Genomic DNA, 116,147 nt, shown 5'->3' on the forward strand with positions numbered 1-116,147 from the left:
ACCCCTGCAGTGGGCCTTGGCTTACAAAGTCCTGGGGGAGCGCGTCTGGCTGGCTGTACCACCAGCATCTTCAGAATCTGTCATGGATCAATCATACTGACGGTCCCAGCCCCAACACCCCCGGCCATAGAGGAGGAGAGCCTCGCTGCTGGCACGGAGCTTCTGGGGGCTGCCTGGGAGACACATCCCCTCACAGGGGCCCCAGAGCTCTGGGGCTGCAGCCCCTGGCTTCCTCCAGTTTCCAGACCCACAGCCAGGCAGCTCAGGGGCAGCCATGGAGCCCAGCAGTGGCCCCGAGAAGGGGCCCATTGCCTCGGGTGCAAGCGAGCACCTTCGTTGTCGTCTGCTGGGACGGACAGCTCCTCCGCTCCCACTGGGGAATATACAGCTCCTGTCCTCTCCCCACCTCTTGGGCTGGCCTGAAGCCAGGACCTGAAAACACCTCTCAGCCGGTGACTCCTTTTTCCATCAAAGAAGCAGGGCTGAGGACAGCCATGTAACAGTTTGGGAAGCGGATGATTCCTCTCCCAGACAGGGGGAACCCAGGCTCAGTCCTTACCAGGAGGTGACCCCTGATTCCGCAACCCCCATGAAATCGGGTGGGAAGAGCCAGGCTGCGTCTCATGGGCCAGTCTCCATGTGATGCTCAGGAAGCCCTTTCCAGGTTAGAGTCTGGGTCAAGAACTAGGCCTTCACTCTGGAGATTCCCTCTTTAGGGGACACATGGACCCGGGGGGCATCTCTCTGTCGAATTCAGAATTCTAGACACTCAGCCTCTGTCAGTCATCCATGGAGAGTGACAACCCCGCCCCCCCCCCCCCCAGGGTTGCCAGGGGATGGAATGGGTTGCTGAGACAGGAGCAGCACCTCCCCCCCTTACCCTTTCAAAATGTCAATGTCAGCTTCCTTACCTGTGCCAAGCAGTTGTGATGGAAACGATGGGCCCAGTGACATGGCTGCGGCAAGGACAGAGGGAGAGTGTGTGACAGAGCCCTTAGCGTGGGGCCAGGCCCACAGCAGCCCACGAGAGGGCTCGTGGCAATGCCTGCGCTCCTGCCCGGGACACCCCCAGCCTGGTTTCCCGCACACAGTAGGCAATTTGGACACTTGTTATGTTTTCCCCTTCCTTCCTCAACAACTTGAGGGGAGGTGACAGGGTAGAGTGCATGTGTGTGCACCCTCCTACACTCCACACATACTCACAGCGAGACGTGGTGATGCCAGGTACTAGTTTATTTATTTATGTGTGTATTTTAAGATTTATTTACTTATTTGAGAGAGAGGGAGAGAACATGCGTCCGCGTGCACGAGAGAGAAGGGGGCAGAAGGAGAGAGAATCTCAAGCAGACTCCCCAGTGAGTATGCAGCCTGATGCAGGGCTCGAACCCACGACCCCGAGATCATGACCTGAGCCCAAACCAAGAGTCAGATGCTCCAAGGACTGAGCCACCCAGGTGCCCCTCTGTGCCAGATACGCGTTTAGACTTTGCTTCTAACTCCTTCTATCTATTCCGTCTGAGGGCTTTTGCTGACCCTTATGAAACAGGGAGTTGGGCCCATCGCTTTCTAAATTCACTTTTTTCTTTTTATTTATTTATTTATTTGACAGACAGATCACAAGTAAGCAGAGAGGCAGGCAGAGAGAGAGGGGAGGAAGCAGGCTCCCTGCTGAGCAGGGAGCCGGACACGGGGCTCGATCCCAGGACCCCGAGATCACGACCCGAGCCGAAGGCAGAGGCTTTAACCCACTGAGCCACCCAAGTGCCCCTGGCCCATCGCTTTCTATGATCCACTTACAGACAGAATTCCAGATGTAAAATGGTATCTATGAAATGGCACGCACACACTCTCTTCATTTCGTCACAACACAGCAGAGTTGATTTCCCACAGGGAAAAGCGAGGAGGAACTGTGCGGCCGGCAGCTGTCCTTGGGCCTGACCCCAAGGCCCGGCCGCCTGTCTTTCCTGCTCAGATGCGGCACTGCCCTCCTCCCTGAAGGTCACGCATCTTCCCCACAAGGCCTCTCCCACTGCCTCCCCGCCGCCCAACCCCGGCCAGTGGCTACCCTCGCCTCCCTACAGATGTTTCCAGTTTCAGACTGCACAGAGTTCACGTGGGTCATTTGTTCCATTTGCTCAGAAACAACAGCCAGCATTATGGGCAGGAAAAGGAGAGGGTGCCAAGTGCAGGATAACACAAAAAGCCCTAGTCATGGGCACTGGGCGGGGTGGGGTCTTGAGGAGGGGAGGAGAGCAGGCTGGATTGTCTCGCAGTGACCCAGAGTTCTGCTGTCCCGGCCGAAGTCATGGTCACTGAAGCGAGGTCCAGCTTTCCTCTGGGAAGGGCCAGAGAGGGCCAGCTGACTCATTGCGGAGGGACAAGGACGGAATGAGATGCTATCTCGAAGGCTGGGAGTGGTTGCCGCCTGGCCCCAGAGGCTGAACCTCGACCGAGAACAAATTCTATTTTTTGTTCCTTCGAAATCAGGAAAGATCGCTGCATTAATGAAAGATTAAACGATGTTCAGCATTTAAGGTCGAGAGCAAATATGAATAAATGTAATGCAAATGAAATCGTGGGCCTCCCGTGGCCCTGGATGTTTGCCATGCAGCTGTTTCTGCAGGAGTCAGGTGTGTGTCCAGCCACCCTCTCACCGTGTGCAGGAGGGGCTGCCCTTCATAGCAGGTGGAGAGCGCCGTGTGATCTGCCGGGGCTTCCAGAATGAATGGCATGCGAGACACAGACACTATGGTTATTGCTCAGGATAATCCAGCTCTGGAAACCCTCGCTTTGAGAGCTTCCCCAGCAGGAGAGGAGGCTTTTAGGGGCTAGTGAGCCGGCAGGCTGCCCTTCCTCAGCCCCAGCGGAGTCACGGGTGGGTCTGTGGGTGAGCCCACTGAGCATGCCTGTGGATGCTTTCCTGGGCAAGCAGGTGCTGCCCCCAGTGTAGACAAACCACTCAGAATGGGGTCAACAAAGCACTTCCTGGCAAGCAGGAAGCAGAGAGGTGTTACTGCCTCCCGAAGTCTCCTTTGGACATGTCCCATTGCTGAAGCCAGGAGCACATTGTGAGAGATTGGACTGGAAAAGAGCCCCTTGGGTGAGAGACTGAGAGGCAGCACTGGAGAAAACAGGCCCTTGGGGGCACATCTTTAATGGATTCCCAGCAAGCCTGAGGCCCATCCTGAGTGAAGCCCTGGGCCAGGAGCTGGAGGGACCCTGGCGGTGCAGCCTGGCCCCCTCCCAACCCCAGGGCCCTCACACACACTGTGCAGGGGTGTGAGCCAGCACCGGGGCCCACTAGCCTCTGTGACACCGGTTGTGCCTGTAGTCACTTCACCTGGGCTCCACTCAGGTATCTTTGTCATCGATCAGAGGGGCAATGAAGACATGGAGGATAAACAATTTGTCCAACATCTTCATGTAGAAACAATTTAAAACAAGAGAGACGGGTTTGCCTTGAATCCCATGGCAGGACCTGATAGTGACTTCTCCCTTGGAACTTGTGGGTCAGAGGCAGGGGAACAGGCCTCCCGCTGCATGGAGGGGCCTCTGGCCGTGGCTGAGCTCACTGTTCACCCACGAGCGAGGCTGTTCAGAGAGATACAAACCAGGAGGCCAAAGAGCCAGCAAAATAGAACAGGGAGGGAGCCCCTCCAACAGGAGACTCGGAGAATCAGCCCTAAGGAAACACAGGAACCTGGAAGCACATTTTAATGAATTCCCAGCCAAATGGATCCCTAACCATTTCTGCAAGGGAAGAAACCTGGATGCTTCTCCAGGTCTGACCTTGAACTAGCCACTCTGGGCATCAGTTTCCTCCAGTGTGCCGTCCCCCGTCCCTCCCCAGCTCCTGGTCCTGGAACCGCTCCCCACCGCCCCATGGAGCACAGTGACCAAGTCACCATACTCTGTGAGTCCTGTGCCCTCGTGTGTCCGACCAAACCAGCCAAGGCCAGAGGCGGTTTGAGGTCCTGCAGAGAGACAGGTGACCAGTAAGGTGTGCATAAACCGGTTCTGATTGTGTAGTGGGAATGAGCGGAGTAAGGCAATGGACTGTATGTGCGTGAGTGAGTGTTGAGTGTGTGAGTGTGTATGTAAAGGGCACACTTTAGACATATTACAGAGATGAATGCCATGGGTCGTCCCAAACTACAAAATGTGATGGAGCTATCAGACAGTCTCTCCCAGGGTCCCTTTCCGGAGGCCCTAACCGGTCACATGCTGTTTTCCATCTGAACTGGTTCGAGGTTGACGTTAGATGCAAAAAAACCCACATTTTTTCTGAGCAAGTGGTCTCCTTGGTGCCTCCTCATTCCTTGCTGGATGTTGAGAGGTGTGGTCAGCACTCCTGGGGGTCGAGGAGCAGCCGGACTCCAAGGTCACCGCATCATGCGTTCAGCGAGGATTTACCGAGGGTGCCCTTTGTGCCGGGTATTATTTTAGGCTCTTGGTACTCCGGGGACAAGGGCAGTGGGAGGGAGATGTAAAGATGAATCAGGCATAATTTCTTATGGAGTTTGCTTTAGGACTTTACTAGCTCGTGGGAGAAGCAGTCACGTAAATAAATATGAACTGTGTCGTAGTCCTCAAAGGGAGGAACATGTCAGCAGATGTGGGTGTACAGAGGAGGAAGCTATTAACTCAGTCTGCTAGTGACTTCCATCCTTTGTGGAGTAGGCGGGGTGTACATAAATCAAAATAAAGTCTACCTGAGGGAAATCATAATATCACGCCCTACACAGCACCGGTCCTAGGGTGTTTACGACGCGCTAGAGTATGCGGGATAGCGGTGCTCCAAGCCGCTGACCGAAAGCTCTCCTCAAAGAGGTCAGTTAACCCCAGGGGGCATTTTCTGCCTCCTCATTTTTTTTTTTCTTTTGCCCGGAGTGATCATCTAAAAGATGATTGTGGGGGCACCGGGGTGGCTCAGTCAGTTAAGCGTCTGCCTTCAGCTCAGGTCATGATCCCTGGGTCCTGGGATCAAGCCTCACATCGGGCTCTCTGCTCAGCAGAGAGTCTGCTTCTTCCTCTGCCTCTCCCTAACCCCCATGCTCTCTCTCTTGCCCTCTCTCTCAAATAAATAAATCTTTAAAAAAGATAAGATTGTGGGGGCGCCTGGGTGGCTCAGTGGGTTAAGCCTCTGCCTTCAGCTCAGGTCATGATCTCAGGATCATGGATCTCAGGATCATCTCAGGATCGAGCCCCGCATCAGGCTCTCTGCTCAGGAGGGAGCCTGCTTCCTCCTCTCTCTCTCTCTGCCTGCCTCTCTGCCTACTTGTGGTCTCTGTCTGTCAAATAAATAAATAAAAGCTTTAAAAAAAAAAAAAAGATAAGATTGTGGACCACTTGTTGAGGAAGAGAACTTCACCCCGAAGTCAGGAAGGGACTGACAAGAATCTTTGTGCAACCACCAGGAAGAATCACCTTACAGACCTACCTTGGAAATAAACGCCAGGGCTCCTTCTAACGTTAATTGTACGTATTTATTATACCCTGCCTACTTCCAAAAAGGATGGGAGGTCACTCCCAGTCGGAGAATAGGGCATGACAGAGTCGCTTACACCCAGGGAGCCCAGGGATGGCAGGTAGCCTAAAGACGCAGGGCAAAGTCTCCCAAAAGCGTGGTCACGAAGACAGAACACCGGCTCCGAGCCTCTTTGCTGCCTTGGCAAAGCTGAATTACACAAAGCCTCGCATGAAGCGATGACACAAAACAGGCTGGTTTAGGAAGAAAAGCAACCTCTTTGCCAGCCCTAAACTCCTCAGTGAAATTTACGCCAGGAAACTTTCTATAAGGAACACGGCAATAGATCGCTCTCCTCAGTCGTGATGAAATGCTGGGACGTACTTCCTATGAAAGCATTCTGTATTTACCCTTAATAAAAAGCAGAGAGGATCAGGTTACCTGGGAAGGCATTTAGGGAGATGCTGCTGTCTAATCAAAGACTGGAGGAAGGAGCAGCACACGGAGAAGGCAGAGGGCCCAGACCCCAAACCACCGTCTTCTCAGCTGAGCTGGGGAGCAGACAATTGACAAGATAACGCACTGCCCCCGTTTCTCCCCAGCTTGCCCGACCCATGACACAAGACTTACCCAGTAGGGCACCGAAGAATGTCTGCCTCCAATGACAAACTGGGTTTTGGTATAATTGAGCTGGAACTGTTCTCCTGGGCTGCACCGGGAAGAGCCAGGTCTTTGGAACCAAGGGTAGACTTGGGTCTGGGCCCCAGCTCAGTCATTTACTGCCTGTGTTGCCAAGAGTAAGTCACTCATTTGTCACCATGCCTGTTTCCTCATCTGTGGAATGGATCTAACAATCCTTACCTACAAGGTGTTTGTGTTCTCTCAAACACACTGTCACGATCATAGATATGAAAGGCCTTGTGGAGTAGGAGGGGAAGACCGCCCATGGCAACAGGAGAGGGAGGTTACGTTATCTCTTGCCATGTTCACAGTTCATTACGGAGTGTCATCACATAGGTTAGGTACAAGGTTTAAAAAAAAATGGGTTGGGGGAGCAGGATATGACCCCGCTGTAAACATTTAAGATCAGCGGTTGTCCTGTCCTATCCTTCATTTGTTCCTGCACTTTCTGGGGTTTAGATAAAGGCAATGCGGGTCGACACCAGGATCTACAGTTGGCTCCCGAGACCTGCCCCGCTTTGGGATTTGAGGAGACACCTGCCCGGTACGGGTGATTAGAAGCCTACCATTAAGTTGAAGACATTCAAGGTGCTTTGAGAAGTCGCAGACTCTGAAAGGCAGGAGGTGGGACCTGCAAGACTGCCCACAGAAAGGAGAGGACTGGGCAGAGACTGGCAGGTGCCAAGGGAGGGACCAGGGACAGGGGGCAGCTAAGCAGCCCAGTGGGACCTCCTCACCTGGAAGGCCCTCTTCTGGTCTTCTCCGACCTGCCCTGAGGTGAGGAGGCCAGTGGTGGGCTCCCATCCCTGCGTCGCCCCTGGCTTTGAGCAGACCCCTCCGACCTCTGGGGCTCAGTGTCTTCTGCCGTGAGCCCAGATGAATAACGCCGCCCCACAGGGTGGTTTTGTTCACTGAGTGAAGTGGAGCCAGCGTGTGAGCAGCTTCACACACACTAAAGAAAAACGCAGATACTGGCTTTACTGGAATACTCACAAGTCTCAAAGTAGAAGCAGCTTCTCAACCTTCTTGAGGCAAGAGGACTGAATTTAGTGCTGCCCAGAAATTCACCACGGGATCGGCTTGAACTTGGGCAGGGGGCAATCTGTTGTTGTTTCCCTTGCCCTCGGTTCTCAATTCCTTCATGTTCTGAACCATCTGAGGTCTCTGGCTAAACGGCGCTGGAAGGGGGTGCCACCAAGTGCTCCCTGCTTCTGGTTTTTTCCTGAGCTGCTTCTCCGCTTGGCGCTCATCCTGAGAGGCTGTGGGAATGTGTTGCCACCTGGTGGTCATTGCTGAGCATAGCGCCCCAGCCGGGGCTCCCCAGTAAGCCCGTCAGACATTTGAAGCTGGTGCCGGGAAGCCTCTAGCCGCTAAGACTCTTGCTTGCCGGGTGCCTACAACCTGGACAAAATTTAGAGTTAGCTGAACCTTCTCTGGACTCTCTGTTAGGGCCTGGAGGCCTCTGTCACCTGCGGTGTCGGTGGGGGTCTGGTGGGTGGGGCGTTTAATCAGGGAGTTCCCCTTTGCTGAGCAGGATTTCCTGTTGCTCCCGGTACAGGAACCTTGAACTCTGCCTCCCCCTAGGACTGGCTCTGAGTGAGCCTCCTGAAATCGGGCTATAAGGCCTCAGGAATCCCTGGTTCCTTCTTGGTCAAACCCATGTGGATCACTTCCCTAGTATGGAGCCCCCTGGGGACAGCAGCTCCAGATCAGCCCCTGGAGGATGGCTTCTGGAGATCCCAGCCTCCTGCTGCTGGGCTGAGAGCAGGATAAGGAGGGGAACCAGGAGAGGCCACTTTCTTGGCCATCTCGCTCTTTCTAAGCCTCCACTGCTGCCTAGCAAGCATGAAGCTCTGTAAAAATATAAGCCTTTGGGGAAGTGGTAATGGGGCCAAGAGGAAGTGAACAAACTGCTTTTGGGCAACTCTGCCGACAGCCGTGGAGGCAGTGTGAGCCAGCCCCAAGCAGAAGCCACTGCCTCCCACCTGCCTGACATCCTGTCTCAGCAGCAGCCTGGGCCAGTTCTCAGTCTCTACAGGTCTCCCCCGTCTCCCCTGGGCTCCTGCTCACATAGCGTCTTGCTGTTGGTGCCGGGTGCTTGCTGGGCTCTCCAGGCTTGTCTGAGAAGCTGCAAAGGAGCAGCTCAACGGCTCTCTGGCCAGCCTGTCACGACATTAAGCAGAACCCCAAGGGCGAGGTTGCCTCCCTGTGGCTGAGCTGTGTCCAGGTGTGTCAGGCCACGGTTTGGGATGGGCGAAGCCTTTCCCCCAGGATTCCAGATGCTTTTCCTGTGGTTTAGCTTGACGGACCTTCCCTGGTCCTTGCCTCTTCCACGGAGTCCAGGTTCTTTTAGTGAAACTGACACACACGCAGATGCCCCCTTCTTTCAGGCGGGGAAATTCCCTGAGCCACGTCTCCCTTATAATTTATTTTATTACTAAAAAAAATATATTTTTGTCACTCTGGCCCAGTGAAAGATTTTCTTTCTGTCCCAGAGCTCCCCTTGGGGCCCCACCAAGTGGCCTGTTGTATCCTTCCCCTTTTTGGAACTCAGAGCAGGTGCCAGACCTATAAGGTCCCTGTGCTCTCTTCCCACAGTCTTGGTCCCCTCTTCCTTTTCCAGGCGTGAGTTTAGGACGTCCGATGGATAATATGGCATCATCAAGTCCGGGGCTGCCTTGCGCTTGTGAAAGCTTCCCACGGTTGTTCACTTGCCCATTCATTTACTGAAGCCCGGAGCCTGAGTTTGAATGCTGGCTCTGCCACTTCCTGGATGCGTCACCCGGGGCCAATTACATCACCTTTCTGAGCTTTAGTTGCCTCCGCAGTGATTATAGTGTCTATTTCATCGGAGTGTTGGACAAGACCATGAAAGCAAAATGTTCAGCACTCTAGATGGTATAAAGGAATGTACTCAACAGGTCCCAGCTGATTTACTGGTCTTCTGTAACCAGGGCCAAGCTGATGCCCTCTGGTTCACTGAGGTGTGTTCGTACTCATTCATTCAGCAAAAATATACTTGAGCACCTGCCATCTGCCAGGCACCGTGGTGGGGCTAGAAATGAAAAGTGGAGGTCACTAAGCTTCAGGAGCTTGCAAGATCACAGGGGAGGGGGGGCTTATAAACACAACATGGGGAGGGGATGTCTGGGAAGTTCTCTTTGGGGTCCCCTCTGAGAACAATCTTGAAGGAAAAGTGCTTGTGTTCTAGATGGACGTGAGGAGAAGGGCTTTCTGAGCTGGGTGCACAGGGGAAAGGAAGTGAAAGCTCAGTGGTGCTTGCGGTTTTGGGGGGAGGGGGCTCCAGGCACCAGGAGGCTGCAGAAGCTGGGAGACCCCCCACCACGAAGGTTGGGATATGAGACTATGCCATTCCAGGGAGGTTGGACTTGATCTGAGGGCTACACAGAGGCTGAGGGGACTTGCATCTGGGTGTGGCTCTGGGGGCTGAGGTGGTCTCCCCCTGAAAGATGAGGGAAGTTACCCAAGAACAGCTGTGGCATGTCTGTGTGTGGTTAGGGGTGGGGGTGGGGGTAAGCAAGATGGTCATCTGCCCTGGCCTCTCTGTCTTCTTTTCCAGGCTGCCTTCTGGTGCTCCATCTGGAAGGAAATGTTGGCTCAGGGCCCAATCTTAGGCCAAAATGCTAAGTAACTGTGGAAACCTGTCTCCTCATCCCTCTGGTCACCTACCTGAGCAGGGATGGGCTCAGGCCTGCCTTGCTCATGGAGAGGAAACTTCCAGAGAATTCCCAGGTGGGAAGAGGTGGCTAGGTCAGGTGCCCTAAGCATGTCCCCTGCCTCTCCTTTTCCCCCTGGATTATTCTCTCACAAGCTATCCTGCGCCCATCACACTGTTCTTGTCACTGGTGCTGGGTCACAAAGCCCTCTCCTTGGTGTCTCTAACCCAGCTGAGATGGGCTGTTTCTGAAAGAACTCACCTACATCCTAAAGAAGGACAAAAGGGGTAAGAATCTGCAAGCACACCAGTCAGGTTTCCAGCTCCAGCTGTCCAATCCTTCCCCAATGCCTTGGTCCCCTTCCTGTGGCTGGATCCGTGGCTCAGTCTCTTTCTTGGCCTCTCCCGACTTACCCCGCACCCAGTTTCTGGCCCATAACCCCACATCTCTCCCGCTAAGTGCAGGAACTGTCCACCCTCTGACCAGCTCTCAAACGTGGAGCACAGCTATGAGGCTGACCTGGGGCGGCCAAGCCCCCCAGGAATTCACTCCATCCCTGTCCTTTCACCCCAACCGGGCAACACGACTCCACTCGTCCCTACAGCAGACAGTCTCTCTCTCACATAGGGCTGTTTGGTACTACCCGGTGGCAAGGGGCTGAAGGGGAGGGTTTATTTTTTTTTAAGCGCGTTATCAAGATTAGCGATTGCTTTCGGGTGACTTCTTTTGGTAGCACGCAGCCTCCTAGAAATGGCTCTCTGTGACTTCCTTCTCCGAAGCAGAGATAAAGAAAGCAGTTGCAGTAGAAACTTCGATGAGAAGTCACGCTGAGGGCTGGCAAAACTTCCCAAGCTCCCAGGGCACAGGGATGCGGGCATAGTGAACACTGGAAAATGCCAGAGTGACAGAGATGCGTTTGCGGAGTGCTGCGCCTTCACGTCTGGGGTTGGGGGTGGGGGGAGATTTGCCCAGAGAGAAGCAGTGAGTCTAAAAGGCATGAACAAGGGATTCAGGCTTGGGCCAATGGGGATGAGGTGGGGAAGCAGAGGATGACATGGAAGCCGCAGCCCAAGGCGTCTCCCCAGGGCGCTGGAGAGGATGTGAACGTCACTGCTGATAGCGTTGAATTTTCATTTGGGTGCTAGCGTAGATTGGTATTTAAGGCAAATATTATAAATCCTTCAATCCACAGTGCTGGCTCAGGTCCACCCACCCCTTCCTCTAAATCACCCTTTTGGGCAGGACTGAGACACCCATGAACTTCGTGGACCTTAAGTCCCAATTGCTTGTAAGTGTCTGGTTTCCAGAAATTGCAGCCCAGGTGAGCAACTTCCAGGAGAGCAGTTTTGCTCCTCTTTTCCAGCAGGTGGCGTGGTGGGGTGGGGGGGAGGATTGGGGTGGGGGAGATGGGGGCTATGCCATGTGAGGATGTGCTCCTATGGCCCTTTCCCTCCTTTCTGCCTGGCCGGTCATCCTTGGTCCTGTAGTTCCTCAAAGAGGTTTGTCACCGGATGGTTGCTGGGGTGAGGGCATGTGAGATGTTGGTGGGTGTGCGGTCCCCCAAAGGGAAACGTAGAGTCAGCAGATATGCTTCCGGGAGGTGCTGAATTTTCTGCCCTTCTAAGCAGGGGATCTTAGCTTGTTCCTTTCTCAAAGGATCTTTGATGCAAAAGCTGGGTCCCAGCTGTGCCTGACCAAGAGTCAATTCATGCCGCCCAATTCCCGGGGCTTGCTGCTTTGCACTGTTTTTATTCTGTCCAGGCTACTGTAACAGAATACCAAAGACTGGGTGGCTTACAAACCATAGAAATTTTCAGTTCTGGAGGCTGGAAAGCCCACGATGAAGGTACTGGTAGATCTGGTGTCTGGCGAGAGCCAGCTCCTTGGTTCATGAGTGGCAGAAGGGGTGAAGGAGCTCTGTGGGGTGTCTCTTATGAGACACTAATCTCATGCATGACGGCTCCATCCTCATGACCCAGGCATCTTCCAAAGACCCCATCTCCTAATACCATCACTTTGAGGCTCAGATCTCAACCTGTAAATTTGGAGTGTGTGTGTGAGGGGGGAACACAATCATTCAATCTGTAGAATGCACGAAGAAACCATAAATTCTGGCTAAGACTGCCACCAAAATCTATTTCTTGCTGTGGCTTCTGGTTGCCTTCTTGTCACGGGATCTTTCTGCTACACTAGCAGAAAGCCAGAATATTCGAGCTTGTACTTCTACTGCCCTGCCCTGCAGAGCTACACTCCCATCGGGTCCCCGAGTGAATGAATTCTGAGCCTTCTCCACGCCGCTCACACCCCTTGGTCTGCTCTTTCCATCTTCTTGCTGAGCGTTCCTGGTCTGTGCTTCCTCTTGGCCATCTCACTTCCTGAAACAGCCCTGAAGAGTGTTGCTTATCTCGATGGAGCTCGAGTGGCCCTCTGGGGGCAGGAGGCAGAGGCCTTGAGCGTGTCTGTCTGGGGAACTAAGAGAAGCGGCACTTTCAGATTCAACCCACATCGAACTGTCCTCCACGCTTCCGATAGCCCAGGGATGTGTGGCCCACAAAGGGGCAGAAAGTGATTGCCCCTGGATGGGCCCTCTCTAAGAAAAGCAGGGGTCTCCCAGGGAGTGTCCCACCAGAGAAGAGAAGGAATGGGTGAGTCGTGATGTTCAGACTGTCGCAGCTGCCCCTGGACCTCTAGCAAGATGCCCGGCAAGAGCTAGGCGCACGGGGCCACACGGATCCCGCCCACAAGCCTGTTGCTTGGGAGTCGCCTTGGGGAGGCCAAGATGGCTGTCAACAGCACTGCCCTGTTGATGGCCAACGTCACCTACATAACCGTGGAGATTCTCATCGGGCTCTGTGCCATCGTGGGCAACGTGCTGGTCATCTGGGTGGTCAAGCTGAACCCCAGCCTGCAGACGACCACCTTCTATTTCATTGTCTCCCTGGCCCTGGCTGACATCGCCGTTGGGGTGCTGGTCATGCCTTTGGCTATTGTCATCAGCCTGGGCATCACCATCCACTTTTATAACTGCCTTTTCATGACCTGCCTGCTGCTGATCTTCACGCACGCTTCCATCATGTCCCTGCTAGCCATTGCTGTGGACCGATACCTGCGGGTCAAGCTCACAGTCAGGTAGGAGGGGGCAGCGTGGGGCAGTGAGGGGCTGGGACATGGGGCTGCTTCAGTGAAAGCAAATCCAGTCTGGCCTCTGAGCTTGAAAGAGGGCACTAAGCTTCTTTGCACCATTTGGTGTGTGAGCTGGGACTGGAGAACAGCTAAAGATGAGGAAAGCATGATGCATCTTTTTTTTTTTTTCTTAGTCTCTCTAGCTTGATGCATCTTTAATTAGTAAAAAAAAAAATGTTCTTGAGTTTTAGAAATGATAGAAACTTACTAGCTAAAATAAGGAGCAAACAGAAGAACAGGAGACTTAAAGATGGTTCTGCTCTTTGCAGATGTAGGTTATTTTAAAGTTATTTTAACTTTGCTTCCTCTTCCAAGTTGAGGAGGGGACCAAGAAAAGTTCTCCATTGCCGAAAGTAGTAGCAACCGTTCCTGGGATGATGTGAACAGAACAGACCGCCAAATGGAGACATCTCAGTCCCCAGGTGTCCTGAACAGCAGTTGGCTTGTAAGCCGCCTCTCTCGTCTTGGGGAAGAGATGTGGAGAGGAAGCTACAGACAAGCTTTTGATACTAAAAAGCCCGGGCTCAAAGCCCAGATCTTGAGGTCTGAGCTGGGGCAAGTGACTTTTGTGGATTTGGTTCCTCGTCTTTCCACAGCAGTTAAGATACTCTAAACTCGGACTTAACCTCATTTCCATTTACCTCTGCCGCTTTAAGCTTGTCCAGGTCACCTGCCTGTTTCTTTTTTTCACCTATAATAATAATTGCCCCTTGAGGACAATAATTGCCCCTTCCTCATAAAATCCCACAGTTCACACGTATACGGCTTTTAGAAAAATGGCTGCACCCAGTCTGTGCTCACTCCATGGTAGCTATCACTACTGTTATCCTCAGCCAGTCACCAGCAAGGACATGGGGATTGTCGTAAAACTAGCTTCAGTTTGTTGTGAGATGTGACTGAGATAAAGTCTGAGTACTCTGTCAGTACGTAACAAAACCAGTTTCCTCCTTGTAGTCTGTGAGGGATGTTGCCAGGAAGGTTGGCGGGAAGAGGAATGGTGCCTCTTTTTGGAGGAGTCATTTGAGGTCCTGGAAACACTTCAGCCTCAAGTCCGCACCTCCACAGACCCCCATATATCGAGCAATAAGTGGGGTGCCGGAGCAAATACAGAAGCAGGGGCAGGCACAGGTGGAGGGCAGCGTGGGAAAGGCAGAGTCGAACTCATGGCCTGCAGCCCAGCAGCCCAACAAAAACAAGACAGCACATGGCTGGAAACGTGCTCTGAGAGCATCTTGGGTAGGTGATCCCAAGAGACTTAGAAAACTCTTACCTTCCACGAACTGAAGAATTCTCAGGCTGGAAGGGTGCTGTGAGTGTGGCAACATATGTCTAATCCATTCAACAAATATTTCCTTTAAAAAGTCCCCCAGAGAAGTTGGCTGGAACGCCAGCTTTCTCCACCCTCATCACCCCGCTCCTTCCGTTAGCAATTCCTACTGGGAACTCACCCATTCTCTTCCATTCAAACAGATACAGGAGGGTCACCACTCAAAGAAGAATATGGTTGGCCCTGGGCCTTTGCTGGCTGGTGTCTTTCCTGGTGGGACTGACGCCCATGTTTGGCTGGAACATGAAACTGACCTCAGAGTATGACCGAAATGTCACCTTCCTTTCCTGCCAGTTCCGTTCTGTCATGAGGATGGACTACATGGTCTACTTCAGCTTCTTCACTTGGATTTTAATCCCCCTGATTGTCATGTGTGCCATCTACCTTGACATATTCTATGTCATCCGGAATAAACTCAATCAGAACTTTTCGAGCTCCAAAGAGACAGGTGCATTTTACGGACGGGAGTTCAAGACGGCCAAGTCTTTGTTTCTGGTTCTCTTCCTGTTTGCTTTGTCCTGGCTGCCTTTGTCCATTATCAACTGTATCACCTACTTTCATGGTGAGGTGCCGCAAATCTTTCTGTACTTGGGCATTCTGCTCTCCCATGCTAACTCCATGATGAACCCTATTGTCTATGCTTATAAAATAAAGAAGTTCAAGGAGACCTATCTTTTGATCCTCAAAACCTGTATGATCTGCCAGTCCTCGGATTCCTTGGACCCAAGCACTGATCAGACTTCTGAGTAGTTCTCCGGGAAAGATGACTCTTCTTTCCATTGACCTTCGGATTCGGCGTCAGTAAGCACTTGAGGACCTGTCCGCCTGAGCCACGGCCTTTCATGTCCTTAATTCCTTCTACTGAGGTGGGAAGCATTTGACGGACTGCCTCCAGTTGTACCTCCCCTAACATCCCTTCCTATAATCCAATTGTTTTCCTGTCTTTCTTCTCTAATTCAATGTTCTGGATGCCTGACTTGAGGAGAATGTTCCATGGTTACTACTACCTGTGGTTCCTTCTCCCCAAACAGGAGACGTTATGGAATCTGAAGGATGCCTTGTTGACTTAGTGATGAAAGTTCCTGGTCCCACTGGACATGGGTGTGGTGGTAACTCAGTTCCACTCTTTGTGGCACCAGGCAGAGAAACCACACCAGCAGAGGCTGAAGACATGGCAGGGTCAGAGTGTCACAAAGGGGCACTGAAACTGCTGAGTTTACCTGTAATTGTATTTGAGTAAATAAAAGATGACCGCTAACTGTCGTGTAACTCTTTGCTGAGGGTCAAGGTCATTTGGGGTTTGCAGACCCAGCTGGCTGCTCTTGGCACTCAAACTGCTTGCCACTGGGAACCACGCCATGTTCACCTGTTTGAACTCTGGGCCCCTCACCCCCTGCCCTAGAACACCCTGCTCCTTCTTCCTGGGCTGATAGGAGCATTTGCCAACTTCATGAGTCGTTAGTCTATTGTTAGAGAGGGATCAAAAGAGGCAGAAAAGAGACACGGGATAGCTACTATTTGTGGAGTGGCTTTCTATGTGCTAAGCACTTTCCGGACAGGAGCTCTTCTGATCCTGACCATCTCTGAGGTCGGTGCCACCATTATTGTCCTGTCCATTTTGCAGAAGGAAAATGGAGGCACAGAGAGGTTAAGTAACTTGTTTATAGCCACACAGTTAACAAGTAAAGTGTAAAGCCAAGATTTAAACTGAGCCCTACCTTTCGGGAGAGCCCAAACTCCTCACCACCTATTCTCAGGCACGAAGAAGGACTTGTCACTTCTCCAAAGACCAAACTCTCAAGTTCACCTAATGGACAATTACCAGATGCATGGATCCAACAATAATTTGTGTGCTCAAGGACTCCTGGATCTTGGGGGGGAGGTTGCTTTAGTTACTGTCACGGATGTCTCATTAATCCAGACACCAGGCGGGGACAGAGTCCCAGTCACACACTTTCAGCACTGCAGGTGGCTCCGAAGATTCAAGGGGACATCAGAAGCACTTCATAGTTTACATAATTTACATCCAAATTTGCAGCTGTGGACTCTCCCCAAACAATAAATGTTTGAGCCTAATGAGAGCAACAAGATGGGGATTTCAATTAAACCACTTCAAAGAGGATAAATGTACTTCAGATTTTTTTTAAATTAATTCTTAGCCACTTCTGAAAGTTTATCCTGACGGCACTCTTAGGCCAGAGCCCGATAATCATATTTATCTAGTTAACATTACATTTCATTTCAGTGAAGTTCTTCACTTCTCCCGACCCCCCGCCCCGTCACCCCAGGAAGAATGAACACTATCTGGGAAGTTTGAAGACTTATGTCTACTTTCCTACTAATGCCAAACTGAGTTACTTGCTGACCTGCCCACTTCCCTGCACGGCTCACAATTGTATCGTAAAGGTGAATGACCAGGACCGGTCTCCACTGTCCCTGGAAGTGTGGGAGGCCACCTTCATCTCATCAGTCTCCCCTTCAACATTTGGGGACCTTTGTTCTCTAAAAATCCAAGCGTGGACCCCAAAACACATTTTTTCCTTAATGGCATCCTGTTGTTTGATTTAAGGCTTTCCCCCACCCCGAATTCATTTTTATGCTTAGTTAAAATGCCCCTTTCACATGATACCCTGGGTTTACTGTGGGGCTTCTGGTGACCCTGGTGCGTGCTTCAGCCCAGAAGGCATCTTTGCCCAGTTGGATCCTTGAGGGAAGTGCTGTTACGTTTTTTCATCCCAAACAGAAGTACTTCATAGTTTACAAGCAATCTCTGCTGGTTGCTATAGCAACACTTAGCACCTGCTCTTTAGGGAAACCGTCATTAAAGGGACCACTTCCCTCAAAACCAAACAGCGGTCTGTCCTGTCATTCCGTGTGATAAGATCAGCCGTAGTCTCTGAGTCTCAGAAAAAAAACCCGTTCTCCCCTCTCTTCTCCTTTTGTCCTCACCCTCCCCCTTCTCTCTCTCTTTCTTTCTGAAGGCCACTGCTTAGCAAACCCACTGGGGGTTTGCAGGGAGTTTTTTTTTTTTTTTTTAATTTTGTTTTGGTCAAATGAGAACATCCTGAGCTAAGAGGTTCCACCAGCCCAGAAGAAAGCCTTGATGTGAGAACGCCTTTTGGAGTGGGCTCAGGAAGGATGAACAAAGACTCCCCGGTGAGGAGCTCCGGTAGAAGTGGCCGAGCTCCACTCCGGAGTTTCAGGCTCAGAGATTAGCATCCCTGCAGCCTCCCGGAGCCCATCTCCTGGCTAGCTCCCTTCCGCTGGGCAGCTGAGAGTGGCTGCCGGATTTTTGTGCTCCAGGAAGAAGGGAAAAAGATTATACCCAGACGAAACTGAAGTTTGCTTCCTCTTCCTCTGTATGAGTTCACTGGAACAAAAGCAGATGTTGAGCTTATAGACTTAATTTTTTTTTTTTTATCAAGTCTACTGTGGGTAAATGAAGACCAAGTGAGAAAGAGCAAAGGCTACGGCCAAGCTTGCGATGGAAAGAGAGCCTGTGGCGGCCACTCGCATTTTGGCAGGGACTCGAAGGCAGGCAGCGGAGTGGGGGCAGCTTTCTGGGGGTCACAGGGAGGCTCCGCTGGGCTCTGGCTGGAGGCTGGTGGCTGGGGAAGCTGTGGGCGGGCTCGTGGAAGTGGGGCAGCCTGTGGGATGGGTTAGGAGAGCATATCCGGTTTTCTCTGGTTGGTCCCAAGGTAGAAGCAGGACAAAAATTTGGCAAGCTGTCCATTATTACTAGCCACTTGGGGTTGATTGTCACAGGGATTACCATTTGGTGTTCTGGACTTTTGCTGGAGTTTATGGTCTGATTTCCTACAAATCTGACTTCTGGCAGGCTGGCGGCCCCGGCCAGTTACTGTAGATAAGATGTTGGTTTCCTGGGCCAGAAGTTCTGTGCAGAGCTCTATTTTTATAGATGGTCGGGCCATTGTCCATGGGTCCATTCAGTTTTTTACAACCAGATGTACATTTTCTAGAGACACTCTGCGCTTAGAGGCCGTGCTGGGTATGGTGCGAATGGGAAGACAGCTGCCCCTGGCCCCGACTGCTCAGATGACACAGTGTATGTCCCGTCCCCTCGTGAAGTCTGACGTCTCTGCTCTTTTGCCGGGTCATTACTATTGTGGAAGACTTAGCATCAGGTCAACCTGTTGTACTAGCTGTGTGAACCCAGGCGAGTTCCTAGGACTGAACCTTGTCATACCTGAGTGTTGTTTGGTTTGTTTTTTTTCCTATTTATGATGGAAAAGTTCAGGCACACAAAAGTGAAGAGGCCAGAATAATGACCCCTCAGATATCTATTATCCTGCTTCGGTAGTGATCAACTTACAGCCTGTGTTGTTCCATTTAGGTCCCTCCCCACCCGCCGCACCCTGATTATCTTGACATTTTCGATATCAAATTATTTCATCTGCAAACATTTCAGCTTTTATTTATGAAAAGTATTTTTTAAATGATCACTTGGCTTATTCTTATTACCCACTCATCATCTTAAGTTATACCTCTAAGGAGTGAAACTTAATTCTACCCTGATGAAGCAGCAATAGAACAAAGAGCACCAAGGAATACTCAGAATGTTAGTGAGCACATGACTCGTTCTCCAGAACTCTGGGCCTCTCATTTGCTTTACAATGTTACCTTTTCATGTCTTGGGTACTTTACTGATATCGGTGCCCAATCCATTTCTCCTTCGGTTGCTACCTTTTTCGGTTTCATGGTGCTATCTCCAAGCCTTTCCCAGCGTCCATTTGGATGTGGCTTTCTCAGAGATAAAAAGTGATTTTTAAAAATACAACCACAGGGATGCCTGGGTGGCTTAGTGGGTTAAAGCCTCTGCCTTCGGCTCAGGTCATGATCTCAGGGTCCTGGGATTGAGCCCTGCATTGGGCTCTCTGCTCAGCGGGACCCCTGCTTCCCCTTCTCTCTCTGCCTGCCTACTTGCAATCTCTCTATGTGTCAAATAAATAAATAAATAATCTTTAAAAAAATACAACCACAATACCTGTATGAATGAGCAGTTGCTATGTGTTTTTATTGATTTTTTTTAATTTTTAAAAAGATTTTATTTATTTATTTATTTGACAGAGAGAGAGATCACAAGTAGGCAGAGAGGCAGGCAGAGGGAAAGGGGGAAGCAGGCTCCCCGCTGAGCAGGGAGCCTGGGGCGGGGCTCGATCCCAGGACCCTGAGATCATGACCTGAGCTGAAGGCAGAGGCTTAACTCACTGAGCCACTCAGGCACCCTTGATTTTTCTTTTCTTTTCTTCTTTTTTTTTAAAGATTTTATTTGTTTACTTATTTATTTGAGAGAAAGAAAGCAAGAGAGGGGAGGGAGAGGAACGTGTAGACTTTGCACAGAACATGGAGCCCGACACAGGGCTCAATCCCAGCACCCTGAGACCATGACTCAAGCCAAAATTAAGAACCAGGTGCCCGACTGACTGAGCCACCCAGACACCCCAGTTTTTATTGATTTTCTTGGATCACACAGGCCAGCCCTGATTCAGATTAGGAGGGGAGTGAATAATAGCATGAGTGCCAGGAGCCATCTTCGAGGTTGGTTATTTTTTATTTATTTATTTTATTTATTTATTTTTTAAAGAAACTCATAGTTCCACCAGCCTTCTAAAAAAGATTTTATTTGTTTATTTGTTTGAGAGAGAGCGAGTAGGGGGTGGGGAGAGGGAGGGGGAAAGAATCTCAAGCAGACTCTGCACTGAGGGTGGAGCCCAATGCGGGGCTTGACCTCAAAACTCTGAGATCATGACCTGAGCTGGAACCAAGAGTCGGACACTCAGCTGACTGAGCTACCCAGGCACCCCTCAGAAACTGGCTTTTGATAATGTCATTATCACATCTGAAAAGAACTTAACAACAATCTCTTAATATCATCAACTAGCCACTGTCTAGACCTTTGGTGAGGATTCAAATATTTTCCATATACTGCAATTTGTTGTTCTTTTTCCTAAGCCCCTTGTAATCGGCAGATTCCTCCTTCCTCCCTTCTCCTCTGCCTGCCCCTTTTCCCCACCTTGCAGTTTATTTGTTGAACTCAGAGGTTTGATGAGGTGTCAACGAGATGCAGGTAAAACAGGCACGGGAGACAGGCCTGCCGCTGGACCACATGCATTGCTGAACTACCTGGACACGCATCCATGCTCGGCCTTTGACATGGAGGGCTATCTCTGGGGTGGGGGGTGATAAGTAGTGTTCAGCCTAAATTCACTGGAAGGGTGGTTCTGTAATTCAGACTTTCACAATCAGTGGTCAGGCCTTGAGCCCCAGCAGGAACCAAGAGAAGCTTCTCTCGTTGCAGAGACAGATCTCCTTGATTTGTCCGAGCTCTGCCCTGGGAGGCTCTCAAGAGGTCTGGACGCAGCAGCTGTGGCTGCCGACACCCAAACACCCACGTGTACATGGCTCCATGCTCCAGATGCCAGATGCATCTGTTCCTAACAGCTTCACACTTCACCCCCAACCGCATTCCATGAGGGAGGCTTCAGTATTCACCTGGGAGTCAGGGGACTTAGCACTCTCACCTGGTCCATTGGCAGGACAGGCATAGTTGCACACCTGGATGTGCGTAAATGCTGATGAGTGTGCTTGTGCTCTTCCAAGTGGATACAAGGCTTTGTTGTACCAGGGTGCATTTATCCAGAAGGGGAATCTCCACTGCTATTTTGGGGGTGTCAGGAAGCCCACAATTTTTTCCATTGCCTATATTATTATATAAGTAAGTTTATTTCCACAAATGGCTTCCCTCTGATGAGGTATGCTTGTGCAGTGCACAACTTGGATAGCTATACATTGCAGCACCGCTTGGATTGACTGGTTGTTTCCTTTGGCCTGGTCTCTTCAAACAGGATAAAACCACTTGAAGCTCAAAGATCTCGATTTCCCTTAATCAGATCCAGGATTTCTGAGACCCCTGGGCATGATTTGTCATTCCAGTTGAAGGCTGTTCACTTCCTTCCAGTCATGGGGTTCTTCATTCTGCTCTTCTTGACTGTCTTTTCGGGTAAGACAGGGGAAGGAACATCTCTAGCCTCCAAACTTCCCAAACACCTTGCATTTCCTTGCCTTTCCTTCTCCTCTCCTACTTGGAGTGCCGGCTCAGTAGCTCGAACGCCGGCAGGAATGGGATAGGAAAATAAAAGGAGGAGAAAAGAGATCCTGTTCAAATTCATCCTTGTTCTTAGCTCTGATAGGAGGGTAGTGAGGGGAGGGGAAAAAAAATTTTAAAAGGAGGGTTGCAAGAAATTTGAAAACCTCAGCTAAAATGTGGGCTCTGTATTCTCTCAGTGTTAAGTTCCCCTTCCCTGTCCCTTCCCCTTCGCCAAAAAGTGTTTGTGCAGATGGATAAGGCCAGGACTTTCTGCTGTCTGCCTGTGCCTGAGCCCAGAGGTGAGACCCTGGGGACTGACCTGGTGAATTTGACGGCTGCTGTGCCTCTCCTTGGCCCCCACCCAGGCCTGTAGAGTGAGCATCACCCCACCTACCTTGTGGGGTGGATAGGAGAATAAAATATCATATCAATTCATATGGGGGACGTGAACCTGCCATGCAGGCTGGTCCCAGGCAGTGCTTGTGGGGACCTAGCCCACCTCTGGAAGGCTGAGAGACAGGGGGGCCCTGCTGCCCGTCTCTGCTCCTTGTTCAGATACTTCCCCAGCCATGGTCAAGGGGGATGTGATGTGTATGACTTCCTCACTACACAACATCCTGAGATGACGGTGCTGGCCCTGCAAGCCTTGCACAGAGGAAATGGAAAGTTCTGAGCTCCTAAGAACAGAACCTGACTCCCTCTGCTCTCAGCACTGTGCTGCCAGCAGAAGCCTCCGAACCTTCTCAGGTTTTGAGGGGGCCTCAGTTGAGTAGGGGGCTAGGGGCACGGGATGTGCTCACAGTGAGCCTCAGGTTCTTCAAGCCCCATGCCAGACAGTGGTGAGAGGCTGCCTATATCCATGCAGAGGGGGACCTCTGGGGCCAGGCCACAAGACTTGCCTAGGGTTGTGGTAGTAGCCGTCAGGCCTGCCGGAGCCAGCACTACAGATTGGCTGGCTTGAACGACAGAGATTTATTTCTTCCCATTTCCGAAGGCTGGAAGTCTGAGATCAAGGTGCAGGCAGGTCTGGTTTCTTCTGAGGCCGCTCTCCTTGGTCTTCTTGTTGTGTCTCACATGACTGTCCCTCGGCCTGTTGTATGTATCCTAAGCTCCTTTCTCATAAGGACACCAGGCAGGTGGCCTTAGGCCCTTTCTAATGACCCCACTGTAACTCAATTACCTCTTAAAAGGCTCAATCCCCAAATACAGTCATATTCTAAGGTGCAGGAGGCTAACACCTCAACATACGAATTTTAGGGGGACCCTATTTGGCCCCTAATAGTCACTAACCCAAAACAGGCAGAAAAAAAATCAGCTTCCTGTGCTTTAACTGATTTTTCTGGGGGATGGCAGAGGCTGCAACATGTTTAAAGGAACAATGATGCGTGTGTGTGCGTGTGCACGCACAGGCGCATACTTGCCCGTGTGTGTTTTCACAGATGCTATGGTCATGGATGAAAAGGTCAAGGAGAGCTTTGCACTGGACACAACTTCTGCCACCTGCAGCTACAATGGCCACTATAAGGACCACCCCAAATATTGGTGCCGAGGCTACTTCCGGGACTACTGCACCATCATCGCCTTCACGCCCAACAGTACGGACCGCGTGGCCCTGAGGGACACGGGAAGCCAGCTCATCATCACTGTGTCCTGCCTGACCAAAGAGGACGCAGGCTGGTACTGGTGCGGCATCCAGCGGGCCTTTGCCAGGGATGACATGGATTCTACTGAGCTGGTGGTGACTGACAGCACGGGAGGCCTGGCCAGTGATCTCTGGTCTGGGAAAGGTAAGGAGCCTGTCAAGGGTCCAGTCAGGGATAACCCACAGTCGTGCATGTGGATTATATGTGGTAACTACTCGCTGAGGCCGGGGAGCACCCAGTCAGGCTCCCCCTAGGTTCTTTGGTCTCTCCTTCCCTCCGAAGTCGGGTGGTTGCTGATGGTTGGGGATTAGCTTGGAATTCGGGGAAGAGGAGGGCGTGTGGGCTCCGGGGGCCTCTTGGAACCTCCCTTCCCTCACAGCGATCTGGCTCATGGGATTTGGGAGAGGCTCATGGCAGCTAATAAGTGGAAGGGCTTTGTGCTGCTGGCCAGGAAATGCTCAGAGGTTGTTATTACACATCTGTGTCCCATAGCCAGCCTTGTAGGTCTAGAATCTTGAAGTTCCACTTCTTGAGAGGCGAGTAAGGCTATGAAAAATGACTCAGGTGCCCAGATGAGCCCCCTCAGAATCAGGGATGAAGATCATGGCCAAACGGGTCAGGAGTACAATTTACATGGAGGCCGCTGGGTGGGTGCAGGTTGGACTGGAGCCTGTAGGGGAAGGTCTGTCCAAGCCAGTCAAGTCCTTTGGGCCAGGGCTGAGTTCTCCAGATGCTCACCAAAATTCTTCTGTCTGTTGCTTAAAGTCTTTTTTTTTACATGAGAAAGCCTCTGTCTCCACAAAGAGCTTAAGGAAAGCACTAGCCTTTCTCTTTTCTCCCTCTGTGTCTTCTCAGTTCTTTCTGTTTCTAGGAGGGAGGTCTTTCTATCATAGCCCAGAGCACAATGCCGGTAGGCAAACAAACCAAGAACTTAAGGAAAGCAGTAGGAAGCCTTCTGGTGCTGGAGAGAGGGTCTTGCTCACACGTGAGCAACTACTCCTTTGTCTAGCAAGTATCTTATTCAATGGGTGACATCCTCACACCTAGTGTGTTTCTACTGTAGAGTTAGGCTCAGGATGAAAGAGGTCTCACCTAAATGTCTCATTAGTTTAAGCCCCCACAACCTCCCCGACTAGATTTGCCAGAGAAGGCAATGTGGGTGGCCATGGCAGAGCTTTTCCCATTGGGTTTTGGTGGCTGTCAGGGGCACAGTGTGGCAAAGATGTCACCTATTGGCTCCTTCCTTAAGGATTGGACTGGCCCTCTTGTGCCTCTGGTGTCCCCTCCCATAGGCTTCAGCCTGGGACTCTCGAACCATGGGCCACTTCTGGTCCACACAGGGCTTTTGTGCAAATCTGGAAAGAGGGTCCCACGTCCAGGTGCACGGAACCCAGTGACCGGTGGTATATGGCCTGGCGAGCAGAGTGTGGGCTAGATGTCAGCCCCTGCTTGTTCCCTCCACCCTCTGCCCCATGCAGGGCACACTTAGGGTTCCTCAGCTTGGGCCAGCATCTGTTCGGAACACTCAGTCTCTGAGGGTTGAGGGAATGACAGCCAGAGACGCAGAGATGCAGAAGGCAAGGCAGGTCTGGGGACTGGCTCACAAGACCCTCACAAGACCCTCTGATACAGGCCTATCAAGCAACAAGACCAGAAGCTGCAAGGCATCCAGAGTGGTCCGCAAGGCCGATCGCTCCAGGTGAGGACAAACGGGCTATGGGGGTGGCAGGAGGCAGGCAAGGGTGACACAGCATGGAGAAAGATCTGTCCTAAGGAGAGAGCAGTGTCTCACACATGAAGGGCGGGACATGGCGCCCTCAGAAATGGTCCGGAGCATCTTTGGGACTTTTTCTCAGTCTCTGATCTGCTGCTCTCACGTGTGCTTGCCACCTCTCTCTCTGCACTGCCTTTTTCTGTTTCATTTTGGCTGTTTCTAGTTCCTGAGCTTATGTCTCCCCTGCTCAAGAGACCAGCCAGTCTTGGCTCTGCCTGCTCCAAGTCTGTTAGTCTCTGAGGACGGGGCTCGGACCCACTTGGTCTGCCCGCCAGCCCGGGTCCAATCAGGCTCGGGCTGGGGGACAGGAGCACTCTGAAGGGACACGGTGGCAGAGCTCCTGGAACTGGGTGGGGGCGGGGGATGGAGCAGATCCCAGGAAAGGGGATCCTGGGCAGAGAACCGAATTCGAGTAACATGAATTCTGTCGGTCTGTGACTCCTTCCAGGATGTCCATTCTCATCAGCTGCATACTGATCACAGGCTTGGGGGCCATCTTTATAATCAGTCGTTTGTCCAAAAGAAGGAGAAGCCAAAGGAGTAGAAGGGGTAAGTAGTCACTGGGGGGTGGGGATTAAGCAAAATAAAAGGGGCTAAGGAGTAGCTTTCAAATGAGTGAGTGTGACCCTCTTCTTGTTGCCTGGACCCATGGAGGCCAATGCAGCCAGCCATGGGCTGGGGGAGATTCTGCTTCATGGTGACCAATGCCCCATGAGAGGTGACAGAGAGGGTATGGCGGCTGTGGTAAGTGGGACCACTTAGACTAGGGAGGAGGGCAGCCTTGAGACGACCACACCATAGGTCCCAGTGTGTGGAAGGTCACCTGCCTCCCCAGCACACAACCTTTGGGAGGTAGACTGACTCTTTGCTTGAAACTTTTGTTCACGTGGGGGGACTGTCAAAGGACCTCTGGGGCCCGCGGGTAAGTAGACGTAGAAAAGTCTCCTTGAGAAGGTCCAGGAGTGGAGACGACAGGCCCACGGACCTCAGCTCTGGTCTTCAGTCACCAGAGGAAGGGCCCTTAAGCTTTGTGCCGCCTTCTGCCCTTGGGTATTACAGGTAAAAGCCTCGTAGAAGCCAGAAAACCAGTCAAGCTTCTTTTGTGATCCTCACACCTCTGGTAAGTTCCCTCCATGGCTCATCCTGCACCCTGGGCCCTACAGTTACCTGAACTTTAGGGATCCCCCTTCCGAACCAGAAGATAGGAATTTTGTTCAGCAGACTATGTGAATCTGCCCACCTTCCCTTTCGCTCTCTCTCTCTCTCTCTCTCTCTTTATTTTTGTTCACCTTTCCTTTGGGGCAGCATCAGAGAAACCAAAATCCTCAAGACCACCATGTAGTGGTTCTTCTAACCTCTCAAGGAGACACAGGACAGGAAGAACACCACATACGAGTGCCACTGTTTGGCTTGTAGGGCTTTTTATTTTTTTCTTTTTATGCTCAGAAGTACGTTGGGCCACAAAGGGACTGTATACACAGTTACGAGCAGGCTCCCCTCTCTCCTGGGTTTGGAAGTGCAGAAAACAATGCTTCAGAGAATGAGAGTAAACATGTGCGTGCACACACACACACACACACACACACACACCTGGAAGCACCTGCGACTGAAATGCGGGGTAGAACTGGAAGAATCTGGAATTCAAAGCTGAGACTGAGAGGTGTCATACTCTCCCTGTGATAATTTGGCCCCATGGCAGAGCAGGAGCTGTAAGAAATCAAAGGCCTGGCTCCCTTTTGTCCTCTAAGTGCTTTGGGAACTGGTGGAGATGGGGAAGGTAGTTGCACCCAAGACCCCTCCCTTCAGGACACAATTATACTGTAGGTTTTTGCAAAAACCAGTGTCACTTCTTCAAGGCATGATCTTGGGTAACTTTTCACTTCTCTGGGCCCGTTTTCTGCTATGGATTGAGGACCCCATTCTCATATTCCCCAGGAGTTTTTAATCATCCATTCACTCTTCTTTCAATGCACAGGGACCATGCTAGGTGTTGGGGATACAAAGGCAAGAAAAAGAAATGGCATCTGGCTTCATAGAACTTATAATGCAGAGTGGGATGGAGACAAACCATCACTCAGATGAAAATTGTCAGCATGAATATTCGACAGGAAAGGCACACGGAGTGGTGGAAATTGAGGCAAGGGAACCCAACCCTACTCCGTTTGAGCAAGGAGTTGTGTGACCTGTGTTAGCCGTGGCCTGCTTCCTCACACTCAGGCAATTGGAACATGGCGGCTGGAATCAAAGACCCGTCTGGCTTTGATGTTCCTGGGCTCTGCAGGGGTCCAGTGGCATTAAATCACCATAGCTTGGTGAGAGGTGAATGTGAGCCCCATGTGCCAAGCTTCCCTATTGACTGACCGAAGGGCTTTCAAGTAATGACAGCTGATTTCTGCCCTGAGAACGAACTATGGTGTTTAGTCCCCATAAAGCCACCGCAAGAGAGTTTGCAACTTCTATGGCAGAAATACACAGCAGAGGAAGGCAACAGATCTCAACTCGATTTCCTTTTTCTCTTCCCCACAAAATAGACAAGTCACTGAAGCCCTCCTCCTGTGTCCTGACTCCACAGAAAATGGCTCATGATGAACAGATGTGACTGAAGATTTATTTAGTTTATGAATTAAGTGATGCTACAATAGAGTCGTCATGACAACCGACCCCCACCTTGTGGGGACCAATTGTGATCTCTCAGGCGTTCTGCAGGACCCTCTGACTTGCCAGTGATCGCTTGCTGCTAGCTGAGAACAGCAGTCGCAGGTGAAGAAAAGGGGCAAAACCTGGCTCAGGGGGCCAGGAGATCACTTGTGTTTTCTTGGTTCGCCAATAAATTCCTGATTGGTGTTGAATGGACTCTCTGGTATGACTAACTTCTCCTGGGATATCCCTGGAAGTGTGTTTCCAGAAAAGTTTCAAGTACAATATTGCGATATTTGTCTCTGCATTGATATTACCTGGTATCAGAAGAAGGGGTATCGGCCAAGCCAGCAGGTGTCAGGTTTTCTTGGGGGAAAGGTTGTCCTCTCTGGGACATTGTCTGCGGACTGAATGGAGGCCGCTCTGGATCAGTGAGAAACCAAGGTGTGGTGAGTGAAATATCCAGTCACATCAGGAAGCACAAATCAAGGGTGCTGGCCAGTCTCAGCACTCAGGATGCTTGGCAGCCCGGGGGGTCGCTGCAGGGGGGGCAGGGAGATTGGCTCTTGACCCAATTCCACACCTGTTCTGCAACGTTTAGGTCTAAGCTCTCACGCCATCTTTCATGAACACAGTCCCTTCAGCTTCCACTCTAACCCCTCCATTGGTAGGGAACTCAGAGCTACTCAATAGCCTGATGGGAAGGGGCAGGGGCGAGGAGACCATACCATTTCTGCCATCTCCCTGTTTCCTGTGGCCAGTCCCCCCACCTCCCAGAGTCTCCGATTCAAGAACATCAAAAGTGCTGCCTTTTTCCTCAGCCACAGAACAACTCCAGTCCTCCTCTGTGGCCACGTACTGAAGCACAAGTCCATCGGCTCTACAAACAGTAATCCGGTCTCGGCTCCGTGAGGCCATGCTCCTGCCCAAGGCAAGAGAGCGGGCATCAATCTTCCACAACACATGAAGACATCCATAGTTGTGATGCAGGATTTATACTCCTGTACCTAGAGAACCAGTTCCCCCTCAGAATCCTACAGGTTTGTTCAGTCCTACAGGTTTGTTCTAATTCCACGAATGAGGGTTCCAGAGACTTTTCTTCTTCCCTTCCCTGGCAAAGACCTTTTAAATCTATGGTCAATTATTTAACTACTCATTTCACCCTCCAGCAGGACTAGGGGCACACCAGTTTTCATGGTAGGGAGACAAAACCTAACTTTGTAAGAGTAGGGTTCTGCTGGGGCGCCTGGGTGGCTCAGTGGGTTAAAGCCTCTGCCTTCGGCTCAGGTCATGATTCCAGGGTCCTGGGATGGAGCCCCACATCGGGGTCCCTGCTCAGCAGGGAGCCTGCTTTCCTTCCTCTCTCTCTGCCTGACTCTCTGCCTACTTGTGATCTCTGTCTGTCAAATAAATAAATAAAATCTTTAAAAAAAAAAAAGAGTAGGGTTCTGCTGTTAAAAATAGGAAGCTTCGGGGCGCCTGGGTGGCTCAGTGCGTTACGCCTCTGCCTTTGGCTCGGGTCATGATCCCAGGGTCCTGGGATCGAGCCCCGCGTCGGGCTCTCTGCTTGGTGGGGAGCCTGCTTCCTCCTCTCTCTGCCTGCCTCTCTGCCTACTTGTGATCTCTGTCTGTCGAATAAATAAAAAAAAAATTTTAAAAATAGGAAGCTTCAAGAAAACAGAGGGAGGGTAATTAACATGATATTTCATGTCCAAGTAGGTGATCCTAGGATAATGCATCCTCCTCTGGGAACTGTGGGACAAGCCCTGGCTCTCAACTGGAAAGCTGACCGGACTTCTAGCTTCAAGGTCAGTAGTGTTGTTTGCTGTCAGGTGAAAGCTAGAGAGGCACTTCCCCCAGCCAGTGACAGAAGAGCCTCTGCTGCCCTCCTGGGGCGGCCACTCTGCTGTGCTGTGGCCTCTTCACAAGACCACATCCCCAAACTGTCTTTCTCCTTGGTCCATTCACTCCCACACTGGACCCACCCTTCCGCCATCTTCTCAAAAACCAGCTGTCAGGAGCTTTTCTGGATCCGGTAACCGGACTTGCCTTTGCTAGTTTCTCTGCCACTCTGCCTGCTCTGGGTGGGGCAGCTTGGCCTGGAGGCAAGACGCAGGGGACTGCAAGTCAGAGGACTGCATACAAGTGTGGCTCTGCCACCTCCTCAATGGGAGAGACTGGCTACTTATTTGATCTCTTTGAACTTGGATTTCCCAACCTCAGTCTTTAAACATACTGCCTGATGTGCTATCTCAGAGAGATTTGGGGAGGCTGCTTTTCTCCCACTGCTACTTCCTTGGCTATAGACTGAGCCCCAGTAAGGTAACACTCCTCAGGGATGCCCCATTGGAGGAGTGACCTGTCTGATGGGAGTCCGTGGGTCAGAATCTGGGTGAACCTGCTCTGCCCTTCCTCTTCCTTTTTTAACCTTTTGTGTACAGCTTTCAAAGTACACATGACCTCTTCTGTGACTCCCAGGTGCAGCTGAGCCACTGGTTCAGAGGTGGGGAGGGGAGGGGAGGGGATTGTCCCCTTCTCTGCAGCCATGTACATGCCATGTTCTCCAGAGCCAAATGTGTGATGAAGACGGTACTTCTCAGTTGGTTCAGAATCCAGGTGGGGATGGGAGCACCAGGTACCCGGTTCCCTGAAGATCCTCAACAACGGAAGTGGAGAACTTCAAAAGTTACAAAAGGGCTTTTAAGGGACAATACCTCCTCCCCCTCCCTGCCCCTCAGTCCCTCGGTTATCAAGCTCCCTTGGCCAGAGGCAGTCACAGAGATCCGTTAACGGTGTTTTCTTTCAGAGGCTAGATATAGACAAATACAGGTGTACATGCACGCGCACACACACATTCTCTCCTGGACGAACAGAGCAGGCAGAATTCTGTTTAACAGCTTATGTTTGATATAAGTCGGAGTGTAAGGACCTATTTAGCCAGAGCGACTCCATCTTGGGTAAATAGCCATTTTGTTGTTTATGCAATAAACTTAAATTGACTCTCTCCCCCAGAGAAATTTACTTAGAAACAAGTCTGGGAAACCAGTAAAATGTAGTCGGCTGGTTCCTGATAACAGAGCCCAGAATACAAGGACGAGTCAGGCCAGATAGAGACATCTAATCAGTACGAAGTACTGTTTTAACAGTGAGAAGGTCTTGCCCAAACCAAAATGACTCCTTCTTGGGAAGGACGACAATCTTTTTATTCACACTGAATATGTTAACTGACTAAACCTTCCCAAAAAGTACTGTTTGTAACGGTTCCTAGTATGGAGTAATCTTGAATAACACGTCACCAGACCGGATGGAACTAGCCAATCAGCAAGAGACATACAAACCCGGTGGGTTGAGATATCAAGATATGGGTTACAGTTTCACCCAATAAAAGGTAGCCTGTAAGATTGGGAGGGGTCGCTCTCTTCGGAGGTGGCCCTGACCGGTCAGTAACTTGATTCTTGAGCCTGTAAGCTGGGGTGGTCGCTCTCTTTGGAGACGGCCGTGGCTGGTCAGTCTAACTCCTAATGCTTAGCATAGAATAGAGCTTTGCATAACTTTAACTTTGTTTCAGTCTCGTTCCCCTGGCCAATCAGTCTGATTTCTAATACTTGGCATAAAATAAACCTTTAAATAACTTTCACTTTGTCTCAGTCTCGCTTCGTTTAATAACGGACCTAACAGGAGATCTTTTTTGTCCTAGAACATAGAGCGGCTTCCCTCTTTTGAATGGCTACATTGTACTCCATTGGCTAGTCCCCTCTCAACAGACACTGGGGGTTTCCTAGACCTTCCACTGTTGCAGAGTTGAGCATAGTGGGAAAACGGGCACACTCTGGAGCCAGCCCCTCTTGGTATGAGCCCCAGAGCTAGCAGTGAGAACTCAGCACGTGACTCGGGCCCTCTGGGTCTCCCTTTCTCTTCTAAAATGCGAATAATGGCCATTGTCGCCTCCTAATGTTTTTGTGAGGTTTCCATGGACACATGCTGGGCACTAGGAGTATACTTAGAGTATGAGGAGCCTCACCAAGTTTTAGGCAGTTTGGTGAATGCTACAATTTAAACTATGCACAATTTAAACTTTCCACAGGATGTATTTGCGGCTATAGGATTTAAAACCTGGTTAGCTTTTGCCAAATTGCCAACCATATCATTCGAATGTGTGTCTTTGTTCCCCACAGTCCTGCCTGAGTGGTTTGTTAGCAGACTTTGTGAATGTTGCTCATCTCATGGATGGAAAACACCTAACTGTAGTTTTAATTACTATTTCTTTTATTATGAGTAAACTTGAGTATCTCCTCATCTGTTGAAAAGCCACTTATATTTCCCTTTCTGTGACTAACCCAGACTCATCCTTTGTGCTTTTTTGTTTCATTTTGATTTTCCTACTAAGTTGCTGATTTTTTTTTCTGACTGACTTACAGAAGCTCTGAGTATATTAAGAAAATCAGCCCTGTGGCTATGAGATACTTTGCAAATATTTTCCAGGCTTGGCATTTTGAACAGTATTTTGTAAGTCCTGTTAATCAACTTTTTATGGTTTATTGGCTTGGGGTCACACATTCGAGGCAGGGACCACTTGATTTTTAAAGTTCTCCCATATACTCTCCTAGTACTTTTACACTTCTTTTTTTTTTACAGTTAAATTTTTGATGCATCTAGAATTTATTTTGATTTAAGGAGGGAGATGTGGATCTGATCTTGTTTTTATCCACATGGCTGCCTACCTCTCAAAACACCTTTTACAGATAAACCAATTTCCCCCAAATGATAGGATATGCCATCTTACTCTCAATTTTCTCATGTATATCTATTTCTAGTCTTCTTACTCTATCCCATTTGTTTATTCGCGAACCATGAACACATTTTAATGAGTCACGCTTGATTTAAAAAAAATATTTTTCGTTAGTGGTTAGGGCTAGCCTTCCTATATTCTTTTACTTGCTTCTTTTGATAAATTTTCCTGGATTTGCTTTCTGGTTTATTGTCTACATAGGGAGTTTAGAGTAACCTTACTGAATGAAGAATAATCTTATTGGGGGTGGGGGGGGCGCCTGGGTGGCTCAGTGGGTTAAGCCATTGGCTCAGGTCATGATCTTGGGGTCTTGGGACTGAGCCCCACGTCAGGCTCTCTGCTCAGCGGGGTAGGCTGCTTCTCCCAGTGTCCCTCCCCCCTGCTCGTGCTTTCTCTCTCTCTCTCTCAAATAAATAAAATCTTAAAAAAGAAAAAGAAAAAGAAAAAGAAAATCCTGTTGGTATTTTTACTGGGACTGTCTGTGGAATCATCCATTAAGATTTGGGGGGGTTCACATTTAAATTTTTAGTTCCCATATAACATCACTTTGCATATCTTTTATGCTATAGCAAAGAGGTGGACATCCATATGTGAACAGCGCTTTGTACAAGGGGAACTTATATTTGTGTAAAACTCTTGGGATGTACAAAGTACCATAGAAGATGACATCTTCCTTATTTTCAAACTAAGAGGTAAACGTTATTAGTTCTCTTTTCACAAGGAAGCAGCTACACTTACCAAAAGAATGCAGCTAGTTGGGGTCGAGGTTGAGACCCGAGCCCCGATTAGTCCTGAGCTTATTCTGGAGTACCGTCTCCTCTGTTGGGCTTCTGGCTATGGAGGAGTTCTGGATCTCTGGACATGACAGGACCAGACAAATAAATGATACGGGAGGAGCCAGCACTGCAGACTGGTTGGTTTTATTTGGAACTCCTGCTCACTTGCCCATCTGGCTGGCTTCTCCCAAGCTGGTCAGTGGCACCAAGTGAGCACCCTTTGTGCACTGAGCTCTGTACCACACACTCTGGAAGAGGACCACGGAGGCCATCTCAGCCCTCAAAGGGCTAAGAGGCTGTCCGTCCAAGCAGGAGGGCTGGCAGTGTCTTCTCAGGCCAAGAGAAGCGCTCCCCCTCGGTCTTCAAAACCGCCGGCTACCATTTCCAGATCCCACCCAACCGCTCCAACCAGACCATGCTGTGGTCCAGAATTTGTCCTAAGGGAAAGTGATGAATAAAGATAGAGCCGGAGAGTAAGAGGGACCGGCATCAAGCCTCATTGGAAAGGCAGGGGGAGTCTGTCCCTTTGACTGGAGCATAGACAACCGTGTCCAAGGGTGCAGAACGGTTCTTGGTCAGGTGTTCACTCTTTTCTTCCGAGATTTTGAAAGCTACGCTAGCATAGGTAAGTGCTTCCTCCGGGGATGAAAGCTGCAGAGGGAGAAGGAGGAGAAACGACTGAGTTCAGTTTGGAGGGCGGTGTCTCTTTAAAAGCCAGGGTCTCGGGCGCCTGGGTGGTTCAGTGGGTTAAAGCCTCTGCCTTCAGCTCAGGTTATGATCCCAGGGGCCTGGGATCAAGCCCCACATGGGCTCTCTGCTCTGTGGGGAGCCTGCTTTCCCCTCCCCTCTCTCTCTGCCTGCTTCTCTGCCTACTTGTGATCTCTGTCTGTCAAATAAATAAATAAAAGCTTTAAAAAAAAAAAAAAGGAAACAGTAAAAAAAAAAAAAAAAAGCCATGGTCTCTGTAGAAGCCACTTGGAGGCTGTGGTCGTAGAGGATCAAAGAGATCAGAAGATGCACGTGCCCAGGGTCCCCAAAACAGTGTGATCGTCTTACCTTGGCCGGAGGATCACGGCTGGAGTGATGGTCCAAGGGAGGATCCCGGACCCAGGGACTGGAGTGGCCTGCCACAGGGGGCCAGGAAAGAGAGGGACAAGTCTCACCAGTGGAGCGTGGAGGAATGGGAAGCCTCTCTTTGCAGGCTGGGGGGCGAGGTGGATGTTGGAGGTGGCAAAAGTGGAGGGGCAGGGAGGGCAGAGACAGAAGCCAAGGATATCAGTTCCCCAGTCTGTGGAGAGGGTGAGCTGCCAAGGTTTTACTCCCCCTCAGAGCTAACACCGAGACTAAATCTCAATGTCAGAGCCAGAAGAGCTGTCCCATCTCTCGGAGACCACTTACATTTCCTGTAGCTCTTCATGATGAGGAAGACAAGGACCAGCAGCAGCAGTGTTAGCAGGACCCCCACAAAAAATGCCAAGACCAAATGCTGTATGCTGTTTTGGCAAAGAAAGGGAGCAGATGACCCGCTGGGCTTTCTGAAGGCCTCTGCTAAAGGCCAGAGGGTCACTGTTCCTGCCTGCGGGTCGATCCCTAAAATAGCTTTCATGCTGGCTAGGTGATTTTTACCCACTGCTTTTCAACTTTCTGCTTTGGGGTTCCAGATCTCTCTGAGGCCTCAGTGCAAATCGTGAGTTCTTATCCCCCTCAAAAAATCTTCACAAGGGGTGCCTGGGTGGCTCAGTTGGTTAAGTGACTGCCTTCAGCTCAGGTCATGATCCCAGAGTCCTGGGATCGAGTCCCACATCAGGCTCCCTGCTCCCTGGAGAGTCTGCTTCTCCCTCTGACTTTCTCCCCTCTCATGCTCTCTCTCACTGTCTCTCTCTCACATAAATAAATAAAATCTTAAAAAAAAAAAATCTTCACAAGCCCGCCCGTACACACAGTTTGTCGATGAGCTGAGGGGATTCATGGATCTCCTGAGGGATCTCCCTCCCTGGAGCACTCCGGGTTAAGAACCACACTCTAAATATAAAAAAACCGATTCATTTTTTTCAACTGTTTCTGGTCCCTTTTCCCCAGCCCTCCCTCCCAAGTCCCATCAGGCAGGGCTGTCAGCACAAAATCCAATGCCATGTAGTGCAAGATGAAATGGGTGGGAGAATGGCTCGCTTACTTGGTGGGCTCCTGGGAGCAGGCTGTGGAGGCTATCGTCGGAGCTGTTGGGCTGACGCTTGGTTTGTCTGTGAGAGAATGCGAAGGGGCTTAGTGCATCTGCCACATCTCATGAATCTTTCCAGCTTAAATTAAGTCCCCAGGTGCCCCACCCTATCCAAGCCACCAGGGGACATACACAATGGAGGGTCCCACTCTGCAAAAGGAGAGAGCGGTGTTTCATGTCCTGGATCCTTTAACAAAAGTAGAGCTTTCACTTAAAAACTTAAAAAACGAACAGCTACACCCATGAAAGAGGAGCCTCATGTTTCTGCAGCCCCATGTGCCCCTTTGACAAACACATCTCCTGTCCCTCCCTCCAAGATTTAATGGACCCCAGGGAAATGTGCTTCCTCGGCCATAGCCAGACAATGTCAAGGCCAGGGAGTAGAGAACCAAAAGCAAAACCCAAAACTAGCATTTCCCAAAGTTTTGGGGAACTTGACCTTGGAAACTGCTGCCTTTTTTAGTGGTTCCTTTGTTTGCAGGGTGGCTTTTAACAGTGACTAGTCAAAGGCAGCCACAGTGAGTTCACCCAAGGCCAGTGCCATAAATAGAGGGCCAGTAAGGGAAGTGAACTGCGTTGCCCTAAGCTACCCAGCTGGTCTTGTACTGAGCACACAGACACCCTTTACTCAACTTGAGAGGATAGACTGTTCTCCCTGGTTCCCCTTGACACTCTTCTTGGCATTGGGTAAAATTTGATTCTTCCAACCTCAGAAATGTTGTCCCATTCAGCTCTTCAGTATACTTACTGGTTAATCCAGTCCATGTTAACTCAGTAGTGAGGCAGGTAATGGTTTCTGCCCTGGACTTACCATTATTGGGTTCAGGTTTGGAACTCCATCCTCCCATGTTGTCTTCCCAAGAATAAAAAATGTTCCTCTTTGAAAACTAGAAAGGAAAGGTAGCAGAGGGGCGAACTCTGAGGCTGTGATTTTAATACCAGAGCAGTATCCATGAGAGAGAGGCTAATCATGGTGGGTGTTCTAGTGAGGACAGTGGTCATGGACTTCACATGGTGTGGTTATTATACCTCAGCAACCAGTCCTCAGCTTTGCAGGTCTAGAAATCTGATTTTAGCAGGGCTAAAACTTAATCAGAATTGACTGATTGGCCCAGAACTGACTCATACCAACTAACTCGCAGGAGACTGATGTATAAACTGAAATGACATAAGGAACATGTTGGTGTCACCAGAGCATTCTATCAGAACACATGGGAGAGCCATTTAAAACCACAGTTTTGCTTGGCAAACATTGAACTGAACTGAGTATGGGAGAAGATGAATGGATGATTTTAATACTGAATGTCATAGAGGTCTAATGTATTTGCTTCACTCCTCCCTGGCAGTGCTGGGTAAGCTTTGACCCACTTTTTCGTGAAGGCCCTTCCTCTAGGCTGTATCAGAATTTTTATTCTGTTCAAGTATTGTCTTTTCAAGAGTGTCAGTGTCCTTATCTAGGCTATGGTTCTACTTTTTACATTAAGTTTTCTGTATTTTCCCTTTTATTTATTTGTACTAAAAAGTGTAAAGTGCCTAAGAGCAGCAGAGAAAAATCACCTGAAATCCTACTATCGATTATTATATTAATAATTTTGGAGTATTTCTTTTTAGTTAATCTTCCATGCATTTCCTAAAAGCTAGTTGAGACTTCATATCTCCTTTTCTGTTGTTGTTTTTAAGTTTTTTCTTTATCATAAACATCCCTCCCATGCCATTCAAAACTTCCTATAAGCATTTTTAGTGACCATAAGTGTTTCAGTTATAGCTATGTACTATAACTCGCTTAACCAGTTTCTTTGCTGATAAAAATGGTCTCCACTTTTATTTAAATAAAAGAATAAAGACATTTTAGGAAACCACAGTTTGACTTCATATTTAGGCACACCCATGATAAGAATTTTTGGCTCTGTCTATACCTGCTGTATTTTAAGGTAATTTATTTAGATAATAAATGTCATCTATCATTTGTGTTTATTTATTCAGCTTTCAAAAGTGAATCAATTTCCAAGTCCTTGGACATGGGGAGGGTCAGGAGAAGGGTAAATAATCGCCATGTACCACTTACAACAGCAACAATAATAAGTTCGTTAGACTCGACCAAATAACATAATATAAGGTAAAGTGCCAACAGGGAAATCTGGTGAGAATTCTGAGACATAAGACTAGGAAGCCCGTCATCTACAGCAGAATCATCAGTGGTAACAATTTTTCTAGCATTTTTGCTCCTTTTCTAATTTAAAAGTCAACAGTGCTCTTTGTAGAGCACCATAAAATAGAGACTATTTTTTTAAATATTGAAATATGTGTTTGCCCTAAAAAGAGCATGATCTTATGCTATGAATTTATATTAAACTTCGCTACTGGGGATGTAGGAGATGAGAGGATTGTAGGTTTCTGTAAAGTCTTAAGCTTCAAATAAGTGGCTCTGAGTTTACAACCATCCCAAAAAAGTGCCACCACAGCCACCTTTAAAATTTTGGGGTCCACCCCATATTGAAAGACAAAACCAACACACAGCAGCAGGAAAATAAATACTTACAGATCCAGGCCAAGAAAAGCAGGAAACACATTTCCATTTGAAAACAACGCCCCAAACATTTGACAGAGCATTAATTAAAATAGAAACAGCACTATATATACTTTTGCACATTTTGTCCAGTACTGGGAGACTCTTACCAATTGCCACAAAATCCACTAGCTACGTGCAGCCACTCAAATACAACCCTTTCTCCACCAAATAAAGTTAAAGAGAGAAAAAAAAAAAGATAGAAACCACTAGAAATTAGATGACATTTCCCTTGCAAGAATAATTATTTCATCTAGATTAAAAGCATGGGGTAAATGCATTTACCTTCTAAGAAAAAGTCCGGTCATAAGACGCCCGTGGTCTAAGACTGAACTTTTCACTTGCTTCCGTGACTACTCCTACTTTTCAGAGATGACGAAATCATGATTTACCGCTACTACCCCATCAAGCTGTGTGTTGCAAAGATCTTGTCTAAACTTGAGGTCAGACTTCCCCTTTGAGCCCAACATTATATATATATATATATATATATGTATATATATATATGTTTTAATTATTTTATAACACCATATATTTTTTAATCCCATGAACAGCTTCTCTTATATCTTTTGACACATGAACACTAGAACATCGGGGTTAAGACAAGTGTATTTCTAATTAAGCATTTAACCACCATGCGAGATAAGGTGAAGTTCCCAGCAATATGGCACTATCATTGTCATCAAGCACCTTCAAATATCACTTGTTCTAACCAGAGAGATGAGGTTGATAAGGAGGGACAAAGTGCAGGGTCAAGCAGAGTCAAGCATAAGGTACTAGCTGGGCAGACATGAAGTGTGCTAGGATTTATGGAGATCACTGAGGGTGCCTGAGTGGCTCAGTCAGTTAAGCATCTGACTCTTGGTTTTGACTCAGGTCATGTTCTCAGGGTCATGAGATTGAGCCCGTGTGGGGCTCTGTGCTCAGCAAGGAGTCTGCTGGAGATTCTCTCTCCCTCTCCCTCTGACCCTCCTCCCTGCTCATGCTCCGGCTCTCTCTCTCTCTCTCAAGATAAATAAATAAAATCTGAAAAAAAAAAAAAGAGTTATGGGCAATCCCTTTAGAGTGAAAGTGAGTCATTTCTTTATAAATATTTATCCATAAAATAATGTTAATAAAGTACTCTACATCTTAAAAGAAGTAGTAAAAAGTAAAGGGAGGATGAATGTAGAATTTAGAAAAATAAACATGTGGATTTAGAAATATTATCCAAAAGAGAATTTATGAAAGATTCACTATTATGTATTCACAGATATTTAAGAAATTTGGAGCACAGTAATTTCTAAGAACACCATAGAAGTTCTGGTCACTCCACTGTGTTTTGTGTTTGGCTCTGTAAGAAAACAGTACCTTGAGAGTGAAATCTGATATTTAAGGATTCAAGAAGTGTGACAAAAGAAAATAATCCTTGAAATTATTATTCTTTTTACAAAAGAATTTGTAATTTATGGAGTTAATAGAAAATAAAGGAAGAATTCTTATGAGGCCAAAGTTATCAGAGGAACAGATTGGATAATCCTCATCAGATTTTCCTCTCAGCAACTAAAAGAAACTATTAAAATAGAGAAAAAAAAAAACACCTTTAACTTGGAGTTACTCTCTCTGGATCTCTTAATCAAGAAAGGCATGTTATTTTTTTATGTGGTGTTTGAAAACAAGAAACATTCTAAAATTTGAAAAAAAAGATTTAAAATATTAATACATACACTTGCTAAATAAACTGTGTGTGAATTAGGTGCTATGGATATTTCAGAGAACAAAGCAGAAAATTTTCTCTGGGGCCTATTGTCTAATTGAGAAGAGAAATCAAAAACAAGAAAACAACAGACATTACAGATTGTGTTAGAGCCATGAGGGACAGAAGCAGATTAAATGGTGGGAGGTCTTTAGATGAAATGGATGAGCAGGGATGGTCTGTCCAAGGAGCAGACACTGAGAACCAGAGGATGGGAAAAAGCTGGGCAGGCAGAGAGCCCCAGAAAGACAGTTTCAGGCAGAGGGCAGAGCAACCCACAGGCAAGGGAAAAGGAAGAGCTGGCAGAGCTGGTGAAATCAGACAAGGCTGCATGCTGGTGGACCCAGAGCTGGGGGTCGGGGGCATGGATGGGTTTTGGACTGAGGGAGCATAAAGGAACCACATAGGGTACCCCAGGCCCGGGACTGGTTGCTGGGACTCAGGGGATGTTTTCCCAGAGATCAGCATGGTTCAAGAGTGGAGCATTTTTAAAATTCATTAAATTCAATTGCTTAACATATAGTGTATTATTAGTTTCAGAGGTAGAGTTCAGTGATTCATCAGTCTTACATAATAACTCAGTGCTCGTTATATCACGTGTCCTCCTTACCGTCCATCACCGAGCTACCCCATCCCCCATCCTCCTTCCCTCCAGCAACCCTCAGTTTTTTTTGTATGATTAAGAGTCTCTTATGGCTTGTCCCCCTAATTTTGTCTTATTTTTCCCTCCCTTCTCCTATGACCCTGTTTTGTTTCTTAAATTCCACATATCGGTGAGATTGTATAATTGTCTTTCTCTGATTGACTTACTTTGCTTAGCATAATACCCTGTATTTCCATCTACATCATTGCAAATGGCAAGATTTCATTTTTCTGAAGGCTGAGTAGTAGCCTATTGTGTATATACACCACATCTTCTTTATCTCTTCATCTGGCGATGGACATCTGGGCTCTTCCCATAGTTTGGCTATTGTGGACATTGCTGCTATAAACACTGGCATGCAGGTGCCCCTTCAGATCACTAGATTTGTATCTTTGGGGTAAATCCCTAGCAGTGCAACTTCTGGGTCATAGGGTAGCTCTACTGTCAACTTTTTGAGAAACCTCCATACTATTTTCCAGAGTGGCTGCGCCAGATTGAATTCCTACCAAAAGCGTAAGAGGGTTTACACTTTCTCCGTATCCCCAACAACACCTGTCATTTCCTGACTTGTTAATTTTAGCCATTCTGACTGGTGTGAGGTGGTATCTCAATCTGGTTTTGATTTGTATTTCCCTACTACCAAGTGATGTTGAGCACTTTTTCATGTGTCTGTTAGCCATTTGGATGTCTGTTCATGCCTTCTGCCCATCTCTTAATTGGATTATTTGTTCTTTGGGTGTTGAGTTTGATAAGTTCTTTATAGAATTTGGATACTAGCCCTTTATCTGATATGCCATTTGCAATTATCTTCTCCCATTCTGTCGGTTGTCTTTTGGTTTTGTTGACTGTTTCCTTTGCTGTGCAGAACCCTCTTATCTTGAAGTCCCAGTGGTTCATTTCTTGCCTTGGTTTCCCTTGCTTTGGAGACGTGTCTAGCAAGAAGTTGCTGCAGCTGAGGTCACAGTGGTTGCTGCCTGTGCTCTCTTCTAGGATTTTGATGGATTCCTGTCTCACAATTAGGTCTTTCATCCATTTTGAGTCTATTTTTGTGTATGGTATAAGAAAGTGGCCCAGTTTCATTCTTCTGCATGTGGCTGTCCAATTTTCCCACCATTTACCGAAGACATTGTCTTTTTTCCATTGGATGCTCTTTCCTGCTTTGTCAAAGATTAGTTGACCTTAGAGTTGAGGGTCCATTTCTTGGTTCTCTATTCTCCATTGATCTATGTGTCTGTTTTTGTGCCGAGATCTAAGTGAATTTGAGAGATATCTAGGAATGGAAACAAAAACAAGGAAGGGCAAAAGATTGAAGATGTTACCAAAGGGCTGAAGGATGAAGAAGAGCCAGAGAGGGAAACAGTAGTAGCTCAAGACTTACAGTGTCAATTAATTAATTAATTCATGCATTGCCTAGTTCTGGAGTAAACAGCATAATGAGATATTGTAGATGAAATGCTGATATCTGCACCCGAAGAGTGGGACCCAATGGAGAAAGGGCTGAGCTTACACAATAAAGAGGGAGACTGAGTGTCCTGAGAAGCACCATAGAGGAAATGATGTATGAGTTGTGTCTTGAAAGATGAATCACATTTTCTAGACAGGCAGAGGAAGGAAGTGTATTCCAGGCAGAGGGATTGCATGAGTAAAACATGCTTTGTCTTGTTAGTTACAATCCAAGAGATGCAAGTATTTTGCCATGGCTGGTGCAGTGGGGAATGAAGGTCGGGGGGGGGGGGATGAGGAATGGAAGAGAAAAGGCTGGAGGAAGGAAAAGACCAGGTAATGGAGGACTCTAAACAAACCTTACCTTAGGGGGAATGGAGAGATGGCTGAAGAGTGACATGGTCATATTGGGTTTAGGCAAGAGAACATAGGAGGGCCTGGGGAGGGGCCAGGCAGAAGGTAGCAAATCCTTTACCATTGCAGAGGTCTGACCAGAGGCAGTGGCCATGAGGAAGAAGAGATGGGGTAGAGAGGTGATGAATCTAGTCATTTACTACTTGTAAGAGGAGGGTATGGGAGAGAGGAACTCAGGGTAGCTCCCAGATTTCTGCATCGTTATCACTGACTAGTAGTGTAGATATAGAAGTGATGTCGAATTGGACAAATAATGTGTTTACTCTTTGACACATTGACTTCAGGGTGTTTGTGCAACATTCAGGCAGAAATGTGGCGAGCGTAACAGGACACACAGATCTAGAGCTCATGAAAGAGATCTGGATTTGTGTGATAGACAGTCCTAGTTCTTGCCCACAACCAATTCTCCTCTCCTTCTGGCCCAAAGCCTCACCTGCGGTTGGGGGGGTGCCATGAGACTTGTTGTGGCCAAAAGACTATGAATGAAAGTGATGTATTCCCTTTGAGTTGAAGCATTTAATCACTGAAGTAAGACCTCTTCTGACCCCTTCTGCAGGGCAGTCACAGAGATTTGTGGTGAGAAGGTAAGGTTGCAGGCTCTGAAGCTGGATCACTGTGTCATCATATAGAGGGTAGTTTCTCCGGAGGGTCACCTGGGTCTGTGGTGGATTCTTTATGAGAAAAAAATAAGCTTTTCCACATTACACAAAGATTTGGGGATAGTTTCTAATCTCCCTTAACCTAACCCATCCTGCCTAATACGATGTGAGATATAGGAGAGGAAGTCAGCAGCATACAAGTGATAGTAAAAGCTATGGGAATGGCTAAGAACTGTCCACATAGCCTGTAGAGTGGGAATAAAAATTCATAGGCCAGAACCCTGAGAAACACCAATATTTAGGAGGGAGGCAGACAGTTGTCAGCTAAGGAAACTGAGAGGAAGCAGTGACAGCAAACACAAGCTATTAGAAGCCAGGAAGGAAAGGAAGGAAAGCTGTGGCCAATAGCACCAGATGCTGCCAAGAGGGAGACCTAGTAACATGAAGACTGGAAAGAGTGGACTGGATCTGGAAATGAAGGGATCATGACCCTTTCTTTGAACACAGCTTAGTGTGTGGCAGTGGCAGAGAATGAGACTTCAGTGGGTTGAACAGTGAACACGAATCCCAGGACATAGAACAGACTGGATCTTTAAAGCGATCTTGTCAAAGAACACCAACCAATGCTGGATGAAACATTTTAAACACCGGAATTGAGAAATGCATGGCTGAACTGGATGCTGGAAATCCTCAAAGGTACAAAGGAAGCATATTGAGTGAAAGCTGGAGCTGGGTTTTGTTCTGGGAACAGCTGCTAATTTTTGTTGACTCAGAGCTAGGGTCGAAAGGCCATGTGCATGAGATCAGGAAACCGAATCTAAAGCCTGCGCCAAGGCGGGAGTGGGGCGGGGGGGATTGCATCAGACCCTCTGAAAGGAGAACCACAGTGGGTGGATTAGGAAAAAAGCCATGCCACAGATGGAAATGTTAAGGATCCTTGTATTAGCTTTCAATAGCAGCATAACAAATGATCACACATTCTGAGGCCTAAAAGAGTACACACGTTCATTATCTCTCAGTGTCTGTGGGTTAGAGGCTTTGGTACTGCTTACCAGCGTTCTCTGCTTAGGGTCTTACCAGGGTGCAGTGAGGGCCCTGGCTGGGGCCTTGGTTTCACCAGAGGTTTGACTAGGAGAAAATCCACTTCCAAACTCCATTTTTTGCATGAATTCTTCTCCTTTCGGCTGTATGACTGAGGGGCCCTAGCTTCTTACTGCCTGTGTGCTTGGGTCAGCCCTCAGGTCCTAGAAGCTATCTGCCATTCCCCACCTGTGGCCCTGTTCATAGGTATTTCACAACATGCCAGTCTGCTTCTTTGAGGCCAGCAGGAGAGTCTTGCCAGGCTGCCAGGATGGTGGTCTACAGCGCAATGTAGCAGTGGGAGTGACTTCTCATCACCTGTGCCACATAAAATAACCCAATGGAGGGAGTGGCAACACATCGCCTTTGGTATATTGTATCATTAGATGCAAGTCACAGAGTCCATCAGTGCTCAGGGGAAGGGATTTTACTGGGGTAACACCAGGGCAGACACTAGGGGGCACTGCAGAAATCTGCCTGTCACACTGGCTTATTCCAGTCTTGGCTCTGGGCAGAGGAGGACAAAGAGAAAAACAAAACAACTTTTGAGGATTCTCTAACCACAAACCCGACTTCACGAAGTTTGGGGCCAGATTTTGTACTCTCTGCGCCTCTGTATCTTCTGTTTTTTGTCATTCATTTCACAATACTTTCTAATTTCTTCTTTGATGCATGGATTGCTTAGAAATGTATTTCCTAATTTCAAAATACACATTGATTTCCTTATCATTTGGTTAACTTTTAAGCACAACTGCTCTGCGATCAACAAAAAATATTATGCATGATTTCGATCCTTCAAAATCTGTTGAAGCATGCATTATGCAATATTACATGGTCAATTTTTATATACTATCTTTTTCCCCCCCAGATTTGTTTATCTATTTGAGTGAGAGAGAGAGCTTGAGAAGGAGGGAAAGATAATCTCAAGCAGACTCTGCACTCAGTGGAGCCCTACACAGGGCTTGGTCTCACAACCCTGAGATCATGACCTGAGCCGAAACCAAGAGTCAGAGGCTTAAGTGACTCTGAGCCACCCAGAGGCCCCCTGAATGCTATTTCATATGTACTTGAGAAGAATGTGTAGCCTGTGGTTATTGGCAGTAGCATTCTATATGTCTCTATTAAGTACAGTTTGTTGTTCTGTCCAAATTCTATATCCTAACTGCTTACTAATTTTTTAGTCATGGATGTGATTATGAATTTGTCTACTTCTGCATAAAAATATTTTAATCTCCCAAGAGCTTATCTTTACACTTATCTTAGGTCTACTCACGTATTTAACGGCTGTTTTTCTTCCTTTTCCCGTTTCTGGCATTTTCTATGGGATCATTTTCCTTGTCTTAAGGATACCTTTTAGTCTTTCAGTGAAGTGCTGCTGGTTGTTAACTCATTTAGTTCTTTCAAAATCTTTATTTCTCTTCCATTCTTAAAAGATATTTTAATGCCAAAGAATCCTGGTTGGTTATTTCCTCCCCATATATTGACCATTTCATGTCATGATCTTCTGGCTGTGAGCTCTTTTAAGTATTGCCTCTGCTTCATTTTCTTTGGGGATTCCAACTACATATTAGACCTTGTTGTATCTTCTCTCCTACTCTCCATTTGGTATTTCTCATTTTTTTGTCTCTCTCTCCTTCCTTCTAGATATTCTAAGTTATTTCCAGTTCATAATTGTTCCTTTCGCCATGGTCTAATCTGCTATTGACAAGAGCCAACTGAGCTAATTTTTCTATATATTTTTTTCAGTTCTAGAATTTATACTTTTTTTAAAAAATTTATTTATTTAACACACAGAGAGAGAAATCACAAGTAGGCAGAGAGGCAGGCAGAGAGAGAGGAGGAAGCAGGCTCCCTGCTGAGCAGAGAGCCCGATGCGGGGCTTGGTCCCAGGACCCTGAGATCATGACCTGGGCCGAAGGCAGAGGCTTTAACCCACTGAGCCACCCAGGCGCCCCTAGAATTTATATTCTTCAAATTTTCTGTTTCTTTAAATGTATGCCCAGTTCTCTGTCAACATTTTCAAACTTGACTTTTATCTGCTTTAATACAATAAGCATATTTAGTTTATGGCTTAATATTTAGTTTTTGCTTACAGTATCTTATCTTCTAATCATCTGATTATCTTTTACTGTAAAACTGGGTTTGAGAAATCATTTGTAGAAATATAAGACTAGGGTCGTGTTTTATTCCTCTAAACCAGGTTTCTTGTATTGCTTTTGCCAGGGACCTGGGGGCACCAGCAATCTGGGATCACCTTAATCCAAGTTCAGGGCTGAATGTTCATGGAGTCATCCACTCACAGCAGGGCACTGGCCATGGAAGGGCTGATTTTTTGGTCTTCACCTTTATTCCAAGTACAGCTGACTGTGTGTGTGTGTGTGTGTGTGTGTGTGTGTTGATGGTGGGAAGTGGTGATGTTTACTCGGTTTCCCTCCTCAGTGGGTCCTGGACTCCATCCTTCATTTCTCTGGAAATAGCCACTATTCTGTGAAGTCACGGAAAGAATAGTTTAGTCTTTTGGCCATCTCTCTCAGATTGGCAAATGCTTCCAGGGCATAAGTGGGCCCGAGTGCTAAACTCACCTCTCTGAACTTCCACTGTCTCTCGGTCCTTGGCCTGATGATGTCTCATTAACTCTTGGTGCTTTAATATTCTTAAGATAGGTCTTATATCTCACTCAGATGTTAAAAAATTTCTTCAGTTGGACAGTCAGTCTGAATTACCTAATCTACCATTACTGGAAGCAAATGTTACAAGATTTTGCATTTCGATTGCATTTTAACCCCAACCAACAAAGTTCCAGGAATCTACATCTTAATTTTATTTATTCAACAACAAATTGAAAATTTAAGCAAGGTACATTTTATACCTTTTAGAATAATGTTAGAATAATGTTATACCTTTTAGAATAAATGTTATAAAAGACGTACCAGACCTTAACAGAGAACATCAAAAAACTTTAATGGAAAACACTTAAGACCTAATACATGGAGAAACATAATCCTTAATTTAATTACTTCCTTTAGTGTCATTTATCTTGTTCCTCTATCTCCTGTAGTTCCTAGAAACTGGAATTTACATCTTAAGCCTTGACAGATTCAAGTTCATTATTTTTGGCTAGAGTACATCATAGGTGACATTGTCTACTTTATATTTAATCACATCAGGAAACATTTCTGGGTTATCTTACCATGAGGGATGTTAAGAATAACCACCGAATTAGGGTGATTGACTTGACTGGAATGGTCTTCAGATTATTATTTATCATTGATAATAATTTGTTTTATGCTCAGTATAAAACTTATAACAAAAGAATCTAACATTTCCCTTTTTTCATTGACAACATAATTGATTTCTTTTGCTAATACAAAAATACTTCAAATTCAACTGGACTTTTTCATATCACGTACTTAAATAATCACGATACTCTCATCTGCAGATTGCCCAGCTAGCCAATCACCATGCAGCCCGTTGGTAGGTCCCAAACCACATCTACCGCATAGAAATACATTTCTGATAATTTGGAGGTAGAGATTTGGAGCCAGGGTCTTGAGTTTTGCCTCTAGGACCTCTGCTTGGCTTATCACCTCCTCTTTGGGTTGACACCATACTGCTTGGGCACAGGTAAACAAATTCCTCCAGCACATCCATGGCCCCTGGCCCAACAGAAGCAGCACGTGCCCTACAACTGGGCGCCAGTGCTTATGTCCAGGTAGCAAAACCCTCTCTTGGCAACGTGTCAGTGTTGCTGAAGGCAGGACATCAGTCATCCGGTTCTCTGGTTCTGGGGACTGTGGGGCCTGTTCTTAGACTCTGCTCAGAACAAGTGGCCTGATGAGGAGCCCCAGATGAAGCTGTTCTCAGCCTGAAATCGTTGGCCCAAGGGTCAGCCCCACTGCCCCACATATTAAGTAGTATCTCCTGGCATATTAGCCATCTGTGGCAACTTGTCTGGGAAGCTCGGAGTTTGTGCAAAGTGTGCAAACTGGAACAGTTCAGACGTGTGAGAAAAGCAAAGAAAGGGTGGCCAAAGCGGAATCAACAGGGAGAGTGGTGGTCATGAGGTCAGAGAGATTGCTAGGGACCAGATCATATAGTACCTTGTAAATAAGATAAGGATCAGATTCTATTCTAAATGTGATGGGGCATTACAAAGTTTTAGGCAGGGGAGTGATAGGATTCAACTGACATTTTATAAAGCTCACTTTGGCTGCAGAGAATTGTTAAAAGGATGCAAGAACACAACAGAAAATTGTAGTAGTCCAAGTGAAACATGGCAGCTTGGATTAGGCAGTGGTAGGAGTGGACAGATTTGTGGTAAGTTTTGAGTAGAAGTAAACAAGACTTGCTGATGGACAGGGTAGAAAAGTGAAAGCGTGGGGCTCCTGGGTGACTCAATTGACTAAGCATCTGCCTCAGGCTTGGGTCATGATCCCAGGGTCCTGGAATCGAGCCCCACATCGTCATCGTCAGGCTCCCCGCTCAACAGGGAGTGGGCTTCGTCTGTTTTCCTCCACCTCCCCTTGCCCCCTGCTTGCGACTGCTCTCTCTCATAAGTAAAATCTTTAAAAAAACCAACAGTGAAAAGGACTAAGGTAGACTCCTAGTTTTTTGGGCTGACCAACTTGGGTGAAAGGTGGTGCCATTATGAGATGGAGAAGACTTAGGAAGAGCAGGGTAGGGGTGGAGACTAAGAGATCTATTTTTAACTTACATTTGAGATGTCTCTAAGGAATCCAACAGGTGTGTAGACAATACAAGTGAGGGTGAGTAATGTTCTGGAAATTATTCTATGTAGGTCTATTTCCTCACTGCTTTTCAATTCTTTACCACAACTGTAATCTATCTTTTGTCCCTGCTATTCAACCAAAACTACTCTAATAAGGGCCACCAGAGACTTTCTGTTATTAACTCTAATGCACACTTTGAGTCCTCTTAATCTCCCTGAAAAAGTGGCTCTTCTGACACAGAACTCTCCACGGTCTTGATTTTTTGACACTGCTCTCTCCTGGTTTTCCTCCAATAACTGGCTATTCTTTCTTTTGTGTAATCCTCTACCATTTCGAAAACACTGATGTTCTTTCATGGCTCTATACTTACTTATACTCTTTCCTGAGTCATGGTGAGTAACAGTGCCTCCCATTCTCTTCTCTTTCAGGCTATAACTTCTCCTTCAAGAAAGCTGTAACTCACATTGATTGTTCCTTTCTTCCATTATCTGCACACTCAAGTCCCATTAACGTTGCCTTTAATGTTTCTCAATTACCTCCTTTCCAACCACACTGAAAAGGCCTTCAGTTGAGGTCTTCAATGTCTTTTGGCTAGAATGATCCTGCCGCTGAGCAAGCTTTGCCTCTCTCCAAACTGTCTTCTTCTGTTGACAGTACCTTTTCTGAAACAAAAATCTAGTTGTCATTCCTCTGCTTAAAACCTTTCACTGGGGGGCACCTGGGTGGCTCAGTGGATTAAAGCCTCTGCCTTTGGCTCAGGTCATGGTCCCAGGGTCCTGGGATCGAGCCCCGCATCAGGCTCCCTGCTCAGTGGGGAGCCTGTCCTCCTCTCTCTCTCTCTTCCTGCCTCTCTGCCTACTTGTAATCTGTCAAACAAATAAATAACTTTAAAAAAAACAAAACAAAACAAAAAAACCTTTCACTGGCTCCCCGGTCCTCAGAACAAAATCTAACTGCTGAGCAGAACATTTAAGGACCCTAATATGACTCCTATTTGTATTTCACTTGAGTAACATAGATTTAAGTGTTACTCTTCTACATTAACTTCTCCACAATCACGAATGCTGCTCCTTCTTTCTGGACCCAACTCCTGACTCTTTGGCTAACTTCCTCTTTCAAATGCCAGCTCAGCCTTTCCTTTCTCACCTGTCACCTTTCTGCTCTCTCCATTTCACTGGATGTTCACTGACTTTTGGGGATTAGATTTTTGCTGTCAGTATTACTCATCTAGGTTAACATTTATTAATAGGCTAGTTATTGTGGTGGTTTGTAATGCGTCGAGTGGGTTACACTAAACTACTTTCCAGAGTTCTCTTCCCTGAATGTTTCGGTTAGAGTGAGCATTTGATCCCTGAGCAAGTTTATAGAGCAGATGTGAAACAGCAACTATTTAGGAGCTCATAGGTGTTGTTGCTGATCTGTGGCTCCCAGTTGTTAGCTGGGCCTACAACTTCCCAGCCTTTCCCTGAAGCACTCTTCAGCTTTTCTAACCTTTGGACATGGTATGTGTGAAAAAGGACCCAGGCTTTTCTGGGAGTCATACCATCAAAGTCCGAGGTAATTATAATGACAAGGGTTTCAGTCTGTGGTTATGATTTCTACTTGTTCCTGTGTCTCCCACTTTATAGCCATCTTCCCCCTTCCCTGCCTGCTCTTGGACTTCGAGCTCCTACATCAGAAACAAAGGTTAACAGCCTCAGAGAGCCATGCTTAACCAGCTCCCACAACAGTGCCAAGTCAAATTCCGTACAAACCTCTATCCTAATAGTTCCGCTTCTCCGACTGAACGCTGACTGATAGTTCTATACAAGGAAAACGAGGCTAGTGAGACTACCTGAAGTGGTACTTGCCATTATATTCTCAAAGCACCCATGTTAAAGTCTCTATTGTTCACATAGTCTTACTGCCTTTTCTAGATTTTTAACTTTCTGAGAGGGAATTTTATCTCTGTATCACTAGTGAAGGATGGTGCTTAGCACAAACTAGGTATTTATAAGTCCTTTGTTAAATAATTTGGAACACTTCTGCCGACCCTAGCAAAATCTCTTTAATAACAATAAAGATGTCAATCTGATTTCTGTAGCAGACAAATACATTAGCTATCAATAAATACTGACCCGACATTGGTGTTACATAAATTAAAATCCTAGGAAGCCAGAAAAATAGCAGTTACCCAAAAGGTACACATTTTCAAATATTTCCTATTATGTAAGTTGCCCTTTGTTTATAAGTACATCCCTATGTATTATATGTAAGTATATAAATATGGGAGAATTATAAGTATATAAGTATGGGAAAATTAAATGCAAACAAGCCTATGGAAGGGCAGAATTTTCTGACATATCTGCTGGACTCTTTAATTTTATGACATATCGGGTCTGTAATATATTCTACAGACATACTAAAATAATAAAGCCAATGTGATTTGATACACATTTCCTTTAGTTATTTTAATAATAAAGAGCTTTAAATTTCCTCTAACTTGTCAGTAGCCAGAAACAGCTTACCACTAAAACATCAGTTCAATGATGTGTTTAATTTTTAGCCATATGATGTTAAAATATTTCAGAGTATTATGCAACCTGAAAAACCTAGTTTCAACTATCACACAGTGCAAGATGGTAGAATTAATTACAGATTTAAACTATAGCTTGGTAATCGTTAGCCATCAACAAATTTTATTAAAAGCAAACTGCTCATTCAAAAGTGATCATGGAAGGATGAGAAACATCTCGTTGACCAACAGATTGTTTTAATTCTCTCACTATATGAAACAAACTTTCCATTTTTAGGGAAGGTCAAGTGTAACTTCAGTAGACAGCAATACAGAAAGATTCAATCACATGGACTAGTTTCTTCAGTCAATTGCTTCTAGCTGTCTCCACTGGGATAGATGCATTTACAGAACTGGCTGTGCTTGAGCCTTCTTTGCAAGCAGCTTTAGATCTGCAATGCACTTGGCAATTGTCTCCTTTTCCTATGATAAGGAAAGAGAACTCTAGTTAGATCTCTCCAAATAACAGAAGTAGGTATAAATACTGTAATTCTAAATGACAGCTCCTGTTATAAGATCTTTTCCCCATTTCTCAATTATGTTATTTTTAGGTAAGATGATTTACTGAAAAAAAAAATTCACTAAATGTTGGTAGACCCTGTTCTTCTAATCCTTGAAGTCTATACAGAAAATGATCAGAAATGCCTATATATTTCATGTATCTGGGAAAGAAGAAATCAAATCCTAATAAAAAAATATATATATAATCTTTAAAAAGGAAAACAAATTAAGGTAAGTAATAAAAAAAACATTTCTTTTCTGTTCAAGAGCAACAACGTAAGCAGCTGGGAAGAGGAAACAGAGTGGAGATCATGGAATTAGGGAATGGAAGGGACTCAGAAATAGTTTTATCCAGTCTGCTGTACAGAGCAATGAACTATGTTGGTTAGCGTTTCCCACGTGATGGAACTTGAGTACAAGTGTGCCACCATCAGTGTTCTCAATTATCTGCCACTGTCTCAGACAGTGAGAGACCCTCTGGAGTGGAGACCACATTGTGAGGAAGAGGAAAGCCACCAACGACGTAGCTTGCAGCATCTTCCACGTTACCACTACCCACAATGAACCAGGGCAACCCCATCATCTCTAGGCTAAAGACTCCTTGCCAGCTATTCCTATCCTAAGAGAGCAACAGCAGGGGCCCATTAAGAGAAACCAATACAACTCCAGAAGCTTCCGAACACCACGTACCTGCTGTGCAGAGATGCTCTGCACCACATGCTTCTCCACCCAGTTTATCATGTGCTCTTGTTCCTTTCGACGCATCATGTTCTGCACAGAGATGTGATAGTCCAGGCGATTCTTCACCTCCCTGTATACCCTGTGCAGCCGCTCCCGGTAAGTAAGCTCCAGTGCCATAGCAATGTTATTCTGAAGCAAAATTCAGAACCAATGAAAAACTTTGCATCACTGAAGGATCACTTCCACTCTGTGGATTCTGCGATTAGAATATACCTCACCACTTTCTTGTATTTTATGATAAATTATTTTTTTTAATACAAACAGGTAAGAGATGAATGTGGTAAATAAATTCTAATAGCAGATGGTAAAAATATACTTAAAAGTACATACAGTGAGTTTCCTCTCATCCACCCACAGGCCACTGTCTTCCTGAATTTCTTGTATTCTCTCCCAAAAATATTCAGTAAACAAAATACAGGTATAGGCAGGCATGCACACATACCCACGCACACACATCACTTTTACTAATTATGACATCTAGACCCACCACAATTTTAAGTTACCTGAATTCTACTACACTGGTGTCCCATAATCCAGAGTTCATTTAGCTGAACTCTATTAATACATTACATTGCTTCTAATTTTTTCTACCAGAAATAATGCTGCATCTGTTCTGTATGGCTCTGCACTTATATGTAAATACTTGCTATAAATGGGGTGGCTGGGTGGCTAAGTTGGTTAAGCGTCTGCCTTCAGCACAGGTTACGCTGGGATCCAGCCCCCTGCTGGGCTCCCTGCTCAGTGGGGAGTCTGCTTCTCCCTCTGCCCCTCCCCACCCCGCTCATGCTCTCTCTCTAATAAATAAAATCTTTAAAATAAATAAAAAACAAAGTTAACAACAACAAAAAAAACTGCTGTAATAATAACATGTACTCAATATAGTACCTACTATATTCTAAAAACTGTGTCAATTCAGCTAAGTCTTATAATCATACTATTGGATAGTTGCTATTATTATATCCATTTTACATCAAAGAAACTGAAGCAGAAGCTAAGGAACTCACTGAAAGTCACAGAGATGATAAATTGTGAAGTCAAGATCCAAATACAAGGAGCCAGGCTATAAAACTCATGCTCTTAAACTGTGATTAATATTGTCACATTCCACATAAAGCTGAACTACACTTCATTCTCCTACCAGTAACACAAATGCCTATTACTTCAAACCCTGACCAATGACACTTATCAAACCTTTTACTCTATTCTCGTAAGTAGAAAAAATAGGAATTATAATGTCATTATCTAAGGACATTTACATATTCAGAAACCACTTACATTTATTTACTTATGAATGGTCTGTGCCCTATGCCTAGTTTTCTACTGGGATGTTGGTCTCTCCTAAGGTAACTACCCTTTTGTGTCACATGGAACAAACATATTCTTCCCAGTTTGTCATTTAACTTAGTGTATGATCATTTTTACATGTAAAACTTTCCTGAGATCGATTTAACAACTTTTCCTTATAGTTTCTAGGTTTTTTTTAATTTTTATTTTTTTTCTCTTCCAAGTTATTTAAATTCCAGTTTGTTAACATACAGTGTAATTATTAGTTTCAGTGTAGAATACAGTGCAACACTTCCATACAACACCCAATGCTCATTGTAGCAAGTGCATTCCTTAATTCCCATCACCCATTTCATCCCGCCCCTACCCACCACCCCTCTGTGACCATCAGTTTGTTATCTACAGTTAAGAGTCTGTTTCTTGGTTTGCCTCTTTTTTTTCCCCCATGTTCATTTGTTTTGTTTCTTAAATTCCATGAGTGAAATCATATGGTATTTTTCTTTTTCTGATTTATTTCACTTAGCACAATACTCTCCAGCTCCATCCATATTGTTGCAAATGGCAAGGTTTCATTCCTTCTGAGGGCTCAGCAATACTCTATTGTGTGTGTGTGTGACACATCTTGATCCATCGACTTCTTAAAAACTGAGGTGTAATTTAAAATTTTTATAAACTGAGGTATAATTTCAGGTGTTTAGCATAGATCCAACATTTCATATACACTGTGAGACGACCACCACAGTAAGCCTAGTTAACATCTGTCACCATTAAGTTTCTGGATTTTTTTATCTTTATTAGAAAAGCTCTGTCAACTCCAAAGGTATTTTTTTGTGTTCTCTTTTTCTACCTTATGACTTCATTTCTTATAAAGATCTTTAATTCATTTGAAATTTATTTTAGTAGAAAGTGAAAGGTAGGAAACCAAAGCTGTGTCTACACAGGTGCCAATTCTATCCCCTCTACAACGGAACTGCCACATCTACACTGCGTTAGCGTTCTTAGCATTTAACTGGATCTCTAGATCTTCTCCTCTACTGTGCCACACTGACTTTCCATTCATGTACTGCACCATACTATTTACAACTCCTTATAATCTTATAATGGGTTTTCATATTTGGCAAGACCATTTATTACTTCTCTTTTTCAAAATATTCCTGGATAGTCTTTCTTTTTTTAACTAATAATCAATTTGTCCAAGTCCCAACATCCCCTCCCTTTCAGGCTATTAGTTATTTTCCTTCTAGGAATGTGTTAAATGTAAAGATTGAAGTAGGGAGAACTGATGTCTTTATAACACTGAGCCTTCCAATCTAAGAACAAGGCTCTTAGAACGTTATACCTCACAAGCATTGTTATGTTTTTTGAAGTAGAAACTCTACACATTTCTAGTGAAGTTTACTCAAGGCATCTTTTCCTATACAGTTTATCTTCTTCCAGTGTATTGCCTAACTGACTGCTATTTGTATATGGAAGGGTACAGATTTTGCTTATCAGATATTAACGGTGTACCTAGACACCTGACTGAATTTGGTTATTATTTTAATAATTATGTTGATACTCTCAAATTCAGCTACTATCTCCAGGAAAATATCGATTTAATAACAGTGACAGGGATGTTATCTTCTAGTCTGTAATGAGAATCTTCACAGGTTTGCCTGTTTTAATCTCAAGGAGGCCCTTAATACCTCTAAGTACATTTCTTTAGTCCATTCATCCTCCTGGTCTTTTTTCTCCTACATCTCTGCTATCTCCTCGACTACTTTCACTCTCAGCATATGACCTTCAACCTAGTTCACCAAGAAAGGGGAGCAGTAAAAGAGCTTCTACAAACTTCTTACACCATGTAAACCAGTCTGAATCCATACTTGTGTACTTTGCCTTCCTTCTGTAACTACAGCTGAGCTATTGATGCCAGCCCTGGCACCTGCACATTATACTCCAAGCCCTCTGGCCTACTGAAGGGCATTACTCCAGCAAATCTCTCTCCCTTTTTTCTGCATCAATTTTTCTCTCTCCTTTTATCAGACACTAACATGTAACTATACTTTCCATCCTTTACAAAAAGCTCTTGATTCCTATATCCTCCCCTCCTAGCAACTAATTCCTTTTCCTACCATTACAGTAAAACTCCTTGACAATTTTGACAGTTGTCTATACTGACTCCAATTTCTTCCCTTCCACATTTTCTTCAACCAACTCCCATTACTTCCTAAAACAGCCCTTACCAAGGTTACCAAGAACTTCCATGTTGTTAAATCCATGGCAAATTTGTAAGCCCTTTATTTCCTGACCATAACTAGGATGACTACTCATTGGAACTGTCCTTGTTTTCACTGGTTCTACCCCACCATGTCTTATAACTTTAAGTACAACCTGTCAGCTTATGACTCCCAAATCTCCAGCCTAGAATTCTGGACTTCTCCTCATAAATTCTAAACTCCTATATCCAATGGTCTACACCTAACAACTCTACTTCACTAACTTGTAGGCATTTCAAGCCAATGCTACAAGACCAAAGGCTATTTGCATCAAGGCAAGTGAGATCGTGTTACTCCTCTGCTTAAAGCTTCAATGACTTCCTTACTCAGAGGAAAGATCACAGTCCACAAAGAACGCTGTTAAGACTTGACCCAATCTAGCCCCTGACCACTCTTTAATTTCTTTTCTCCTCCTCACCCATTCTGCTTCAATTATACTGGTCTCCTTACTACTCCTTGACTATACCAAATTAATTTCCAGGTTTAGGGCCCTTACAATTTTTCCTCCCTCTGCTATAATACTGTTTCCCCACAAGTCCACAGAGCTTCCACCAATACTTCTTCAGAAATCTGTTCAAGTAACAAATTAGTGGTCTTTCTAGACTGCCCATTAAAAGTAACTCCCTTCTTCTAAAATCTCTTTTCCTTTCCTAGTTTGTTGTTCTACACAGCACTCATTATCACTGACATTCCTATCTGCTCAATTATCTTCTATCCTCTCAGCCCCTGGCTAGAAGGCAGACTCCATGAAAGCAGACTTTTCTTTTATTCCCAAACACCTGCCTTGATCAGAGTCTCTATACAGGAAAAGCTCAATCGAGTCATTAAATATTTCATAAGTAAGTAAAAAGGTAAAGACTACCATATGATTCTTATTAAAGAGATACATCTTGGAAAGTCAGATTTTGTGTGTATATATCATGTATGAGATAGGAAGCATTCTCTGGTTGAAACCTAAATATATATGGAGAGGTTTTAAAGTTTCCTGAGGTTTTCAAACATTTATGTGCTTAAGAATCTTTAGGGATCTGTTTTTAAAAATATCGATTCTTAGGTAGCTTCTAACAGTGGTTCTGAGCATACAAGTCTTGGCCTGGGTCCATAAACCTGCACCAAAGAGGACTGATACATGTGATACTAAAACCACACTAAGAAATACTGGCCTAGATCTTTACTATTTCAGATACTTTACCTTAGCATCTCACTTTTCATTTCATATGCACTTCTGTAACACAAAATTTCAATATAAGGGCATCTCACTATAAATATCAGGATAAAGCAGGGGCTCAAAGTAAATAACAATGTGATTGTTAAAACAAAAATACTTGAGCATATTCCTAAAAATGTTTCAGAAATGAAGTATTTTAGAATCTAATGATGCCTTGACCATGGTAAAAAGCTTTACAGTTACTGAATTTGCTTTGTGAACTGGAATGTAAGGTCTCAGACTTCCTCATAGCAAGCATACCTGAATATTTCACCTATGGCCCTAGACAGTATCATTTTTTAGTCAGCTATAATTTAATGGCTACTTTCCTTCTGTGTGGATCCAAAATATGTTCTTTTATAGCTTTCATTCTAATTTTAGAGTAACTATTTATCTACTTGGTAGATATTAAACACCTAAATAGCTGTAATTGCCAAGCCCCACCTGAATCTCATTTCTAAACAAACTATGCTCAAGATATTCAACCACTCCTCATAAAATTCTAATTTTTATCTTAAATGCACAAAAATGAGTAACTTTATTTTCCTTAGAAGGTTCTGAAACCTACCCTCTGGACATCAAAAAGGTAATGGCGCTTGTCAACCAGTGCCTGCTGTGACTTCTCCATATCAATCGCATCCTGGATCTGTTTGATGGAAGCCTGTTTTGCCTCTTCTAGTTGGGCAATTTTTTGCTGCAATTATTTTACAAAAAAGATCAGCAAAAGCATTAAGAGTAATAAAAACAGCTTCATTCCTATGCTTTCTCAAAGTTATATTCCTCGTTTGTGAAAACACTCATGAAGAAGCACATACACATACAGGCAGAAATGCACAAATCCTTAAAAATAATTGCTCATAATAGCTATGCATTATCTTGTCGAATGAACACAACTATGGAAAAACTGGACAAAGCTTTATAGATTCAAAAAAATGTATCTCAAATTAGTAACCAACATTAACACTCTATAATTTTAATCATTGTAATTAGATTCATTTCTATATGCTTGTCCCCTAACATTAACATCAGAAATATCACTTGATGGTACTGATGCTTTTAATACTGTCTAAAATGAGAAATCAGGTTTGCAGTGCTTACCTCATTGAGTTTATCAGCAAATTCTCCAATAGAGGCACCATATTTTTTAGCTACAAAGATAAGCAACCCTATTGTTGATATGGCAGAGAAGGTCTCTGCAGTAATCACATATATTTCTTTGGACAGAAAATACAGGATAAGTCCAGTTCCAAGCACATACGGTCCTGAAAGAAGGAAAAGTTATTTTATGATGGATATACTATATCTGAAAGGAAAGACAGAAAGTTCTACATTTGGGGGCGCCTGGGTGGCTCAGTGGGTTAAAGCCTCTGCCTTCAGCTCAGGTCATGATCCCAGGGTCCTGGGATCAAGCCCCAAGTCGGGCTCTCTGCTCAGTGGGGAGCCTGTTTCCCTTCTTCTCTCTCTGCCTACTTGTGATCTCTGTCAAATAAATAAAATCTTTAAAAGAAAAAAGAAAAAAAGGAAGTTCTACATTTGATTAGTTGAAGGTGTTATGTAATGATTCAGAGTAGCTGGATTTATAAATAACCCTGCACTGAGGAGCAGCATGGTAGGGTGGAAAAAAAAAAAGGATCTGGACTCCAGGAAATCTGGCTCTGCAACACAGAAGGAACTAAGCAAGTACCTCTGAGGTTTAGTTTCCTCATCGGTAAAATGCGAACCATACTTTCTTCACAGGATCGATGAAACTGAGAAATAAGGTATGCAGAGTGCCTGGCACAACAGCTCAAGTAATTTGTGCGGCAAAATATACTAATATGGGAACACTGGTCAGGATAAAATTTATCCATTCCTGCCTACCTGACACTGGAAATAAGCAAGCAAGAAAACAAACAAAAAAACCTTAACAGAAAGTAGTATATAGGGGCGCCTGGGTGGCTCAGAGGGTTAAGCCTCTGCCTTTGGCTCAGGTCGTGGTCCCAGGGTCCTGGGATCGAGCCCCGCATCGGACTCTCTGCTCAGTGGAGAGCCTGCTTCTCCCTCTCTCTCTCTGCCTGCTGCTCTGCCTACTTGTGATCTGTCAGATAAATAAATAAAAATCTTAAAAAAAAAAAGAAAGTAGTATATATGTAAAGGGATGAATTCAATTATCAGGATTCTCAATTCCTATAATGCCTAATTATAATGCTTCAAATATAACTATCTTCTTTAACCAGGCTGTGAGCTCTTAAAGGACACCATGATGTTGTGCCTCAGAAGATACTGGCAAAGACAAAACTGCTCCCTAAAGGGCAGCATTGTACAGTGTTTCTGAGCAACACAAGTACCAAAGGATGTTACGATGTTTTACAGGAATAAAAAGCATTAACAGTTTCAAACGTATTTTATCCAGTTTTCCATAAAAAGTTGCAACAGCTCTTTTTAAAATTTGCCTCCATTACATAAATTTGAACATAAATTAAAAATTTTAACTGTGAACTTGCAAAAAAAGCCTATCATAGGTAACATTTTTTTTTTTTTAATCTTCTATGGGGATCTGAGGACCCTAATGTTTCTTGCAATTTCAGTTACAGAAATGTTCTTTTCGGCCACTCCCTGGAGGGTTAAAAAAAAACAGAAAACCACCACCTTGGTTTCCAGTGTTTCCTAGTCACAGCAGTAGTTGGAGCAAGAAAGGCAATGGATGCCATAAAAGAATATTGAACTGGAGAACCTGGATTTAAGTCCAACCCAGTCACCAAAGAGAGACTAAATCTCAGCAAACTCTTTATTTTCTAGTTATTCTTGGTAATAAAAATCTCTTACAGGACTGCTGTGAGGATTAAATACTGTAAGTGAAGGCAGATTGCATTATAAAAAATGTAAGATTTCAGAATAGTGTATGCCTTCTTAAAAGGGAAAAAACTGATAAATATGGCTCAATGTGTTTTCTACTTATATATAGAATATAATAACCTCTACTGTCTTACCTAGCTTTATTTTAACCCACAGCTCTTTCCACTACCTGACAATCTATCATACAGTTACTCATTTCTTTATTGTCTATCCTATGACAGAACATGTGTTCTGTGATGGCAGCCACCTCAGCTCGCCACTGTATGCCCAGAAGAGTACCTGGCACAGAGCAGGCATTCAGTGGATGTGTGTACCAACAAATGTTATAAAATCAAGTTAAGATCCCAACTACTTTACTTCATAGACAAGTTAGGGCAACCAAGTCACAACTGTTCCACTGAATTACTTCCACAATTTACTGCTGACTTCATTTTTGTGTGTAAGTGGAAGAGGTAAGAGACCACTAAAATCCTAGGTAAACATAAGCTATACCACCTAAACATACTATCAAACACGGGGCAAATGCTTACCTGTTACACCAGTTTTGGGATAAAGGAACTGAAAGAATTCTTCGGGAATCAGGCCCAAACGAACTTTTCCTCCATGCTCAGGAAGAGGTGGTACAGGGGCAAGACTTGGCTGCCCTGTGTGGAAGATCCTTGTTGCCTGCAATACCCTACGGGTAGCAATTAGACAAAATTAAAGGCTATTCTGCAGGTCTAAGTCATCCGTCTAGCACTTTACATGTTTATTATTAGAATTACAATATATAAGAATGTAGACTTTGCAGACAGATTATCTGGGTTGAAATCCTACACCAGTCACTTGAGCAAGTAGATGAAGCTTCTGTAATCGCAGCTTTCTCTAGGTAAAATGCGAATAAAGAATATGATTTTATAGGGTTGCTGGGAGGATTTTAGGTAAAGTGCTTTGAATGGTGCTAAGCATACAATAAAGTTCTATGTAAGCAATTGGCTATTACGTATTCACTGAGTTGTGAGCACCCTGAAGGCCAGAACTTCGGCCTTTTTGAGTATAATCTGTGATGGGGTGCTAACTAACCACAGTGTGAAACAGGCCTTTCCAGTGTTGGGTAGCTCTACTTATGTTCTGAACTGCTGTGTACATACTTGACACCTCTATCCATTAGTTCTAATTTTATTTTTCTATGTAACATACACAATGCCCGTGATCTGGGTTAAACATCTGTTCTCTCACAATCCTGACTGTCCACAAGGGGCTGTCTGGTTTTGTTTACTACAATGAGGTATACAGAACATAATCACTCTAACTACAGCTTCACCAATTCATTCATTCTACAAATATGTATTGAGAACTTGCTAATTACTGAGCTTGAACTATTGTACTATTACTGTGGATTTGTAAACTATTCGCATAGTCCAACAGCCCAAGACTTAACTTTTAGTAGTTACAGCACAGTGAGTGATAGCTCATTAAAATTCTGATGAAATAAAATCCTCTAGTCTTTTTTATATATGCTGTCAAGCTCAGTCTCCTTCAAATTCTCAGTATGTTTTTGTCCCACACATCCCCACTCTACCTCTATCCCTTCAAACTGTAAGAATTTATATTATTTCATTCATTTTGGTTTGATTCTTTTAGTTTTTGAGGATTATTTTTGCCTCCTAATATATTAGCTAGCCCACCAAGTTTTGTTATTTAGGAATCATGTTCAAGATTCTTTCACTTAAATCAGGGTTTCTCAACCTCATCACTACAGACAATTTTTGTTGCTGTGGAAGGCTGTTGTGTACACTGTAGTGATCAGCAGCATCTCCATGGCCTTTATGCCACTAAATGCCAGTCAGCATCTCCCCCCCACCCCCACCCGCCCCAGTGGTGACAACCAAAAATGTCTTCAGACATTGCCAAATGTCCCCTGGAGGGCAATACTGTTCTGGAATGAGAACCACTGATTTATTTATTCAATTTTTTTTCTTTTCGTTTTTTAATGATTTTTATTTATTTGACAGAGAGACAGGGAGAGACGGAACATAAGAAGGGGGAGCAGGAGGGGGAGAATCAGGCCTCCCATTCAGCAGGGAGCCCAATGTGGGGCACAATCCCGTACCCCAGGATCATGACCTGAGCCGAAGGCAGATGCTCAAAGACTGAGCCACCCAAGCACCCTTATTTATTCAATTATTTTTATAAAGATTTTAATTTATTTGACAGAGAAAGAGAGAACACAAGCAGGGGGAGTGGCAGGTAGAGGGAGAGGGAGGAGCAGGCTTCCTGCTGAGAAGAGAGCCTGATGTAGGGCTGGATCCTACGACCCCAGGATCATGACCAGAGACAAATGCAGACACTTAACCCACTGAACCACCCAGGCACCTCTTTTTTATTTTTTAAGTAAGTTCCATGCCCAATGTGGAGCCCAACATGGGGCTTGAACTCAAGACCCTGAGTTGAGACAGGAGCTGAGATCAAGAATCGCATGCTCAACCAACTGAGCTACCCAGGTGCTCCAAGGACCACTGATTTAACTCACAGAACTAGAGAACTTGCTTTAGGCCAACTCAAATCCTCTCCCGAACTGGCTGTCATAGTTCAAGCCCTGATTATTTCTGGCCTAAACTACTTAATCCAAAACCTGGTATTCCCGCTTCTCAACAAATACCCCTTTAAACCCAGCCCCTCTACACTAATGCCAATGTTCTTAAAATGCAAAGTTGACTTTAAAGCTCTTCAACAGGCTATCCTGCTTACAGGAAACAAACTCCTTAACATAGTATACATGACACGTATTTTAAATCCTCCTTTTTCTTCATTTTCCTATCCTCTAGCCATATGGAACTACTTACAGCTCTCGAGAATAACAAACAAAAACCCCCAAAAACATGCCTCATGCTGCTCCTTCTGCCTGAAATGACTTTCACTAAATGGCTGCTAAGCCCAACCAGCCTTCAAAGCATCTCAAGCATATTTTTTTAAAAGATTTTATTTATTTATTTATTTGACAGAGATCACAAGTAGGCAGAGAGGCAGGCAGAGAGAGAGAGAGAGAGAGAGGAGGAAGCAGGCTTCCTGCTAAGCAGAGAGCCCAATGCGGGGCTCGATCCCAGGACTCTGGGATCATGACCTGAGCTGAAGGCAGAGGCTTTAACCCACTGAGCCACCCAGGCGCCCCAAGCATATCCTTTTAAATATAGGTCTCCCCAGTCTTACATTCATTCACCCTTATGGCAGGTGCTGAGAGCATAGCAACGAGCAGACAAGTCCCAGCCTTCACATTCTAGTGGAGTTGTGGAAAGTGTTAGTGCGCATGTCTATACACAACTTCAGGTAGCTGAAAGTCTACGAAGAAAAATGGGGTAAGGTAGGTGCTAAGGAGCAATGAATGGTAAAAGTCTTTTTTGATGTGAGGTCAGATGACATCTAAGTCAATGACCTGGGGGAAAAAGAGGAGAGCAAGTACAAAGATTCTGAGCAACAATAAGCTTTTCACAGCAACAGCTTTGGCTAGAGAGTGAAGCCAAAAAGAGAATATAAGGAGATAAATTAAGAGATAGGAGGAGATCAATTCATGTTGGGCCTTCTGGGTTATGTTAACTTTGGATTTTATTTCAGTGAGACAAGGAGCTCTGGAGGGTTTTGTTGGTGTTGGGAGCTCATGTAATCCCTACAGCTACTAGGAGAATGGGCTATAATGCGACAAGAACAGAGATGCAAGGAGACTAGTTAAGAGGCTGCTGAAACAGACCAGGAGAAAGTTGACAGTGGTTCATACTTCAGTAGCACTGGTAGTGGAAGAGTGGTAACAAGTCCATATATAATTTGGAGGAAGGGCCTTGCTGATGTATTAGATATGGAATGTGAAACAAGAGAAATCGAGTATGTTCCTCTTATCTTATATATGTAATTATTTTGTTTATGACTTCTATTAAAATTGTTTACCTATATGTATGGAATCTTTTTTCTCTGTAAGGTGGGAGCGACTGTAGTCTCACTTTACTGCACACACAAAAATTAATTATAAATGAATTAAAAGCCATTTTTTTCAAGGCAAAAATAGTTGTCAAATTTTCACAAGATTTAGGTTTAAGTATGGAAGCAAAAAGACAAAGTCCAAAGAAAACTAACATGATTTATGAAACATTAATAACAGATGTCAACACTGAGCACATACTATATATCCAGTGCTGCTTTTAGAGTTTTGCAGGAATTAAGTCTCTTGGTTCTCCTAACCATAATGTACTATTATCTCCATTTTGCCGAGGAGGAAACAGCCTGTATGTGGAGGAACCAGGTGTAACTCTAGCTTTACAGTCTTTGCTCTAAACCACTACTATCTATAGCTGCCTCCTCTCGGAGACTGAGCTCCAGGGAACGCAGGTTAGCCTTACTCATTTTTCTATCTTTTGTTATGTAAGTGGCAAGGTAAGATTGACTGAATCAATGAATTTCTCTGACTCTTACGATCTAGCAGTAAAAGTCGGAATCTGGGAGAGAGACTAAAAACAACATGCTTCAATATTTTATTTAATAAAACTTGCTTCTGGGTATGCAATCTAGAAATTCCGATTCCCGCGGCTCTGTAGCCTTGGCAGCTAAGTCCAGACGAAGGTCACAAGGGAAAGGGGCGGGGCTTAGAAGACACCAAAACCAACTTCCAGTTTAGTTAGAACACATCACATAACCCTCTTAGTCTTTGCCAGAAGATGACCAGACAACGTTCCGGGCAGTTTCAATGAAGCTTTAAGCCTTTCAAAATTACCTAAAGAAGGGTAATTTCGGGCCTAAAGCTAAGACGGGGTTACACAGAAGTGAAATGAAGTGACAAAACAAGGACGAAGGGCGGTATTACACCCCTCTTACTTACCCTGGACCGAGAAGGGCTGCGTTCTTCAGACAGGGGGCTGCACATAAACAACGCTCAGGTCAGCAAGGTCAAGGTGAAATCCGGACTGTCCCTTCCGAGTCCCCGCGGAGCCCGCCCACTAAGGCCATGCACCTCTCTCTCCAGTACCCCGAGACCCCCACGCGCGCCCCTTGCGAGCGGCGTAATTAATTCCCCACTCAGGCCCAAGTCTTGCCGCGCCTTTCTACACCCCCTTTCCTCCCACTTCCTCCAGTTACCCTAGACACACTCCTTTGCAGTCACTCTGATGGCCCCGACCAGGGTCCAGATTTCTCACCCGCTGCAGCGGCCGCAGAAAAAACCACCCGGGACAGCATGGTCAAAAGGGTCCGCACAGTACGCTCTGCGTCCCAGTGACCCGGACGAGACACTCTGTCAGGGGTGGGAGCAAGATGGTCGCTCACAAGTCTCGCGAGAAGAGAGCATTGTGCCCTCTGTCCACTGACTTAGCCGCGTACTGTTTTTCTCGCGATAAGACGCGCGGAAGGCGGAGAACTTTTTGCCAGAGGGCCGCTGCCGACCGCGGAATGGAACCGTAGAAGCAATTCTCGCGAGATGTAGAGTGGCTGGAGCCTGTGGAGAGGGGCGGAGGCCCAGAGAGGCACCACGTGGGGCTGCGGGTACCGTATCTCGGGCGGGCGTCCAGTTTGGGTCTAGGTTGGAGCTGGAACCGTGGAGATGCGGAAGGAAACCCCGCCCCCCCTAGTGCCCCCGGCAGTCCGCGAGTGGAACCTTCCCCCTAATGCGCCCGCTTGTATGGAACGGCAGTTGGAGGCTGCGCGGTATCGGTCCGGTGAGCCGAGATCCCGGGCCTGGGGGCTCCCTCACCCTGGCTCGGGTTGCCCTTTCCCGGGACTGGCCTTTCCAGCCCGCCCCCGCCCCGCATGCCTTCCCGACCCCTGCCTCGCGTCTCTTAATTCAGTCCCCACCCTTGCCCCGGGTTCCTGAGCTCAGATCCAGACTCGGCCCGCGTGCCGGTCTGTGCGGTCACCATGGAGACGAGCCCTTTCACTCCTCCCGCGCTGACAGCTTGTACTTCCTTTAGATGGGGCGCTCCTGCTCGGGGCCTCCAGCCTGAGTGGCCGCTGCTGGGCTGGCTCCCTCTGGCTGTTCAAGGACCCTTGTGCCGCCCCCAACGAAGGCTTCTGCTCCGCTGGAGTCCAGACGGAGGCCGGAGTGGCTGACCTCACTTGGGTTGGGGACAGAGGTATCTTAGTGGCTTCCGATTCAGGTGAGTCACTTTCTCCACAACCCCACAGGTGGGATGGACGATGGGGTACAGATCGAACCGGGTTCAATCTTTAATTTCCCATACTCAGTGCTTGGGGGGAGCTTGAGGGTGTTGGCCCGAAGGAGAGCTCTTGTGTAGCGGCAAAATAACGTTTCCGAGATTCCAAATTGCCTCATGAGAATTTCTAACAAAATTAGAAAGTGAAAGACTATACTTTCAGGGATCATTTCTATAGTTTGTTACTAGAGAAGTTTCTCTGAATTTGTAGAGTACCCAAAATTAGGAAGTGAATTGGAACCATTTTTCTTCCCTATAACCTTCCCAGTATCACCCCCTCAACCCAGACCAAGGATGATCTTGATCTTAAAGATGATGCTTAGGTCAATCTGTGCTGTCTCTTTCCATTTCCTTCCATTTTCTTCTGTTTAAATGTCTTCGTTCCGCTTTGTTTGTTCTGAAAGTCAGGTTCAGCAATGGAGTCTTTGGAGTTTAAAAAAAAAATCAGTAATTTGGATATCGGCAGGCATTGCATGGAAGGATAAGTGGAACATTAAAGACTGAACCTTTCTGACGGTTGAGCTTGAGCACTACCTACTTAAGACAACTTTTGGAGGGTTCTCTGTACTTAAGCTGTCACTGTGCAAGACATTCAGTTATTCACAACATTTCTAAAGAAGCTCCAGGGCATTTATTCAAATTGTTCAACAAATACTAATGTCCAAGCAATTGGAAAGATTTAACTACACCAGACTGTATGCTACACAGATTGTTGAGACTTTATCCTTGTCTCTTGGGACTTATTTTCCAGTGTTTTCTCAAAGAAGCCAGATAATGGATTTTGCCAGCCATTCCATCTTTCCCTGTCTTCCTAGAAGCTTTCACTGCTTAATTGTCTGGACTGTTATTAAGAAAACAGTAATGCCAGCGTAAAGCCAGATGGCTTGGAAATAAGCTAAATCCTCTAGTAATAATGGGTTTTGCTTTTATAGTAATAGGTTACTTTGTTAGTTTAGTGACAGTGGACTCACTTGAATCGTAGAGTGACTTACTGTATTAGTGTAATCCACACTCATTTTCCTCAACTTTCTCCCCACTCCCAACAGGTGCTGTTGAATTGTGGGAGCTGGATGAGAACGAGACACTCATTGTCAGCAAGTTCTGCAAGTATGAGCATGATGACATTGTGTCTACAGTCAGTGTCCTGAGCTCTGGCACACAAGCTGTCAGCGGTAGCAAAGATTTCTGGTGGGTGCTTATGCTCATTGCTTTGCATCTTAGACCTCTTTTGGGTGTCTTTACTCTCCTGTTAGCCTCACTGTAAGAACACGGTTATTAATTATGACATATCTACAACATTTCTAGAGATACAACAATCCATTGTGAATAGGGCTTAGCAGAAGCCCAGTAGACAATGACATAGGTCATGTCAGTTAAAGAAAGTTCTTGTTTGAACACGTGTTTTTATGTAGATACTCCAGGTCAAAATTAAGAATCTCTTTCCTTTTGCTTCTTAGCATCAAGGTTTGGGACCTTGCCCAGCAGATGGTACTGAGCTCATACCGGGGTAAGTGCACATTCTTTTTAGTTCTGGCCTTAGCTGTTTTGTTTTTATTCTCCCCTTGGGCTCTTTGAACTTTAGATATCAGGGAAAACAGTTCCTTGCCCTTCTGCCTGATAGTTTCCTTCCAAAACTATAGTCAGGCCCTAATATCTATCCATTACCTTTTCAATTTCCCTATTTCTGGTAATGGCTTCACCATCTTCTTGGCCACATGAGACTCCAGCTCTCAGTCCTTTTTTGCCTTTGCTGCTTCCTCATGATCAGTGGGTCCCTGAGTTCTTTGGAGTCTTTTTCCACTTGGTCAGTGATTTCCCTTTCCACTTCTGATGCTCCCTTTTGCTTTCAGGTTTTATTTAGCACAGATGGTGGCAGTTACCTCCTCTCTCCATCTGCAGTCCCTCATCTTTTGTGGTTCATGTTGCTTGTGGGTTAATATCCCATTTTCTTGTCATGGCATTCAAGCCCTTCTGTCACAACCCCTTCAGACATACTGCTCTAATTGAACCGGATCACAGGAGGTCCTTGACATTCTCCAAGAATAAACCCTGAGACTTGTGAATCTTGAACTTTTGAATATTCACCTCCATAAAATTTCTCTTTTTCTGGCGAGAGCTATCACTTTCTATTAATGTTACTTTTTTTTTCCTTTTACTCAATTTCATTAATAGTGGTAGCCGCTGACTTTATTCGGGGAGCCATTCTTCATAAAGATAATACCTGGAGCATTAATGTGTGTGTGTGGCCAAGAGATGTAGATGTTGGATGAACACCTGGTTCCCTCAATGCCTAAGCGCCATTCCCTGCCAATTCTAACTGCAAAGTGTATGGTTCACATATGTGCCAAAGCAAAAATCACAAACTCCTTCAGGGTCTGAGACTCCTGAATGGTCAAACAATGTTAAATTGCCGACCTAGCATCTAATACACATGCCTTTTGTTTCTTAGGCCTATGAGGGATTTTTTTTCCTGCTCTGCCCTAACTCTTTCAGCACTTCCTCCATTCATCTTTTTTCATTAATTCTTTGTAGTTCTGTCTTATTGCCCCCCACTGAATTGCAGATCCCTTGAGGGCAGAGGAACCACTTATTCTATCTTTTGTATTCCCCCCCACCATGGTGCTTATTTCTGAGCTTTGCTTTCAAGTGAGCAATCAATTCCTTTTCATTGTGTGGCTTTCCGTGGATGCTAGGGCTAGGAAAGAACTGTGAGAGGTGGTTTGATTACGTCTCCTGTCGGGCAGAGCCATATTCAGACTATCTCAGGTAGTCTAGCTAAATAGTATGTGGTTTCCACAGCCTGTAATAACAAATAACAGTGATCTTCAAAGTTTTTTACCATGTAGGCCTCCTGAAAAATTCTCAAAAAACTACCCTTTCACCTATTTTTTAATTGGCATCCAATTTAAGTTTAAGTAGTTGCAAGGGAGGTACTTTCTGGCCATATCATTATTGTGCACTGGATTAGCAGATTAAGCCCCTTCAATCTCTGCAAAATGTCTACCAAGTAACCTAACTGGCTAAAAACCAACCTGCATTGTTAGGCCAGCTGGCCGAGTTAGACCTAACTTTCTATTAGAAAAAGTCTCACTTCATTTTTAAGTTCGGTTCAGCCTGTCAGATATGTCCTTATGACAACCATCTGCCATGGTTTTCAAAATTTTCATTGTTAGACAGAAACAGAGATAAGTCCCAGAATCACTCTAGCGTTTGTGGTAGGATGAAGCAAGGCCAGCCCCTGCACTGAATTTTACCCGGATGCTCTTTTTTTTGCTCTTTGGCAAAAAAAGAAAAGAAAAAAAGAAAAGCCTCTTTGGTTTAATACCTTAGGTTTTTGACACCTGGGCATTGTACCAGGGCGCGATGTGGGGTGGGTGAGAGGTGTGCGTCCCTTCTACAACTGAGAGAAGGGGGGTGTGAAAGTGGAAGCAGGAAAGGGGCACTGGCAGACCCTGGCAGCTTCTCAGTCAATTTCAGCAAATGTTTCAGTGTGCAGACCTCCTTTGAAAGTGTCTGTATGTTATCTGGAGGTGTGTGGTTACTATTGTATGAGAATTGCTATTCTGGAATGTAAATTCCTTCACTCTTCTTGCTTAGCCCCTAATTTTTCTTTCCTTTTCTTTACTAATTCATTTTCTTCCCCAAGCCTTTGTAAGTTTTAGAACTCCATCAACATCATCTTTTAGGTTTTGTCTAATTCAAAATCTCTCACAAAAATTTGTTTAAATTGCATCATGAGATAAGGCCCTTTTCTTACACCTCCCTGGGTCGTATCTGGGCTGTGCGGTAGTAATGCCTCCAGCTTCTGCTCTGTCATACCTCCCTTTCTCCTTCACAGCTCACTCCGGGCAGGTCACCTGTGTCGCGGCCTCCCCCCACAAGGATTCCATGTTCCTTTCATGCAGTGAGGTGAGATACAGCCTTTCCTTCCCTCCCTACTTCCTGACCACACTTGAACCCTCTGGCCACAAGTCTAGTGTGGAGACTTGGCCAGCAGCTGCTTTTTGGGTTATGAAGCTCTTTTTCTGTTCTTCTAGGACAACAGAATTTTACTCTGGGATACCCGCTGTCCTAAGCCAGCATCACAGATGGGTGAGTCTGAGAGCCAGTGGTGGGAGGGTGGTCCTAGGAACCCACCTGGAAGAGGCTTCCTTGGCCAGAGACAGAAGCAGAGTCACCAGATGCTCAGTCAGTGTGACATATGGGACATAATCACTTCTTTCCCCACTGAGGCTCTGTTGATTGCATTTTGTGCAGTGGGTACCAAGAGGAAGGCTTGGTTTGTGGGTGACTGATTGACTTTACATTTCTGGGATGGGTGCGTAAAGGGGCCAGAATTGTTGCTGTCACGCTTTATGCCTGAAACCTGCATGTGACTTGTGTCAAGAAAGGGCAGGGGGCCAAAGGATAAATGAGGGTGTGAGGGTCAAGGGCAGGGACACAACTGCCTTAGCAGGGTTTGGGAAGGTGAATAAAGGTGTTTCTGGGATTTGGAGTGACTTTGTAGGAGAAGCTCCTTCACAGAGCTGGGCTCTGAGTCTCATTTCAGATCCCTCTTCTCTCATTGCAGGCTGTACTGCCTCTGGCTACCTTCCTACCTCCCTGGCTTGGCATCCACAGCAGAGTGAAGTCTTTGTCTTTGGTAAGGCAGCCTGTCCCATAGCATTTGACTCTGGGAAGGGGGAGGATGAGAGCACGCTGACCCCATAATGCATGACGCCCTAGCTGCTCGGTCTCAGCAACATGCTTGGGCATTATGTGAATTATACCAGTGGGAAGGGTGGGATGATCCAAGAGTGGGTTTAGTTTGACTTGGGAAAACATGATGACTTTTTAGATTTGACTCCTGATTGTGTCCTCCAGCTCCTGTATTCTGGGCATGGCCAGAAGTCAGTGGACCACAAAACAAGTGGATTGCCAAATAGGGCATTCTGTTGGAGAGTAGGAATAACTCCTGTACTCTCATAGCTGCCACGCTGTACATGTGATGACATAGTTAGTTAAAATAATAACCACCTTGTTCATTTTCACAATCACCAGTGACTAATTACCCTATTTGACAAAAGAAGAAACTGATGCTCAGAGTGGTTAGCTCGTGTAAGGTTGAGGACCTGGCATTCAGATCCAGGTCTGGCTGACTCCAGGGCCTATGTTCTTATCCACTGTGATGGGCTTCCTCTTTTCTCTAGGTGATGAGAGTGGGACCGTCTCCCTTGTGGACTCCAAGAGTGCAAGGTGTGCCCTCAGCTCAGCTGTGCACTCCCAGTGTGTCACTGGGCTGGTATTCTCCCCACACAGGTACTGTCCTTTGTCCCCAGGAGCCTGATGGGTATGAATGGAACAGTGCTGGGGCATGCTTATGTTTGCAGAGCATCAGCTGATTAGGTCATTCCTTAAAGCAGATGGTGCTCTGGCTGAGGTTTCAGAAGCTGATGATCTCTGAAGACCATAGTCCTTTTTTGGGTAGTTTGGTTTCTGCCTGCACAGGGCTAAAATAAGATCCTCTTCCTGCTCAACACCCAAAATGATTAATATTGTGTGCTTCTGAGACTGTGTGGTTGGGAAAGTTTCTGGGTTCTTGCTGAAACTGCAGGGAGGACCAGATGGGGTAGTTGGCCGCCAGGATGATTATCCACCCTGGCTTATTCCATTTCCCTCCTCTTTCCCTGGAACTTGTAATGTGGACTCAAGTGGTAGCCAGACCTTAACCCAGGGTGGGGATCGGGCCACCTCCTCTGGGTCACTTTTAGGTGGGAGGTGGGGGCTGGACCAGGCAGGATTCATCTTGGGACCATGGCTTTACCAGTCATAACCCTCCCCTTGTTCTAGCACCCCCTTCCTGGCCTCTGTCAGTGAAGACTGCTCACTCGCCGTGCTGGACTCCGGCCTCTCTGAGGTGTAAGTGTGAAGTGGGATCCTGTGGTCAGGAATCGGGGAGAAGAGCTGTGGGTGGCTGGGTCCTTTCTGTCTTCATCAGAGTGCACGGTCTCATTCAAAGGGACCGGGTGGTGGGAGTCCGGGGACACTGACTGTCTTCCTGTTCCTGGGGCTGACTCACAGCCAGCTCTGTCCCTGGTAAGGAGGGGTGTGGTGGTAGGTGGGATTTCCAAGTCTGGTGATCTAGCCATCTCCAGAAAGGGACCCATCACTTCTTGGCCTTTTGGCTAAGATCAGGTGCAGAAAAGGACTACCCTTTTCACATAAAGAACACATACATGATATGCGACGTGCTGTGGGGTGAAAGGCAGCAAACCCAGTACCGGAATTAATACTTCCTTCTCACCAAGAGAGCCATGATTTGCTCTCTGATCCTGGCCCGTATTTCTCCCCTTGCTTTAGCCACCATTTCTTTATGGAATGAGGGCACTGGATTGAATGATTGATGAAGTTCTCTGTGGATAACTACATTGCTGTCGTGGTGACAAGGCCACGCATATGGTGAAGTTTGTGTCACACATCCAGGAAGGTGCCCTGGTTGTGTTGGATTCTCTCTTCTCCAAGTCTGCTTTTTCCTCTTGTCTCTCCTCATGCCCAGACTTTCCTTTTTTCTCTTCTAGGTTTAGAAGCCGAGCCCACAGAGACTTTGTGAGAGATGCTACTTGGTCCCCACTCAATCACTCCCTCCTTACCACAGTGGGCTGGGACCATCAGGTCCTCCACCACATCCTGCCTACAGAGCCTCTCCCAGCCCTTGGACCTAAAAGTGTTGCCGAATAGAGTGGATTTAAGACAAAAAGCAAATCCCCCCTGAGTATCCACTCCATCTGCCCCTGCCCTTTCTGTCTGTGATACCACACAGGAGCCTTATACAGTATGTTGGTACAGCAGATCTGGGCAATTAATAGGCTTTGTCTCTCACCCTGAGGGAAGCTGGATGCTGGGATCTTGTAGTCATAGGGAAGAAAAACTTTCTTAAAATTGGGTATGTATGTGTGTCTGAGTGTGTGTGTAGATACATAGTTTTTGGTGGTGGGAGGGAATTAAAAAAAAAAAACCCATCTTACATCTTTCCCAAGCCCTCCCCCCACCAAAAAAAAAAAAAAAAAAGTTCACAAAAGGGTTTTATGCTTCCTATGTAGCTGTGCATGAAGAATTGGCCATGACTGGATGAGGTGTGGGATGTGAACATCCCTGGATTCTTGGAAGCAGCTTATATACTACTCATGGAGATAGGAGCAACTTTATTTTTTATAGAACTTAATCTGCCTTTCTTAACGGCAATGCTTCCATTAAAAAAATCCCATCCAGCTCACCTCAAGGAAAAGCCAGGACACTCATTGTGGTTTTGCACATCTCTTTGCCATTAAACTGAGTCAAAAGTCATTTTCTGGCTGAATAAAATTTTGGCTGGTGCCTGTATAACGTTCCCCCCCCCCCAATCCCATGGAATTATATATGTGAAAGATGAGTGTTTTCCTGTCATAGATCCCGTGGAAAAAGGTTGGGGGATGGTGGAGAGCATAAAGGCATTTCAGTTAAGTTAAAAACTGACATAGACTTGCAGAGAAAGGTCTTCCATGTTTCTCACTGGAAAACAGCTTGGGGCCTGACCTCTCCTGGCTTCTAGACCCTTTTCTCTGGATATAGGAAGTCTGAATGCTGTTTCTAGGGACTCTGAAGATTTTAAAGTGCAGCATCAGAGAATCAGAAATACTAGTTGGTGAAATAAAAAGCTGAGGCTTTGTTGGCCTATCTTTTGAAGCGTGTATTATGTGTAGTTAGACATACCTCACTTGTGGGAGTCATCCAGGCATCAGTCAGAGCCCAGTATTTGTGTGTGTGCTTCCCTAGCCCCTTAGAGTAGCTACTTGGGACTTAAATATTGGGTTGCTTGGGTTGGTGGACTAGTTAACTGCCAGAAATCATGGCCAATTACTGATTATGAAACTAAATAACAATCCATTATGTGCTTTGGTGCTTTGTGAGTTTAGCTAAGCTAAAATCACCTGAAACTGGGCCAGTTTGAAGGGGAATATGGACAAAATATTTGTAAGTAAAACTTCCATGCTTCACCCTTGCCAAAAGTGAGGTCTGTCATCACAATAACCCTCAGTAAAAATACTGGAATTTGTAGTCATGTGATTACTGGGTTTGGGGTAAGATGGGAAGAAAGCCTTCACTGCTCCTGACCATAACTTCTTGGAAGGTAATAGGGTAGGTGGGTGGGTGGAAACACTTAAGTTCTTCCCAGAGATAAACTTCACAAAAAGTTGTGATGGCTTAGATAAAGGAGGGGTGAGGTGGTAGGAACTAAATTTGCCTAGCCCTTTTCCTCCTGAACTCAGGAATGGTGGAAAGGAAAGCAGTGGAGATGAGAACCCAAGGAAATGTCTGTTTCAAGGTGGTTAAAATGATAGCAAAGAAGGAAACCCTAGTTTTTGAAAAACCACATTATCTTACTGTAAAAGAAAGTTGGTTTGGATTCATGTCTGTGTGGATGAGAGTAATCACATCTATTAATGATTGCCACCAAGACATTTGCAAATCTGATCAAAATCACTAGCCCAGGTAGGAATGACTGTCCCAGTTTGGGTTGAATATCTGTGTTACAGTGAGCAAAAAAGGTGGTTTAAAATAGAAAGTGACTCCCCAATGAGAAATGCGATAGCCCATATGGTTCAGTAAGCCCTGGACGAGGGGAGAGTTTCAGTAGTGTGAGCATGGACTCGACCAGTGATGGTTGGGAATGGGCTCATTTTACTTGGCTTAAACCTGCAGGCATTTATATTGCATTTAATTTCATTGGTTCAGAGGTCTAATGCTGAAGTCAATCCATTTCCCCATCTTTATTGTTCTTATTCTGAAACCCATCATCCTGACCCACTGTTGTCCACTGCTGACCTGCAGTCACTGCAGTTACAGGCTCACCTTTCGGGTGGCACCCGTAGCCAAATGCTGAGGGAAGCTCGGTGTGCTTTCAGGTGGCACCAGACACTGCTCTGATTCCCACGGTGTCTCCTGCTCCACAGGACAGCAGGAGGCCAATTCTTAATAGCCATATGAACATTACTTGCTGATTCTTCATCACATTAGAGCAGCAAAATCATCCGAATAGTACTATCTCTATTAATTTATTAAAATACTCTGAATTGCCTCAGTTTTTAAACAGTGTCTGTGAAATCAGGGATGTGGGGAAAATACACTTTTTAATATGCGTTAATATGTTAAAAATCCCTACACAGAACCAAAAATCATCTCATATCACATATTGGAAAACACTGCTCTAGCTCACTTTTTTTTTTTTTTTTTTTAAAGTAAACCTAACCACACGCGGGGCTCAGATTCACAACCCTGAGGTCAAGAGTTGTACACTCTACCAACTGAGCCAGCCAGGCAACGCTGTACCATTCATTTTAAAGATGTAAAATGGTAAAGATCTTTCAAATTTGCACCAACCTAGTCAACACTCTTTGGGCCCTTAGATTCAACCAACTGATTTTATTCAAGTCATGCTTGTCCAGTTTATCCACATGAGTATCACAAAAGATTTGGCTGTTAAAAGCAAGGTGTTTGAGCTCCATGATCTTGCTTTTATCTAGTTGAGTGTTGTAAAATATGGGAGGCAATGCACTGCTGTAGGTGTTTTTTCCATAAGCCAACTAAAAGACATTAGTAAATGTCTTCTCCCTCATGAGAACAGGCTAAGCACTAGGGAGGAGTATTTTCAAGTATCCGGGTGGGTGTGTAAAATACAGAACAATGGTATTTTTTGAGAACAGACAGAGTGACATGGTGCAGTGACTTTGAACATAGCCCTCATTCAGTATTTACTATTCATCATCTGCTATACACATGGAGTTACAGTTGCCATCCTTGGCATGGTCATCGCTGAATGAAGCAGAGGTCACTCCTGGGCGTCCATTGTTTGACTGCAGTGTTCTTTTCATCCTCAGTCATCATAAGGCATGGGACGGTTAGGTCTGAGATCCAGCCTTACCCACTGCAGCAGAATAGGATCCCGGAGGACTGACCCAAGTACAGATGAAGATGATCCAGACTGGCAGGCAAATTTAGCTCCGTCCAGGAGACAGTATTCAGAACTAGTGCTTCTGGCAGGAGTCAGGATGGAAGGGCACAAACCTAGTGGGAAATCTAAGTGATATGGAATCTGGGGGACAGAAGGGGCCTGAGGGGAGGCTTAGAAGTAGAGAGAGGCAGGCATTCACTTCAAGGGGGATCTTGAAAGATAACCAGCAAGGGCCCGAGGTGCCTGGCAAGACTGGGGAACAACTGTAGTGTCTATAGTTTACAGAATAGGAAGAGAAATGAATACACAGACCTATACAAGAATTAGGTGACTCAGGCTAGGAATTGGGAAGGAAGAGCATGGTCATCAGTGTTAGAAACCATACCCGTGGTAACATAACCAGTGGTTCAAGTTGTTGCCTGGCCTGATCCAGTGTTGCTCTCAGGAAGCTTAATTATCTCCTGATTCAGGTCACTCTCAGTCCAAGGAATGGAGTGTGGCATTGAGCATGCAGGTGGCCCCAGTGACGGTGCAGGGTAAGAACTGGATCTTAAGTGTGTTTAGCAACAAAACTCATGTTTTCCCCATTACCCTATCCAAGAGAGATGGGAGAGACAAATACTTCTTTAAGAGGGAGACCTACACTAGCTTTTGGGGGTGTGATCAGTCTGTTCACTAGACTAGAAGCTCTCACTAGAAGTGAGAACAGAAACTGTGTCAGGCTCACCATTGTACCCAAAGTGCCTAACAGGGCCTGGCGCATGTTCAATGAATATTTGCTGAATATTTAAAGGAAAACAAGGATGGATGAACAAATGGAGACACAGTCTTTTTAAGGTGGGTTATTCCATCAGGCTTGCCTAGAGTTTTACGGAAATACCCTTTGCCTAAACATTCTATACCATTTAAGGTTTTTGTTCCATGATATTCAAGCAATCTTCTGATTCAAGATTTAAGATTTGATTTCTTCATACTGGATGGGATTCAAATTCAACAACTCGTACTTGTATTTCCCTGTGTCATTTTTAAAAAGATTTTATTTATTTATTTGACAGAGATTACAAGTAGACAGGCAGGCAGAGAGAGGAAGGGAAGTAGGCCCCTATATCATTTATTATATTGACATCTGGTTAGTACCTCAGTGACAGGTGGACCAGGTGAACTATCGGTTTCTGAGAAGATGGGTATCCAATCTGGTCCCTCACGACTGAGCTTCAGACCCTGACGTATGGGACCTACTCATGATCTGAGATCCTCTGTAGCAGGAAGAGAAGACTGATATGTCATAAAAGCATCTGGCTACAGATCTATATTGTTTATCTCTCATATTGTTGTCGTATTTTTAAACATTGGTTCTCAGGTATCCAGAATTATATTCCTTATGTTCCTTAAGTTCTCAGCACTGGCTTGTATACTGGATCAAACATTGTTCACTCACACAAAGATTCAGATTTTTGTCTTTTCTTAAGGAATTGAGAGGTTGGGATGCCTGGGTAACTCAGTAAAACGTCTGCCTTGGGCTCAGGTCATGATCCCAGAGTCCTGGAATCAAGTCCCACATTGGTCTTCTCGGTTAGCAGGGAGCCTCCTCCTCCCTCTGCCTGCCACTCCCCCTGCTTGTGTGCTCACTCTCTTTCTCTCTCTCTCTCTCTCTCTCTCTCTCTCTGTCTCTCTGACAAAAGAAGGAAGGAAGGAGGAAAGAAATTGAGGGATCTTCCAACATGGGATCTATTTCACTACACGGCCACCATTAGTGGCTACTTGGAGTGCTGTCCCTGTTCATGCCAATCTCTGTTGTCTCCTGACCAAGGGGCTTCATGTTATTTCATGTGTATCATTGGACTTGAACTCTTGTTGTTCTAATAAAGTGGAGAGGGCTATTATATTGTGTCCACGTCACGCATTTGTGTCACCTGCCTGGTGGATGTCAGCATGTGAGTTTGAGAACCTCACTTGGGGGGGGGTGCAACTCTTTCAGCATCCTTAGTGACAGGTACCATTCACTGAGCCCTTATTACATGCAAAGTCCTGAACTAACAGTTTTTCATACATTATCTTTTTAATTCCTATAAAACCTTATGAGGTGAGTATGGGCTATTACTTCCATCTTACAAGTGTGGAAGCTGAAGCTCAAAGATCAAAATAACACCCACGATTATCAAACTTCTAACTGATGACACTGAGATTCAAACCTTGGCCTGCCTAGGTCCAAAGCTGGGACTTTTCAACTTTGCATTACATTGCTACCCTAACCAATAACCTGATAACATGGGGAATACTGCCTCCGTACATTGTTTACTCCTCCTCATACTCAATCCCTGGGGGGCAAATCCCAGGAACAGGGCTGAGCGCTGCCCTGACCTCACCATGGCCCTTGGCAGACACCCACTGCATGCCAGTGTCAGACCGAGCTATCACTTTGCAAGCTCTGAGAGCTACAGTTCTACTGGAGAGGGAGGATGGGAGCTGCTGGGGTCACTGTGACTTGGGCAGCAGCCCATTAATCACTGCCCCTGGCTTTGTGTGTGTGTGTAGCTGGGCTATGTCAGCACTGTCCCAGAGCTCCTATAAAGGGGCTCGAGCCCTAACCTCACAGCTCTCAGACCTCTGAGATGGGCAGACTGTTGCTGTGGATTGGTGAGTGTGGCAGGTCCCAGCCCCCACAATGTTACTCAGTCCAGGAGATACCAGGCTTCCTACGTTTGTCACCTCTCGAGTGCCTGAGAAGCAGCCAGGGGCTCGGGGCTGGATTAGATGGAGGTGGGATGGGACACAGTGAAGGGCTGGAAGGGCCCAGGCAGGAGTGATCTGAGCAGTGGTTCTTCAATCCGGCTACCCATTAAATATCTTTACGCTCCATTCCACGTTGGACCAGTGATATCAGAATCTCTAGGGGAGGAGCCAGAACATTACTACGTTTTATACTTACAACCAGGGGGAGAATCACTGGCCTAGAGCTTTTGCTGGGACTTCTAAGTCATCGTTGTCCCCATGCTAAAAAGCATGTGTGAATCGATGTGGTGTTTGTTGGGGTGAATAGGAGCTTCGATAGATCTGGCAACACTGACTCAACTTAGAGAAGAGGAAGCAAGTGAACGCAGCATGTCTCCATGTGTGTGTCAGTGTCTGGCTATGGGCCCTAGTTCGTGGGTGCCCTGGAGGACCGGAGGGAGGCTGGGGCATGTCACTCTGGGGGAGCATGGGAATTTGAGTGTGATTCCATCCTTTGTTTCCTGCAGGCCTGGTTCTTGTGCTGAAACAGCACGATGGTAAGGACATTGTGTCCTCCTCTCCAGAGCTGGGGAGCTTCTCCGGCTGAGAAGTGCTCAGTGTGGAGTGTCCCCTGCAGCCCCTCCCTGTCCTGGCTCCTGTGTCCCAGATCATTGATCTGCTGCAGTTCAGTGGAGGATTTTCAGTCCCAGCCATTTGTGTCGCTCTGTGTGCCAGGATCCAGACTCGAGGATCCATTCTGATCAGGATTGCATAAAACACTCTTTTTCCCCTGGGGCCTCAGCAGTAGGGGTGGTGGTGGTGGGGACCAGACCTCAGGGTTGCTTTGGGCTGTGTTTGCATGGGGGTCGGGGGTGTTCTGGTGGCCAGGCCTCCCGGGCTGTGGTCACAGCGGTCAGCGGAAGCCAAGCTCCATACCCTCCCTTGGTCTCTGCCAGCTAATACAAGTCCTCCCTTGCCAGGCGCTGCCTACAAACTGGTGTGTTATTTCACCAGCTGGGCACAGGGTCGTGCCAGCCCTGCCTCCGTCTTGCCCCAGGACCTGGACCCCTTTCTCTGCACCCACCTGATATTTGCCTTTGCCTCAATGAACAACAATCAGATTGTTGCTAAGGATCCCCAGGATGAGAAAACTACATATGCAGAATTCAACAAACTCAAGCAGAGGTGTGTTCATTGGCATGTGGGGATCATTTTTTCAGGTTTTACAGACACAGGAAAATTAATCCTATTTCTCTTGTTACTCATCAACTTTCTTCTGGTTCTTCTGGTCCTAGCCTCCTCTCAAGTGGGCCTTGGGAGCATCCCCGCCTGAGAACTCCCGGTTGAATAACACCCCGAGCTCATTCTTTCCTCCTTGCCCTTGTCAGGCCTTTGTTGCCTCTGCCTGGTAACCCCCAACTCACCCTTCAAGCCAGTGGGGCGGAGTTCATGTACTCATGCTGTTCAAGTGCTTCAAGGAGAGCCTGCCCATCACAAATGCTAGGGTCTTTATTACCATTTGTCACCTGCACCCCCCAGCCAATAAGCCCTATCCCCCCAAGGCAAGGAGCAGGGTCTCCAATATGTTTGTATACCAGTGGCTGGGGGAGTGCCTTGCACACAGCTGGTGCTCATTAAGTGCTTGCTTAACTATTCCTCCCCACAACTCCTGGGTTCTCTTCCTGTCCAAGGGGAGGTCTGTCTCTGTGTGAATGATTATAGACGGCCAAGGTAAAAATCCTTGTCACTTGATCACAGGCTCCCTGAGAGCAGGGAGCTTGTCTGTCTCACTCTCTGTTGTATCTCAGTGAAGCTCCTAAAGCCATCAACCGCACATAGTCATTGCTCAATAAATACTTGTGGCCTAAGAAAACAGTGAAAAGAAACATTTCAGACTATTTCTTTCTTCTTCTTTATGTGGGAGCATCATGGGGATGTGGGGGAGTTTTGCGGACTTTAGACAAGGCTTGGGGGGACCTGGGTTGTGATGACCCACAGGTTGATTGTTCTCCCCTCTTTTCCTTCCTTTTCTCCCTCCCTCCACGTGCCTTCCTCTCTCACTTCTCCACCCTCCCCCTCTAGTTTGCTCTGTTCCCCACTGGGACTCTGAACCCACTGGAGTGGGGCCCCAGGTTACCTCCATTTATCCCCCATCACAGGAACGGGGAGCTGAGAACACTGCTGTCCATTGGTGGGTGGAACTTCGGCACTACCAGGTGAGACCGCAGCCCCCTCCCTGCTGTTTGAATTCCCCATCGCGGGTACTTAACCCCGCTCTCCCCCCGCCCCTTGATGGGAGGGGCTTCTAAGAAGGGTGGACCCGCCTTCCTTTCCTCCAGCCATACCTGTGTGCCCTCCGCGGGGCGAGAACCCAAGGGCTTTGTGGAGGTTGCGGTTCGGCAGAAAGCCCTCCTTCCTCGCCTCACCCCGGGTCTCCTGCAGGTTCACCACTATGCTGTCCACATTATCCAACCGGGGAAGGTTTATTGGTTCGGTTATATCCTTCCTGAGGAGACATAAGTTTGACGGTCTGGACCTCTTCTTCTTGTACCCTGGACTGAGAGGCAGCCCCAAGAGTGACCGGTGGACTTTCCTCCTCTTAATTGAAGTAAGGCCGAGTCCGGCGGGCTCCAGGATCCAGCAATGATTCGATTTTTATCATATCTGGGCTCATGGCGCAGGAGGAGCAGAAGGCCAGGGGCAGGGGCAGGAGAATGGTGGCAGAACGTTCTTTTACTACCATCATCTTAGAAGTGTCAGGCGGAAGAGCAGGAGTCTTGTGGCTCTTCCTCTTGGTCACAGTCAGGTCCTATTGCGGCAGGCCAGCCCAAGTGAGGCCTCCTTTTGGCAGCTGCCGGGTCTCCCTCAGGCAGACAGTCTGCAGCCGGAGCTCCTGACCCTGCCGGCCACGCCTCTACCCCTCCCTCTATTAAGTCAGTTACCACGGTGGCTCGAGGCCACCTCTCTCACGAGCCTGGGGGCAGGGCCCGTGTCTGGCTCCCCTCTGTGTCCTCAGAGCCTGGCTCGAGGGACTCTGTAAATAGTTTTCCTGGCTGATACTTTCTTTTCCTGACGGTGCGGACGCTGCGTCCGCGTCTTTCTTGGTAGGAGCTCCTGTTTGCCTTCCGGCAGGAGGCGATGCTCACAGCGCGTCCCAGGCTGCTGCTCTCTGCCGCCGTCTCTGGGGAACCACAGACCATCCGGACGGCTTATGACGTGCGCCCTCTAGGAGGGTGAGTGCGTGCTGCCTGGCGGGGCAGGACGTGGGAGGCAAGGAGGCAGCTCACGCTCACAACCGCCGCACCGCCCCCGCACTGCCCCTGAGTTATCCACGCACAGATGCTGGTGGGGGGGGGGAGCATCCAGCTGAGGGACATGGGTGGGGACAAAGGTTAGCTCAGCTCCACATAGCCCGGGCTTTCTTTAGGAGATTAGAGGTGGGGTGTAGAATCAGTCCCAACCAAAGCCTTTTGCTGGGTCTCACAGGCAAGCATCCCATGGGCCCGGCCTCTGCCCTCCCAGGGAACAGCTGTAGACATACGCTCTGCCGCCCATGGCTGGCATCAGAGGCAGGTGAAAAATCACCCACCGCCACAAATACAAAAATAGGAAAGCCCGGGCAGGCCCAGCTTCCCTAGCACCCGTCTCTGCAAGTTACAAAGCAGAGCAAAGAATAGCTCATAACTGACATTTTTTTTTTCTTTTTTAAAGATTTTACTTATTTGTCAGGAAAGCGAGAGAGCACAAGCAGGGGGTGCAGCAGGCAGAGAGGGAGAAGCAAACTCCACGTTGAGCAGGGAGCCTGACCCTTGGATTAATTCTTGGACCCTGGGATCATCACCCAAGCTGAAGGCAGTCACTTAACCCATGAGCCACCGGGCGTCACTCAGAACTCACTCTTTCTGGACATGCCAGCTCTGGGCTAATTTCTCAAACCTCAAGAATGGAGTATTTACAGAGGAGGAGCTGAGGCCCGTGCAGAAGGAAAGAGAGGATGGGGTGTTTCTGTCTGTGATGACACCAGGGAGCTGGGTTTCAGTGTGGGGCCAGGGGGAGAGATGCCGTGGGGCATAGAGTTTGTCAGCATTGGTGTGGATAATAGGCAGGATTGAGGGAGTCTGACCCTCAGGCAGCTGGGTGACCGCAGGCAAGTTAGGGAGCCTGTCAGAGTCTCACCATCTTCAGCTCTAAAATGGAGACCACTGTGACACTGAGACCATTGACCAGGTTAAAATTAAATGATGGAATCCTTGTACACCTTTACGCCTGTGAGTTGGTAAGTGCTTACTGACACTTGTTCATTCTGAAAGTGTTCTGGAAGACATGGTTTCCCTGGCGCCTTGAACGGTGGAAGGACAGATGCTCTTTAGCTGCTGTGGGCAGTACTGCCTTCCTCATGACCATTTACGCAACCTGTTAGTACTTGCGTCAGGCACGAGTGTGTTTCCTTCTGAAAATTTTAAAAAAGATTTTATTTATTTATTTGAGAGAGTGAGCGAGTGTGAGCGTGAGCATGGGAGGAGGGACAGAGGGAGTGGAAATAGTCTCCCCCCCACCCGCCCCGAGCAGGCAGCCTGACACAGGACTCGATCCCAGGACCCTGGGATCATGACCTGAGCTGAAGGCAGATGCTTAACCAACTGAGCCACCCAGGCACCCCACAAATGTGTTTTCATGTCCGACTCCTGCCTACTTCCCTGGAAGCTCTCAGGAGGTCCGGGTTCTGAGGCATGGCTGTCCCTGACCAGCAGTTTGCTGCAGCGGCTCATCTCAAGTAGATGACACAGATGGGCGGGCAGCTTGGGCTGAGATGGGAGGGCAGCTTGGGTGGCCAGGGCACAGCTAGTTAGCTGGCTAGTCCCGTGGTTGATCTGACTTGAAAATCTCGTTAGCCCAATCTGCTTATCTCCTCCTCTCGGCCTCCACAGACTCCTGGATTTCATCAATGTCTTGTCTTATGACTTTCATGGAAGCTGGGAAAAGCTCACAGGGCACAACAGCCCCCTGTACTCTCTCCCTGGAGACCCCAGCTCTTCGGTAAGGAAAGACCTCAAGGGGCCCAAATGTCTGCCCTGAGCCCGGGCCATTGGCCCTCAGTAACATGGAGGGGTTTGTGTTCTTTCTAACTGCAGGCGTATGCCATGAATTACTGGCGAAAGCTGGGGGCGCCCCCAGAGAAGCTCCTCATGGGCTTCCCCACCTATGGGCGTACCTTTCGCCTCCTTAAAGCCTCTGAGAATGGACTACAGGCTGAAACCGTGGGACCTGCGTCTCCAGGAAAGTACACCAAGCAATCTGGCTTCCTGGCTTATTATGAGGTGACAGAAATAGGGACATCTATCTGTTAGGGCTTCTCCATCCTCTAACAGGGCAAGAGCAAGGTCAGTGGGGCAGAGGCAAGGGTGAGGGCTGGAGACAGGACAAAGAAGTGGTTTACCAGTGCAGGAGAAATCCACTATCAGAGATACTTCCTTTTTCTTCAGGGGAAGGTATTTGAGTCCCTTGTAGGGGCTCAGTCAAGTCCAAGTGGAGGGGGGCCCGTCGAACGAATCTTAACTGTTACGCAAGTCAATCCTGACTTACGACTATCTGGCCTAAATAAAAATAAAAATAATATCTAAAATACATATAATTTCAAACATTTGCAAAAGTAAAAGAATAGTGTAACCTCCTCTCCCCTTCCCCCACTCCCACCTACCCCTCCCCAGCTTCAATCACTAAGCTCTCCTGGCCAATCTTGTTTCATCTTCACTCCCTGACTCCCTTCCCTCCCACTACTGGATTCTTTAGAAGCAATTCCAGACTTTCCTTCCTACAGATTCTTTCTTCTTCCCCCAGTTCCATTCCCTTATTCTTTGTTTCAACAAAGCTTTCTATGAGTGGAAGGAAGAGACGTGGACCCAAGGGGATATAAACACAAAGGAAGATAATAAGAGAACAGGGGGTGTGGCTTAGGGATCTGGAAAGGTCTCATGGAGCAGAGCTTTGGAGCACAGGAAGAATCCTGATGGGCAGGAATGACAAGAGGGAAGGGCCCCCCAGGCAGAGGACAGCAGGTGCTGGGGCACATGGTGTATGTGGGTGCCGTAGGTAGGAGTGGAGGCACAGGGTCTCCCCAGTCTTTGCTCTCTGCTGGCTGGCTGGAGAGGTTTTCCTGCTAAGCCAGTGAAGGTTTTCCTACAAGTGATGGCATAGTGGAAATAATATTCTTGAACAACATTACAGCCAAAGAAATGTTGACGGAACCTTTAAAGAACCAAAGAGAGGAAGAAAGGAAAGAAAAAAAGCCTGGGACATGAGCTTCTACAATGGGCTGGAACACTTCGACTTCTTTGTGGCATAGGGTTTCTAGCACAAGCCCGGGCACCTAGTAGTCTCTCAGATGCTCGAGTGATTGTAACTACCCAGTTCTTCCTACCTTTGAGAACTTTAAATTTATTGGAGGTTCACAAGCTAGTGTGATAACTACCGAGACTGGGCCCTTTAGGCTGATGAAGAGAGGAGAGGTTTGTTTATGGTAACTCTTTGAAAGAGATCCGGGTTTGGTCAGGTTGGATAGGTTACTGTTAGTATTGGCATTGATGTTATTTAGCCAAGACCTGATTTGGTTTCTAAGGATGTCAGCCACTCCTTGGTTCTATCTCCCTTTCTGTCATGGACATTAGAGAAAGGAACATGTTCTAGTAGGAATTTGTTCAGGAAAGAGAAGGTCCTCTGTGACTGGCTTCCTGCTACCTCTTTGGTCCGCCTTTTCCTACTCCCTGGGGAGGGGCCCTTGGTTTCTTCACTACTGGGAAAAGAGCAGTGTGCCTGCTGGCATTTCTCTCCATGGCTCTTCCCAGAACTAACCTGGTGATCCTCCGGGCAGGTTTGCTCCTTTCTCCAGAGAGCGACAAAGCACTGGATTGATTTTCAGCGTGTCCCCTACGCCTACAAGGGGAAGGAGTGGGTTGGCTATGATGATGCCGTCAGCTTCAGTCACAAGGTAAGACCTTGGTCCTTTCTTGCTCCGACATATAGTTTTCTTCTGGCTCCCTTGAGACTCTTATCTGTACAATGCGTGTGTGTGTGTGTTTGTGTGCACGCGCACGTGCACAAGGACATGCATGCATTTGTGTGCATGTACTGGTTGGAGGATAAAAAGGCGAGGGTGGCTGGATCAGGTGAGTCTCAGGTACCTGACCTACCCGGGGTTTCCTAATCCCGTCTATTCAACCCTCTCCTTTTGAAGAGAAGGAATTTTGGTTTTGAGGGGAGAGATGACTTCTTTCGGTTTACACTGATTTTTGGCAACAGTTTCTTCTTTTCTGTTTGGACCAGATAATTTCATAACAGATAAACAGCAATACAAGGTAGGCCATGCTAAGCACTCCATGAGTAGCACTGATATGTGGGATAGGAGAGTCAGGGAGGGCTCCTGACGGAGGTGAGCAGCAGGGGGGAATAATGACATGGGGAGAGGTTCAGTAGGTACTGAAAGCTCATTCAAAGTAGGTTCAAAGAATTGGGGTGGGCAGAGAATTTTTGTTAAGTGTAAGAGAAGGTGGTGAAGTGCAGGCCAGTTTATAGAGGGACTTGAATCCTGGTGAAGGTGTTTGGCCCTCTTCTTGCAGGTATTTTAAGACAAAATCAGGTTTCTGAACAGGCATATGACCTGTAAGTTTGAAACCTTTAGAACCTAACTCTGATCACCCCCTCACCTCACGCAAGTGATGTTGAATGGAAGTGAGCCAGGTGGGTTTCCATAGTGAATTACAACAAAAATGACATGTCTTTGGTGATTTCCAAACCTGCCTGTGCTTTGGAATCACCTGAGACTTGGCAAATATAGAAATTCTTGGTTCCACCCCTGAATATTTAGCAGTTCTTAGAAAGAATTCGGAAACTGTTCTTAGTATGTCCCCATGGGATCCTGCTGTAAGCACTTTGGCATTCTGAAAGCACTGGGGAATGCAGAGGTGTGCAGGGAAGATAGTGAGGGCGTGGACCAGGTGATTGGAAGAGGAGGTAATTTTTGAATGGGAAATGGTCAGGACTTGGCAACTGCCTGGATATCGGGGCTTATTAGAAGTTCCAGTCTCCTCTATTACGGGTGGTGCAGAAGTAACAGGTGTCAGCTGTTCTTTGGGGGAAGTTTGGGGTAGAAAGCATCAGAGAGGGCAGCATTCATGAAGATTCACCATAACCTCCCCTGTGCACATCACTGAGTGAAGCCTGCTGCGAGGAGAGAGGTAGAGAGCATGGCTTTCAGCCTCCAGGATCTTACTCTGGTTTGGGACCAGAAGACACACACAGAAAAATTCAATGACTCAATGGAATTACCCAGTTGGATGGAATTAAGAATAAGACCCGCAGGACACGGGAGAAGGAATTGACCTACGTATGCTGGGGGAGGACCAAGGCCAGCCAGGATGGTGTCCTCGCTTTAAGGGGCTGTTACCACACCTTGCAGAACTAGAGGGGGGCAGAACCCTGTGTGAGGCTGATTAAGGGATTTCATTCCAGAATCCCAGAGCTGAAAGAAACCTCAGAGATCATCATTGGGAGAGAATTATCCCTGGATTTCTCAGTGTTCCTGCACGGTCTGGGCCCTCTGAGCAAAGGAAGCAGACCAGCTCTAATGAAAATAGGAAGCTGCCTCTCCCCTTCCCTCAGAGCCTTTGCTATGGTCCCAGATGTAGAGGTCTCCTCCCCAGAGAGGGCTTGTCTACGTTCCAGTGAGGCTCTCCCTTTCTCCGGATGATGGTCTGATTTGCTGGCTGTCCTAGATGAGCTCATGAGTTCAGAAGCCTTTTTCTGTGCTGACACCTTCCTGCACATGGAGGTGACTATCTGGCCTTTGCCATGTCATTCTCTGGGCAACTGGGGCATGAGAACCAAGGTCTAAGTGCTCTTCTGACTGTTCTGTTGCAGCGAGCATCACTGGTCTGTTCTCTGGTCCAGAGATCGTGTGCGTGCACGTGTACACATAAAACTTGTAGGCTAACTTGTTCATTTGTAAGCAGGATAAAAACTTGAAGTCTTCACAGTTTCAGCTGAGCTCTAATTGGGTCCCTCCTTCTTCTTATTCTACATTTGGGGAAAGTAAATCCCAGAAAGGAGGCCAAAGCGATATGGCCAAATCATTCAGCTATGCAGAGGTGATGGAGTCTGTCTTTTCAACCCTGACAAAGAACACCAGCAAAGTAGCAATAGGACCCGGATTTGAGTCTAAACCCTGCCATCTAGTTATAGCTGAGGTTTGAGAAATCATGGGCAAAAGCCTTTATTTTCTTATCTGGGAAGGTAGTTTCTCTCTTCTTTATAGCATCATTGTGAGATAAGCTACATGGAAGTGATTCTAAAATAATATAGCAACATCTATTTAGAATGATGATAATGTTGATTAGCCTTGGGATCTTGGAGAAACAGTTTTAAATATTTATGAACATTTATTTGATACAAGGTATTGCTCCAAATATTTTACAGGTAGGAACTCTTTTTTTTAATCTATTTTTAAAATTGTGGCAAAATATGCATGACATAAAATTTGCCATTTAACCCATTTTTAGGCGTCCAGTTCAGTACCACTAAGCGCATTCATATTATCGTGTAACTATCACCACCTAACATCTCCAGAACTTTCTCATCTTTCCAGCCGCTGGTAATCCCTACTCTTCTTTCTGTTTATATGCAAGTGACAACTCCGAGGACCCCCTGTGAGTGGAGTCATACAGTATTTGTCCTTTCGTGACTGGCTTCTTTCACTCAGTATAATGTCTTTGAGATCCATCCTTGCTGTAGTGTGTACTTGTAGGAATTCTTTGGCCCCTAAACATGTTGGAAATGTTACTATCCTTTTTTACAAATGAGTCAACTAAGACACATAAGGTTTTTTGTTATTGTTGTTGCTGTTTTAAAATATTTATTTATTTGAGAGAGAGAGAGAGTATAAGAGAGAGAGAGTGCATAAGCAGGGGGGAGGGATGGAGGGAGAGCTGAGCAGGGAGCCTGATGTGGAGCTTGATCCCAGGACCCAGGGATCGTGACCTGAGCTGCAGGCAGTCGCTTAACCGACTGAGCCACCCCAGTGCCCAAAGGCACTAAGGTTTGTGTGACCTTTTCAAGATCCCTCAGCTAGGAAGTGGTTAGAGGCTGAATTCAAACACAAGCTCTCTTGCTCCTGTGGTGTTTCCTGAGGGTCTGTCTTCAGTGTTTTGCCATTGTACCCACTGGGGGTTGTCCAGCGTAGCAGGTTGATTGACTACTACTTTTTCAGGCAATGTTCATAAAGAGAGAGAATTTTGGGGGAGCCATGGTGTGGACGTTGGACCTGGATGACACCAAGGGTGCTTTCTGTGGCACTGGCCCTTTCCCCCTTGTCAGCAAGTTGAATAGTCTCCTGGTGCAGAATGGTGAGTAGCTATTTCCTGGAACTGGGGTTAGAAGTTATGTAACTGGGCTCTGGCTGGGTCCCTTCTGTTAGATCTGAAGGCTTTGGTGAGGCAGCATGACTTCGAGGGAAGAGAATAAGTTCTGATGTCAGGCCAATCCATTTTCTTGGTTTAGAGTTGTGCTCCATGTGACCCCTCTGACCTTTGGTTTCCCTATCTGTAAAACAGGAATGATCCTTATACTCATGACATTATTACAAGAATGAAAAGAAATAAAGAATGAAAACTACGGGCTCATAGTTAGTGTTCAACATATGCTAGTTTATTTCTCTCTTGCTTCCTCCTGTTTTCATGGGACAAGGGCCAGAAAAGGAAGTCAGATTTCTTTTGACATCTCATTGATAGTAGAGACTGCCCCAGTGTTTAGGAGATGGAACCTGGCATGCTAGAGCTGAAACATCCTTTGAGTTGGTTTATACCCATCATTTTATACACCAAGAAACTGGGGCTCAGAAAGCTAACACTGCTAGTCAGGGCCAAAGATAGGACTCCAACCCAGTTCTTTACAAAATGCTGTCTAGAGTGGCCTCCTTGCCCCTTGACATCGTTCCTGGTGCCTCCTACATTGGGGGGCACAGGAGGTTTCCATTATTAGGACTTGGGGCAGCAAGGTCTTGTTGAATGCACAATCAGAGAGGTCAAAGTGAGGCCTTAAGCATAGAAGACTGGCAGACTCCCTGGGGTCATTCACCAGAAATCTAGTAAATGTGCTGAGTCCCCATGTGTGTCTGGGGTCACGTTAACGTGATGAAGTCAAGGAGCAGGTCTTCCATATGGTGGGATTTTATCTATGCCTTCAAGAGGGTGTATTATAAAATCCCTCAACTCTGGATTTTGGGAGCATGTACTTCAGTTGTAGTCCTGCCAGTAATGAATAGGATGGGAAGGAAGCAGTAGGAGTCTCATCCTGTTCTGATGATTTTCTCTAGAGTCCAGCTCAACTCCTTCACCAGAATTTTGGTTCTCAACTGTTATGAATTCTCCAAGAACTGGCCCTGAAAGCCCAGCTATAACCAAAGCTTGGACCGCTGATATGAGGATTTCATTCCCAGGAAGAAAGTCTCTGGCCGCTAATACCCATGGAAAGTTTCAAAATACGACTACAAGAAACAGAGGTGGGACTGTGAGCCCTACAAGGGAAACTGAGTCCTTTGGAAAGTTCACTGTAGCTCTGGAAGGGAGGATTGAGACAGCTGGAGAAACCACGACCAATGGAGAGACAACTATGATTCCTAATTATCTTTGGACCTCTGGAAGAACCATGCCCCGTGGAAAGAGGGCTATAGTCTCTGAGATGATGACTATCCCCTATGGAAAGATGACAGTCACTCCTGATAGGCAGACCAAGACCCTTAGAGAAGAGAATTTGATTTCTGAGGTGGACACTGATCCCCTGTTGGATTATGTTGCTCTTCACATGGAAGCTGAAAGCAGGAGGTCATCCTCTGGTCCTGTCATCTAGCCCCAGGACACATTCCTCCCGCTTTTGACAATCCCTGTATTCCCATTATGGAAACGATTCCTTTGTCAACCTGATGACCCTTCCAACAAATGCTCTCTCTCTAAAAAAAGAAAACCCAGAAAATGTTGCTGTGGGTCAAGGAACCTAAGCTCTGTTGAAGGTGGAACCTGGGAAAAGCCCTTGTCTTTTCTTGTAGGGAGCTGCTTTTACCCAGACATTCATAAACCCTTCATGGGTATGAGCAGACCCCAACATCAGTGAGATCATCTCTTTTCTGTTGAATAAACTGGAAACACAAGAATCCATCTGAGTTTTCTGGAGTTCTTTTCTTGAAATGACCTGTACAATGCAATTGTCAGTTTATGCCTTTCAAGTTCACTTTCCCCCACAGCTTTTTTTTGGAAAGAGGAAATTTGTGTCTAGCCGGTGCCAATTTTTTTCAATGTGGATTATGTGTTTCCCTCTCTGCCTTGCACAACTTCTCCCCTCATGGGTAGTCAGAGACAGGATCTCTCCCAGCACAGTTTCCCATAATCCTCTTTTTGACTCCAGTGTAACATCTGCTCCCATGAATATATTAGTTCTAATATACTCTAATATACGCTTGCCAATGTCCCTGGTGATACACATGCTGCTCATTGCAGTGGCCAAGTCTCTGTTCCAACCTTTCTTGAGACAGCAGCAGCATTGACACACTTGGTCACTTTGTCCTCCTTGACACTTTCTTCACTGTGCTTCCAGCTTTTGTTTTTACCTGACTGGTTATTTCTTCACAGTGTTCTTTGCTGATTTCTCCTCTCTACCCTGATTGCTTAATGCTGGGAGTACCAAGTCTCTTCTCTGGCTCTCTTTTCTTCTATATTCACAATCACACTTCTGGTGTTGTCATCTAAGCACATCACTTAAACAGCAGCTATAACATTGTCAAGAGAACAAAAGCACAAAAGAACATCTATAGTATCCTACCTTTCATGTAAGAAAAAAGGGGACAGAAAATACATGTGTCTGCTCATTTGTGCCCAAGCAATACAGAAAGGATAAACAGGGAAACAATGAGTTTGGTACCTGTAGGAGTGGAATGGAGATAGGGTGGGAAGAATGGGAGACTAGGGACAGGTTACCAGGGAAGGGTGGATTGATACTTACCTGAGTACTCATATTTGTGTAATTCTGACTTTAGAACCACAAAAATGCTTTACATGATCCACAAAAGTAAATAAAATCAACCCCAAATTGAAATACAAAGAGTAACAAATGTATTTAACTGTATTAAAAATACAAGAACAACATAATCACATTGAAGGAATTAGGGAAGGAAAGAACTAACCTTAGTAACTTTGGAAAGTAGCATTTTGCCACTATATTGAAAAGCTAAAGACAAAAGGAACTATGAACAAATACAGTACTCTAGAAAATTTGCTGTTTATAGGTATATAAGTTAGCAATTCTGAAACTGCCTTTTGTGTATTCCAGAATTAAACACAGAAGGAAACATACTGTGGATAAGAAGAGCCATGTTTCCACAGTCAGAGAAATAGTTTCAGATAGGAAAAAAGGAAAGGTAAGAATGAACCCTGGGGTGTTGGATTCAGATGTATCAGCAGGAAATCATGATTTTAAAAATATTTATGGATTAGTTCATACAGAGATTGATACAGAAATATGTGTATACAAAAATATATTTCCTGCTTTCACCAATGGAAAGGGCTAGAGCAATGACATCCTAATACACTGACTACCTTGAAGAGAAGGTCCCTGAGCACCCCTTGAATAAGTGGGGATGGAAGCCCGTGTATCTTGCTACCCTCTTCCCTCTCCTGGTAGATAATTCTGAGTGATGATTCTGGGTGGGAGGCACTGTGCTCGGCACAGTGGGTGATATTTCAGAACCCAGGCTTCTACAAGAATTTAAACCCAGTGGGAGAGAGAAGACAAGTAGTCCACGATTTGTTTCTGATAGAAACGAGTGGTTGCTCTATGCTTCACAGGCATGGCATCTCATGCTGAGGAAGCAGACTCAGAGAGCTTATGTACTAATGTCTTGCTGCAGAGAAGACTTGGTAAGTGCAGTAAGAGAGCCTGCAGTGTTAAGGGATTGACAAGAGATCAGAGGTACAGATGTGTGCTGGACAAATCCCAGGAATGGTTGGCAGATTGTAGGTGGGTGGACAAGGGGGCAGGACACAGGCTCAGTGGGCGTGGCTAATGAGCAGGCACCAGTCGCCTCCACACAGGAAAGTCAGCTGTGGACTTGATGTTAGGAGCTTTCGTCACTTTCTCATTAGACTTTTGAAGAGTACCTTGAAAGGTTTGTTTCTGTTTCTGTGAAGTTAGGAATGTTGCCACCAGGAGGCAGCAGCACGCAGGGTTACATTTTCCAGGCAGACAGTGGACAACTAGGAGTGGAAGAACATCAGTTAGAATCTCTTTCTACAGAAAACGAAGTCACATATAAATCTCTGTCATTATCGTTAAAGCTGATATTTTTGTGCACATTGAGGCAGAGAGAGCGTGAGCACCCCAGGCTTACAGGAGGAGGCTGTGCTGAGATACGGATTGAGTTGAGGCAAACGGGACTTGAAGTCCCAGCTCTGCCTTTGGTTAACTATGGGATCACGGGGAAGTTAAATCAGCTTCTTGGGTTGTTACAATGGTTAAATGAAATATGTGTCTGGTCCAAGGTCGATAAATGGGAGTTGTGGATATCAGCATATCTTCTGTAGATCTTCTAGTTTCCCTCTAATAATTTCTTTCTATAAAGAAATATTAGATCATGCATGTGAAATTGGAAACTCTTTGGGTTTGTGTATAGCTCAAAGGCTTCAAGGTAGATTCGTGACAAAGTTCCAGTAACTTCTCTCATGCCCGCTACAACTTTATATAGGGAGTCATTTTGTATACTGGCTTCTTTCACCACATGCTTCTAGAAGGCTACAATCTAGAAATTAGTAAAGGACATATAAAAAGCATTAAGTGTTTCATTTCCTTGATTAAAACAAATTAATGGCTCTTTACTGCTTAAGGAATAAAGTCCATATTATTCAACTTGGCATACGAGGTCCACCTCACCATCAAGTCATGCCAGTGTAGACACCTACCACTGTGCTCCAAGAGTTTGATCCAGATGCTCCATGGTGTGCTTCATCAGTATGAGGCTTAATAATAAAGAGTTTGATGGAACAGAAGTTAAATACTGTGGAAAAATTTGTAAGATGTGGGTCAGGGGGAGGGAGCCAAGATGGTGGAGAAGTAGGGGACCCTATTTCAACCAGTCCCCTGAATTGGGCTGGATAGCTACCAGACCATTCTGAACACCCATGAAATCAGCCCGAGATGTAAGAAGATATATCAGGTTCTATACCAACAGAATACTTCCGGTGGCTGGTTTTGAGGTATGAAGTGGGGAGCGGATTCTGCAGGCAGATATCAGAAGATAAACGGAAGGAGGAGGGAGCCACCATAAGCACCGGCTCCAGGAAGGTGAGATAACACAGGAGCTCAAAAACATCCCAGGCTGTGGCTCAGGCACAGACTTGCAGACTGGTAGCCATGGGGAAAGGTCTTAAGGGAAGCCCCCCAAACTGAAACCTGGAGCTATGGGGGCACACATGTGAACTGGGGGCTGCTGGCAGTTTTAGAAGCATAAGGGGCAGAGACGTGCCTGGACCTGGAAGTGAGGGCTAGGAGTGCTGCTGTGGGGGCACACAACCCAGGAGGCTGTGGTTTTCAGCAGCACAGACAAAAGAGGAGTCAGTGTGGTCTGGAGGACTTTCTGGAGGACAGACTGCGATCTCTCTGTTCTGAGACAGAGGACTGGATACGGTCACTTCTGCTCTGACTCTCTAAAAAGACACAGAGAGCCACCAGGGAAAGCCACCAGAGAACCAAAGCCCCCCAAACCAGTTTTCACTGAATCCATTCCACCCCGCCCCACAGGGGGCAAGGCAACTCTGACCAAATAAGGTTGCCTGAGTAACAGCGTGACAGACCCCCTCCCCCAGAAGACAGAACAAGAGGCTGACAACCCTAAGGTGCATAAAACAGGTGCATCTTGCTTGGGTTGTGGTCAATAGTTTGGAATCTGTACATTCCCTCAACCACATCTCACCAGAATGACTAGGAGGAGGAACCCCCAACACAGGAAAACTTCAGAGACTGTGACCTCTTCCACAGACCTAATGGATATGGATATAACCAAGAAGTCAGAAATAGACTTCAGGGTAACAGTTATGCAGACAGTAGTTATGTTGAAGAAAACCATTAATGGCAACATAGATTCTTTAAGGGCGGAAGTGAGAGCTGATCTGGCAGAACTTAAAATGCTATCAATGAGATCCAATCTAATCTAGATACTCTGACAGGTAGGGTAAGAGACAGAAGAACGAATTAGTGATCTAGAAGACAAATTGATAGAAAAGAAGGATCAGGAGGAGGCTTGGAACAAACAGCTTAGAATCCATGAAAACAGAATTAGAGAAATAAGTGATGCCATAAAATGTTCCAATGTCAGAATTACTAGAATCCCTGAGGGGGTACAGAGAGAGAGAGAGAGGACCAGAAGATATATTTAAGCAAATCCTAACTTCCCTAATCTGGGGGATGAAACAAATATTTGTGTTCTAGAGGCAGAGAGAATACCCCCAAGATCAAGAAGAGCAGACTGACCCCCAAGTATGTAATAATGAAACTCGTGAATCTTAAAGCCAGGGAAAACATCTTAAGGGCAGCTGGAGGAAGAGATTCCTTATGTACAGAGGGAGGAACATCAGAATAACATCAGACCTATCCACAGAAACCTGGCAAGCCAGAAAGGGCTGGCAAGACATATTCAGAGTACTAAATAAGAAGAACATGCAGCCAAGAATATTTTATCTGACAAGGTTGTCATTTAGAATGGATGGAGAGATAAAGGGCTTCCAAGACCAGCAAAAACTGAAAGAATATATCACCAGTAAGAAATGTTAAGGGGGGTTCTATAAAAGGAGAAAGACCCAAGAGTGATATAGAACAGAAATCTATAGAACAGAAAAACAAGACAATCTACAGAAACAAGGACCTCACAGGCAAAATAATGACCATAAAATCATATCTTTTAATAATCACTCTCAATGTGAATGACCTAAATACTCCCACAAAATAGCACAGGGTTGCAGATTGGATAAAAAGACAGGACCCATCCATATGCTGTCTATAAGAAACTCATTTCGAACTTAAAGATACATCCAGGCTGAAAGTGAAGGGATGCAGAACAATCTTTCATGCCAATGGACTGCAAAAGAAGGCTGGGGTAGCAATTTTCATATCAGACAAAAGAGATTTTAAGTTAAAGACTGTAGTCAGAGATACAGAAGGGCACCATATCATTCTTAAAGGGTATATCCAACAAGACTCAAGCATCATATGGTTTCGCTTATTTTTGGAGCATAACAAATAATATGGAGGACAAGGGTAGATGGAGAGGAGAAGGGAGTTGAGGGAAATTGGAAGGGGAGGTGAACCATGAGAGACTATGGACTCTGAAAAACAACCTGAGGGTTTTGAAGGGGCGGGGGGTGGGAGGTTGGGGGAACCAGGTGGTGGGTATTAGGGAGGACACGGATTGCATGGAGCACTGGGTGTGGTGAAAAAAACAATGAATACTATTATGCTGAAAAGAAATAAAAAATTAAAAAAAAAAAGAAGATCTAACAATTTCAAGTATCTATGCCCCCAACATGGGAGCAGACAACTACATAAGCCAACAGTTGTCAAAATAAAGTGACACACTGATAATAATACGTTAATTGTAGGGGAAGTTAACACTCCACTCTCAGCAATAGACAGATCATCTAATCAGAAAATCAACAATGAATCAAGAGCTTTGAATGACACACTGGACCACATGGACCTCATAGATATATACAGAACATTCTACCCTTGAACAACAGAATGCTCATTCTTCTCAAGGGCACATGGAACTTTCTCCAGAATAGACCACATATGGGTCATAAATTGGGTCTCAACCAATATCAAAAGCCTGAGATTATTCCCCGCATATTCTCAGACCACAATGCTTTAAAACTGCAACTAAATCACAAGAAAAAGTTTGGAAGAAATTCAAACTCTGGGAAACTGAAGACCATCCTGCTCAAGAGTGTTTGGGTCAACCAGGAAATCAAAGATCTTAAACAATTCATGGAAACCAATACAAACAAAAACACATCAGTCCAAAACCTACGGGATATAGCAAAGGTGGTCTTAAGGGAGAAATACATAGCCATCCAAGACTCACTCAAAAAAAAAAAAAAAAAAAGAAAGAGAAAGAAAAGAAAAATTCTGAATACACAAACTCTCTTTACACCCTGAAGAACTAGGGAATCAACAATAAATTAAGCCTAACTCATGCACAAGAAGGGAAATAATTAAGATTAGAGCAGAGATCAATGAATAAGAAACCAGAAATAGAGTAGAACACATCAATGAAACTAGAAGTTGTTTCTCTGCAAGAATTAATAAGATCAATAAACCATTGGCTAGATTTTTCCGAAAGAAAAGAGAAAGGACCAAAAGTAATAAAATTATGAATGAAAGGGGGAGATATCATGACTAACACCAAGGAAATAGAAACAATCACCAGAAATTATGATCAACAGCCAATAAGTTAAGCAACGTAGAAGAAATGGATGAATTCCTGGAAACTATAAACTTCCAAGACTTAAACAAGAAGAAATTGACAACCTAAATAGACCAATAACTAGTAACGAGATTGAAGCAGTGATCAAAAATCTCCCAAAAAACAAGAGTCGAGGACCTGATGGATTCGCTGGGGAATTCTATCAAACATTCAAAGAAGAAATAATACCTATTCTTCTGAAGCTGTTTCAAAAAATAGAAGGAGAAGGAAAACTTCCAGACTCTTTCTATGAGGCCAGCATTACCTTGATCCCACAACCTGGTAAAGACCCCATCAAAGAAGAGAACTTCAGATCAATATCTCTGATGAATATGGCAGCCAAGATTCTCAATAAGATACTAGCTAATAGAATCCAACAGTACATTAAAAAGATTATCCAACACAACCAGGTGGAATTTATCCCTGGAATGCAAGGGTGGTTCAACATTTGCAAATCAATCAATCTGATAGAACAAATTAATTAGAGAGGAGAGAAGAACCACATGGTCCTCTCAATTGATGCAGGAAAAACATTTGACAAAATACAGCATCCTTTCCTGATTAAAACTGTTCAGAGTATATGGATAGAGGGAACATTCCTCTATCCCTATTCATAAAGTCCATCTATGAAAAATCCACAGCGAATATCATTCTCAATGGGGAAAAGCTGACAGCCTTTCCCTTAAGATCAGGAACACGACAAGGATGCCTACTCTTGGTACTATTGTTCAACATAGTACTAGAAGTCCTAACAACAGTAATCAGACAACAAAAAGATATAAAATGTATTCAAATTGGCAAAGAAGTCAAACTCTCTCTCTTTGCAGATGACATGATATTTTATGTGGCGAACCCAAAAGACTCCACCCCCAAATTATTAGACCTCATACAGCAATTCAGTAATGTGGCAGGATACAAAATCAATGCACAGAAATCAGTTGCTTTCTTATACATTAACAATGAAACTGTAGGAAGAGAAATTAGAGAATTGATTCCATTTACAATAGCACCAAAAACCATAAGATACCTTAGAATAAACCTAACCAAAGAGGTCAGATCAAAACCACATTGAGATACCACCTTACACCAGTTAGAATGGCAAAAATTGAAAAGGCAAGAAACAACAAATGTTGGAGAGGATGTGGAGAAATGGGAACCCTCGTACAGTGTCAGTGGAAATGTAAGTTGGTGCAGCCACTTTGGAAAACAGTGTGGGGGTTCCTCAAAAAATTAAAAATAGAGCAACTCTATGACCCAGGAATTGCACTTCTGGGTATTTACCCCAAAGATACAGATGTTGTGAAAAGAAGGGCCATAAACACCCCAATATTCATAGCAGCAATGTCCACAATAGCTAAACTGTGGAAAGAGCAGAGATGTCCTTCAATAGACAAATGGATGAGGAAGATGTGGTCCATATACACAACGGAATACTACTTAGCCATCAGAAAGGATGAATAACCAATTTTTGCATTAACATGGATGGGACTGGAGGAGATTATGCTGAGTGAAGTAAGTCAAGCAGAGAAAGCCAATTATCATATGGTTTCACTTACTTGTGGAACATAAGAAATAGTGTGGAAGGAAGGTAAAATTAGGAATAGAAAAGGAAGGTAAAAATGAAGGGGGGGAAATCGGAGGTAGAGATAATCCATGAGAGACTGGACTCTGAGAAACAAACTGAGGGTTTTAAGGGAGGGGGGTGGAGGGATGTGTTGGCCCTGTGACAGATATTAAGGAGGGCAAGTATTGCATGGAGCACTGGGTGTTACACGCAAACAATGAAACTTGGAACACATGACTAACATAACATAATAAAAAATAATAAAAATAAGAAGTTAAAATACTGTGGATACTAAACACATGCTGCTTTAATGTAGTTTTGTAGAATCAAGAGTATTCTTATTTTGGCATTATAGTCCTTTCCTTTGCAACAGAAGCCTGAGTAGAAAATAATTTCCAGAGCTGAGTGGCATGATGAGGACTGTGCAGACCCAGCGCAGGTCTTTTGGACGGGTCTTAACTTGTGAAGAGCCATGCTGAGAAGTGCTCTTGTGGCCACACCGGTCACAGTGTTCCATGACACCAACTGCACTTCTGGGTGCCATTGCTCAGGCTTTGCTTCTGCCTCCAGTGGCTTTTCCACTTTCCTTACTTTCTCATCTACCAACCAGGAAGATCCTAACTCAAGTTACCTCTTCTCTAAAGGCTTTTCCATGCCCCCACAGGAGCTATCACTTCCTGTCTCTGCTTGCTTTATGAATACTGTTCTTATCATTATCATTCATTCAACACACGTTTGGATGCTAGAATGATCACATCATCTCATAATTAGACTCTATGTCAGTCATTAGTCAGGATGCTGACTTTGCATAGGAGGAACATTTCTGAATTTCCTTTGTACTCCCAGAGCTTAGTGCAGAGGTAAGCGCAGAGTTGACAATCCATATATGTTGGCTAATTGTGAACTAAGAAATTGAAAATAAAGATCAGAGTGTCATGGACCATGAGAATCACATCAGAAGACTACAGAGGAGTCTGATGAGAGGAACAGGAAGGAAAAGGAGAAGAAGTGGAGAATCTACTGCAAATCTCCAAAAGCACATGGACTTTGGAGCCAAAGAACAAATTGTTCCATTGTTCTGGCAGAAGGTGCCAGCACCCATTTTCCAGTAGATGTGGGACCAGGATCCTTTGTCTCCAGTGCATTTCCCTTTTGCTATCACATCCTAATCTTTGGATTCCATCAGCAAAGTCACTAATCACTTCTTAAGTTAACTACAGAGTGGATATTAAAGGCCATAATTCTTTCCAGGAGGAAAAACAAACAGAATCCATAGATGTGTAGGGGCACAGGTTGGTACAAGGCTAAGAAGACCATGTGCCTACAGGTGAAAAGTGCAGGGAGATCAGAGTATAAAAGAGAGACCCGGTCTCACTCTGTGTGTCCTACACATTGAGTGTGCCACTGTGTCTTATTGTGTGTGTGGGCCACCAAAATCAGCACCATGAAGATCCTGGTCTTGGTCTTGATTTGTCTACACCTCTCAGAGGGTATGGAAAGGTATGTATGAGGATTCAGCTGCAGATCTTTTGGAAAGGCAATCATATTGGATCTTGGTACCATTAACTGAAATGGATGTATGGATGGATAGATGGATGGATGGATGGATGGATGGATGGATGGATGAATGAACGGTGTGTGTGTGTGTAAGGGTGGATTGGTGTTGTGTTGGCTAAGAAAGAGGGAAACAGGATTCATGTCCCAAGTTTATAGGAGGGACTTCAGATAAACAGAAATTTATTCTGTGGAAACAATATGTAAGTAGAAAAACCCAAATATATGTTGCAGTGGATTTTCAGAGTACTAAGGAGATTTGAAAACTCCAGACCAGATCATTGAAGGAATTGCTTTAATGGAGAACGTGAAGCTCACTCCTTTTGTTTGCCCTAATATCTGCAGAATCATTCTGAAGAAAGGCAAGTCCATCCGCCAGGTGATGAAAGAGCGGGGTGTACTAGACACATTCCTGAAGAACCACCCAAAGGTTGACCCAGGTGCCAAGTATCTTTACAATAATGATGCTGTTGCTTATGAGCCCTTCACCAATTACCTGAATGTAAGTGAAGGGGGAGGTGGTGTCCATAACCCTTGGCTAAGAACCATTCTTGGATACTTATTTAGACCTCTCATCTGCCCTGATTTTGGACTTCTTACTAAACCTAAGTCTCACCTTCCTATGGAAAGTATCTGGATAAGTAATGAGTTGGAACCACTTAACACTACAGTATTCCCTTTCCTTCCTTTTTTCTTCCCATTACTGGCTCACTCTCTAAAGCTCCATTTATATGGTTATGAGATTCACAGTGACCATACTGAAGTCAACTGAGAGAGCCAAAGGACATCCCAGTGATGGGCTGCAGGGGAAAAAAGAAAGCACATGCAAAGCTGCCAGGCAAATCTCCAGTGGCTCCAGATGCCATATATCTCCCCATTTGGAAACATACACTGGTACTCAGAGCAAGTGTTTGAGTATTCTCGAGGCTGCAGTGTCTGCTCAGGGTGTCTCAACACACTGGTGTCCTATGGTTTGTGCTTAGTGAGATGTTACATGAGTGTCAGATCCAAAAGCCACCCTAGGGATCTCCTATTTCGACTTTCACTTTCTGTAGCTGGTGGAAGAAGAGGCAGGTAAGTGACATAACTGGCCTGAATTCACTTAGAACTTAAACCATGTCTCAGTGAAGTTCTCTTCTTGCTTTCCATGCTACCTCTCATTCTAGACTTCCTGGTGTCTTAGCTCCTGTGTGACCAGAGTGAGGAGAATGGTGGAGAAATACCTAACACTGGACGAGAAAGAAGCATGTGTGTGTGTGTGATGTGGGGAGGGAGGATGGACACTGGAAATGGAGAAAAAGTGATTAGTTCTCGAACTTTGCATGTTCTGGCATAGAATGATAAATCCATGGAGTTATCACCTGATACAAAGTAGAAAATGGTTTTGGAAGAAGAGATTGGCTTGCCAGACTAATTCTCACCCAGTCAAAGTGATGCAATTGGGGGTGAAAATGGGGAATATTGAGAGAAATATGGCTCCAGATGGGAAGAAGAGCCCTTTGGAGGAGAAGCTACTTATACCCCAAGAAAATGATTTTGCCAAATTGTGGTTTCTAGTGAGTCAGCTTCTTCCCCATCCTTAGGACAAAATTTGTCTGCTTAATGAGAATGAAAAACTTTTCTTTGCAGTCTTACTACTTCGGAGAGATCAGCATTGGGACACCACCACAAAATTTCCTGGTCCTCTTTGACACAGGCTCCTCCAACCTGTGGGTGCCCTCCACCTACTGCCAGAGCCAGGCCTGCTGTGAGTATACTACCATTATCACCCACCCATGGAGAGGAGCAGAGGGCAGGGCAGAGTCAGGATTGAGCACAATCTCAGATCTCAGCATCCAAGTCCAGAGTTCTTGGTGCATACCCATGATCTCATCCTCCTTAAATTCAGACCATCTGGAAATCTTGACCTTGGTCTACATTTCACTGGTGCTACAGTTCTGGAGAGAGACAGCAGAAATAGACTGAGGCTTCCATTCTTCTCTACATTGTTTCCCTTCCTCAGCTCTCTCCTGTGGGCCCCAATTCCTGGCACTTTGAGTTGAGCCATCCCTCAGGAAAAGGAAGGAAGGGGCAACATCTTTTTCCTAAGGGGACAGACTTTTCTGTGGCTACAGATTGTCTTTAGCACAAAGGATCTGAGACTGAGACCCAGTCCCAGGCTTGGTCTGATGGTCTCAGGCCATCAAGGATAACTGTCCTCCAAGTGTTTTGGAAAATGTATTGACCTTAACATTCCATTCTATCCTTGCATAGCCAATCACAACACGTTCAATCCCAGCAGTTCCTCTACCTACAGAAACAATGGGCAGACTTATACACTGTATTATGGAAGTGGCAGCCTGACTGTGCTCCTGGGATATGACACTGTGAATGTAAGTGTTGTTCTCAATTCTTCTGTGGGTCTGCTCTTTGGATCCCCCTTTTCAGAGCATAGAGCTCTCAGAGAGACCCATGATTACTAAATAGGTACAAATTCCTGGAAACTGATGTTTGGAAAGGACACTAAAGGCCATTTAATCAAAACATTTCTCCCAAGACAGGAATTGCTTCCCCAGCAGTCCTGACTGCAGGGAGCTCTTTACATCGTGCCTCCCCTTACTTTGCTCCCTGGTCCTAAGCTGCCCTCTGCAGCCACATGGAGCACATCTGCTTCCTTGTCCACATGATTTTACTGTAGGCATTTGAAGATCTTCCTTTCACTATTTTCTTTTCTTTACATCAAGCACCCACAGTTCCTATGTCACTTGTGCACATGGATTGTTCAAAATAAAATCAGCCACTGTCCTTTCACTGTCCATGGAAGTGGAAACTCTAACTCCAGAACACAATGGCCTCTGCTTCCCCAACTCCCACACTCTTCTTTCCAAGACATATATGGTTGGATGATGCTGAATCCCTTCATCTTCCAGACCCCATCCATGGTTGAACTAAGCATGAAAGAAGCCAACTCCCCTAGAAAAGTATACATTCTAATCCCTGGGCACCTAAGTCTGGGAAGACTTTGTCCACCTGAGTTGTCAATCTTTTCTTTCTGCTTGTCCCAGGTTCAGAACATTGTCATCAACAACCAGCTATTTGGTCTGAGTGAGATTGAACCCAGCAACCCCTTCTATTATGCAAACTTTGATGGTATCCTCGGAATGGCCTACCCCAACCTGGCAGTGGGGAATAGCCCAACAGTCATGGAGAGCATGCTTCAGCAGGGCCAGCTCACCCAGCCCATCTTCAGCTTCTACTTCTCTCGGTGAGCACCCTTGCCCTGGGTAGGTCTCAGCAAATGAGGCAATGTAGGAGCTTTCAGCAAGTCAATATCAGACAAGGCCAAGATTTTAACATATCTTGACACAAGATGTTCATGCTTTTCTGAAAATTCATAATTACATTTTTGTGGGAATTTTATTTTAATGCACTAGAGGAGTTTTTTCCTTAAGAATTTGTTTATTTATTTGAGAGAGAGATAGAGAGACAGAGAGAGGGTATGAGCAGGGAGGAGGAGAAGAGGGAGAGGGAGAAGCAGATCCCCTACTGAGTAGGGAAGCCTGATGCAGGGCTGGACCTCGTGACCTGAGATCATGACCTGAGCCAAAGATACACAGCTAATCCACTGAGCCACCCAGGTGCCCCTGCACTAGAAGAATTTTAATTTAGGTCACAGCTATAGGATGACCCTTTCCTTAAATGAACTACAGTCCCCTAAGATGTAATTAGTAAATGTGGACATTGTTGCATTAGATTTGCATAGCTGTAGAGCTTTAGAACAAGCCACATGATTACTTACTAATATAGTAAAATCAAATTTATAATAAAGATAATTACAATAAATGATATTTGTAATAACATCTTTGGCTCTACAAAGAGTACTTGTAGTTATTACTTCACATGACATCTCAAAAATCTTTTCATTAGCCCAATTTTTCCTGAGGAAATGCAGGCTTAAACAGGTGTTCAATACTGAGCAGGGTCTGATAGGCATGAAGCCATGACTCAAACACAAGTATCTTGGTCACAGATCCAGTACCTTTCCTACTCTACTGGCTTTGAACTTTCATGGAAAAGTTTACTTACTGGGCCAGGGTAGGGAACAGAAGAGGACCGAATCCCCTAACACTGTCTAGTTACCAACTTGAGCATGACAAAAGCATCCCCTTCCCTGCACACAGGAGATCTCTCTCTGTCAGACCCCATTCTAGGTACCCCCTGAGGTGTTTCTTCTTGTTCTGACTTTGTCCCTAGAAGGATTTCCCTGGGATGCCTTTGTAGTCTCTTTTCAGAGGCATGGTTTCAATTCTGTCTCCTCTTTTATGGACATGGTCTGTGTTTCCAATTCTCTGCTCTTGAGTGTTCCTCTGAGAAGGCTCCTCTCCCTTGTGCCTTGAACCTGGTGGAGTCTAAAGAGCAGACCAGAAGACAAGACCCCTAGTCCTGTGGTTCCTGTGTGTCTGAAGAGAGGGATGTTGAGAGGGGAGGAAGGAGATGCCTGATCATGTGTATTGTGGGAATTCATGCTTCTCTCCCTTTCTCCACAGCCAACCAACCTATGAGTATGGTGGGGAGCTCATCCTGGGAGGTTCAAACTCCCAGTTTTATTCTGGTGAGATTGTCTGGGCTCCAGTCACTCGGGAATTGTACTGGCAGGTTGCCATTGATGAGTAAGTACAGGGGAAAATTCCTGTGGATTATGGACACCTCTAGGATGTTCCTCCAGTGTGGCAATATTTCCTGTTCTTGCATTGGCACACACTTCTGAAAGAATCAGCAAACCCTCAGGCTGATTGTTCCTGGAGCTCAGTAGACTCTGGCATCTAGCTCTTGAATGAACTTTCTGACTTATCACTGAGCCTTATCATGTTAGCAGGTTGGTTATTCATTGGCTTCTGTGGATCCATGTCTTTGTTCCTGGAAGCTTCATTGTCCCAAGCAGCTCAATCTTTAACAAATCCTTAATCAGTAAAAGTAACAGCTAATATTGATGTTTTCTATGTGCCAGATACTGTGCTAAATATTTTATATGTATTACTGTATGTATATTCCGCTAAACACTGTAAAGTGCTCAGTAGTGTATTTCATTGTGCAGATAAAGAAATCAAGGCTCAGAGATTCAGTAACTAACTATTCCAAAGTCACACATTTCACAAATTTCAAAATTTGAGTCCAAGCATATCTTCTCCCAGAGCTCAGGACCATGAATCAGTTACTTTTACACTCCAAGCCTTCTGGAAATCTCTATCACCACCAATTAAAGATACACTTCTTTGGCTTTTATTCAAGACCATATGACCACTTATCAGTTGACATGGCACATGATTGTGGCAGAGGAACATGATTCTCTTCTACTCGTGTTTTCCTCAGGTTTCTCGTCGGTAACCAAGCCACTGGCTTGTGCTCCCAGGGCTGCCAGGCCATTGTGGACACAGGGACCTATGTGCTAGCTGTTCCCCAGCAGTTCATAGGCTCCTTCCTGAAGGAAACTGGAGCTCAGGAGGCTCAGAATGGTGATGTGAGTAACCAGAAGCCAAGGGTTTTTCTATACATCCACACAGCCTCAGCACAAGAGGAGGTGTTTTGTGGGGGGAACTGAGCCCTGGTGGGTCAGATCAGGTGGGGACACAGCATGACCTTTCAGTCAAGGAGGGGTAAGGGAGGCGGGAAATACCAACCCCAACTGTGAGTATGGGCCAAATGGTTGTCAGGAGGGGTGGCTATTCCATTTCAGGCCCTAGGAACACATCTCACCTTGGCGTGGCCACTGTCATTTGACTGTACGCAACAGAGTCAGGCATATTGTACTTCTCCAGTCCTCTTGGGTTTCCTTCTTCCCTAGGAATACTCCTTTGGCTTTTACTCTGAGCAGCCTCCTGTGCCCAAACCTGTTCCCCTTAAATGTGCTTCTGTAGTTTGCTCCTCCTGCATGCAAGAGTCTAGTTAATCAGATGAAATCTTGGTCCTCAGGGTGTGTGTGTGTGTGTGTGTGTCTATGTGTGTGTGTGTGTGTGAGATTTGACTACATGGATAGGTGCACACTAGTGTGGATATGAATTGTGTGAGAGCATGTTTCACACTGAATGTGCCCAGGCTTCTTTGTAAGTGGGACTTTCTGGCAATAGAAATCTGTGTTCTGGAATGAGCCTGACTCCTATGGCCATATCAGTACAACCAAAATCTCAGAGCTGAGATGTGTCCAAGGAGGCCCAGGAAAGCAAAGGCTTCTGGTCAGTGTTGTGCCTGGGAATCAGGCTTTGCCTTCCATGCTCTCAACCAACCTCTGCTGGAAGGTCAGGAAAAGAGTCTCTCAGGGAATGGGAGACTCGGGCCCTTTGTCTGGGCTGCAAGCCCCCTGGCACTCTACAGCTCTGTTTCTCCTCTCTCTCAGTTTGTGGTCAACTGCAACTCCATACAGAGCTTGCCCACCATCACCTTCGTCATCAGCGGGACCCCATTACCTCTGCCTCCCTCTGCCTATGTCCTCAACGTACGTATGCACCCCAGGCTCCAGGGAAATGGGATTGGATGGATCCAAACATCTGTTCCATGTCCCAGCTCACATCTGAGCACCTATGGAGAGTCACCAGTGGCAGGGCTGAGGGTGAACAAGAAGCTAGAGACCCCACAGGTGTCATGGAATATAGGGTGGGACATACTTGTGGGGAAAGGCTTCCCCATGCACCTGATTATATCCTCATGTCCTTTGTCTCTGCAGAACAATGGCTACTGCACCCTTGGGATTGAGGCCACTTACCTGCCCTCCCCCACTGGGCAGCCCCTGTGGACTCTGGGAGATGTCTTCCTCAAGGAATATTACACTATCTACGACATGGGGAACAACAGGATGGGTTTTGCCCTCTCTAAGTAGAACAGCAAGAGGCAGTTGTCTCCTCCTTCCCAGCAGGACTCTGGGATTGCCCTGTTGGTTCTCTGGGCTGACAGCAGCATTTTAGATTAGTCTGATCCCTCTGTGCACTAGAATCTTACTTCCTGCGACTAATAAATCAAGAATCTCCAAACGTCTTTGCTGTTCCTTCTAAATGTCTTCCTTGTGTTCTGCTTGAGTGGTTTATTCTAAGTTCATTAGCAATAAATCTTTGGGGGGATCTATGAATTGACCAATGGGCCAGAACACAGAGCAGAGCTCTCTGAGTGAGGACCCACAGCACAGACTTTAAGGACACAGTAGCACCTACATGAGGTATTCTGGTGAAGGTGACCAGTCCTCCCAGCACGCTCCCTTCCAACACATTCTTCTCTCCATTCTTGAAAGTTAGAGAAGAAAAAGAAACCTTAGAGAATATTCCAAACTGGTGCTCAGAGGCCAGACCTGATCAGACAACACAGTGGGTTTTTTGGATGTTGTTTTGTTTCTAGTTTTGTAGGTTAGCAAAACAATTTTAATGCATGTTGAGATTATCTTATGTTTTCACAGACCCCTTTCCTCTCTACTCACTATAGGTGCTCTCAGGCTGCTCACAAATGCAGTGTATCTGCCTGGGCCTGAAAGCTTTTGAGTTTTGAAACCCAATCTCATTTTACAGTGGAAGAAAGTGAGGTGTGCATGGGTAATCATACAGTTAGTGTTAAAATCTGATCCAGATCAGTGTATTAAATATTTTACCGTGTTGCTCTATGATAAAGTCTGCTCTGTGCAAGTCCCGGAGGCATGTGATTTCAAATGAGACGTGGCGTTGGCTCACTAGGAATTTTCTATCAGCCTATTGCTTGTGAGCATGTTTCCTGTCTGAAGCAAGCCCAGTGCCTGAACTTGCAATCCACAGTAGGTTATGAACAAATACATCAGCAGTGGGTTCTTCTAATGCAGTAATGCCACCTCTAGGGAGGTTAAAACTGGTACTGCTCTGGGACCCAAAATTCTTGCAAGAAATGTAATTAGAAGGATGTACCTGGGAAGAAAGATGCAAAGAATTCTCCATCTAGATGTGTGGGAGTGATAGTGGTGAATGGAGGAGTACGTTTCCTACATCATTGCATCATTCCCCTCCACCAACACACAATGGAATTGATCTTATGGAGTTGGGTAATGTCTGAACTCTGGCCATTCCTTTCTCTTTCTGTTGTGTTTCTCTCATGGGAAACACAGCCTTTTCTGTCAAAGGGGAGGGAGCTCAGCTCAGCCCCAATTCACCTGCATCCTCATCCCTACCCCTTCAGCCACGGTTCCTGCCTCGGTATCACCTCTATTCATGCTCTGGTGGTTGGCCTCAAGTACACAGAGCAAAATCTTGAGATGGAGATATAATTGCTAGAAAGTTCTCAGCACCGAGATACACCAAATTCAGGTTATCATGAGTAACCTGAAATTCATCAGCAGGGACTAAATGCAGCCATGGGAACAACATATGGTATTGGTAAGGCCAGAGCTAGCAATTCTGTCTGCTCCTGGATTCTAGAAAATAACACCCAATAGAAGCTGTCCACAGCTTATGGTCTGTTCCGCCTTGTCTATCATTGTAGGACAGGGACAAGATTTATTAATATGGGAGTGTTCCCCACCTTGCGATATGTTACTCTGTCCCCACCACACTAATAAAGATCTTGCCTGTCTGATTCTTGTATCTTATGTGGTCGAAACTGAAGGTCTGTGGACAGAAAAACAGAGAGAGAGAGAGAAAGAGAGAGAGAGCAAGAGAGAGAGAGAGAGAAAGGAAGAAGATGCTAGGGAGTCAAAAAATGTAAAAGGAACGAGGAGCGAACGAGATTTTAAAAAAGCTGGAAGGTAACAGGGAAGAGAGAAGGGGAAGAAACTATGTAAGAAACTATGGATGGGAGAGGTGAAAGTGGAGATTTGGAATTTGAAGTTTCTTGGCGGAAATGTTCCACAGCAACATCTTGGAGGGGAACGTGGGGTGAAGATTTTGAGAAATGTTGCCTATGCTTACAAATCAGAAACTTTTTAATGTTCTGTAAGCGATATAAAGATTGGAATTTCTCTCTGTTTTGGGCAGCTGTAACGTGGTTTTTAAATGTGAATTCATGCAGAAAGTGGCCACATGGAACCCAGCCTATATTTGTGTTTTACTTGCAAAACATGTTCTGAGTTTTCTTTCCATTTACTACTTGTGCCATCATCACTAATGAAATATCATTAATTTATTCATAAAGTATTTATTGAAATCTCTTTGTGTAGGTAAATTCTTCCCTGATCCCTGACACCTTTCTGCATGTCCTCTGCCTACCCTCCCACCCGCTATGAGAAGTCATTACTCCTCCTTCCCTCCCCCCACAGCACTTTCTATGTCTGACGTTTCACTACACATCGCACTGTACGTACCCATGGCACTTCTGTCTCCCCAACTCATTATGATCAAGAGAAAGAGATTGTTCATTTTTCTCTTTAAGTCCCCAGATCTGACATGTCTTGTGATAACAAGTCCTTAGCAATGCCTGCTATACAACCAAATTCACGGTAATACAAGTGACATAGAGACTGTTACAGGAAAAGGTGCCTGAGAGCGGCAGGCAAGAGGAAGGTATCACAAAGGAAACCCTGTTAGATTTCACCCTGAAGCATGTGTAGGAACTCACTGAGTAGAGAAAGTCAGAAAAGGGATCTCATGCAGAAACTGGCCTAAGGACAAGCACTGAGGCTGGAGAGAGTTTGTGTAATTATAGAGCAGCAGGAAATGCCAGCAGGTGGACACAAGGTACCTGGAGGGGATAGCAGGAGAGGAGGCAGCCAAGGTGGGCTGCGGTCAGATGGGCAGGACCTTGTGAAATGTCCGGACTTGATTCTCCCGCCAAGGGGACCCATATGGGTTTTTGTGGAGGAGAGACTGATGATCAGATATTTGAGGAAGAGGACTCCTGCTGACAGGGCTCCTCTGCTGTTCCCTAGCCTTCAGCTGGGGTCCCCCACGTTCTAGCTTCCGTGGAGACTCAACTTCAGATAGAGGCATATCCTTTGTTCCTGGTAGAGCTTCTGCTCTAGAAGTCTGTCCATTTTCCCAGGCTCATAGTCATGGCTGAAAGACCTAAACAGAATGAAAGACCCCTTTGTATCTCACCCCTAAATCTAGAATTTAGAGCCAACCAGTAGTGGTGAGGTCTTGGCTTCCCCCTTTCTTAGTTCCACTTTGATCCAACTCTTACTATGCAAATGTCACCAGAAATCTCAAAATCTGCTTTTTGTGCCATGATGGTAGGAGTTTTGATTAAGGCCTGCTCCCACGTGCCATTCACCATCAAAGCCATGTGCAGAAGAATACTATCTTGTTGAGAAGATTTGGTGTGTAATGGGTTCTCTGAACTTGGCCACAGCAAGTGGGGGCTCTGCCAAGAAAATAGGCTGGGCAGTTGGTGGGGAGTGGGGCTCAGGAATGGACAAATGTAGACCCATAAGCAGGCTTTAGGCTGGATTTCTGGTACTCTGCCTTCTGCAGCTGTCCCCTTTCACAGAGACATGGAGGCCCCTCTAGGCTCAGACCTTATGTAGAGGGCCTGGGGCCCCAGGCTTTGCGCTGGACGGCAGCCGAGATGGGATGGTGCTGCTTTGAGCTGCTAAGTCACACAGACCCTAGCTGTTTTGTCTCTCCAGCAAGGAGCAGGGAGCAGAGATCCAGGCCCCAGCTTCAATGGGCCAAGGCTCAGTTTGGATTTTTCCATGCCATTTCTCTCTTGTCCTGGCTTGTCCCCCCACCCCACCCCCCTGCAGGCCCTTAGACTTCTGCTTTTTCACACTGTTGCTTTCTCTCCCATTTCCATGTGCTCAAGGTCCAGAATATAAAACTGAGGCTCCCTGTGGGTTGCTAGAAAGTGCTAAAGGAAGCACGTAAAACATTTCCAAGTCCTAGAGGGCGTGTTCCAGCAAGTCAGGCATTCCCAGAATATGTCTACAGCAGGACTTTGCTTCTGTAGTTTCCACTCTGAGTCCCACTGCTTCTGTCTGCCATATTTTAACGAATAGTAACATTTCCACAACTCCCTCTTTCCTTTTTCTCTCCCCTTTTTTCATCACCCATGTCTGAGTGCCAGCTGCTCTAGAGGGAGAACAGATGTTGCTCTCTGTAATAGATCCACCACCTGCCACCACACCATCTGGAACAGGCTTGGAAGGCTGTGGTTCCCAAGAGGGCTGAGGGTGCTGAACCCCAGCTGTGAGCAGCTGGCCTACAGGCTCTGAAGCATTCTGGGCCTCAGCGAGTGATGGCTGTTGCCCTCACTGAACGTGCAGTGGAATTAAGACAAGAGTAGATGGGCTGGAGCTCAGCTCAAGGTAACTGACAAGAGGTAAGTATGCATTCGTTTGGAGCCTTGCTCCCTAGTCCAGGTGGATGCTCCAAGGGTTTAATGAAGAGATATTTATTCAGTTCTGAATGCATGTCCCTTCTGTTACCTCACCCCATCCTTGCAACACAATTTTGAAATAGGTTTTATTCCCTCCATTTTTGTCAGTAAGTGAACAGAGGTAGAAGACGTGTGATAAGGTATCCAGCACCCTGCAGCTAGAAGTGGAAGAGCCAGGCTTCAGGTGTAACAGTATCTGCTTGAAGCCCATGTTCTTTCCAGTTCACCACTTACTCCGTGGGGGAGAACCCAGCACTAGGATCTCCTCCTCAGCAGATGTGGTTTAGGTGCAAGCTGTGGATAGGAAAATCTTTTGCGGGGATCACTGTGCGCTGATTGTTCTTGATAGTTACCCACAGAGCCACCGGCCTATAGCTTCCCTGGGAAGCCCCCAGCTAGATCATGGGGGTCATTGCTAGTGTTTTTACAGATCTGGCTGTGTTTATACAGCTGCAGCTGGAATGCACCATGAGTGTCTTTCTGATAAAGGTGTTTCCACCATCAGTTGACTTTGGTATTTGAAAATCTGAGGACTTGGACTTCCCATATCCTATAAGACATTCAAAATTATTACTAAAAATTAAAGAGAAAGAAATAAAATGAGAGATTGAGAGAGAGAGAGAGAGAGAGAGAGAGAGAGAGAGAGAGAGAAAGGGAGAGCTTCTTCTGCCTCACTCTCCCCTGTCCCCACATCCTCATTCCTTTGAACAGGAGATGGGAATGAGGGCTACTGAGGATCAGGACGATGCTTGTCAGGCTGTAGGATTAAGGTAGCAGTAGAATGGGCTAGTTTAGAGAGGATCCATCATTACTCCTGAGAAATTAAAAATCTTCAGGGACTCTTGTGGCCATATTTATCCTCTATTTGTTCTCATTCCATTCCCAGGTCCTTGTGAAGGGGATTTGGCTTGCAGCCTGGCTTCACCAAGCTGGCTCACCTTATGCCTTCCTCACATCCCCAGCCCTAAATACAGAGGGAGAAATAGCATCTTCACAGTGTTTCTGGGGCTGCTCCCCTGGGAGCCCATGGAAGAGAACAGGGCATAGAGATACCAGGTTTCAAGACTTCCAACTTCTAGCCCTGGTCTTCCCATCCAGGTGTAGCCACAAAGCTTGTATATTACTTTATCAGTTGGCCCCAGGTCCACCCAGATGCTGCCAAATACATGCCGGAGAACATGAAACTGTGCTTGTGTACAGACCTTATCTATGCCCTAACTGCTTAGTCAACCACAAGATCATGCCCTGTAGTGGAGTGGTGATTCTTGTACCCTGGTTCCAGGACCTCAAACAGTAGTCAGTACTTTGTTCTGGAATATCTGGGAGAGTCACAGGACAGACACTCTGGGTGAACTTGAAATCCAAAGGTAGTATTGGGGACCACCTCCCCACTCAGGGCTTAAGTACACAGTATGGAAAGGGTGACTCTTGAAGGAGAGGAAATAAAATAAAATAAATAAAATGAAATGAAATAAAGTAAAATAAAATAAAATAAAAATTTAAAAAATGAGTTCCTTCTCTTCAGCAGTAAATTTATCTACTAGAAAAATTGGCTTTTTTGTTCTAATCCTCTATTTCTCTTTCTCTACTCTTACTTTTAAATCGGAAGCCCCTGTCATGCTCTGTTCTGTGTCCTTCTGAAGCTCCTTAGCCAAGGGCAGTGAGCAAGAGAAAGAGAGAAAGTCCAGAATTACCAGAGGGACCTAATAAGATAGTAGTTTGGAAATGGACTGAAATTCACCTCAGTTAGGGAACTTTTTAGAAGAATTACCTTTCTCCTGAGATCAGAATGGGAGAAGTCAACCATATTTGGACGATACCGTTTTCTGTTTTCAAATAGGTGGTGCAATTGACAATTTTGGGGGCTGAAGGGGGAGGAGACAGCCTCCAGAGTCTCATGGGTGTCTTTGGGTAAATGTTCACTATTCCCTCCATGAGAGGGTCTCCAGTCAGAGAGCAAAGTTCTTTACAAGATTCCATACACATGTTGTTTTATAAGAGGAAGGCTCTCTTCCATTCAGTCTGGCCTCTGTCCCTCTGCTCCAGAAAGGATGAGGGGTGGCTTGTTAACCAGGTTCTCTAACCTGAATGATTGGCATAAAGTTGATCCTTGGAGAGGCAGGAAAAGGATCCCAAGAGACGAGTACCTGGCTCTGGTGGCAGTTTCCTCATGCCTGGCTAAAATGGACTTCACTCTGTCATTTCTCATGCTTCCTCATTAGGAATGAAAACCAGGTTATGCTTCTGGTGATTAACAAGTGGAACTTCCCCACCCAGAAATAAAAACCTCTTCTTTCTATGGGGAGTTTGCCTAGGGGCTGATCTTGGGAAGATAAGGCTAAAGCCAGTTTGAAGGTGAAGAAAAAGGTGATTGAAGGTGGCATGAAAGATCCCAGAGGTGTATGGCAGGAGATTTTCCAAGACAGGGAAAGAGCTAGAATTGGGAAATGAGAAATTTATTTATCTTAAAATAGGGTTGAATGGAGTCATTTTTTATTTTTTAATATTTTTATGATATTTTTTATCCCTTGGATCATAGGTTGAAGAAAGGCAGAGAGCTAGAGGTAGAGTACCAAGATGAAGGGTTGCTCTATGGAAGGAATCTGAGACCTACACATAGTACATGCTCAGTGTCTATTTGCAATGCTTCAGTTTATCTCAGTAAATGCATTACGTGCTAAGTACAATGGCAGACACTGAAGATATGGATCTGAGATGTACAAGGATGAAGGAACTATAGAAGTGGAGCTCTTAACAATATCATGTCTCCTCCTATTTTAACTAAAGCAAAGAAGAAGGATGGGGGATATTTGTGAAGGATATTAGATATCATTGAGACACTTCAAGGATATTAAATATTTATTAAGTAGCATAAAATACCTTTCAAGACACTGTAAGAAAAAAAAGATAAACAAGAGAGTCCCAGGAAGCTTCCTGTCTAGTGGAGAGACAAACATTTACACACCCAACTGAATACTACAATGGGTAAGTGCCATGATAGAGCATGCACAATGGTGACAAAGTAAAGGTAAATTCTGCCATTTTCTGGAGAGACATTGTAAGAGAAGGGACCTGTATGAACAAAGGCATAGAAGTGTGAGACTGTAGAGTGTTTGGTGGAACTCTGAACAATCAAATAGCAGGAAAACCAGATCCTAAAAATAGGAAAAGAGAAAGAGGGAGAGAAGAATTAATGAACATTTTGGGAGTGGAGGAGATACTATATTTCTTTCTTTGATGAATTGTCATGCATTCTTGAAGGGATTTGGGAGTTAAGGAGAGGGCATGGAATGTGACTGATGAGTGATTGCAAAAAAACCCTAAAATAACTAAAGGATTGTTTATCTGCAAGCACTAAACACCAGTCCAGTTTTGTTGTTCTCTGGGCTCTACAAGAGGATTTTTATGGTATTAGACTACAGAGAGTAGATGCTAGAGATGAAGGTAATTTTAAGGGCAGGGCTTTATGGACTGCTGATGGTTCCTCTGATATTTCTTGGGCTTGGAGAAAGAAGGAAGGGGAAAGGTGATGGCATTTGAGTGTCAGCAAGGACTATGCTTTTCTCCAGGGTCACCAGGAATGGACAACCATGAGATTCTCATTGACACAGTGATCTGGTATCTCCAGCTATATGAGTTTGATGGCATTGTCCTTAACTTTGGGTACCCATAGTCCTGGGCATTCCACCTGAGGACTAGCAATGCTTTACCATCCTCATCAAGGCAAAGACCTGTAAGTGCATTTATATAGTCCAACACCTCTGAGGTTTTTCCACCCTTGACTGACTTCCATGTCTAAAGAAAAGGGAAGAAGAAGATAAAGGAATCAATAACTGTTGAAATTCTACAATGTGGTCCATATAGACAATGGAATACTACTCAGCCATCAGAAAGGATGAATATCTGCCATTTGCATCAACATAGATGGAACTGGAGGGGATTATGATACGTGAAATAAGTCAAGCAGAGAGTTGGAGCACCTGGGTGGCTCAGTGGGTTGAAGCCTCTGCCTTCGGCTCAGGTCATGATCCCAGGGTTCTGGGACCGAGCCCCGCATCGGGCTTTCTGCTCAGCAGGGAGCCTGCTTCCTCCTCTCTCTCCCCTTGCTTCTCTGCCTGCTTGTGATCTCTGTCTGTCATATAAATAAACAAAAATCTTTAAAAAACAAAGTCAAGCAGAGAACGACAATTAACATATGGTTTCACTTGTATGTGGAAAATAAGCAATAGCGCAGAGGACCGTAGGGGAAGGGAGGAAAAACTGGATGGGAAGAAAACAGAGAGGGAGACAAACCATGACAGACTCTGGACTCTACGAAACAAACTGAGGGTTACAGAAGGGAGGTTGGGGGATGGGGTGACCAGGTGATGGGTATTAAGGAGGGCACGTGTGGTGATGAGCACAGGGTGTTACACGAAACTAATGAATCACTGAACATTACATCAAAAACTAATGATGTGGGGCGCCTGGA

The 116,147-nt window shown here is 45.7% G+C and overlaps 7 protein-coding genes across 7 annotated transcripts; 5 read left to right on the plus strand and 2 right to left on the minus strand.

The window, feature by feature from the left end:
* Positions 1–12,604: 12,604 nt before the first annotated feature.
* On the plus strand, positions 12,605–15,585 carry ADORA3 (adenosine A3 receptor; the record flags this gene model as incomplete). Its single annotated transcript, XM_080801611.1, has 2 exons — positions 12,605–12,954; positions 14,479–15,585. 2 exons carry the CDS (start codon positions 12,605–12,607, stop codon positions 15,083–15,085), a joined length of 957 nt encoding a protein of 318 aa, XP_080657737.1. The 3' UTR covers positions 15,086–15,585.
* Positions 15,586–22,821: 7,236 nt separating this feature from the next.
* On the plus strand, positions 22,822–25,417 carry TMIGD3 (transmembrane and immunoglobulin domain containing 3; the record flags this gene model as incomplete). Its single annotated transcript, XM_080801665.1, has 3 exons — positions 22,822–23,230; positions 24,719–24,785; positions 25,309–25,417. The coding sequence occupies 3 exons, from the start codon at positions 22,822–22,824 to the stop codon at positions 25,415–25,417; spliced, it is 585 nt and encodes a 194-aa protein (XP_080657791.1).
* A 7,770-nt stretch (positions 25,418–33,187) lies between these two features.
* LOC308341560 (transmembrane protein C1orf162 homolog) lies at positions 33,188–38,197 on the minus strand. The gene is made up of 6 exons (XM_080801626.1): positions 38,132–38,197; positions 36,092–36,167; positions 35,236–35,302; positions 34,461–34,555; positions 34,119–34,186; positions 33,188–33,713 (listed from the first exon to the last, which is right to left on the minus strand). The coding sequence occupies exons 2-6, from the start codon at positions 36,126–36,128 to the stop codon at positions 33,552–33,554; spliced, it is 429 nt and encodes a 142-aa protein (XP_080657752.1). The 5' UTR covers positions 36,129–36,167; positions 38,132–38,197; the 3' UTR covers positions 33,188–33,551.
* A 12,944-nt stretch (positions 38,198–51,141) lies between these two features.
* On the minus strand, positions 51,142–65,281 carry ATP5PB (ATP synthase peripheral stalk-membrane subunit b). The gene is made up of 7 exons (XM_080801622.1): positions 65,030–65,281; positions 64,714–64,750; positions 60,401–60,546; positions 58,134–58,297; positions 57,604–57,729; positions 52,236–52,415; positions 51,142–51,467 (listed from the first exon to the last, which is right to left on the minus strand). Exons 1-7 carry the CDS (start codon positions 65,067–65,069, stop codon positions 51,390–51,392), a joined length of 771 nt encoding a protein of 256 aa, XP_080657748.1. The 5' UTR covers positions 65,070–65,281; the 3' UTR covers positions 51,142–51,389.
* On the plus strand, positions 65,221–73,363 carry WDR77 (WD repeat domain 77). Its single transcript, XM_080801610.1, has 10 exons — positions 65,221–65,545; positions 65,798–65,983; positions 67,087–67,228; positions 67,498–67,547; positions 69,879–69,949; positions 70,078–70,132; positions 70,611–70,682; positions 71,230–71,338; positions 71,870–71,938; positions 72,598–73,363. Exons 1-10 carry the CDS (start codon positions 65,431–65,433, stop codon positions 72,755–72,757), a joined length of 1,029 nt encoding a protein of 342 aa, XP_080657736.1. The 5' UTR covers positions 65,221–65,430; the 3' UTR covers positions 72,758–73,363.
* A 5,256-nt stretch (positions 73,364–78,619) lies between these two features.
* OVGP1 (oviductal glycoprotein 1) lies at positions 78,620–90,918 on the plus strand (the record flags this gene model as incomplete). Its single annotated transcript, XM_080801597.1, has 11 exons — positions 78,620–78,644; positions 79,247–79,276; positions 79,700–79,904; positions 80,879–80,935; positions 81,162–81,327; positions 81,828–81,952; positions 83,648–83,756; positions 83,852–84,037; positions 85,588–85,704; positions 88,978–89,113; positions 90,082–90,918. 11 exons carry the CDS (start codon positions 78,620–78,622, stop codon positions 90,612–90,614), a joined length of 1,689 nt encoding a protein of 562 aa, XP_080657723.1. The 3' UTR covers positions 90,615–90,918.
* A 9,356-nt stretch (positions 90,919–100,274) lies between these two features.
* LOC308341646 (pepsin B-like) lies at positions 100,275–107,234 on the plus strand (the record flags this gene model as incomplete). Its single annotated transcript, XM_080801666.1, has 9 exons — positions 100,275–100,330; positions 100,730–100,886; positions 102,014–102,131; positions 102,638–102,756; positions 103,429–103,628; positions 104,911–105,033; positions 105,734–105,881; positions 106,755–106,853; positions 107,082–107,234. The coding sequence occupies 9 exons, from the start codon at positions 100,275–100,277 to the stop codon at positions 107,232–107,234; spliced, it is 1,173 nt and encodes a 390-aa protein (XP_080657792.1).
* Between the last annotated feature and the right edge of the window lie 8,913 nt (positions 107,235–116,147).

Source organism: Martes martes (genome assembly GCF_963455335.1).
Source record: "Martes martes genome assembly, chromosome: 4".
NCBI lineage: Eukaryota > Metazoa > Chordata > Mammalia > Carnivora > Mustelidae > Martes > Martes martes.

Coding starts and splice junctions, on each gene's coding strand:
- LOC308341560 (XM_080801626.1), bottom strand. CDS start 36,128: ATGGGAGGATGGAGTTCCAAACCTGAACCCAATAATG. Junction 35,303..36,091: donor CAAACCTGAACCCAATAATG/GTAAGTCCAGGG, acceptor ATTCTCTCACAG/ACAAACCAAGCGTCAGCCCA. Junction 33,714..34,118: donor GCCGTGATCCTCCGGCCAAG/GTAAGACGATCA, acceptor CTCCCTCTGCAG/CTTTCATCCCCGGAGGAAGC.
- WDR77 (XM_080801610.1), top strand. CDS start 65,431: ATGCGGAAGGAAACCCCGCCCCCCCTAGTGCCCCCGGCAGTCCGCGAG. Junction 67,548..69,878: donor GGTACTGAGCTCATACCGGG/GTAAGTGCACAT, acceptor TCTCCTTCACAG/CTCACTCCGGGCAGGTCACC. Junction 70,133..70,610: donor TAAGCCAGCATCACAGATGG/GTGAGTCTGAGA, acceptor CTCTCATTGCAG/GCTGTACTGCCTCTGGCTAC.
- ATP5PB (XM_080801622.1), bottom strand. CDS start 65,069: ATGCTGTCCCGGGTGGTTTTTTCTGCGGCCGCTGCAGCGG. Junction 64,751..65,029: donor TTCTGCGGCCGCTGCAGCGG/GTGAGAAATCTG, acceptor GTTTATGTGCAG/CCCCCTGTCTGAAGAACGCA. Junction 57,730..58,133: donor TTGCTGATAAACTCAATGAG/GTAAGCACTGCA, acceptor AAATAATTGCAG/CAAAAAATTGCCCAACTAGA.